General features: G+C 39.7%; 9 protein-coding genes and 1 long non-coding RNA gene across 17 annotated transcripts; 7 read left to right on the top strand and 3 right to left on the bottom strand.

Annotated features, from left to right (window-relative positions):
• Positions 1–1,820: 1,820 nt before the first annotated feature.
• LOC146364891 (tubulin alpha-1A chain) lies at positions 1,821–4,902 on the top strand. Its single transcript, XM_084918110.1, has 4 exons — positions 1,821–1,955; positions 3,197–3,419; positions 3,515–3,663; positions 3,759–4,902. Exons 1-4 carry the CDS (start codon positions 1,953–1,955, stop codon positions 4,737–4,739), a joined length of 1,356 nt encoding a protein of 451 aa, XP_084774236.1. The 5' UTR covers positions 1,821–1,952; the 3' UTR covers positions 4,740–4,902.
• A 5,801-nt stretch (positions 4,903–10,703) lies between these two features.
• Positions 10,704–13,114, top strand: LOC146364890 (tubulin alpha-1C chain-like). Its single transcript, XM_084918111.1, has 4 exons — positions 10,704–10,829; positions 11,535–11,757; positions 11,833–11,981; positions 12,083–13,114. Exons 1-4 carry the CDS (start codon positions 10,827–10,829, stop codon positions 13,055–13,057), a joined length of 1,350 nt encoding a protein of 449 aa, XP_084774237.1. The 5' UTR covers positions 10,704–10,826; the 3' UTR covers positions 13,058–13,114.
• A 5,392-nt stretch (positions 13,115–18,506) lies between these two features.
• LOC146364889 (tubulin alpha-1C chain-like) lies at positions 18,507–21,750 on the top strand. Its single transcript, XM_084918112.1, has 3 exons — positions 18,507–18,729; positions 18,816–18,964; positions 19,066–21,750. Exons 1-3 carry the CDS (start codon positions 18,609–18,611, stop codon positions 20,038–20,040), a joined length of 1,245 nt encoding a protein of 414 aa, XP_084774238.1. The 5' UTR covers positions 18,507–18,608; the 3' UTR covers positions 20,041–21,750.
• Positions 21,751–21,842: 92 nt separating this feature from the next.
• On the bottom strand, positions 21,843–47,521 carry jph2 (junctophilin 2). Of its 2 annotated transcripts, none has more exons than XM_084918107.1 (6): positions 45,452–47,521; positions 40,859–41,675; positions 28,923–29,041; positions 25,819–26,756; positions 22,949–23,049; positions 21,843–22,874 (listed from the first exon to the last, which is right to left on the bottom strand). In XM_084918107.1, the coding sequence occupies exons 1-5, from the start codon at positions 45,828–45,830 to the stop codon at positions 22,969–22,971; spliced, it is 2,334 nt and encodes a 777-aa protein (XP_084774233.1). In that variant the 5' UTR covers positions 45,831–47,521; the 3' UTR covers positions 21,843–22,874; positions 22,949–22,968. The 2 variants fall into 2 exon arrangements, with proteins under 2 accessions (XP_084774233.1, XP_084774234.1); XM_084918108.1 differs by having other exon boundaries at positions 21,843–22,864.
• A 4,660-nt stretch (positions 47,522–52,181) lies between these two features.
• Positions 52,182–78,819, top strand: gdap1l1 (ganglioside induced differentiation associated protein 1-like 1). The gene is made up of 6 exons (XM_084916889.1): positions 52,182–52,706; positions 60,671–60,863; positions 67,379–67,552; positions 72,604–72,698; positions 74,826–74,940; positions 75,018–78,819. Exons 1-6 carry the CDS (start codon positions 52,527–52,529, stop codon positions 75,359–75,361), a joined length of 1,101 nt encoding a protein of 366 aa, XP_084773015.1. The 5' UTR covers positions 52,182–52,526; the 3' UTR covers positions 75,362–78,819.
• fitm2 (fat storage inducing transmembrane protein 2) lies at positions 78,122–81,934 on the bottom strand. Its single transcript, XM_084916890.1, has 2 exons — positions 81,714–81,934; positions 78,122–81,118 (listed from the first exon to the last, which is right to left on the bottom strand). Exons 1-2 carry the CDS (start codon positions 81,884–81,886, stop codon positions 80,509–80,511), a joined length of 783 nt encoding a protein of 260 aa, XP_084773016.1. The 5' UTR covers positions 81,887–81,934; the 3' UTR covers positions 78,122–80,508.
• Positions 81,935–85,585: 3,651 nt separating this feature from the next.
• On the top strand, positions 85,586–90,821 carry r3hdml (R3H domain containing-like). Its single transcript, XM_084917738.1, has 6 exons — positions 85,586–85,696; positions 87,557–87,769; positions 88,570–88,688; positions 88,808–88,910; positions 89,919–90,034; positions 90,570–90,821. Exons 1-6 carry the CDS (start codon positions 85,586–85,588, stop codon positions 90,691–90,693), a joined length of 786 nt encoding a protein of 261 aa, XP_084773864.1. The 3' UTR covers positions 90,694–90,821.
• A 2,370-nt stretch (positions 90,822–93,191) lies between these two features.
• Positions 93,192–116,279, top strand: hnf4a (hepatocyte nuclear factor 4, alpha). 3 transcript variants are annotated; one of them, XM_084917475.1, is made up of 10 exons: positions 93,192–93,385; positions 111,692–111,866; positions 112,229–112,323; positions 112,816–112,922; positions 113,014–113,169; positions 113,703–113,790; positions 113,897–114,049; positions 114,194–114,430; positions 114,587–114,709; positions 115,172–116,279. In XM_084917475.1, exons 1-10 carry the CDS (start codon positions 93,277–93,279, stop codon positions 115,312–115,314), a joined length of 1,386 nt encoding a protein of 461 aa, XP_084773601.1. In that variant the 5' UTR covers positions 93,192–93,276; the 3' UTR covers positions 115,315–116,279. The 3 variants fall into 3 exon arrangements, with proteins under 3 accessions (XP_084773601.1, XP_084773603.1, XP_084773602.1); XM_084917477.1 differs by lacking the exon at positions 93,192–93,385 and adding an exon at positions 99,327–99,604; XM_084917476.1 differs by lacking the exon at positions 93,192–93,385 and adding an exon at positions 109,978–110,594.
• Positions 102,993–118,330, bottom strand: LOC146364883 (uncharacterized). 4 transcript variants are annotated; one of them, XR_014798935.1, is made up of 5 exons: positions 118,234–118,330; positions 114,634–114,707; positions 107,516–108,285; positions 104,103–104,165; positions 102,993–103,951 (listed from the first exon to the last, which is right to left on the bottom strand). It is a non-coding gene; the product is annotated as an uncharacterized LOC146364883 (long non-coding RNA). The 4 variants fall into 4 exon arrangements; XR_014798933.1 differs by having other exon boundaries at positions 104,103–108,285; XR_014798934.1 differs by having other exon boundaries at positions 102,993–104,165.
• A 387-nt stretch (positions 118,331–118,717) lies between these two features.
• On the top strand, positions 118,718–128,916 carry ttpal (tocopherol (alpha) transfer protein-like). Of its 2 annotated transcripts, none has more exons than XM_084917627.1 (6): positions 118,718–118,786; positions 119,374–119,600; positions 123,503–123,746; positions 123,856–124,049; positions 124,399–124,509; positions 125,826–128,916. In XM_084917627.1, exons 2-6 carry the CDS (start codon positions 119,391–119,393, stop codon positions 126,102–126,104), a joined length of 1,038 nt encoding a protein of 345 aa, XP_084773753.1. In that variant the 5' UTR covers positions 118,718–118,786; positions 119,374–119,390; the 3' UTR covers positions 126,105–128,916. The 2 variants fall into 2 exon arrangements, with proteins under 2 accessions (XP_084773753.1, XP_084773752.1); XM_084917626.1 differs by having other exon boundaries at positions 118,759–118,923.
• Positions 128,917–129,416: the final 500 nt, after the last annotated feature.

Genomic DNA, 129,416 nt, shown 5'->3' with positions numbered 1-129,416 from the left:
GTTGAAGAGAGCTGTCTGGCAAGAGGAAATGGGGAAGACCAAAGAGAAGATTCAGGAATGTAGAGGGGTCAGTGTGAAAGGAGAGGATGCAAGGGGATAGGGTGTTTGCACATGCAGTTTATATGGAGCTATAAACAATATTAACTAAGCTATAAAATATAATATACAAAATCTAAGTAACGGGTAATATAATCATATATACTCAAAAGTGTTTAAACAACCTTCAATTCAATAACCAGACTGTCCCATGTAAGCAGAGGATAAATCAGGATGATAAAAGGTAAAACACTGACACAACTGGTTTCTTGGGATCCTTTTTTAGATGATGAGAAAAGACAACAAAATGTAGTCTCGTTTTCCATCTGCTGTTACTGTAAACACACATCTCTCGGGTCTGAGTCTGAAAATAAAGCAGCCCCTCGTTCAATGGGATACCACTTGGGACTCTGGGACAACTGTTGTCATAGAATTTCATTTGTTGTTAGAAACCAAGGTGCTTAACTCCCTGCCAGTTGGCTCATGAAAACCAATTTATGGTCCGTTTCACTGAAATCTGAAGGTTTAAGAAACCAGAAGAGCCGCATTCAGTCTTAAGAAAGAGTGATGCTTTGGATGAAGTGCACCATGCATGGAATCAGTCAGCCCCACCCTGACATCCTCACGACATTTTTAAATTTTCACTGGCTCGATAAGACAAGGATGCATGCACATGTAGGGAAGAAAAAGCCTGTTTCTTTACAGACCGAGGAGTGATGATAGATTTTAGGAAAAACGTGGCTTATATCCCACCACAGAGGCAGCTGCAGTGCAGGCCCTTAATGCTACTATTTAAGCTGGACCACGTGACCACCAGATAAAGGCGGTCTATGTGGATACTGGTCTGTATCCAGGCAACTCCTTTATTCATTTCCTAGCAACCGTTAAATCTTGGGAGGGGGGCTGGGGGTTGGGCGTCGTTGGCCTACATGTCCCTCATATATGACTGGGCAGTTTGACCTCTTTTATCTGAAGAAGACTGGAAAACAAAGCCAAATGGCTGTTAATCTGCTCAATAAAACACCACATCTATCATGTAGAAGGCAGTAAATTTTGAACAGTATGTAAAAATCTGTATGCATGAAAACCTACAAAGGTCATATCAAAAATACATGTAACAGTGATGGTTTGATAATAACTAAAGTTTTTTTGTTGCCAGCCAACGTGGATGGGTGTTTAAACTCCTCTTTAGATTAACTGCAAATGCACATTTTATAATATAGCCTTAAGGAAAAGTAAGACACTGGAAGATCCATATATATCTGGTGAAAGGCTTGAAATTCAGTCTGATGGTAACAAATTGGACGGGCGATTTGAAGAAAGATTAGCAGATTGATTTTGTATTGAAAAATGTGAAATAAAATAAGATGTATTATGGATAAAACCTGATAAAATCAATTATAAATAAAAGTGAATACAGTTTTCAATATCAGATGCACAGAATAGTCCACTTTTTAAGTGTTTCTTGAATTTTATTATAAGCCTTCCTATTAGTTATTCTGTTTTTGTTTATTAGTTTTAGCATGAGGAGCGACATATGGAGAGTTTGTGTAGAGCAGCCGGGTCTGTCTGGCACAAACATGCTGAAAATTACGCAGCATTTTTCCCATAATCAGAGGCGCCATGCTTGCAGCACAATACGGCAGGATAGTAGGGTGGGGTCTGCTGGGCGGTCCTTGTAGTGAGGAGAACAGCTTATCCAATCGAAAACCGCGGAATGATTCCAAACGTCAGACTGACGGGAGATTGGCCAATAGGGCGCAGCAGCCACCGGCGCCGGGTCTTCCCTTGCATATATACCCCTGTCCATCCTCATGTGCGCCATTATCTCTTACATCGACCCCATAACAGTCGAATTGTAAGACTGCTTGTCGAGGAGCTTCTGCCAACCTCCACCGCGACTATAACATAACAAAATGGTAAGAACTTTTAAAAAAGCTTTGTTAACAGGCCATACTTGAGGCACACTTAAAAAAAAAAGAAGGTGGGTGTGATTTGTAAGTTGAGCTCTTATAACGGAGGGTTGCTTTACCTTTAAATGAAAAGTGGGATTTAAAACTGTGTGGCTGATTTTGCTATATAGATATTCAATTTCTTGCAGTGTAGTGTGGAGGTTTTAGTCCCAGCTTGAGATGGGGAGATGCTCTGACGCCTTTCAATTGGGGGACGTGGCGGGCAGACCGAACAAAAGAGGTTTTCAGGGGTGGACAGAGGGAATAATGGAGGCTTCGGTCCAGCTGGTGACTCTGCGGTATTTTATTCTCTCACTGGCATGACAAAAGCCCCGATCATCACTAGTCGTGACCGCGACGGGCTGTAAGGGTAATTCACGGCACTGGCAGGGAGAATGGCATTAAGCTGTATCAGCTTAAAAAGAATGCCCCACACCCACAGTAACCCAATCCTTAGGGAAAACTGGATGAAAATGCCCTGTCAGCGCGGCAAGCCATTAAAAATGCATGCAAGTAACGGACTCTCCCGGGCTGATAGTTACCGCACTGATGCACAGCCAGCCACCTAGCAGATGTACAGCCGGCAACCTAGTAGTATTTTCTGTTATAACGGTTTAGTTTCAGTGATGAGACGAAATTAGTGGCATTAACATATAGACAGACCTAACACTGAATTAAAATGATCAATTCTCTGATGGCAAAGATGGCGCTGGAAGCGTAACTTGGGGGGGGCAAAAACCGCATTTTGGGGCTAAACCGGCAAACTTTTGAGCCATTTTTCCACATTTGACTGGTGGTTCAACGCATGCAGTTATTATGCTGTAAAATCAATACCCTAGGCATTACCATTATGGCTGCCTTGCTTCCTTGACTAAACTTTTCTCCTTTAACGGCTCAACCTTTTCTAATATTCACGCTTCCCAACGAATTTCAACGGCCCCGACGTCATCGGTTGTCAGAGTGAAGGGTTTGTCGCATAGCAACGCGGTTCCGGACACAATCCAGTGCACCTGTTGGGCGGGAAAAAAATAAGACTAGTTGTTGCTAATAAAAGAACATGTTTGGATCAGTAAAAGTGACTCTCACCCAAAACAACTGAATGAAGAAAAACACTTTTTGTACTTTTTTTGTTTGCACTACAAATGAATACATTTACAGCTAAATTAACCCCCCCCCCCCTTTATCGCTTTGTTTTCTTCTCTCCACAGCGTGAGTGTATCTCCATCCACGTTGGTCAGGCTGGTGTCCAGATCGGCAATGCCTGCTGGGAGCTTTACTGCCTGGAACATGGGATCCAGCCGGACGGACAGATGCCCAGTGACAAGACCATTGGAGGAGGAGACGATTCCTTCAACACCTTCTTCAGCGAGACTGGAGCTGGAAAGCACGTCCCCAGAGCTGTTTTTGTGGACCTGGAGCCCACTGTCATCGGTAAGTGTCATCACCGCTCGCTGAACAATAATTCAAGCAAATTAACATGAAAATACCTTTGAAGTGTAGCTAATGTAATGTCCTTGTTTGCATAGATGAGGTACGCACTGGGACCTACCGCCAGCTGTTTCACCCTGAGCAGCTGATCACAGGCAAGGAGGATGCTGCCAATAACTACGCCCGTGGACATTACACCATCGGCAAAGAGATCATTGACCTGGTTCTGGACAGGATCCGCAAACTGGTGGGCTAAATTTACAGCAGCTTGTTTCAACTTTATCTTCAGAAAGACAAATTAAATAAAATAATCACTGGTTGTCATCTCCTCTCTCTCCTCAGGCTGATCAGTGCACTGGTCTTCAGGGCTTTCTGGTGTTCCACAGCTTCGGCGGTGGCACCGGCTCTGGTTTCACCTCCCTGCTGATGGAGCGTCTGTCTGTCGACTATGGCAAGAAGTCCAAGCTGGAGTTCTCCATCTACCCAGCTCCCCAGGTGTCCACTGCTGTGGTGGAGCCCTACAACTCCATCCTGACCACCCACACCACCCTAGAGCACTCTGACTGTGCCTTCATGGTAGATAATGAGGCCATCTACGATATCTGCCGTAGGAACCTCGATATCGAGCGTCCTACTTACACCAACCTGAACAGGCTGATCGGTCAGATTGTGTCCTCCATCACTGCTTCCCTCCGCTTTGATGGTGCCCTCAATGTTGATCTGACAGAGTTCCAGACCAACTTGGTGCCATACCCCCGTATCCACTTCCCCCTGGCCACCTATGCTCCAGTCATCTCTGCAGAGAAGGCTTACCACGAGCAGCTCTCCGTGGCTGAGATCACAAACGCCTGCTTTGAGCCAGCCAATCAGATGGTGAAATGTGACCCTCGTCACGGCAAGTACATGGCCTGCTGCCTGCTGTACCGTGGTGATGTGGTGCCCAAAGATGTCAATGCTGCCATTGCCACCATCAAAACCAAGCGCACCATCCAGTTTGTGGACTGGTGCCCCACTGGTTTCAAGGTTGGCATCAACTACCAGCCCCCCACTGTGGTTCCTGGTGGAGATCTGGCCAAGGTCCAGAGGGCTGTGTGCATGCTGAGCAACACCACTGCTATTGCAGAGGCCTGGGCTCGGCTCGACCACAAGTTCGATCTGATGTACGCTAAGCGTGCCTTTGTTCACTGGTACGTGGGTGAGGGTATGGAGGAGGGAGAGTTCTCCGAGGCCAGAGAGGACATGGCAGCTCTGGAGAAGGATTATGAGGAGGTGGGAGTCGACTCCATTGAGGGTGAGGGAGAGGAGGAAGGAGAGGAGTATTGAAAGGGACCTGAAGGCATTAGTTAAAAAGGAAATATTTGACTAAAATGTCTCCTTTAAAGCATTCCAAATACAAATGTTTTGTCATTTTGGCTGTTCAGTTCTAAACCCTTGGAAATGTCAAGTTTGGCTATGCTCTAAATAAAACCTCTGTGATGAAAAACTGTTTAACTGTTTGTCTTTTAAATATTCAGTGATATTCAAAATGATTTTTTCAGAATGATTTTTAAATATTCAGAAACTTTATGACATATTAGTCATGAGTAAGTAGCATAAAAATGTTTGAATCATGTAATTTAAGATGTTTCAAATTCATATGTTTTTAAACATGCATGTAAAAAGCTGATTAGTTTTCTCAATAGCGTTCCAATCTTTTTTCTTGTAATCGATACATAAATCCTACAGCCGTGTTTATAAATACTGTTCATAAATACAGATTTTAAATATTAGTGTGAACCATTGCTTGAAGTTTCAATATTTAAAGTCAAGCTAAGAAAATCAGTTTTCAGCAGGTGTTTAAAATTCACCTGCTGAATATCTGAGTGATTCAGCCGACCTGAATGACAAAGGAAGACTCTTTCAAAGCTTAGGTACGACAACTGTAATAGCACCAGCCCATGTGTGACCCACCTGCCACAAACTTTAATACAAAAGCAGTAAATTTAGGTCAAGTAATGAATAATATCATAAACTAACCACCTTTGATTAAGTTTTTATATAAATAAATATGTTTATGTAAATATATAACTTGGCTGTTGCCCGCTTGCAGTACCTTTAGGGTCCACCAGGGGGCCCCAGCCCACAGTTTAGGAATCCTTGCACTGTGATAAATCTTTTGACCGTAATGAGGATCCTGAGGTTTACAATGCGGTCTTCAAAATTAAGCTGTAAAATAGTATGAACTGTTAAACTGAAACCTTCAACTCACAATAGATCCACGGTGTGAGACTGGAAGGAGACACAAACCCAGCCTGATAGTGTCACAAGCTAGTGTGCTTCTAGTCTCCCAAGCCTGAGGGTTGTGTCAGGAAGTGCACCCGGTGTAAAGTTTGGGCTAAAGCCAATATGTGGATCCATCTGCTGTGACAACCTCATGGAAAATAAGGCTGCAGCCAAAAGTATTCCACTACAACTAAAATAAAAATACTGAATTGGCAGCTGTAGTGAATTACTCTTCAGGTCTGGTAAGTCCACACAGGAACTATAAGATTAAACTATAAGAAGAACCTCAGATGGGCAGCACTCTCACCTGACCTCCTACTTTACTATTGTATCTAATGAAGCCAAGCAACAGCTTATCCTGACCTTATAAAAACATCTGGAGTTACAAAAGGTACAAAGTACATAAATAAGGTTAGGTGAACATTTTTTTTCCAGGATTTTTAGCCCCACAACCTCTGAAGTACAGGAGATATCCACATGAAATGTTCAGGGCTGAAAAGCACATTTATGCTCTGTTACAAACATCAACAAAATACATTTCACACCCACTCCAAGTGGCAAAATCTACAAACAAAATCTTATTTTTGCTCAGAATGATTTTCTATGACTACATTTAAGCATCAGTATCATAGGATATAGTTTCAATATTAAATTTGTGCCAATACCAATGAACTGCTTATGTTTAAAAGTAACAGAAGAAAGCAGCGGTGCCCTGGATGTTTCTTATCTATTTCTGATAATTTGCTTGAGAAAACGTCGGAGTACAATATGTGGGATTGATGGCTGGTCGCATTGAGTTATCATATAAAAGTTCTTCGTTTTTACCTAAAATTTGATACCAGGTTTATCTTTTATAGTCGTGAAAAGGAAAGTTTTTCACAGGATTTTCTAGACCTGTAAAAAAAACTGAGTGAGGTATATGATTCAGTAACTCAGAGAAGCACCTTCAGCAGCAGTAACTTGGAAGTAATCATTTTCCGTATGACTCGATTGGTGTCTTGATTCAATATGGAGGGATTTTGGTCCACTCGTCTTTATTACAGTGCTTCATTGGTAATTTAGGTTAGCAGGTATTTGTTATTGCACAGCTTTTTAAAAATCCCACCATAGCATTTCCAGTAGGTAGAGACCTTGACTTAAACTGGACCACTGCAAAATTTGGATTCTTTTCTTCTTCAGCCATTTTCATATAGATTTGCTGCTGTGTTTGGGAACTTTGTTCTGCTGCATGACCCAGTTTCAGTCAAGCCCAGCTGTCAGACAGACGGCCTTACATCTGACTCTAGAATACTTTGATATACTGAGGAGCTCATGGGCGACTCAATAACTGCAAGGCGCCCAGGTCCTGTGGCTGCAAAAAAAGCCCAAATCATCACTCCTCCACCGCCGTGCTGACAGTTAATATTTGTGCTGATTTACTCTTTTTACCAAATACGATTGTGTGCATCGTAGCCAAACATCTCCACTTTGGTCTTGTTTGTCCAAAGGGCTGTTACAGTTCAGATACTAACATAAGCTGTGATGTCGTGTTCTTTTTTAGAGACCATGGCAGCCCCTTCCAAACAATCTGTAGTTTTTCAATTTTTGTTAAATGAATGATGTGTCGTTCATCTGAGGTTGCATTTACCTGCTTTTAAGACCTCGTCTTATCACCCAATATGTAAAGCCTCAAGCGTGATTTATGGTCCTAGTAACGTGTCTGTCTGTGTACAGTGGATGAAAAGGGGTTTTTACATACCACTAATGTGTTTCCAACTGCACATCACTGAATTGAGTGCTGAATGACTTACAAATGGGCCGGAATGGAGGAGGGAGCAACAGCGGACTGGGAAAGGATGAAGCATAAAACGAATGTTAAAGATAAAAAATTAAAGCATGAAAAGTACAAACAGTGGCTGCGGTGGACAGTTTTCAATACTTATTTCCTCTTCAGATCCTTGCACGTTATCACGTTGCTGTTCTCAGCAGATGGCTGATGGACCAACAAACAAGAGTAGCACACAGACCGGCTGTAACACATATTTTTCACACTGCCTCCATCAACAGCAAACACTCTCAGCATTCCATAACTACCTGCCTACCTGCCTTCCCACTATCACAGCTCAAGCATAAAACAAGCATTAGAACTTTCAAGAGTCTATTTTCTTTTTTGGCATGATTGCATTACAGACAAATTGTACATAAAGTAATTATTCTGATGAAAAAGGATTCCTGTTAGTGTTATAGGGATTAATACTGATGTTAAGATGTCGAGCTCATTTTTAACCGTTTATATTCTGTTTTATCTACAGTGATTTATCATATCCTATAACATAACATGTTTGTAGTGGCTGTCCTGTGAGGAATACATACCTCCAAAACAGCTTTTATTGAGCTCAGAAAAGCAGCTCAACTACTTGATTAAAGGATTAAAAAGCATAATAAAATATATCGATACATAAAAATTACAGCTGAATTAAAAGGCTTGAGCACTGTGTGACATGGTTAACTGTCAGTATTCACAGGAGGATTACAAATATTAATGAAAAAGTAAGTTTGAGATACTAATACTAATCTGAAAGAGTTTGTGGAGCCTTTGTCTGCTCAGTTTATTAAACAGCAAGAAGCGACTGTGCCACAAGATGGCAGTATAATACAGGGTAGACGCAGACACTTTGCTTTCACTTTGGGACATTTTAATTTCTGCCTGCCTATTTTTTTTATTTTATTTAACTGAACTACTGAACTGAACTAACTGAACAAAGCACTGCTTACTTTGCTTTGCTTTGCTTGCTCTGACACAACACCACTGCTGTAGCTGTGACTTCTTCTGGGTCAAAATAAAATTCTAGCCCTTTTTCACTTGCCTTTAAAATTTGAGATTTGTGGAATAGGGGTTGTAAATGTAATTGTAATTTTAAACAGAACTTAGATGTGATTTTCAGGCTTGACATTTTCACGTTTTCTCCCTTTAAAAGTAATGAAGACTCACTGAAAAGGCAAAAATGCAACTTAGAAGACATCATCTTAAAATACCTAAATTTAGGCTTGGGACCTAAATATTCATATAGTATAAAAATATTTTACATGCATTTCATTAAATATGCTAATAGTAAAAATATCAGCTCATTCCTAAAGTGGTCAGATGGGATTTTTTTCAGTAGAGTTGTATATTGATTTTCAGTCTTTTAGGCTTGCTACCCTTGACAAAGAAGCAGTGTCTTGGAGCCATTTCAGATAGTAGTTTTCTCTAAGCTCAGACATTTTTATTCAATTTGCCAGTTTTTAAGCATGCTTTTTCTTCTTTTGTCTACCACTTGTCCAGTTCCTATAATTGTTTTAAAAACACATTTGCTAAATATTCAGCTAACTCTATGGGAATCACCTGTTGGTGATAAATACCATATTATATCTGTCTAAGTGAAAATCATTGGCATTTTATTCCCCCACTGAAACTGGAACAAATAATAAGTGAGTTACTTCGATATGCTTGAATCCTCACAGGTCAGTTTTAAGTGGGTTAATAAACAAACAGAAATTCCTCTGAAATTGATCAGGTATTTGTATTTGTTGTAACTGTTGCTCCCCTATTGGCCAACTGGATAAATAAAGGAAAATAAGGTACATGGACCGGACTGAATGTGAGTGAAAAAAACAGCCAGTGCCCAAAGAAAAACTTTGAAAGACCTTCAGGAAAGTCTGGAGAATTATTGCTCAAGCTCTAGGAGAACTATTGTTACTTAAAAAAAATCTACAAGAAGCCCAGCTCAGGGGAAACAAAGCAAAGAAAAAAAAGAATGGCTCAAGACTTAATATAGACTTAATGTAATATTACCCTCCATGTTTACTTTTTGTGTAAGTCAGTATGTTTGTGTTTTTACTTTGTCAGGCTTCTGGTTTTGTGGAAAGAAGAAAAAGCTGCTGTTTTGAAATGTGTTCTATAAATAAATCTTGCTTGTGACTCTTTGGGCCCCGAGCACCAGGTTGGGAGACATAAATCGACATTGTTTAGAGGTACACAGATATTTAAAAACAAGCCCGCAGCACCAAAATGATTCAGGTCTGGTTAAGTAATAATGTCATATTTGATGACAAGTTTTTTTTTTCTTACAAAAGGTTTTTTTTTTTTTGTTTTAAATTTTGCTGACAATAATGCTGCCCTTATTTTTGAGGGAGTCTATCGGAGTGGATTTCTAAGTGTCATTTTCTTTATTTGAATACTTCTCCCAACACTCTATATTGTCCTCATAATACTCACTGAATGTCATTTAACTAAATAAAGCAGGACTGTGGAACTCAAGGTATATCCCACCCTCCAAGATGCAAGTCTCACCATTCTGTAGCCGGGATGAATCTCCTCCAGGCACTTGTACATAAAACCGGCACGTATAGAATCACCAGTTATATTAAAAAACCGCCTAAAACCTTAATTTGCTTCCAAATAGGGGTTAAAAAAGTTTTTTTCCTCGTGAAAACGTATCTTTTTCTCTGTTTACTTTAATTGCCATGTCATTGTATTCTATTTTTATCTTATTGTATATTTATTTTATTTTATTCTACTGTATATAGTATTTTATTTTATTCTATTCTGTACAGTTGTGTACTGTATTTATTCTTATTGTATCCTAATTTTTGCCTCATAACTTTTGCACTGTCCACTTCCTGCTGTGACAAAACAAATTTCCCACGTGTGGGACTAATAAAGGTTATCTTATCTTATCTTATCTTATCTTATCTTATCTTATCTTATCTTATCTTATGTCTTTCTCTTACAATGTATCCGATCATATTTGGTAGATGCTGTAAAGTATGAGTGAAAACAGACAATAAAAACTTAAATGTGAAATCACTGGGGGGAAAAAAGCACAGTTCCTGCCTGAAACACACTGCTGGCAGCTGGGATTGCCTCACCTTCCTGAAAAGTTTGTGCCGTGTCAGGCTGAACGTGACGCTTACAATCTAACCAATAGGAATAGGGCTCGTGTGACGTAACCCAATCAGATTCAGCGGAGCGTTTCCGGCGGGTGAGCGAGTATAAAACGCCCCGCCCAGAGGCAACGCGTCAGTTGCCTCTTACACGGGACTCATAAAGGCCTATTTGTGGGAGCTAACGGTTTTCTCGCTTCCTATTCCTCATTTTAATCCTGAAACTTATCAACACAAGGAAACATGGTGAGTGTCAAGTTTTTTTTTTGTCTTTTCCTACAATTAAGTTCAAACTGAAGTTATATCACGTGGTAGCCGGTAATTCAAAGCAGCTGAAAGGGTCGTTAAGTTCAGTCGTTACTTTAATAGCTATAAGAAGTTATCATTTCAGGCTGCTAACCAACCCCAGTGTTCAACAGACATTTAATGTATTTTTGGTGTAGCGTGACGAGGCACAGCCCAAATTCAAGTTCAGCCCCGTCTGTCTGTTTCCGGCTTTTCATGCGCACATTGACCTAGTTGGCAAAGGTCAGCCTGCAGCATTCCTCTGATTAGCGCCTCTCTGAAGAGGCCCGGCCTTTGTGAAATTGAAGCCACAGACTCAGCAAACAGAAGCAGCTCACTTAAAGTTTTATGGGGTTTTTTGTGTCTTTTGTTTGGTTTGATGTGAAAATGTTTGTTCTCGACACAAAAGATTTGCTTGTTGCTTTGCTTGATGTACATGTGATATTTCTAAAGGGCTCAGATGTTATCAGCCTCAGGGGAGTCATGACTGTGGCATCCCACTGCTAACAAAGAGCCTTATTTATTTTCTTCTTCCTCATGTCTCACATTAGTTCCAGAGACGGCCTCAACATGTGATGAGTAGCTTTCAGCTACTATTGGGATTAAAAAATTAGAATGGATGACAAATGAATGACTTTTTTTTTTTTTTTTTTCCCCTCTCCACAGCGTGAGTGTATCTCAGTGCACGTTGGTCAGGCTGGTGTCCAGATCGGCAATGCCTGCTGGGAGCTTTACTGCCTGGAACATGGGATCCAGCCGGATGGACAGATGCCCAGTGACAAGACCATTGGAGGAGGAGACGATTCCTTCAACACCTTCTTCAGCGAGACTGGAGCTGGAAAGCACGTCCCCAGAGCTGTTTTTGTGGACCTGGAGCCCACTGTCATCGGTAAGTGTCATCACCGCTCGCTGAACGCTAATGTAGGAAAATGAAAAAATCTTTAAAGTAATGTTGTTTGCATAGATGAGGTGCGTAGTGGTACCTACCGCCAGCTGTTCCACCCTGAGCAGCTGATAACAGGCAAGGAGGATGCTGCCAATAACTACGCCCGTGGACATTACACCATCGGCAAAGAGATCATTGACCTGGTTCTGGACAGGATCCGCAAACTGGTGGGTGAATTCAAAGCAGCTAGTATAAATTGTATATACGAATTAAATTATTGAACGACGTAACTCATGCCTGGTTGTCATCTCTTCCTCTCTGTCCTCAGGCTGATCAGTGCACTGGTCTTCAGGGCTTCCTGGTGTTTCACAGCTTCGGCGGTGGCACCGGCTCTGGTTTCACCTCCCTGCTGATGGAGCGTCTGTCTGTCGACTACGGCAAGAAGTCCAAGCTGGAGTTCTCCATCTACCCAGCTCCCCAGGTGTCCACCGCTGTGGTGGAGCCCTACAACTCCATCCTGACCACCCACACCACCCTAGAGCACTCTGACTGTGCCTTCATGGTAGATAACGAGGCCATCTACGATATCTGCCGTAGGAACCTCGATATCGAGCGTCCTACTTACACCAACCTGAACAGGCTGATCAGTCAGATTGTGTCCTCCATCACTGCTTCCCTCCGCTTTGATGGTGCCCTCAATGTTGATCTGACAGAGTTCCAGACCAACTTGGTGCCATACCCCCGTATCCACTTCCCCCTGGCCACCTATGCTCCAGTCATCTCTGCAGAGAAGGCTTACCACGAGCAGCTAACTGTATCTGAGATCACAAACGCTTGCTTTGAGCCAGCCAATCAGATGGTGAAATGTGACCCTCGCCACGGCAAGTACATGGCCTGCTGCCTGCTGTTCCGTGGTGACGTGGTGCCCAAAGATGTCAACGTTGCCATTGCCGCCATCAAAACCAAACGCACCATCCAGTTTGTGGACTGGTGCCCCACTGGTTTCAAGGTTGGCATCAACTACCAGCCCCCCACTGTGGTTCCTGGTGGAGATCTGGCCAAGGTCCAGAGGGCTGTGTGCATGCTGAGCAACACCACTGCTATTGCAGAGGCCTGGGCTCGGCTCGACCACAAGTTCGATCTGATGTACGCTAAGCGTGCCTTTGTTCACTGGTACGTGGGTGAGGGTATGGAGGAGGGAGAGTTCTCCGAGGCCAGAGAGGACATGGCAGCTCTGGAGAAGGATTATGAGGAGGTGGGAACTGATAGCTTGGGAGAGGATGATGAGGGAGAAGAGTATTAAATGACTTAATGTTCCTGTACCATTTATTGCTGTCATAAATAAAGTTTGTTCAATGACTGCAATTTGTCTTTTTCTTTTTAAAATACTATAAAGGGCACTGGATATCAAATTCTCAAAATTTGAATTTCAGTTATTAGAGCTTAATCTAACTTGTGTGGAATTAAAGTGCTCACATGATGCTGTAATACTTTCTGGTACGCACCACTTTAGAAGCCAAAAATCTGCAAAGCCCATGCATCACACAAAGGGTTGAGCCTTTCTTTTAGGTCAGAACAATCATAATGTTAACCTTTCAAAATTCCCCACTTAATAAAGATCTCATAACTTGATTTCACATTTTTCATCTCATCAGCATCCATCTGTAGAGGCTCTACATCCCAAACCCTGCAAGACCCACTGTGGTTTCATATAATCTAACAGGTGTCTCGTGTGGTCACTAACAGTGTTTGAAAGTCTAGTCACTTGGGGGCAGTGATGCTCCACAGATGTTCTGAATCAACATGTTGAAGCTGATCCACACTCGCGTTGTTAGTGCTCCACTTGTTTTATCCATTTCAGTTCATGATTTGGAGGTGTTCATTTCCCAGTGAGGTACAGTGCTTCTCATTACTGAAGTGGCAGTCCAGGCTTATGCCCACAAAAGTCACTGTGCACCTCAGCTGAATTCTACCGATACACCTCAACTATAAGTTATGCCAGTTCATACAGTTTTGTAATGAAACTTAAACAATCACGTAACTGATAAGTTATTGCAGTGTGAGTTCAGTTTAATTACAGTTTACAGTGAATCGTGTTAACCACCATGACCGATGAGGACAATAAGCAGATGGGTCAGACTTTGAAGTACCCCTCACATCTATAAAACAATAAAGGTGCCATTCATCAGGTCGTACAGCTATTTTTAAAGCATGACCGTTTGAAAATTGCAAAACAAAATGGAAATGTGTCGAGGATACTGTGAGCACAGTCAAATGTTTTAGTGAGTGGTGTACTCTGGAAAAAAATTCTCTCCCATTTGTCTCCAGCTTTGTCTCCGCATGTAATCTGAGACAGATATGTTTGCCCTCTCATAACTTTGCCTATATTTTTCTATGTGTATAAGGTTTAAAACATGCATCTTTTTTATGATGATTATTTATTTTTAATGGAATAACAAAGTGACTTCAGCCAAATGCCCCCGTTCATATTGTCTGCTGCCACCTCTGCTCATACCTCCAGTATTTCTATAGGATGGATGAGAAATAAAAAATAGAAAAGCAGAAAATAGCCCAGATTTCAGAGACTCCAAGTAATAGAAAGGATTTAAAAGATGAATTCCAATGGCAATTTTCGCTTTATGGACTTTAACATTTTTCTAATAAAATGGTGCATTATTTCCTTTTATACTGTCATGTATATCCCCGACACTGCAATATAAGTTTGTCAGGAACTGTAAGAGATGAAATATTGTCAAGTATAGAAAACTGAATGTCAGCAGCCTCATACAACTTATTTCTTATTAAACCTGTGAAATGGACGTGTAACGCCATCAAAAAGAGGCCTAAAGGCAGAATGTGGGGTAACCAAAATGTAGGTTATACAGTAATTGATTCATCATCATGCAGGAAATGTCATGCTGCCAATAATGGCAACAGCACCCTGCCACCTGGCATTCCTTCCCCTCGGTGAACCCCTGCTTGACAAGAGGCCAAAATCTGATTCCACACTGTATGTCCTGATAAGTTAGATCGTCCACCAGCCAAGGACATCTGCGTTGAGAGAAGCCCTTCATGCAGGGGCAGTGCCAGAGCATAAGCACTGGGCGGGAACCTAACTTTCACAGGGGTGGATTTGGCTCACATCAATTTACTGTTTCAAGTCCATTATGTGCAGGAGGTTATTATAGGTACTAAAAGTGAAGTAAAAACTGAAACTAGGTGTTAGAAAAAGAATGAACTGAAACAAAAATACAAACTAAAAAGAAGGTTAACTAAAATGATAATGCACTTACAAGATTAACTAAAATAAAATAAACACTAAATCTTATTTTTGGTCTTTGATGAGGTCAAATTTGTAAATCAGTTTATTGAGACAAGGATGTCTACATAACCTGAAAATGTTTATATACGCATTAAAATATAAAGCTAACAGTGAAACTGAATATTTTCAATTAATAAAAATGAAACAGAATGACTCAATCTGCTGTGGAAACTAAAATTAATTGAACTAAAAATTAATACAAATAAAAGAAACATGTAACTCTGATGTTCAAAGCTATACTTGTAGTCACGTAACAGATCCATAAAAGAGAGGTTATAAACAAAGATGCAAAGCAGAAAAACCCGGTGGATTTACATTACATTTAAAACAGCAGGTCTACTGCAGGAGGCTTTAATAAACTTCTAATTTGGCCACATTTACAGGCTACACAACAAATGTAACTTTAAACTATCTGACGAACAGATATTCTTAACTACAAGCATTCAAGTGGCTAAATTAATTCACCACATACTTGAAAAGTTGGAGTCACACTGCAGAATTTCTCACCCCATTTTTATTTATTTTTCGATTGTCTTGCCAGATCATGCACTAAAGCTGCATGACCTGACGGATGACTGTTTTTACTATAGCTCCAAAGACAAAGTGTAGGATCAGTGTCTTCAGTCATACTAGTGATCTTTATGACTGTATTAGCACTAAGCCTGAGCTTTGATATTTTTTTACTGGAGTAACTTAGTGCAGATGTTTATTTTAAGTTCTTTCAACCATAAAACCTATTTAAATAGTTTGGAAAGTGTATCGGTAACATTCAGATGATGGGGAACAAAGACCTTTTTAAACATACCTGAACCAGCAAATGAGGCGATTTCCATAACCTGTTTTCTCACATCCTTGTTGCTGTTTTTCAACCTCATCTAGCTTCTTTTCCAGGCAATAACCCAATTACCCAATCTGCATCATTAGTACCTTTCCACTGAATTTCCAACCTTTTCACATAATCTTGAACAACAGCCACAATGGCAGTATTATTGCCCATCTTTAGTTTCACACCTGCGTGCTGTGGGTATCTCTGTTAGAAGAGGAGTGAGAAGGTGGCTGAAGTCAGCCTGGAACAAAAAAAATCAGCAAAATTCAAGGTTTGGTGACTAATCAACTTCCAACATCCTTTTCTCTAGCTCAAGGCTATTATTTAAAACCGCTCTGGATCAGAGCTTTTAGTTGAGGTTTGAGGTAGAGGTGCACACAAACCTGAGAATAGAAGTTCCAGATCCCACTATCAGGACTCCTTTTTTCCGCTCCTGGCATCTCTTGGACAACTTAATGCAAAACCTTCTGGTTGGACGAATCAGTGTTCTTTGCAAATAGGTGGCAAGTGACCAGATCCATTAAGCCCAGATGTTAGATCTTCATAATGTTTCTTTATAATTCTGAAGTCGATAAAAGCCAAATGTTCATATGAAAGTGTAACATATCCATTCTTCATATAATGAAAAAGCCCTAACAAGTTGTTAAAACCATTTTGTACTCCACAAATATTTAAGAAATCGTAAGAAAGCACCTGCAGAAATCTCCACCCTACCGTCTGGTCCATTTTAACCAATAGGCGCAGGTCTCATGCGACATCAAACCAATCAGATCCAGCAGACCGTTTCCGGAGGATCTACGGTTATAAAAACCACCGTGTAGCAGGAGCTGGTCATTTATCTCTTACACAGGATTCATAAAAGCCTGTTTGTAGGAATTAACTAATTTCTCCTCCTTTTCCTCATTTCGGCTCTGAAACTTCTTGACTTCAGGAAACATGGTGAGTAAATTTTTTTTCTCTTATTAAGTGTCGATTTAATCAAAAATCATTACTGAAATAGTCAATAATCAGGTGGCAGACCGTTAACTGAGATATAAATTTCACACTGTTAACCAGACTACGCTGTCCTGACAGTACTTTTGGTGCGATATGACAGGACACATCCAAAATTCAAGTTATTTGCTTGTGTCCGTTTCCGGCTTCTTGTGCGCGCACTGAGCCAGTTGTCAACAGGTCATCCTGCTTTCAGGCTGAAGCATTCCCATGACTAACAACTCTTTGAAGGATCCTGGCCTTTATGAACCTGCGGCCGCAGACTACAAACAAACCAACTCACTTGAAGCTCAATTGTTCTTCTTCTTCTCATGTCTTTAATGTTTTTGGGCGTGTATGGGCTACTTTTTTGTAAAGAAGTCTTTCATTGTCTACAGCTGTGTTTGCTTTGCTGAACTCTGATGTGCACTTGTTTGTTCTTGACACAAAAGTTTGTCTTGTCCTGGCTCACATGCGACATATTTCTAAAGGGTTGTTAGTTCAGAGCGTAAAAGGCCTCAGGTGACCACATGAGTAGCGGACAGGCTATGTAAATTGGAGTAGCGATTTCGGACTATAGAAAGCGGCAAATAGCGGGCGGAATTTTTAAGATCCCACACATTCTGAACGTCCTGAATCTGTCGCCATCTCCTGTAGATTGCGCTCGCCACAGCGACCATAGCGCGCGGGTGCGCTCCCCAAATACGCAAACAGATGCGCACACGTTGCCATCTATCCGTCTCTCTCCCGTGATCGATGTGATCTCTTTCCAGTGTTTGCCTGCTAATTTATGACGAAAATGTTTCTGATGTAAGACGGTCTAAAGAAAGTTAAAGCTGAGACAAAACCAAAAACTGATGTCACTACTGAAGAGTGACAGACCGGAGGATGTACTGCAGACCATGTTCTCCAACCTTTGATTTAGTTGGTTCTACAAAACCTAAAGCCTGAGCCGGAGATGATTATCAGACAGTGGTTATGATCCTTCTGCAGGGTCTGTGAGTGCTTACACAACAGGCAAGTTTGGTGCATCATTTGACTCTTCTGCACCAAAATGGATTAGTTGAGCACCGACTTCTCAAATCAGATGCAAATGATAGAAAAAATAAAGCTGACTTTCCTGAATACAGGCAAATTTCTGTAACTGGTCCTTTGTTGGTAGGATGTGGTTTAGCAGGTTGCGTATAAAAGGTGTTACTTCAGAAGAAAAATGACATCAGTGATGCATTCAACATCCCTTAAACCAAAACTCTAAACATAACCTGGCCTGACTTCCGCATAAGTTACCTTTGCGATGTAATTAGGTTAAGAGAGCTATGCAAGTGACAGTGAAAACTCTGACTTCAAGTTCAACTTGGCTCGCTAAAGCATTAACCGTGTTAAGAATTCTCTCAAGTGTGATTCATTTGTTGCAAGGGACAAATTACATAGCTGACTGATGGAACGATTAAATATTTTTAATGTTCTATACTAAAATTCCAGTATTGCTGAAATCACAGTCCTAAATCACGAAGTCATATTCCCCCAGGTAACTTTACGTTAGTTGAAGAGCAGGTCGAACAATGTAATTTTTGGATAATAAGTCAAAAATGAGGTCACCAAATAAATGGCTTTTCCATCTCACTTCCACAGCGTGAGTGTATCTCAGTGCACGTTGGTCAGGCTGGTGTCCAGATCGGCAATGCCTGCTGGGAGCTTTACTGCCTGGAACATGGGATCCAGCCGGACGGACAGATGCCCAGTGACAAGACCATTGGAGGAGGAGACGATTCCTTCAACACTTTCTTCAGTGAGACTTGTTCTGGAAAACACGTCCCCAGAGCTGTTTTTGTGGACCTGGAGCCCACTGTCATCGGTAAGTGTCATCACCGCTCGCTGAACAATAATGTAGGAAAATTAAAACATCGTTAAAGCAAAACTAACGTAATGTTGTTTGCATAGATGAGGTGCGTAGTGGTACCTACCGCCAGCTGTTCCACCCTGAGCAGCTGATCACAGGCAAGGAGGATGCTGCCAATAACTACGCCCGTGGACATTACACCATCGGCAAAGAGATCATTGACCTGGTTCTGGACAGGATCCGCAAACTGGTGGGTGAATTCAAAGCAGCTAGTATAAAATGTATACACGAATTAAATTATTGAACGACGTAACTCATGCCTGGTTGTCATCTCTTCCTCTCTGTCCTCAGGCTGATCAGTGCACTGGTCTTCAGGGCTTCCTGGTGTTTCACAGCTTCGGCGGTGGCACCGGCTCTGGTTTCACCTCCCTGCTGATGGAGCGTCTGTCTGTTGACTACGGCAAGAAGTCCAAGCTGGAGTTCTCCATCTACCCAGCTCCCCAGGTGTCCACCGCTGTGGTGGAGCCCTACAACTCCATCCTGACCACCCACACCACCCTAGAGCACTCTGACTGTGCCTTCATGGTAGATAATGAGGCCATCTACGATATCTGCCGTAGGAACCTCGATATCGAGCGTCCTACTTACACCAACCTGAACAGGCTGATCGGTCAAATTGTGTCCTCCATCACTGCTTCCCTCCGCTTTGATGGTGCCCTCAATGTTGATCTGACAGAGTTCCAGACCAACTTGGTGCCATACCCCCGTATCCACTTCCCCCTGGCCACCTATGCTCCAGTCATCTCTGCAGAGAAGGCTTACCACGAGCAGCTCTCGGTGGCTGAGATCACAAATACTTGCTTTGAGCCAGCCAATCAGATGGTGAAATGTGACCCTCGCCACGGCAAGTACATGGCCTGCTGCCTGCTGTTCCGTGGTGACGTGGTGCCCAAAGATGTCAACGTTGCCATTGCCGCCATCAAAACCAAACGCACCATCCAGTTTGTGGACTGGTGCCCCACTGGTTTCAAGGTTGGCATCAACTACCAGCCCCCCACTGTGGTTCCTGGTGGAGATCTGGCCAAGGTCCAGAGGGCTGTGTGCATGCTGAGCAACACCACTGCTATTGCAGAGGCCTGGGCTCGGCTCGACCACAAGTTCGATCTGATGTACGCCAAGCGTGCCTTTGTTCACTGGTACGTGGGTGAGGGTATGGAGGAGGGAGAGTTCTCCGAGGCCAGAGAGGACATGGCAGCTCTGGAGAAGGATTATGAGGAGGTGGGCGCTGACAGCATGGTAGACGACGATGAGGGAGAAGAGTATTAAGTGCTAGCATATTCCTTCTCTTAATCTCTACCATCTAGTTTCATAAAGTTTAATTGAACGCACCATTTGTGCTAATGAATTACAGGATAGTAGAATTTCTTTATAATTTTCAGATTATTCAGTTTTAGCAAAAAACAAAATTCTGTCTTGGCTGGAATCAAATACTTTTATCCAGTGTGTATTTTTTTAACATGACCTAATCTATCTTTACGGATGTTGCCAGCATGGGGACTCATACTCCTTTCTAGTCACTTGAGGGCAGTGATGCTCCACACATGCTGACTCAACACCATGTTGAAGTGCTTGACACTTCAAACTATTGCAGGTACTTCACCTGACCTGAGGCATTAGAATGGTGATATCACAATTAATAGTGTGACAATTCTCCTTTGATCACGGCTCAATTCACACCTCAGTTTTGGCTCAGATCTTGAGCTGGATTATTCAATCTACATTCTGTTCATGGTCTGGCATTAAATTATTTTTTAAATTTACCAAAACAGGTGTATTTATAGTTTTATAACAGAACATTGGGAAGAATACAGAAGTCTTTGGTATGAAAGGTGAGGACATCAGCAACCAGACAAAGAGAACCCACCAGAGAGGAGGAGAGGCTGTGTATATGTGAGGGCACTTGCATTACATATAGCGTTATCTTAGTGGAAACCTATTCTGTTTGATTCATTTTACATTTAATATCACAGAATAAAAGACTTGCTTTGAGTTTTATTTTTCACTTTCCAGTCCAGTGCTCTGTAATAAGGAACTATATGTGAAAGGAATAACAAAAAACAAAAGTCTTTATTGCTGGCAGAACCCCCTCTATCCTGATGTTTGTCCATTTTCTCCATACCTGAACAATTTCCAAATAGACAGTACAATGATCTATTGTGACCGTTTGATTTTTGGTGTAGATTTCAGGATTGTTACACCCATATTTACCATTCGGATGAGGTTTGACATGCCTGACTGAGAACCACCAAGGCCAAACGCTGCCTTGGTTTAAAATTGGGTGTGATATTCACTGTGGCGCAAGGCAGGGACAGAGGGTGTCTCATGCTGGCAGACAGGTGGTGTTTAAAAATACTTTCTTCTTCTGTTACTAGACTGGATTTCTTCAGGGTAATGAATGATGACGAGTACGTTCAAAATCTCAAAGCTAACAGTGGGAGCTGTTACAGATCATCAAAAATAAAAGATTCACAAGTGTAAAAGTTTTTATTTGACTTCAGCTGTATTTCTGCTCTAAAACAGAAAAAATAAAGTGGCTTCCACATTTGCATTGACATTGGTATGAATCATTGAATGCATTGGTAGATTACAGGTAAACCACAATGGGGAATTTCTTAAACTGGTTTTTACTACTTTCAAAACAGTTTTATATGCTTGTAGACTTTTTCACTAGTGGTCTGTGTGTACATTTGCAAACTCAAAGGCAAAAAAAAAGAAAAAAAAAACTGCAGCTAAAACTCTGTTCCTTTTAAATCCTAACTGGGTTAAGAAAATAAAAGCACTCTTCTCAATATAAGACATGGAGTTAAGAATCTTTCTATTTTCCTCCATCTCACAAACATGAGGTAATCTGACTCATTTGGGAAACAAATTTTAGGATTACAACTTCTGATTGTACTAATGAGCCCTCCCCCCAAAATCCTACAACAGAATATTTTGAATGCTGTAAAGATGTGCACTTCAAAAAAGGTACAAAAACACAGATGCATACAAAGTGTTCTCATGTGTACAAAAGCTGATCTTACAACAGGCCCTGAAAATAAAGCAGTGACAGTTTTCTACACTGACACATAAAATAATGAACCCAACCCACTCCCTGCTGCAAGATAATTATGTAGATCCAGCAACCTTACAACAACATACAGTGACAGTTTCAAATTAGATAAACTCCAGCCATCATTTTCCTCTTGCAAAACTTGCACAACTCTGTATTAAAGCTGCCTGGGTGCTAAACAGCATTGCACGACACCACAGGAACCTACGCAGCAGCAGCGGCACTCATAAGCTTCTTATTTTCCCTTCTCTATTTGGTTTATCAGCTTCCCCAAAGCAAAGCAGCACAATGACAGGAAATGCACATAAATCCCAGTGAAAACTGAAAACTTCACAGTGTAGTACACCACAGTCTCAAAGATTTTGCAGAAACTCATAACGCTTTGAAAATGTTGCCAGTAAATAAACCCCTTTTTTTTGCAGTACCACTTGGAGAGCTTCTTGATGAGACTCAACACACGCGAGATCCCTACTCCTGACAGTAACAGTTATCACGCCCAAACCCTTCACACATCTGCTGTAGTTTTTGTGTCTAAACAATCAAGTTCAAGGCACTATAGAGAGAATATTCAGTCTGGCGATTAAAAACATATCTAGGTGGGGTTGTCTTATGTGCCTGATTCACTCTTGTGAGATCCAGATAGTCTGAATGCCAATTAAGTGTTTATTTAAAAGCCATATTGCAAAAATGTTGACACGCTCATGACACACTGTGAAAAAGTTGAATTCTTGAGTGCCACCCTCACCGCATCATCACCGGGACATAACCTACCATTCAGCCACCAATTTTTTTTTTCCCCTCTAAACAAATCATTTTTAGATGCACTGAACAGTGCCAGCCCTTCAATGTCCTTCAGTTTCTCTAACCTCTTGAAAGAGAGGAGCTTCGCAGAGCCTCACAAAGTCATATCAACAAAAAGCATCCTAGGAGCTGCAGCGGTCTGCGTGAGGCTTCTGTTCCTCCTCAGTGTTGTCTTTGATCTCTGGTCTTTACTGAGGAGGAGGAGGAAACCCATCTCTCTCTGACACTGCCGTTAACCTGTAGCAAACTGATATTAGTGGATTCATGTTTATTTTTACTGTATCGCCTCTTCTGAGTACATTTTGATGATGTGTTTATTACCTGAGGAGGTGGAAAATGTCTCATGACAAAATGTGAACGAAGAGAATGGCCAGGCCGATGTTGAGCAGGATTACCATGCAGATCATGATGGTGTTTGGGCCCTTAAAAAAAAGGAAAGAAACTCAATGCAGAATAAGGACAGCAGATCCAGTCAAAACTGGAGATGAGTGAAAAATTAAAGGAAAAACCTAAACCTTAGCTCCAACAGTAAAGGGACCCAGTGGTCCTGTTATGTAGAAGGGTACATTATGGTGTCCTGATGGGAGGAACGGTTTCCAGGAGTAAAATGCCTCCATGGATGTGCAAGTTAACTTAAAATGAATCCAAATTACTTTTCTTTTTGCCATAAGTCAAAAGCTAAGGAAATATGAGACAAAAATAAAACAACAAATTCAGAAAATTCATAAATTCATATCAATTAAAACCTTAGAACTAAGCCTAACTTAATCACACAATTAAATACAAGGTCCAAAAGAGTGATTTTGTGGATCAGCTTACCACATGAAAGGGGGACAATGAGTCATCAGAGAAATTAGTTTCTAAGTAGAGCTAAAAAAATAAAATACTCAAAGAAATATTGATAATTGAACCCTTGATAATGCTGATAATAATGATTTGATTATTAAATAAGTCTTACAACTATTTTCTCTAAAGTTGCAAGTGATTCTGCAGAGATTCAAGAAACAAATGGAAACTTACTCAGTTTTGAGGTGATAAACACCAACATGTAACATAAATGCTACTTAAAATGCAAAATTCTTAGAAATTTTTGAAAAAAATGTATCCTGATGTCTACGTTGGGGGGAAAAAGAAAGTAGAGCCCCGGCCTCTTCTTCTACTGTTATCACTTGGAAAAATCTTAAGCGACATATACAACATTAAATATAATGTCAGTTATTCATTATGATGATGCTACATGAACTTAAACTGTATAACACTGAGTGTACTGACTACAAATCAAAACTTAGATATGCAAATTTACATTTGATTTCCTTAAAAAAAAAAAAAAAGTTGTCAGAAGATTCAAAAAACACTATAAAAATAGAATTTTATGGGAATTATTTCATGGTTCAGGCTTTACAGGATTAAGACTACATATTTATCCTGGAATAATATTGTGCGAGCTCAACCCAATGCCGTGGTGAAAATTGCTCTACCAAATCAGAGCTCCACTTTCAGTAATGCAGTCACCCGTTTTTGTACAATGGGACTCCATGAACATATGTGATGACATTTAAACCTGAGATAATTCGCTTCTGACACAAAATTGATACTCATGAAGATTTTGACAGACTTTAGTTTCTTTCCCACAAAAAAGGAAAATGCTAACTAAATTCAGGGTCAAATGACAAACAGTGTTTGAGATCGCCCAGATAAAGGCCGTGGGTCAGCTTGTCTACTGGCTCATTTTACCCCACTCTCCCCTACAGACATTAAATCTGAACCCAATGAAGCCCTGTGGGAGATTTTGAATTTACGTCATACATAGCACTCCCCACCACCATCAACACACCAAATGAGGCAAAATCCTCTGGATGAATGGTGTTTATAGTGTTCCAGCAGGCTGGAGAATCACAAAGACTCAGAGTGCTCTGAAACCTTTCTAATTGCATGTGATGGCCATAAACCTTATTAAGACACTTTGTTTGTTTGTTTTTCTTTAACCTTCCTAATCTGCGGCTGTTCATGTTGGGTTTTATCTTCTCAATGCAAAGAATTAATAAAGGATTATCAAAATTATTATTTATAGGAGACGGTTGTACCCTAAACATATCTTGTGAGCATGTTCAAAATAAGACTGCAGGAGGAGCAAGACTGAAAAAGGGGTTTAACATCTAGAACAGCCTAGTTAAAGGGTAAGAAAATTGTCCTACCAGCACCTTTAAAGATCAGAAATTAACACCCCTTATCCCTTTTGTGAGATTTACGGGTGCAGATGGGAGCAATCTGCTAGCTTTGGTTAGCTCTAGGCTAGCCATTTCTTCCTGTTTCCTGTCTTTATGCTAAGCTATAATCAGCCTCCCACATTCCAGCTTCATATTGGCAGGTACATTGGGTACACTGTCTTCTACCTCCCGAATACAAACCAATTTAAGCATATTTCAATAAAAGTTGCTTTAATCCTAGCTTAACAAATATTTACAATGTAAAAGTGAGCATTTCTTTGTCATGCATGCTATTTCTAAGTGTATTTTTTTATTTATTTATTCCTATCTAGCCAGCAGGGAAACTAAAAGAAAATTGTTTGGACATAACAGATAATTATCGTCCACTGAGATTAGTAAATGTCATCTTATTTGGTGGAGGTTAGTACTGGCTGATACAGATGTTTGGCTGATATATTTATAGCCATAATTATAACTGTTAATGCTGATGCTTAGGGTACATGCTTAGCTAACACTAATACCTGAAATTGGCAGGCAATATAAAGCAAATGTACATTTAAAATAGAGAAAAAGGAGACATAGCATTCATTTACAACTATTTCCCCCTCCAATAAACCAGAACAGTAGTCTGGCCTTGCCCTTATACGGTAAATAACGTGATTGGATATGGTGTACACTTTTATTTGACTATGATGGTGTCAAGCTGTGCTCTTTAATTAGAAACTAGGACTTATGGTCATTAATGTCAGCAGTAATGCTAGTGTATATTTTTAAGGCTGTACTGAGCTAAATGCTTATACGAGCATCGGTAAGAATTACTCTCTGGGGACACTGAATGTGTGTGGAAAATTTCACAGTAATCCATCTGATAGCTGTTGACCAAGGTCTTGGACTGACAGACTGACACCACCATACATGTTGTGACAATATTGATGTAGCAAAAAATAATGAAGAGTGAGTCACTGTGTATATTTACTGCCTTACCTCCATGTCCAAAGACTCTGGGGTCACCTCGTTACTGAGGCTCGACAGGATGGGCTTGGGTCTGACTTCGGCTTTGGGTTCCACCTTCGCTGCCGGTCTGGCAACTACAGATTTTGCTTCCACTGGCTTTGGTGCCATTTTAGGTTCAAGACTCGGAGCAGGTTTTGGAGCTGGAGCTGGGCTGGGTTGCCGTTTTGGTAGCGGTTTTGTTTCTGCTTTACTGGGAGGCCTGCTCGGTTCCCTGGACTCCACTTTGTTCTCAAATACAGGCGTCACTCTTTCTTTTGTTGGTGGTGCTCTTTCGCTTTTTACCTCGGAGGCTTTAGACTCAGGAGTTACAGATTTGTAAGACGCTTTGGAAGGCGTTTTGGAGGGAGCTTTGGAGATGGGACGTGGTGCTTCTTCTTCTTCATCATCTGGTGAGATGAGGCTATTCCTTACAGGGGCAGCAGGGGCTGTAGTGGCATCTGATGCTTTTGCCTCAGAGTCAAACTTCTGCAGTGGCTTGATCTCCATGTCAGAACCCTGCTCGTTCTTGTTGCTCTGGCGGCTCGGGGTACGAGATGGGCCACGACTGCTGGTGGCCGCTCCTCCTCCTTCAGATACAGTTGAAGCAGGAGCAGAGGGAGTAGTGGGACGACTGCCTTGCTTGCCGTTGAGTTTACTACTTCCACCACTTTTACTGGTTTTGTCTTCATTCCAGCTACCTGGACTGAGGAGTTTGGGCTCTTCCTTGCTCATGATGCCTGGGCTTGGAGAAGGCGTGCGACCTGGGGATGAGCTAGGCATGAGGCTGTCCAGTTCATTCATAACCGGGCTTTCAGGTGGTGTAGGCAGTGGCTCCTCCTCAGCTAGCAGGGGTTCATGCATGATGGTCTCTGTGTTCTCACTGCCTTCCACGGCCAACTGTAACGCTCTCTTCTTCAGATACTCAGGACCTGAAAGCCAGTTCAAATACTTTTTAATCACTGGTTTCTACCATCAGTCATTATAAGTCAGAGGAATTATTATTTTTTCCATAATTTAAAATGTATAATAGATACAGAAAGTGAGCTTTCAAACTCCTCCTACACAATCACAAACTGACTAATGAAACTTGGCACACAGGTACGTCTTAGACCTGTGTAGGTTCTTATCTAAAAAACATATGACGCCATGTTGCCTACAACCATCTACCAACATTTATGCACCTACAATGCCTCATTAAAATAATATTATTTGAATTACATGACAATAACATGTAATTTATAGCCACAAACTTGAATTGTGAATTATATATGATGTCATGTTGCCAAGGAACCACCTAACAATGGACCGAAATTAGGGATAGTGTAGCATGGGTATGTACTAATCACGATAATTAGAATTAATGTTCCATAAAAAGGCCATGGTATTTTTAACACTAAGTAATAATGCCTCAATCCATTAGGGATTTACAAACATCATAAATGATTTATCATGTGAGAGTGTCATGACTTAAAGTTCAAAATGATCCTCTTTTGTTTTTAGTGGTTTCAGTCATTCTCCATGTGAAAGAAGCTGTTTTAGTGCCTCTCACTTTACCCAGCTTTATTCTGATTGGCTGCCATTCACAAACAGAATAATTGAGCAGCAGATGGGTGTGGCTACTGTGCTCACAGAGAGGTCACACTTCATGGTGCATAGCTCAGTATTGGGTTAAGTACAAAAGGAGTCCATAACCGAGTGCTCACATCAGTGAGGCCTGAACATTTAGCTTACAGTGAGTTTATAGGTTAGAATAGTTTGACCTCACAAGGATAAGTTATTTTTGCAGGTAAATATATTTTTTAGAAATATTCATTTATACTAATATCTTTCTGCTGTTTCATAATTATCATGGAGCACAGCTCTCTGTTAGATAAATTCCTGTTGGCTCGAAAATAGCTAAAGGAGCTCAATTTAAAAACGGACATTTTTCCATTAAAAAAAGATTCCCTTGATTAAAATGTTAGCTCCAGTATTGCAGGGCTGAGAGGTCACAGATTGTCTTTATAAGTATCATCCCCTTAAACCTCCTGAGAGCACAGGAAGCAGCTACAGAGGATATTAGAGATCCATTCAGCTGCTGCATCCCCTTCCTAATAAGCTTTTGCTGGAGTACACATTTTTCCATTAAACACAAATAGATTCTCCGTTTGCTCACATTTCAGAAAAAAATCCAAAAGGAGAAAATTTGTCCCAAAATGAAATATACTAAAAACAATCAATATTTTTGATATTGTCAGACAATACCTACAATGCACTGATACGCTTTCTCTTCATATTTGGTTTGAATTGAACAGCTGAACACTGTAGTTTTGAGCAAATGTTACTAAAACAGAAGAAATGACCATTTGTTGGGAAACATTTTTTGTTGTGGATGAATACACATGCTGATGATGATTACCAGCTGCAGGACATGTACAGCTATCCTATAGCTAAAAATAAGAAAAGTATAGAATATCAAAAGTCAGATCCTTAAATTTGTGAAGTGTTTTGAAGCAGATGTTTCTCAGCCAGAGCCAGTCTCAACCAGACTTTTAGTGAAAGACTAGTCATTTAGAAAGTGAGAGACAATTCATTTAGAAAGCTGGACGACTTTCTGTTTGCATCTGACTTCTTTAAGCTCTCTGCTGAGTGAGAGCACAGGAGTGAAATGCAGGAGGCTCCCAAATAGCCCCTTTGCTTTTGTGTCAATGTGTGTGTCGACAGACTCGCAATGAAACTGATACGATCCCTTCGACCCAATAAGATGGTCCTTTTTTTAGACAGTCAAATGCGACTATCCCTGTGATGGGCCTCAGCAGAAGGATATACTATCACAGGCTGTGAGGACAGAGACAAAGTAGAGAAGTAGCTCTGCTGTTGGGATTTTACATTTGCTGTTTCCTTCATACAGTATCATACATAAGTAGGGAAAAAGATTTTCTGAATTAGCTTTTTTTAGTGTGCATTCCCGTGATATCTAGTGAAACTCAGAGCTTGCATACAGCTGCAAAGTCCGTGAGTGACATTATGATGCCTTAAAAGGTGGCCCTTTTTGATGCTTTTTTAATTAATTTTGCTGATTTTTTCTAAAATGTGGTGTGGAGATGTCGACTAACCTGGCTGGTAGAAGGAAGGGGAGAGCTCTTTGGCCACCAGTCTGGCAATGCTGGACTCTCTGTTGGAGGCCTGGGCAGCCTGCTCAGCTGCATCTGCCTTGGCCTTGGCATGGGCTGTCCTGCAGTGGAAAGATGCAACACAAGTCACTCAGCCTTCTTTCATCTTCTCATTTCATTAATGGTCTGAATCATAATCTCTCCCCCCCCCCCCCCCCCCATATGCCGGCAATGAACATGCTGTTTTCAGAAAGCATCTGTTGTTCACTTCAGTGTGTTTTATAAATGACACAATCAGTACCACACTTGGCTTAGCGTCGGGAGGAAGAGTGGGATATGAGTGTGTTTTCACCATCAAGAAAGCAAAGTCAGAGTGTCTCCCAAATAGAATAATGCTATTAATTTAAATGTGAAACTACAAAACCTGGTTTTGTCCCCACAGGAGGCAACAAAGTCCACCTGTTAGCAGCTTTGAATTGGTGAATCAGAATTCCTTTAATAGCAGGGCAGTTTCACAAATGTCAGTTTATACTGGTCTATAACTCTAAACCAGGCTTAATTTTACTAATAAAAAAACAATTAAAGCCAAAGAAGGAAAAAAAAAAAGATTCCCTCAGGTAAGCCTAGCACTGATATTACCATTTCATCAGCGACACCTCCATTGACGAATAACAGGGAAAGACAAAAACCAAAACAGGTTATATTTTAGGAAATCTTTTCACCTTTTTAAGTAGCTTTAAGCTTTTCTTGTGTGAGGAAACACAGCTGAGGGGTTGGATACGCTCACTCAATTGAGCATTTGCTTGTCACTTTCTTGTTTAACCTCTTTACAGCCACCAGTGATCAGCACATGCATCAACCAGGATGCAGCCTGTTTCAGTTCTACATAATTTTTCTGCTTTCTATTCATTTACGTCGTACTATAATGGTTTAATGGTTCACGAGACATTGACCTCGGCCTTCCTACACAAACACTCTCAGAGATAAGGGCCTTAAACAGAGTGACTAAAAATATCGCAGTACAAGGCTTGTTTATAGTATTCAATCATGGTCAAATGGATGCTGGGGTGGGCAGTCGCTGGTCATATGGCTCATTAGTATTATTAGCTTTGGAGGAAAGGGGTTGTCCTGTTCTACCGTTTGCCTGGGACAGAAATAAATTACACTTTTGCCACCATGAGTGAGACAATGAGTTATTGCTGGCAAGCTACTGAGGCCTCCATCATCACACAAATGTCTGTATGGGTGACAGGCAGAAAGCACTGCGGCCTGACAGGGGTACATTTGTATATTTATAGTTGTTTTGCTGCACACTGGAAACATTTACTTATCATGCAACACTTTGCAATGCAGAGTTCATGAACTTTCACTCTGGATTTCCCCTTAAAAAAAAAATATCACTGAAGAACAGGTAGCAACCAAGAAAACACAAGGCTAATTCCAGCTGCTAAACCTGAAATGCAGTCTAGTTATACCACGAAAATAGGGCAGCACAATTTATTATTATTCTAATACTATTATGCTTCTCTACTCGTGTAAAGACTGTAGCCATACTGAAGTTTTGTAGAATAAAAGCTGTTTAACTGGTTCAGTGGTTACCATCTCAGTTTAGCTTGTTAGCATGCTAATGTTAGCTCTTTAGCAGTGTTAGCAGTGTTAGCAGTGCGCGATTGCTCACACGCACAGCTTAGAGGGAACATAGTGATGCGATATAGCTGTGTGTCAGGCATTTTGACTTTGCACATGTTTTATGATAACTACATTTAACCTAATTTCTACTGTACGATTCAGCTCAGTGTGACTTTACTCTCTGTGTGTTGGGTTTCTATTGTGGAAAGAAACTGGATTGGGTTTTTTTTGTAGCCTTAAGTGCTAAACCAATTATTTGGAATATTTGGTCAATGAAAATTATCAGTACAAAAGCCACTTGGGGAACGTTACATGGAAAATGAGCCCCAACACATTGCAACAGCAACCAAACAATTCCAAAAATCATATCATCTCAGTAAAAAAGTACACATATAATTAATTTAATCTGATACACCTACTGCCTCTGTAAACATATAGTCAAATTTCAGCTAAGCGGATCAGGGAACTTTTAATTAAACAATTAAAAACATCTGCTGATATACTTCCTCAAAACCATAAAGTAAAACGTCTGGCAATCACAAAAGGATCGGTTAATAGTTAAGAAAAAAAAAATCTAATCATGTTTTCATCATTAGTGATGAAAGATGATGATATTAGATGATGAATTGCATCTATATCCAAAAACTCGAGAGGTAAATGAGTTAAAAGCTGCTGCTGTTTGTCCCCAGTAACTGCAGGTCCTGAGTGTGATTACTCTGTAAATACTCAACATGTTGTAACTTTACACCAAGATGAAAATAGCTCCTCTTAGGTGGGGAAGATGCTTCCACCAGGAACAATTAGAGGCTCCTGAGGTCCCCTGATTGATATAAATGAGCTCCACCTGCCCACACAGACTCAGCACCTACTCAGGAAGCTGTTTTTCTCAAAGTTATTCTAACAGCTGATCTTTAACAACATGCTTCCATAGCAATCTCAACAATATCTAAACTTAGCACAAAAAGTAAGGAAACTTTGTTTTGGTCGATTACTTCTTTGTTGTAATAATGCTTCTGGGCAATAAATCTTGTACCACTGGAAAGCCTGTTTATTTCCCCTTAGATGATGCCACATTTGCGAGGAAAATGCTTTTGTGTGTTGAGAAGCAGAGTAAAGTATGTGGGTTGTGCCCATGAAAAACTTGGAAAAAAATCCCCTCTGCCAATGCCAAACAGCTTATTCTGCTATCAGCTCTTGTTTGGTATCATTTATTTGACCGGATGATCAAAGTCTATGCGATTGTTGTTATGTTGGAGGATAGAATTTGGTCCAAGACTGTGGAGATATGTGATTACCCCTGGCTGCAGAGAGTCATCTTGATATCTCTCTGCATTGAGATGCCTCTAATGATGACAAGCCAGATTGTCAGCACCAGGGTACCAGAGGCTCAAAACAAGAGTCAATAGCAGAATAAGCTGTTTGGCTTATTCTGAGAAGATTTATAAAGTTTTTTTAAAGGCACAACACACATACTTAACTCTGCTGCTCAACCCATGAATGGATTCATTCAGATAACACTGAATGTTTGGTCTGAATGTGGAACAGATCTGCAGTTTTCCATTGGCCATAGTTGACTTTGACTGATGGATTAACTCAGGGGGAGTCCGGCTGCTTGATTTAACCTCTGATCCACCTAAATGGTCCAGATGTCTGATGTCTTGGACATCTGGCCCAAACAATAAAGACTGTAACCCACATCAGGTCCAGCTCATATTATTACTATGATAGCTTGATGTGAGCTTGGGTAGATTAGTGGCTAACAGCTCTTTTCCTTAGTATGCCTGGAAGCACCAGGGTAATTCTGAGCTGAAGCAATCAGCAGATTTGACACACCGGGCTCAGTTCAGTTCAGCTTCCTGCCTCTCTCTTGTTCTCCTTCCTGTTGGGAACTCCACAGTTTTCCCATTTAGTTTAGCTTATTGCCAACAAAACATGGCATCGCATAATAGTCACAGAACCACGTTTACACCACTGATATTACATCTGTACTACTTTTAACATAATAAATGGTTGAATTCAGCATGAAATACGGTGTTCTTTCCATTTCAGTTGTAGCATAGGAGACGGACATTACAGCCAGGAAGCTAATTATGAAAGAAAAGGGTAATCTTAAAGTGACTGCATGTATCTTTTATATACAGTCTATGCTTAAATACAGTGGTTAAGTATGAAAACTCACTGTGCACTTTATTAGAAAACACCTATGAGACCTGCATTTTTTTATAAAGTGCTATGCATGTAGCAGAGCTACTAGTAAGTACTAAAATGGCTAAAGGCAGCAGACGGATATAAACTGACCCCTGTAGCAGCCTCACATCCATTCACAGCTCACTGAGCGTGTCCGTCAATGAGTATTAGTGACCACACAACTCTCAGTACCATAAATATGGTGAAATCTTTAGCACAAGCACAAGGTGAAAAGTAGGAACTTAGGCCTGCATGGTTAAATCAAATTTAATCCTGTAAATTACGAGTCATATAATCAAAATGAATAGATTTGTGCAAATCACTGACTAAAATAATAATAACAAAAAATAATAATAAACCAGACACTGGCATGAAGGATTAAAGCAGCCAAGCACTGAGCAGTGTTTTCCTGCTGGAACACTATATTTGTTTGGGGCTTTTGGTGTAATTATATATCTTCCAGTGTGGTTACAGTTGCTAAAAAATGTCTATCATAGCTCCTCATAATGTCAGTCAATGGATGTTCTGATTGATAAATCCCACCTGTGACCTCAACAAACACTTAAATGAATAGTTTAAGGCTAACCAATGTGTTATGCCATGACATTAGTCAGTGAGAATACTTTAGCCTTCTTTCTGGCTCAAATTGAGCCCAAATTTTCAAAATTAACCTTGTTTTCACCAAGCACAAAAACGATCGAGTCAGCCCATAACGTTAAGATTAGTGAGGTCACAGATCAAAAGTTTTCTTGGGCTGTTATTCTATAGGTTTATATACAAGTCTTTTTGAAACCAGAGGAGCTGCACTCTACTGTTTATTAGAAATCAAACCCCCACAAGTGTAAGAGAATTCTGCACTGAGTTAGTACATTAATATACTTTATTTTCTGTGCGTCATAACTCCCCACAGCTATGAGATCACAGATTAATGTACAACTTAAATTTGGCCTAATATATAAGTATAGATACAGTTCTTTAAATACGTCCTGGTACTCTGCTGTTTTGTAATGTCTGTTTTTTTGTCCCGCCACCATCGTCTTGGAGTCTACTGATGGCGAGAGATATTCTGTCATTTTGGCATGTGCCACTGGATCTTTGTGGAGGGTCCTTTCCAACTCTGCAGCAACTATGTGTGCATACACGAGGGAGTATGCAAGAGTGATTAGCTGTTAATAAAAAAGATGACAACATTTTTAAATATAATTGAATCTGTTGGCCAAAATATTCGCACATTAAGTGCTAATGGAAACCTCGTTATTGCAACATTACTCAGAGGTCACGTCCCAAGAAATAGTAGAGAGCTCATCTATTTTTCTAATTACTGACCAGTTTCTTTTTCTATCAAATTAAATAAGTCACTTGTTAAAAAAAATAGTCCTCAAAGAGTCCTGAGACGTAGTCTGAACTTTGTTTACAACTTTTATGACCAGTTGATCGCTCACCAGCACAAAATGCTAGTATCAGCAGTACAGTATGTAATCCAAGCCCCACAACTAAAGCTAGGTGTGGTACATATATACACTAACCCTTTATACCCAAGCACTTGCTTATGAGGTGTGCCATATTTATATCCATGGAGGCATTTGACACCACTGCTGACGCAAGATGGATCGAGATCTGTGATCTCGAACTGTTGCCGGCTCTTAGCGGAGCCAAGGCTCGCAGGAGGTGACAGAAAGAGAGAAAAACAGCAAGCAGATTACTGTTTTTGAGAACAGCTGTGTGGTGTATGGGTAAGTATTTGATTTCTGTCTGCAGGAAAAAAAAAGAAGAATCTCTGTCTGGGTGTTTGTGACCAGATAGGAAAGACGGGGTCTGACAGCAGCAAGGGGGGAGGGGGACAATCAGCTGTTGCATTCCCCCGCGATTGTGATACAGCAAGAGTATGCCTGTCCATATTTAGTCAGGGCTCCTCCGTGACTACAAGGCCCCTATGTGTGCATCATTTACACCCTGTCCTGCCACACAGGTCCTCCTCCAGACGCCCAGCAGCCAGTCCACAAAGCAGAACAATGTCCACAGACTGTCTGAGTGTCAGCAAACACTTTGACTAACTGGGCTTGAAGAGGCCTGGTCTGGGATCGCATGCAGTGTCCTGGTTGTATGTGTATTTTTAAATCCAAGACATCACTGCCAAAGGATCATAGTGTGAGGAAACCACTGCCAGGAACAGATGTGTCATGTCTCCTCTGCTTATATAATATTGGATTTCAGTTTAATATCCAGGACTACAGGAAGGCTGTTTTGTTAGGACCAATGCAACAATATAAAAATACTCCAGTGCAAGAAAAACACAGATTTTAGAGGGTGCAAAGGACATTAAAATGTCAAAAAGAGAATAAGAAAGATGTAATATTATTCCAGTAGCTGTCTACGTAGGATAAAAAGATAAATTTGAGGTGCTGTGACATAGTTAAACTCCTAAAAATAAAGAACATTCCATGCACTTTTGCAAGGAACTCCTCAGTCACTTACGCCTGCTTCCTGTCAGCCACGGCTGCTGCAGATAATGTGCACTGATACCAATCAGAATTTTAGACTACTGCAAAAACAATGAATCCACTTTTTCAGTTCAATTCAAATTCAATTCAGTTTTATTCATGTAGCACCAAATCACAACAACAGATGCCTCAAGGCACTTTATATCGTAAGGTAAAGCCTCTAAAATAATACATAGAAATCCCCAACAATCATACGACCCCCTATGAGCAAGTGCTTTGGCGACAGTGGGAAGGAAAAACTCCGGCAGAACCAGGCTCAGGGAGGGGTGGCTATCTGCTGCAACCAGTTAGGGGTGAACAAGCTCATTCAACAGAAACTTTTAAATATAAATGATTTATCAGCCCAAGCACATTAGCAAAAAGACTCCACGGTCACTTGGACCTGCTCAGAGTCAGCACTGGCCTCTGCTTTTAATGTGTGCCAGTAAAGAGGATTACAGCCAGAGCTATCTACTGCCCAACCCGTGCCCATTTCATTTATTTATTTATCTTTTGGATTGTGCTTCCTACGCATGCAGCAAAAGAATTCCATCTGAAACTTGAATTGACAGAAGGGAAACATCTTTTTGTTGGTTGGAGTCTACTGCTTAGTTTGACCCAGTCTCACCTGGCCTGGACATGAAAAGGACTGACAGTTCTCAGTTCTGCGGATGGTGTTCGATGGAAAATAATGCTGCCCTGTGGGTCCCGCTAACTCTGCAGAAAACTCGCTATACAAGAACTTGCACCAAACAGGGCTATTCAAAGTACATTTTAAAAAGCGTAATTTCTCTTGAGACCTTTTAAGTGTTTGTTTTTACCACCTGGAATGGCCATGGCTTATGCTTGCTACAAAAAAGCTCTCCATCAGTGACATCTACGACCTAATTACAGTGCAATTCCACTTTATTAGATAATCTAATGTTTGGTGGAAATGGGAAGTAATCCTAAAGAAGACACTGTGTGCACAAAGGACTGTATGAAAGAGTGATTAGATGACAGCATCTTTAAATATAATTGAATCTGTTGGCCAAAATACACGCACATTAAGTGCTAATGGAAACTTCATTATTGCAATATTGCTCGGAGGTCACATAACAAGAACTAGTACAGAGAGCTCATCTGTTTTTCTAATTACTGACCCGTTATTTTATTCCCTTCAAATTAAACAAGACAGTCCTCAAAGAGTCCCGAGCTCCAGTCTGAACTTTGTTTACAACCAGTTTACAAAACAGTTTTTATGGACGGTTAAAGAGCCAAAAATACTCAGAATCCTAAAGAGTTAATATGTAAATAGTAGAAGTCAATTTTAAACGTAAACAGTAACTCAAACTGCCAAGTAAATGTAATGAAAACAAAAGTTTGCCTGTAAAATGCGGTGCAGCTGAAATTTCAGCACTGACCTTCCAGCACTTTTTTAGGCTCTTCCTGGTGACAGTCGTGTTAAATGTGAAATCTGCTTTTCTCTGTTCAGACTTGCCTCAGGTGATCCTAAAGCACTGACACAATGAGTAACTCTCATATACTGCTTATCTTTGCAGTACAATATTTAGATTTCAATCTGCAGGGACGGGGGTCTGCAGTCCATCAGTGCAAGTCTCACTGCTGTAAACACTCAGCCTATTTCAGGTCTTGAAGACGGCAAAAACACCACCGCCTTGTATGGTCAGAAGGTAGACATGTCTGTGCACACATGAATCACATAATAAAAAAGGATTTCCTGCATTAATTTTAAATCAGATTGTGCTGCAATGTGTGAGAGAAAGGTTTAAATAAATCTGTGAGACAAATCGGGGTAGCGATTAATCACGATAAGGACTTAAACATAATCACACTCATGCATCCTGTGCTCATCCAAAAGGTTTTTCACCTAGTTAAAGGAATAGTTTGACACTATGGGAAATGCTACTCTTAGGGCGATTGTGGCTCAAGAGTTGGGAGTTCGCCTTGTAATCGGAAGGTTGCCGGTTCGAGCGTTGTGTCCTTGGGCAAGACACTTCACCCGCTGCCTACTGGTGGTGGTCAGAGGGCCCGGTGGCGCCAGTGTCCGGCAGCCTCGCCTCTGTCAGTGCGCCCCAGGGTGGCTGTGGCTACAATGTAGCTTGCCATCACCAGTGTGTGTATGTGCATGTGAATGGGTGGATGACTGGTTGTGTAAAGCGCTTTGGGGTCCTTAGGGACTAGTAAAGCGCTATACAAATACAGGCCATTTACCATTTATACTTGGCAGTTAAATATGAGGGCAAAGCCAGGAGCCACGCAGATTCATATAAAGACTGCAAAGTGAATAAGAGGATAAGCCACTGAGACATCACCCTCTTTTTGATTGTGTTTTGAAGCTAGACGGGCTTTGATTTGGAGGAGAGGGTGGAGTGTTATCAGCTATAACCTGTAGGCCTTTACATGCCATATACAGAAGGAATTGCCTGCTTAGTGTAAGTAATCTCTCTACCGAATTTTGTGACTTTTGGAGTGTTTTTAATCAATTTATCTGACAGATAATATGGCTCGCTGTGGGGATGTTAGCAAAAACAGACCTTCCAAAAAAATTTGTGGCAGGCATCTTTGTCTGTGCATCGCAGCTGCACTGTTTACGGATGCAGCTTGGTAACCAAGCTCGGTACTGTTGGCTTAACTTAGTACTCCCACCTTCTCATCTAAATACAATCAGCAGCCAAAAAACTAAAGTTCAGGCTTCAAAAGGTAAAAGTGTAGAAACCACTGAGTGCCAGTGTCCATCTTTTATATGCAGTCATACAATTAAGTACATTTTCCCTTCTAATAGGATTCAGCAAAGGCCATTTCTGGCATCACAGGGGGTTATAATAGGGTCAGACTATGTTTGTGTGGGGCAGGTTACAAATGCTCAGAGGAATTTAGCATGTGAAGCACATTTCCTGTGTGAATATATTCCTTGCTAAATAAATACATTGTACATAAAAGGAAGTTGTTTCTTACTCTCATGTGGCCTCTTTTTTTTATTTCACTAAACTGTTTTTAACTGTTATTTCAGTTTCTTTTTTGATCTAGAAATCCTTGGGGTTTTAGCAGGGATGCATCTATCATCTGAAACATCTCTGAGCTGCAGGTTTCTTGTGAGACTAAAAAAACAAAGAAAAAAAAAACTTTCTGATCTTTATCATAGCTGAATTTGCTTTTTACTTGTTGTATTTTTTCACCGAAGCCTTCCCAAATTGGCATAGTTTGTTACTTGTAGTTTTCCACCTTGGAAAAGACATTGCCATGTTTTCCTACAGGACTCCCAGGATGACAGTCCCTGGTGGTTTCCCCACAGTCTCTCCATTAAAAATATTCAAATTTAGAAAACTAGATGCAAAATGTGGAACATGATCGTTGTAGAACAGGGGAACAAAGGGTAAAAATGCTGTGTAGTCTTGCATAAAATGATACTTCTGGCTACAAATACTCCAGAAGATCACCTGTTTTACTTACAGGCTTTGGGTGTAATAAGCTCAGGAATTTGAACCACTGGTCAAATGATTATTGGAAACCTCAAACTATTAAAATCAAAAATTCTGAATGACCCGACCTCTTACAATGACACACAAATATAAGATTACAGCATGTACGTCCACACATGCTTTAGTGTTTTCACACCAGGAGGAGCATGGCCGTAAGGACCCTGGGATCCCAGCAGGGAGTCATTTCTGAGAAGTCGTGTTCAAGGCCAACAGTGGTGAGCTGGAAACTGATACTGTGGAGCTGCTTGCTAAATTCCAACTATTGTAAGATACATCAACATTTTGACAACTGCAGGGAGTAAAAGTGTCAGATTGTGAATCATCTAAGATTTTCGCTAAAAGGCCAGCATCGCCATTACTCAAATACCCTGCACGACTCCATGATAAGTACTCTTCTGTTCACAGCTCAAATATCATGTTAATTATTCAGCTTCAGAGATTTTGGATTTTGTTTCTCTTTTATGGGGATGATGAGACTTATGGGTTCCCCTGTTTCTAGGCTCTGTGTTAAGCTATAAGCAAACACATTTAGAAAAATCCAGAGATCTTCTGCTCCTCAGGGATTCAACTAAATCCTCTGTCGACTACAATCTGGGCTTGCAGCAGGAAGCACATATAGAGATTTCAGATATGTATTCTCCTCCTAACGTTGAAATCTATCAGAAAGCTATCAGATATTCAGCCACTCCTGTAACTGAGTGCAGTGGAGCTCTAAAGGTCACTCCAGTCTCACTGTTTGAATATGTTGTACACAGTGCCAATTCAGGCAGATAAACTGAGAAACACACACTGAGAGGGAGAAAAGTTATGCCTGTGAACTTTCCAGTTTCACCACAAAAAACTAAACAGATAACCAGAAGAACCCACATTAATTTTTAACAATGGGTTGTCCAGTTTGTGCTATAATACATTGATTAAAGGTATTTCTGTTATAGGTTTATTTGGACTTGCAGCCAAAGCCATGGATGATTACAATGATAGATAAAGGCTCTAAATAAATGTTAGTAGTTTGTGAACTTTTCCCTTCATTTGCCTTCACACAAACTGACCTTTAGCAAATCCTAGCACGATTTTAAGCCTTTTAACCATTTAATTTACATATAAGTCACAGGGCTAAGCACCTGTTATAAAAGCAGTGCTGCTGAAAGGTTCTGAAGGCATTTCCTGGATCATAAAATACTCTTTCAGCCATCTGAATAAATAAATATCTCATCGGCTCTACTGCAAAGGTTACCAAACAATTCAAAATTACACCCAGCATATCCTTATTCACATTACGGAAAATCATAGTAGCTAAGACAATTACAGCACATAGTGTGTTTGTGTTTATGTGGATTGCAGTTTGGGGGGTGCCTACATGCTTGTCTTTACTCACTTTTGTAGGATTTTTAAAATAATTGATTTTAGTTTTGTTTTATTTATAGATATTTCTGTCTGAACCAGTGCAGTGAAAAGAAGATTGACATTTCCATCTGCTGTGATTTATATTTGGTGATGTGGGCTCTCATCGCTCTTCCATGTGTATATCGGTAATGGACAAGCTAGTGAGAGCAGCAGAAGGACCCAAGGACAGAACAGAGTGGGCTTCAATCAAAAACAGATCAGATATTAAGTCAAAAACAACATTAAAAGAAGAGAAGGAGTGCAGGTGTAGTGCAAAGCAACATGCTTATGTGCAGCTACTGTAAGGAGACTGAAGCACCCACATGGGATTTTCCAATTGGAAGGCACTGATATCTGCTGATCTGCTGGGTTTGTGCCAAGTTTGACCGAGTTTGACAAAAAATGCACTTGTGCAAACACTTCAAAAGTAGCCAAATTCTACAAAAACAACAGATCTAGCGTCCCTCAGTGGTATTTAATACCACTGTTAAAGATCCCTGGAGATTTATCCAGCGATCCATTTTCTTGACAGCTTAGCCTCACTGCAGGGGGCTGGAGACAACAGGCTGGATATACCATAGAAAAATTACAAGTCCTTTGTAAGGGAGACAACCACTAACACTCACATTCACACTTAAGGCTAATTTAGAATCACCAGTTAACCTAAGAAGCCTGTCAAAATCATAGTTTTGCTCTGAGGATAGAATAAAATACCCATAATAGACCAAATATGATAAAAAAAAAAGGCATGAGAAGAATGATCTCTCTGGTTTCTTACCTGGAAGCAGCAATCTCTGCCTTCTGCTTGGCGATGGCTGCAGCCCTCTGAGCACCCTCCACTGCCCGCTCCACCTTCTGCTTGATCTTGGCTCCCTTCAGCTGGATCACCCTCTTCTTCATGGCTTTCACCAGCATGTTGTTCATGTACTTGCCTTCTTCCTTCCCTCCCTCAGCGAACGTGGTGCATCCGTAGCCGTGTCTTTGGTTATTGAGCCACTCACCCTCATACTTCAGCCCGCTGGACCTCTCGCTTATTCCATATCCTGAGCGCTTGTCATTCTTCCACTCGCCCATGTAGACCTCTGTGGTGGTGGCGTCAATGTCAGCCTCCACTGGGGGGAAATCCTCAGCTCCAGCCAGACTCTCGTCCCCAATGCTGACTGTGGAGTTGGTGTCGCTGGCGTTGGAGCTGAGAGCTGAATCCGGCCTCAGGAAGCTGATCTTGCTCTTCTGGCTGGACAGCGATGTGCTTGAGTCGGACTTCTTCAGCTTACCCAGTAGGGAGCTCCTGCGAAATAGGCCCTTCTTCTTGTTTTTAACAGCCCCAGGGTCCACCTGGAGTGTGAGGGCAAAGCCTCCTCGAGACGGTCCCAGCTGGGTAGGAGTGGCGACGGGTGTCTCCTCACCTGAGGCATTGGTGGTGGTGATGATTGGGACGTCTTGCTGCAGGACGGTGCCATTGCTGTGCTCGCTGCGAAGGGAGGTCAAGGAGGTACGAAGAGGGGAGCGGACAACTGCTGCCATGCCGTAGGGGACGCTCTGTCGAACACCATAGCCGTGCCGCATCCCACCAGTGAACTGACCCTGAAATGTACCTGGAAACCATTAAAAAATAAATAAAGTTGTAAATATTTTGTTACAACACCGCAGATCCTGAGCACAAGGTATTTAACCCTAGAAACGTGTTTCCACCTTGATCAGGATGAAATCAACACTACATCATCTACATTGGGAAAGATTGCACTATACTTTTTATGGACATAGAAGACAGACCCCACTAACACTGGAAATCATAATGACATTTACAATCAGGTCAAATGGTAAATGGCCTATATTTGTATAGCGCTTTCCTAGTCCCTAAGGACCCCAAAGCGCTTTACACATCCAGTCATCCACCCATTCACACACACATTCACACACTGGTGATGGCAAGCTACATTGTAGCCACAGCCACCCTGGGGCGCACTGACAGAGGCGAGGCTGCCGGACACTGGCGCCACCAGGCCCTCTGACCACCACCAGTAGGCAACGGTCAAAGACTTCCTGATCTTTTGTTCTGAGAATGCTTTTTGATCTTAGAAAGAAGTTTTCATAGAACTTTAAGATTTTGAGATGCAGATTTTATTGACTTGCAGAACCACTGGAACTGCAAGAAGGTGGTTTGAACAGCTTACTATCATTAAGAACTTTGTCATAGACTCTGGGCAGAAAGCACAGGATTCTTTTGCTTTTATTTTGAAATGATTGCTATTAAACATTCCAGTCACACGCGACTGTGAGACAATCCAGTTAATCAAGACACAGTTGAGAAATTACCAAGAGGGAGAAGTCCTGTGACAGCCTGACTGATGGACAGACAGGGAGCGCAGCAGCATGTGCACCTGTTCTTTCTTTTTGTTTATTCTCTCCTGTAGTTTGTGATTCATCCTGTTTACTGTTTGTTGTCTCTCCTTTTCCATCTTCTCTGTCCACTCACTCACCGGTCAGTTACAGTAGCTCCCTAATTCTGGGTGTGTATGAGGTCTCTTCCTGTTAAAATGGAGCACTTCCTCCCAGTGCTTGCACACAGCGTGATCATGTTGATCTTTCATTATAAAGAACCTCGAGACAGCTTGCGTGCTATGTAAATAGCACCTGCAAAAAAAAGTATGATTTTTATTTGTTGTGCCGTCTGTATTTTGTGCTAATTACACAAAGGAGGAATGCACTGTGTTAAACCTACATTGTATCTTATACCCTATCCTGATGCTCACTATTTGAGAAATGTTACCTAACATCACAGCTATACAGACTTCAACACCTTTGATAAGTCTGTTAAGAATATGCGGTATAAACCCATTATATTGATTAGCAGAAGGATAATGGCTCAGAAATAATTTAAGAGGCTGCAACTATCTCTAATTTGCTCATTACATTAATGCAAAAGCATGTGATGCTTTCATAGCTCCTGCAATAAATGTATTGACTCAAAGTCAGCTCTTTAGTTTTTGCTTCTTTCTGTGTCTTAGCAGAAGTTACTGTTCAGCAGTGGAAACACACCAGCTCACAGGATGCAAATGGCATCACCCACTACAGCAGGGATTCAGTGCATTACCATAAATTAAATTGAAGATTGTGAAAATAGTAAATCTTAGCACCTTAGCTTCATTAGCATATTAATAATGCCATTCTTAACATATTAGCCTGTTAGCCTATTTGAGTCCAGCCTCACAGAGCTGCTATCGCTCCTGGAGACTGTTGTTTAAACTTTCATTTCTGCCAAAATGTCATGGATATCTTTAGAGTGACACATCTCATTCAGTAATACCCTCGCTGACAAGTCATCTTAGTGTCTGTTCTCATGCTAAAATTGATGTGTGTGGATTACAGTGACAGCAAGGCCTCAGCCTGCAAGGCCAAGAGGGCACCAAATATGTGGGCTATTATTAAATCTTGACATCTGGTGCTCTCACACCCACCCGCCTCCAACCCCATCTTCCAACGCACCGCACCTCAAAGCTGATGAGTCAGAGGTTAAGGAGGGAAACCACTGCTGTTGTACAAACACAATTAATTTTATTCGTCTAACTCATTTTATTAAGTAAGTGAGCTGACGGGCTAAGGAGAACCAAGAGAAGCGCCCAGAGAAAGTGTACAAAAAAATGCACACACAAAGTTCGATAATAATGTTTCCTTCCTGGTACACTGTTAGCACAGTGGCCGCATTCATAAATGATATAAAAATGACATAATTTACAACGTATAACAGTTGAGAGGACTAGTACTGCTGCACAACTGCTCACTTTACTACGCGTTTTGTATGCTTAGTGCTTTTACTTGTGTAAGACGTAGACTTGAGGGCATTTTTTTTTGTGTTTTTATTAATTTTGAGTACTTATTTTGCCACTGTGACGTGTAGTATAACAAACTGGAAACATCCATGTAGGGGTTTTTAGCTCCAACAAACTCTGAGCACCTCTTGACTGACAGCAGCAGGGTGGTGTTTTCTTCTTGTTACAGAGGCATCATTAAAGACCACCGAGTTCATCAGGCCGGTCTGTTTTGCACTCACGGATTTGTCTCCAACAATCTTGGCGGGAGTTTGCTTGTGATGTTGCAAGATTTACAAGCAGAACAATAGTAATAAAGTACTGCACTTCAGGACTTCACAACATTTACTTTATAGCTATAGATAGCAGTTAAAACCATGAAGGTCACGATGAGTTCAATTCAGCTTTTAAAAGCACATTAAGAAGTTGAATCATCTAAACCTTTTCAGTTGTCAAGTGCATCAGTAATCTCAGCAATACTGACTGAAAATCCTCAAACTAGCAACTTTTCCTTATTGAGAGGAATGTTGTGAAGAGGCTCAGCCACACGATGACCTCTGACCCTACTGTGGTCTGCTGCTGCAGTTTTAATATATACAGTATATTCCCTTAGCCATCTTGATTAATATTAAAATAATCTGAATACTCATAACCCTGCAGAGACCTACAGCAGCAGCGTTTTCTTTTAGTAGTAACTATGTACCTTTAAATCGGTATTTTACTGAGTACAGTAACAAAAATACTCAAGTAAAGTCCTTCATTTATCTATTATTAGTTTTACTTAAAGATTCAGAAACCCGATTACCCTGGTGAGACATGAATCTGCAGTTTGACCACAAGCATCTGTTCATCTTAGTGCCATGTACTCAAGTGATGTACTCAAACATAGATAAGTGGATGTACTTGAGCATGTGTAGTAATTACAAGTAAATGGTAATTTATTTGATTATTTCTATATTTAAGGAGTTTTATCAGCACTAGCTTTAGAGGCACATTAGCATTTTCAATGACTATAAGTAACTCTTTTCTGTGGTAACTAAGTACATATACTCAAGTATTTCACAATGGTTTTCAGGTACTCTTTCTATATGTAAAGCGTTCTCCATTTAAAGAATCTGAATCGGCAGTTTTAATGTGTACGTCTTTCTTTAAATAGTAACAAAGTGCATATATGTGAATATTTCACTTTTTCACAGTTATAAGGTGCCCCCCCCCCCCTTTTTTTGTATATTGTATATTTGTTATCCTCCTGTATAGATTTTTGTAGAGGTAATAATTTCGCTTTCCATTGCACTGTTTATGTGGCAACTTCAGTGTTTTCTTACATTTATTTAAGAAATAAAGTATCGAGTCTATCATACAAGTCTTGTAAAGAAGTAGCCTTTACAGACTAATGATAATTATTAGATACACATGGCATACAAAATATGTGATATTCAATTAAAACAACGAATACTTCACATATCAAACTTCTAACAGCACATTATCGAAAAATATAAAAACATCAAAGTTATTTTTTCCCACTTGTTGGTCCGTGTGGGCATATTTAATGCGACTCTCACCTCCATCCGCATACGTCTCTGTGCCATATCCATCCTGGAGCCCGTTATTCCATGTCCCCTCATACTTTGCTCCGCTGCCAACACTGATCCGGACGCCATATCTCCCTTTGAATCCATGAGTCCATTCCCCTTTGTAAATCCAGTGTCCTTTGGTTTCTACTCCCAGACCGTGACGCTTCCCCTGCGACCAGTATCCCTCGTAGGTGTTCCCGCTGGGCCAGGTGTAGACTCCCACCACCTCGAAGCCGTAGTTCCAGGAGCCCGAGAACTCGCCCTGCCCTTTGGGTCCGGTGCAGATGCCATGGCCGTGGGCTTTGCCCCCCTCCCAGCCTCCGCAGTAAGCTCCACCGTCATCAAACTCAAAGCGACCTCCACTCATTCCTCACCGCAGAAAAACGCACAGAAAGTAAAGCTGAATTTTTTTCTGTTACCTGTCTAAAGATAAGAGCTCCGTTAGTCTGACTTCACCTTCACCTGACATTAAAACTGGCAGGAGATACCCTCAGTGCTGAACTTGGTTTCTTCTTTGGAAGTTGGTTTGGGGATTTCTGAGCGTGTCCATGAAGCTCCGGGGCGCACTTAACACTTTATTCTGTTTTTCCTCCCTTCTTTTCTCCGGATTACTCCACTGTCTTATTGGATTCGTCGATTAAGCTAATTAACTACCCACTCCACGGATTCCCTCCAGGTTAAATTATACCTCGTTGCAAATTTGGATCCTATTACCGGTTACTGAATCGGAATTGTTTCTGTATTTCTGTCTTGAAAAGCCAGGGATCTTACATGGCTTTACCAGGTGGCCACAGAGAAAAGCCCCTTTCCCCCTGTCCCTGCCACCCAGCTATCTCCCGACAGTCGCTGCTGTTGGAAATATTTTAGCAGACCTAACAAGGCGACCAATCCACACACACACCCTTCCAAAAATACAACCCAATCCTTACTCTGCTGCCTGCAAGGAGCCATGCCAGAGAGTCTTGCCACTTCGGGACAGGTTTTACTGCTGCACACACGGTGCGCCCAGTTAATGCAGTTGGAGCGCAATTATTCTCTAATAGGCTGTTAAGCTTCAGCAGAGAGATATGTGAGCGCACATGCACCACTGTTGCATCCAATTCATCTTCCTGTATGACGGAAAAGCGCCTTTGGTTCTCGTGACATTAAGTCAAGTGCAATATTTCCACTGCAAATTAGGCTTCAGCATGTGTCTCTGTGGTTTATTTATCCATAAATGTAGGCATGCATATAGATCCCTTTTGGTACCATGTGTGCTGCTAGTATGTTATATATTCCTGTTTTACTAGGAAAATAATGTTTCTCTGTCTAGTTTCTTCTGCTTTCTAGTTCCCCTGTCTCCGTCTTGTCTGTCATTTTTTTTTAGTTTTTTTTTCCCCAGTTTTATTTTGAAAGTTAGTTTTGCTGTATTTTACTTCCTTTTTCCTCCTTTGTGGTTGTATCCCTCATCCTCATCAGTTTCACCTGTTGCCCACCTGACTGTCATGACTAATCACACTTATCTGCTACACTCACTGGCCCCTTTATTAGGTACAGCTTACTAGTACAGGTTTGAGATGATTGGAGCTTTGTGATATGGTGCATTACCCTGCAGGAAGCAGCCATCAGAAGATGGGAATACTGTTTCCATTATGTCACTACCAACAACTTGACCTGTAAATACAAGGCAGGATGGAGTCATGCTTTTATGTTGTTTATGGCAAATTCTGACCTTACCATTCAGGTGAGGTAACACAAATGTCATCAGGTCTGGTTTTTCCAAATTACTCTTGTATAATTTTGGTGAACCTGTGTGAATTATAGCCTATCTCCTTCAAGGTTTGACATGTTGTACATCAGAGATTCTCTTCTGTATATAATGAGTTGTTATTTGAGTTACTGGTACCTTCCTATTAGCTCAAAAGAGTCCGATCTCTGGCATCAATAAGGCATTTTCACACAGAGAATTGGTGCTCACTGGATATTTGATCTTTTTCAAACTGTTTTCTGCAAACCCTAGAGAGCACTGTTTGGTAAAATCCCAGCAGGTCCTTAAATAATTAAACACTTAAATACTTAAACCAGCACCAGCAGCTACGCCATATCCAAAGTCACTGAAACCACCTTACCCATCCTGATGTTGAATTTGGACTTCAGCAGGTTGTCTTGGCCATGTCTATATTTGTATATGCATTGAGTGTAAATGCAGTCTTGTGGTTGGCTGATTATTTATTTGGAGTAAAAAGCAGTTAAACAGGTGTGCCTAACAAAGTGGCCAATGAGCATATATTCCTCTTTCCTTCTGTTTATGTCAGATTGTCTGCTTGTGCTCTGTGTGTTTACCTTGGATTTAATGTACCCCTTTTATGGATTCTTGCTTTAACTCCGACTTTATGTATGACTTTGTGTACTTTGTGAACAACCATGAATTCTTTTTCTTAATTTTTATTTTGGGTCCAAAATCTGAGCCAACGTAACAACAGGAGAAAAACAAATCCAACAAACACTCACACTTATGCCCCTTCCAATGAGACATCAGATCTGCATCAGTTATGTATCACTCTTCAGCCCTCTGCTGGAGCGTTTTGGTAACAACAACGTATTTTGCTTGAAAACTTGAGTTGTCAAACTTGGGATGACTCTGTGCCAATTTCAGGAGCCAGCATACGAGTGAGGGCTGCACAAGGAAGTATGCTGTGTTTGTAACTTGTCCCTTTGTAGCGAAGGTTCGTCTAAATCTGAGTCAGTTTATCACTGATTTATATTTCTGAAACATTAGTGAGGTGACATTTCTTGATCAGCTGCATCTATCAGTATTTAGCTTTAGTCAGCTTTGATTACTAAAACAGAACGGTTCAGTCTGAAGGGACCATGCTCCCTTGTTCTCATTCTGTTGTATCATATTACGTAATGAAGGAAATCTACCATGCAGACTGAATTCCTTGCTTATGGCGCCGGACAAAAAGTTATAGAGGTGCAGATTGTCTTGCAGACTGGCCTAAGAACACTGGGCTTAAAATATCCTAAATCAATTGAACCAACGGGTTTTGTAGAAGAGGAATATGTACTCAGCTATTTTAATTGAGTAACAGTGTTTGTGCATTCATGTTAAATATCCTATTACAAGGAAAGGGTTTGCACTTATACTCCTTTGCTTAAGATAAAAAAAAAAAAAAAGGTAGAAAAATGCCTGTCTAACATACAATGTTAAACTTTTGATAGCTTGACCTTGATATTAATCAATTGCCATTTTAAACTAGTGTTTTGGGTTTTTTTTGTTGTTTTTTGTCTAATGAATCCAAAATTGGGCAGTGGGGTCTGTTTTTGTTGCTTCCAAAGGTCAGAACATGAATCTGTGATTTTTAGGAAATTATTGTTACCCAATTTTACTGCTTAAAACTGCTTTCAAGTCTTGGTAAGCACATCTACTCTTTTTGTATCTGAAAAATGTTAACTTCTATTATTTGAGGTAGCAAGTCAGAAAGAATCTGAGCAGACTTCTTTAGCAGCTCATTGTCTCAGCTGCAGGCTCAATCATTTACCAGTTCTTTCCCTCAGTCTTGAATAATTACTGAAATAAACCCACGTGAAAGGCCTAGAGGAGGAATCATATGTGGAATTTTTTTCTAAGGAGTCAAACCAAAGACCCAAGCCTCCCAGTTTATTCTTTAAAAACACGTTTAGTTACACATTTTTAAACTGTAGAGTCTCAAGCTAATAAAATAGGTTTAGGGACAGGATTGCTCAGACTTTGTCAGATAAAAAATAAACTATATTGAAATGTGCATAACTCTTCAGTCCTCACAGGGTGCATTTAGAAAGGCATCTGAGCTACAACAAACAGGTCATGAAAAGAACAAGGAGTCCTGTGAACAGATGGTAAGACCCCTGCAGAGCCCTGATTCTGGCTTCCTGGAGTCTGTCTGGGATTATACAGGAAACCAGCAGAGACTGAGACAGAATAAATCTCTGGTAAATTCTGGACTGGGCTGGCATTTCTATAGCTTCCCCCCCCCCCCCTTTTTTTGGTCAGTCACACAACCACTCACTATTGCTAGAGTACAAGCCATCTCCCCAGGATATGGAACAACCAGCCCAAAATATGTGCTAGGCTGCCAATGAGAGCTGCTGTTTTGGAGATTACACTCAATCGTTCACCTTATTTTACATGGTTACTCCAGTTTGTTTGCACCTAATTAATAAAAACATTTTCAAAAGTTCTCAACTTTTATTAGAATTTTTGCAGAGAACTGGCCTTTATAGTAAGCTGTTGCATTTATTGCAAACACTATAACATCATACAGGAAAGTGTTTGTTGCTTTGCAAATTATTCTATTTGTTGTGTCTAACACTGAAATAAACACTGAATAGCATTTTTAAAAATCAGCACACTGACTTAAGGTAGACTTCTGCACTTAAACAGAAGTCAACTGTTATTGGATGTTACTAAAAAGATGAATATAGTTTACTGTGCTGCAGGATGTTTAACATTTTTTTTTTGTAAAACCAATAATATATTTCTAATCTCAATGCTAATTAAGTCAAAAAGCAAAGAAATTATGTATTTATTTCCAGGGTTGGGATTAGTTTCAATTAGTTGTGGTCAAACATTTACATCCACTCATGGACGTCATGGTTAGTTTGGGCTTTTAATTTGAACTCTTCTTTTTCCAGATTGGAATCATCGTACAGCATACTTCTTTTATGACTTTAAAATTAGGTGGAAAAGTGTGAATTTGAGACTTTCTATAATTCACACAGGATCAAAAGTATACATGCACACCCACTGATACTTAAATGTCCTTTAGAACAGGGGTCAAACACAAGGCCTGGGGGCCAGAATTGGCCCAGCAAAGACTCCAGTCCAGCTGACTGGATAACTTTAGAGGAAAAACTTTTAACTCTTAGTTGCTATGTTTTAGTTTTACTACTGTTTTCTATCATTTATACTACACTACAGTAATAAAGTAACACATAAACATTCTCCTTTTTTTTTTTTTTTTAATAAAGTCCTGCTGACAGTTCTTTCATTTACTACAGCAGCATTTCTTTATCATTCCTTTATTTATTCTTATCTTAAGACTTGTAGATGAGTTAAACGTCTTTACACTGACAGAAAGTGGAGTTTCACCGCTCTGTATGTGGGGGGGGGGGGTAAAAAAACTGATATATACGTGAGCTGTATGTGGCCCTTGATGTAAAATGAGTTTGACATCCCTGCCTTAAGAAACTACACCTCAGCTACAAGCTTTGGTAGCCATCAACAAGCGTCTGGAATAATTCTGACAGGATATTTCACCACTCTTCGTGGCACAATTGATAGAGCTCATTTAAATTGGTTGGTTTCCTGGCACAGGCCTGGCTTTTAAGCATAGTTCACAAATAATAATAATAATGGATTTCATTTATATAGCGCTTTTCGGGGCCCTCAAAGCACTGTACAATTCCACTATTCATTCCACTATTACCCACATAGAACCCACACAGGAACAGGGAAAACATGCAAAATGCACACAGAAAGGCCCCAGGGAACCAGTGGGTTCAAACCCAGGATCTTCTTATTATGAAGTGACAGTGCGAACCACTATGCTGCCTAATTACTTCATTCTGTTTCCATAAAATGCATTTCTATTCTTGGTGTGTCGAGGCCAGTTTTATTCCACAGGAGACAAAATGGATGGAAATTGAAGTGTTTCTAGATCTATAGGCACATTGTTTCATAAAGAAATAACACTGGTATTTTTAATTACAAAACCATCTGCGTGTGAAGTTTTTTGTGCTTTTTCACTTTGATCTGACTCACAAATGTGGGAAAAAACAATTTGGAAATATTCTTGGAGCATGACTTATTTTATGTAAAAGATGAATCACCCATTAAGTGAGAAAAATATTAACAAGAATTAATAACTTCTGTTGTTGTAAGTTTTATCTTCTTGGACAGATGGTTTTAAATTTTTAAAAAAATATAAAATTAGGATCTGGTCAAAGTATTTACTGTGAACTTCTACATTACTTTTTCTAAATGCTCGCTGTATATTTTAACAAAAACTGTCTTCACCAGTGTCCAGTTCTTTAAGTTGGGGTGTGTTGAAATATTTTGGGATGTATGTTGTTTTTATCTGGGCATTTAATTTTAGCTTTACCTCAGTTTACTTAGCAACTGTAAATAAAGTATTTTTAATGTCTTGACTGATGGGGGGTGGGGGATTGATTGTCCCAGTGCGTCATCTTGTGGTGTAAATTGGTATTACATGAAAGTGCAGCACGGCTCTACTTCTACTTCAGTTGATAATGTTTTTTTTTGTTTTGTTTTTTTCCAAATTAAAACAAATGTTACTCTATTGTGTTACGTCCCTTGTTTCTTCACATTTTGTCGATATCTCAGTTAATTTCGGAAGACTTTAAACGCTTTTAGGGTCACGGGGAATAAGGCCCTACGTGCCTTTTTAAGAGAGTAAATCAGGAGTTCGGAATATTAAAAGTTATTATGTAATCGGTTTACTGGTGTGGCTCGAGATTGAGCTGCACGTCACCCACGGACTAAAGTGAGTTTGACACCATGGCCTAGTCCAAATAGTTTCCCGGTAACGGAAAGAAAAGCACTTGAAGTCCTCTGATTATTTAATGAGCTGCTCTTATAGGCAGACTACGCTCCACACTATGAAAATTTGCGTGCGTACCGTGGCCCACAGCCTCCATTGTCCTTACAGGAGCCGATTGACCTTCCACTGAAGCGCTCCCTGCGAGGGGTTTCCACGGCGCATGTTTGTGCGTAACGCATCATGTGATGTAATACGGTTACCCATCGATTTAATTGCAAGTGCAGCGGCATGCTCGAGTAAGTCGGTATTTGCATATGGATTAGGGTGTGCGTGTTTTTCCCTGGGAAGCGCGGAGCTGTCCCAAACTGATGGATGCTGTCGCTGCTGCCGCGTGAACCGGTGATGCTGCTGCGCTCGAGCCGCTGAGCTTTCTCTCTCTCTCTTGTTCGCTTGCTCGCTCTCTTTCCCTTTCACACACACTCTCTCTCTCTCCATCCTCTCCCTCCTCGCTCCTCTCCTCCACACGCACAAAACGCTCTGTCATGGCGTCTTCCAACCATGTTACCCCTACCAACTGTAGCTGGTGGCCCATCTCAGCCATGGATGAAGACGGCAAAATCACAGACGGGGAGGAGTGCGAAGAACCGGCGGCAGAGCCCAAACCCTTCAACAAAGACAGGCTCGTTTTGTACCACTGGACGCAATCTTTCACCTCCCAAAAGGTAAAAAAAAAAAAAAAAAGAGCAGAGCTTGAAAATGGAGGTGGCTCCACGTCTCTTTGCATGACATGATGCTACAGCTTGGAGCTGCCTCTGTTTGTCTGCTGTGACCAAAGCGTGTTTGCATCAGTGCATGTTTGTCCTGCACATATACCTCCGGAATATGAATATCATCCTGCAGCTGGGCAGAGCTCCCGTTTGAGACGTCAACGCTGCAGCACGGGGGTCTCATTTCTTCGACAGAGAGTAGTGTGTTTGATCAATGTTCTATCATTAGTCACCGCATAGATCACCTTTCACATCTTATCTGCTTCCATCCTCGATTGACACGTTGGGGCTATTATCTGCCCATAATGCTGGTGAACGTGGTTAGGCTACTATGGGCTTTGACACATGACATCCTAAATAATTGATCAAAATGCTGTGCAAAACAAACTCCAAAGGCCATCTCCCACCTTCTGCAGCTGAATCACACCATATGTTCTTATTTTCATGCCTTCCTTCAGTCTACCTGTGATTTATTAACATGCATGCTCCCACGAAATGAGCATGTGGTTATAAAATGTTGCACTGAAGCCACACAAATAACTCTGAAAACATAAATGATTATCATATAGAGAATTCAGTACCATGAAGCTGTAAATTAAAGAGACACTCCAACAATTAAACATGAAACCCGTTTGCATTTAAAAAGCATAGACTGTATGTAAAAGATGAACTCAGCCGTCATGGTATGTTTTGTCCTCATTTTGAAAGCCACGCTTCACTGGCTGGTTGTGCACCTCTCGATTTTTGTAACCCTGTGCGGGTAGCGTGGCCGACGTGGTTCGGTTGAAGACGTGAATGTATCATCATGTCAGGTTTTACCATATTTCAATGACATATCAGTGCAAAAAGCTCAGATATTCCCAGATTATACAAAAATCCTGCACCATTTTTAAAAAGATAAAACTTTCTTGAGAAAACTTCATTTTGACTTCCACTCCTTTGCTAGCACTGAGAACACTGCAGGGAGTATGATGCACAGCAGCGGTATAACTGTGAAACAGTTGTAGAGATGTCACCGTTGACTTGTGACACAACCAATCAACTTCACAGGTCCAATGCAAAGAAACCGTTATCATTTAATTAGTGCTAAACAACAGGCTAATAATATACTGGAATTTCACACACCAGAATTAAACCATCGACTTTCTGAACAGCAGGTAAGATGCAGTATTTGTCAAATAGTGCATCTGTGATGCACCAATAGCATAAACATGGTGGAGAGGTTCAGTTCTGTGACTCCAGTTAGCACCTTTTATCTTTCACACCGCCAACTCCCGTATCATGAAGCTTAGACCAAAACAGTTTCATTATCCAGGCTGAAAACATGTTTATTTGTGTATTATAGTTAGGCATTTTAACACTGGAGTCTATGGGGACTGACTCAATTTTAAAACCAGCCTCATATGGACATTAGAAGAACTGTACTAATTAGACAACAATAGTGGTTTGGGCCACTAAGGAGGAGAATGGTACCAGTGCTACAGCTGTAAAACCATAATATTCACCTTTAGGCTCAAACTCTCTATGTGCTGGAAGAGGTTCAACCAATGTGAACTGGATATGCTCTGAAGTACAGTCATTGCACTCAAAGGTGAATGCACAGCAGGGTGCATGGCCTATATAACCAACGCACAGAAGCTATTTGCAAAGCGTTGTTTATTTTATGGAAAGGGTGCTTAAAGAGTTACTTTTCTCACTAGATAAAGCTGTAGTATAACAGATGGTGGTAATTAGACATTTTTAAAAGACTTTGAGATGTTGAGTGACAGGTGGTGCCTAACTGCCACTCAAAGCAGCCATGTAATGCTTAACTGCTACAATTTAAAGCAATTAATCTGATGTCACGAAGGGCAATTAGCTGTAGTCGTAAACTGCAATCTGTACCAGGCTGCAAATATGTTTATTTAAAGTGTATTTTAACATGGAACTGGAGCTGACCTCAGGAGGCCACCAAAGCAAGACGTCGTGAGAGTTATTCAAGCTTGGACTTGGACACCAGATGATTTTGAATGATGTGGATACTTTTGTGTTTCATTACTCATTATTGAACATCTGTCACACAAATGTGCAAGAAAACCCCTTAAGAACTTCCAGAGCTTTAAGTTTTTATGATACTTGAAGTTTAATTTTGGATAACAAACAACTTCTTTCACATGTAAACAAACCGGAGGTGACAGCATGCAAACGCTGTAGAAAAGGTGAAGGTCATGACATAATCACTTGTAATTGCATTTCTGTGTTAACACGATGAGGATATTGTTCAGTGTGAGATTTAATATGAGGACACAGAGAGGGAAAATGCTAAAAGAACAAGCGGAGCTTTCCCTTTCCACTATCATGCTGCTTTATAGGCCATATTTATTAGATCTAGTAGTTTGAGATTTGACCCACATAAGTCATTAAACATTTGGATTTTGCTGCTCAACTTGTCACACCTGTAAATTGATGTACATGAAAAGGTAAATTGCTAAACTGCCCCTTTAAAAGTGGATTCAGCTATGCAATGCAACTGGCATTTCATCCTTTGTCCTCATCAGCCACCATCTGTGCCTAATGTGTGCACATGGATTACATGACTATGACTAGTATCTTTGTACAGTCAGTGAGTTTTATAGATGAGTTGATGCACATAAAAGTAAAACTGCAACTATTTTCTTTTAAATTTTTAAATTATTCATTGGGAAAAATGAGCATTCTGATGACACTCCCTTACTGTCTGATAAACAGCGATGGCCATTTTCACTACAAGATTAGTTTATTGTGAAAAATGCTTCAGTCTCTTAGGATTCTTTAAAAATTCAAGTCTCAAGATGTGATTCAACACATAGATCTACCTTTCTGTCATCATTGCATATTACTGAGGACGAAGTCAGAAATGTTGTTTAGAAACACTGTAGCACATCAGCTTTGAGTTCATGCTCAGTCTCAGGTTTGTACGTTAGTTATAAAGCTCAGGACCTCTGGCTCATGGCCACTCGAGTCTGAGCTGCTGATTGAGCTGATTGTCACTCAGCAGAGGGTAAACACCAAGCTCACTGTCATGATTATCGCCTCAGTCCTGGAGCTGGAGGAGCTGGAGTGACTCCTCGATCATGTGTGACTGTGCTGTCAGTGAACTCGCTGCCTCTTTCACAAGTAACACATGGGTTTCAGCTCAGATGCTGAAAGAAATTCGAGCAACAAACCTGCTAATGTTTACGTGTACGATGTTGTATTATTGTTATGTGAGCTGAAGCATGGGATGATGGGAAGGGCCTTTATGAGATTAAGAGGCCGCGCACCTGGTTATCTGCTCCACTAGAAATTTACTGAAAATGTTAGACATTAATATAACACCAGTGCTCGCAACACAATTAGTCAAAATCAGTTTGTTGCACCTTTGAAAGATGTGTTATATTTAGTCAATCTTTTGTGACTTGCCAAATATGTTTTTCCACTGTATGAAAAGACAGAAATGAATCCTTTCGTAAACACACTGGCAGTGCGAGACAGGCGAGCAGCTTTTGATAAAGGAGTCACATTTTCAGCTGATCAACATTTCTCTGTGCCGACTCCATTGTCGTCAATGCGCAGGGGATTATTTACAAGCTTGTGTATACCTCAGCATGTTTATGAGGAAGGAGACAATGTACCGTCGAACTTCTCTTGCACCACACTTTAACTTTATTGTCTTGCTTTAATACAGCTTCATATCTAGCGTCACTGTAACTTTGATCCTGTGGCCCTGCACTATAATTATTTACCTCACACCAGGGATGAATTTTGAGCACAACAAATATGGTAACGATAGATACAGAAAAGGCGCAGTGACACAGAGGCCAGATGCACAGATCAATACAGCTCTGGCAACCTCAGAGTCTGCAGGGTAGAAATTTACACCTTTAGTGATGAGGCTTTAACAAACTGCTGTTTTCTTTCAGTGTGGGGGGGGGGGGGGGGGGGGGCAGTATATCACGACAGCAGTGAGTATCTGGACACTTTCTTTGAAACCTTTGGTAGACACAATGCCATATTTTGCTGTGCTCTCTATTCAAGTGTAACTGTTACAACTAGGAAGTGAACACTGTCAAAGCTTATTTGATTGTCTGTTTACTACTCAACTCAGATTTATTTATACAGCGCCAAATCACAACAAAAGTAGTCTCGAGGTGCTTTATATTGTAAAGTAAAAACCCTACATAATACAGAGAAAGCAACAACAATCAGACAACGGCCTGTGAGCTAGCACTTGGCGACATTGGGAAGGAAGAGCTTCCTTTTAAAAGCAAGAAATCTGCAGTACGACCAGGCTCAGGAACTGGGTGAGTGCTGAGGGAGAGGACAAAAGAGTTTAATAATGACTAATAACTAAATGCAAAGTGGTGAATAAACACACAGACTGAAAAGAGGTGAGTGAAGAAAAAACAGAGTGCATCATGGGAAGCCCCCAGCATCCCAGGCCTATTGCAGTGTAACTAAGGGAAAGTTCAGGGTCACCTGATCCAGCCTCGGCTCTAAGATTTGTTAAAAAGGAAAGTCTAATTATATTTGGACTGTACTGATTTATTTATTTTTAGATAGATTAAAAGTTTAAGATAGTTTGCTTTCTTTGCATTTTAACCCTTTAATGCATGAATTATGACAACCTCAATCAGGATTTTTTTCTTAAGTATTTTTATTCATCTTCAGGCATGAAAAAAGATTTTTGAACTTCATTTTTTTCAAACATGTACTTTTCAAAGACTTTTCAAAACGTATGTTGTCCGACAACATATGTAGTGACCACTATGCGTGAAAGTGATATAGGGAAGCATATAATTTAGTTGTGCTTTTGACATAATGATAAAAAACTGATTCTAATTTTGATTCTGATATAAACACCAAACATAAACTCATGTTAAGGCTGTAATCAGACGTGAGGCTCAAGAGTAGCAGTGAAACTTGCATGGAAGTTTATGTCCAGACCAGTCGTTGTATACTTACATTACTCAGAGGTTTGTCTTGTGTTGGAGAGTACCTACCCCTGAAGTAGGAGCTAAAAGAAACACCAAACCACATACGATACAAGGAATGTAAATAGTTCCTGCAAAAATAACACTAAAGATTTAAAAACAAACACAACAAAGCAAGTGCCACCTGGTTATAATGTGTTAAACGAAAGAAGCTTTTCTTAAAACTTTTTAACACACACACACACACACACACACACACACACACACACACACACACACACACACACACACAGCTGGTCGAACTGGAGCTATTTCGTTTCTAAAATCTCATCCTCAAGGGTTGCGATAGGATTAACGCAATGAGACAAAATATAAAAATATATAAAGGGAAATAAATTATTTTCTGGGACCTTTCTTTACCTGTTCCCAGTAAAATTCTCTGTTCTGGGACCAGGCCATATCATTTATTAAAATGCGAACTGCTGCCATTTTGAGAACGTTAAACTTGGCTTACTTGGCCCTACTATGGTTAAAATGGGTGCAGCTTTGCTTTATATATTTGATCAAGTTTGGTGCATTTCAGAATGACCAAGAACAGGTTTAGTAAAATAAATGTCAGAGTATCATTTCTGTAAGGCTGATTCTCCGCCCCCAATTTAAAGTTTGATTAGATGGATTATATCTCTTTATTACTCAGTCTGTCCTGATGAGGACAGATATCTCTCAACAGAGCCATAGAACCTCATGTTTGTTCAGTTTGGCTCGTTAGTTGTGGCGGTTTTACTGACAGAAGAAAAATAGGACTTAAGAACTTGAGGGAGGGATTGACTGAAACAATAGTAAGACCCGGAATTTGATTAAATGTAGTCCACTATGTTCAGCCAGACAGCTGCTGTTGTGTCTCCTGAATTAATGGGTACCAGACTACTTAATTTGTCCACTTTATAAGAGGGGTTTTTCACATTACAAAATACAGAAACCTAAAAACCTGTGACTTACCAACCAGTGACTTATCTATTTAAATACTGAGATTTTAAGAAAGATATGCTATGGCTAAATGGACCTGCAAAGGCTCACCAAGAAATCATATGCAGTCATAGTGTAAAGGTGCACATAAAATAATTAGCCTGTCTCTGGCTTATAAGAGACACAGGGGTAGCACAGTTTTTACATGGTTATCGCTACATTCAAGAACCCAAAAAACTTCAGATACACACATTTAGTGAAACTGAACAAAAGCTAAAACTGTGCAAAAATGCTATTTCTATGTTTTAGCTAATGTTTTTCACTCACCTGGTTCCTGACTCTGACTTCTCAGTTTTTTTCTTTAGTGTCTCACTTTCTCCTGCACCTTTCATTTTTGCCTCATGATCCATTTTGACTAGTATAACTATCATCTGTAGGAAGCAGGTGGATGTGTGATTTCTGAGGTTGGCATTAATCTCAGCTGTGGACACTGTGGAAAAGTAGTCCCTGTTACTTTATTCACGCTTTATGGAATTTAGGTGGTGCAATTTTAAGCCTCAGTGTTAGCTGCTGTGATGTCAGCTGTAAGAGAGGGTGAAGTGCTACGCTGTCAACTAAAGCTAGCAAGCTTTGTTAGCCGGTTTCATCAATAAACTGTACAGGTGTGGTTCACAGACACAAAGGTAATAGTAACTGACAGGCTAATAAAATACTAGAAAGTGAGTTTTGAAGACTAAAAGTGAGCTTGCAGTGCCTCTCAAGCAACATTAAGCAGTGTTGAAGGGGTAAATGGCTATAAACATTCTTTTAGAGGGTGTAAAATAGTGTCAAATTTTAACATAGGATTCTATGGGCCCCAGGTGCCATCAGAAGAGCAGTTTTGCATTAATCACTGCGTCATTTCATGCTGCATTCCTCTAGCAAAATATTATATCTGGCGCTAAGATGATACATGAAATTATACGAGAAGGTGGTGGAAACGCTAATAACTAAGATCTGATTAGTGCCACAACTAGACTTTTTAAATAATACATAGTGTGTTTAAAGAAAAGTGTACTTAGATGTATTACGTAGCATCATGTCTTTGCAGTACTAACTGCTTTTCATCCCTAATAACAGCAAGCTGCAGATGAAGTTCACTTATTGTATAGTGTAAGAGGAGTGAATTTTATGCTTCCCAAGCAGCTGAACTACTTGGCATCATTGCTAAGAAGTGACTAATAATATTATGTAACTCTCGATGCAACGGTGACTGTGTTATTGTGGGTATCATCCAGGGACAGCTCAGCAGTATAACACAGGGACCTGAAATATTTGGCAGTTTTATATAGAAGTCCCTGATTTAGTGTTTCTTTTCCATGCTGATGGGGATATAAAATGCTTAGTTTTTTTTCTTTTTTTTTGACATTTCAGTTGCATGCATCGATTTGTTCCTGGTGTCCAAAACCACTGGTCCTGCTGTAATTACTATGCTTATGTTACTACATCCTTTAGGTTTATTTCATTACACCATGTCTGGCCGTGTTCAGCAAAATTCCCATTTTGTCGTACCGCCAAATGTAGCACTTTATGCCCCAAGTGTCATCTTCTTTCATTAATCTTATTCCCAGTAATAGCTCTCCATGGACCTTGGCTTATCCTTCATGCCGTTAGTAATGTATCCTGATTGTCCTGGATTTTTTTTCTCAAACTCTAGCACCCTGTGTATCTCATTAGCTTGGCAGACCACACAAACAACCAGCTCTCTCTACAGTACAGCAATTTGCAATGTAATGAACTGAGCGGAAGCTTTTAGTGAGTTTAATTTTACATTTTTTTTTTTTGTTGTGCAGTTTTTTGTTGTGCAGTTTTTTTTCTTAAACCGAAAATGGATGAAATGTCCTCTTATTTTGTTTTCATAGTCTAGTAACAAATTGCAAATGTTCACCCACTGAATATATTTCCAGACATACATGTTGTGATTAAATAAAAAAAAAAAACCAGGGGATGTGTTTGGACTAATCACGTCCTTTGTAATTTCAGGTACGGCTCGTCATTAATGAGAAGGGTCTGGTCTGTGAGGAGAGGGATGTGAGCTTGCCACTGCAGGAGCACAAGGAGCCCTGGTTCATGAGGCTGAACCTGGGCGAGGAGGTGCCCGTCTTCCTCCATGGAGACACCATCATTAGTGACTACAACCAGATTATAGATTACATGGAGAAAACCTTTGTCGGAGGTAGGACAATGCTGTCTTTCTTTTCTCTTGTTTAAAGATGGCAGAGTCATTTCCATTTGCATATTTTCATTATTTTCATTCATGCTCCATTAGAGAAGCGTTGCATAATTCATAGTTCAAAATAATCCCTATTTATCATGTATTATTAATCTGGTGCTTGCTGTGGCCGTTCAGTTCTCCTGTTTACTGTCTGAAAAACACTGTTTTAGCTGCTTTTGCTCTCACTTTAAAACTTTCTTTTTATTGGCTTCCCTTCATAAACAAAAACAAAAGATTTTGGCAGTAGGTTGATTGGGCTTCTGTAGTCACTGCTAAAGCTTGAAGAAACATCCCCTCTCTCTGATGTCACACAGAGCTATGGGTAGAAAAAATGCTTTTCCTCTCAGTGATAATCACTTACAAAGACCTTGTTATTTAAAACTGGCCATATGAGCATCCACCATGATAACAGTAACTATATAATAGAGGAATAAGGAAAAGCTGCATAGGTCCCACTTAACTTACAAGCATCCTTTCTATAGCAGGAAAAATCATCTTTACGCTGCACTGCAAAAAAACCCCAAGTTCTTTTCATTTCCATATCTTCCTCATGGATCATTAATGGGTCTAGATGCTATCCGGTCGTTAAGTGATGACGTGACGAATCCTACTTCCGGGCCTAAAGTAGTCTGTGTTTAATATGGCTTTTGTGTTGTTAACATGTTTAATGTTTTGTATTTTCTTCTATTTAATCTCAAAAAGCTCCTAAAACAGTCAGTGATCACTGTTGACCTCCCTCGGCTTTTATTACCGCTAATCATTTATTTAAGCTCAGTTTTTAAAACCTTAGGATGTAACTACAGCCCAGCCCATGCAGCAGTATATGAATGACTAACCTCGTATTGTGGATGGATTATCTCAGTTGTTCTCCTGGCTGAAGTTTGGTCCTTTTACAGCATCCTGCCATGCGATTACATTTGTTCCTGACCACCGAGAACACTCACGTTAACTTTTATCGAGTGGAAAAAAAGTTAGCTTGTTTATATTATGCTAACATAGCTGTGTTGCTAGCGGTCACGTAGCACATCATTATATACCAGCTAGCCAAACTTCAGTAACCCTACAAACGTCACTGCTGTTTAGTTTTCTGTCTTCATTTATGTTGGAAGTGATAACAGAGCTGTACGTTTTAATTTGTTTCCAAAACCCCGCAGTCAGGACATGCTATACTGTATTTAGATAGAAGCTAGCGAGCTAACTTCTTGCTAACTTCTAACTCCGTTAAATGTCATAAATTCCGTTTTCATGGATGCCTGGTTGTTAAACTCAATTGTTACACCTGGTAGAGCAGAACGCTGATCATTTTATTAAAGATGAAAGACTTTAGACAGTTTTTCAACTCTCAGTAATGCCATAGTGATCGTTTGATATATGGACCTGCAGCGGAGTTTAGGCCCAGACACGGCTAGTGACATCAGACTTAACGACCGGATTTGTCTGGATGTAGCTTTAGCCTCTCTATTTTATCTTGACATATTTATGTAGCCATCAAGTGCATGTTTGAGGCCCTTTTACAGAGATCTACTTTTTAAAGAGTCCACCAGAGAGAGAGTTGTTAACCAGTAAAATTTGTTATGTTTACTAGCTAATTGTACCAAGTTAGACTATAAAAATTGGTACTGTAGTATTCAAAGCCGGCTCATTGCATGTGTGCCGCACTCCTCGTTTTTGCATTATTCCACCTACACCAGACTAATTCATCTCTCAAGCCCCCCCCAGCCGCCGCCTCGTGCTCTGCCAAAGGTTTGTGATCTGTAATCACCAATAAAGATGAGGATGAGTATTTTTAATTCTGATGTAAGCCACCTCTGTGAGTTACCAGCTGCACAGGTTAAGTGGGTGTAAAAACTGAAGGCAGCAAAAATTCCAGCAGAAGTTTAACCTAGCAGACGGAGATTGATTACACATGTGGCATCTCAATCAGTGCTGCCACACCACTAACTGCAGTACTAAGATGAATCTGGTATAAAAATTTGACCCAGTTTAGAGCTTTTACGAAACTATACATAGAGGCCAAAACTGCTTTTTGTATCAAGCTATAAACGCATTTTAAAATGCTGTAAAGTCAGGCCTTTTAACATGAGAGTCTATTTACGAAGAATTTGCATTTGGGGTCAACTTAAGGTGGACATTTTAGAAACTTTAACTTTTGGCACTTGTATGTTGGCTTCATTTTTCACTCCTAGAGGCTGTTTGTTTGTTATAAACACAACCCAACCGGTCATGGCAGATGGTTGATACTCCCTGAAATCTTCAGCTGGAGGTTTGTTCCTGCTAAAAGGGAGTTTTTCCTCCCTACTGTCACTGCCTGCTTGCTCATAGGGGGGTTGTCTGATTGTTGTTTTTTTTTTTCTGAATTATTGTAGGGTCTTTAACGTACAATAGAAAGCACCTTGAGGCAATTGATGTTGTGATTTAAGAAAATGTAATAAAATTCACTTGAAATTAAAGCATATCGGCCCTATTAGGGGGCGGGATTTGCAACACAGGGGATTCTTCTTCTTCATCTCTCTCTTATATCTCTGACTAGAGCTATAGAAAATTTGAGGCCTCATTCGCCCAGTTTGTGAAGCTGGAGTGACAAAGACTGTTGGAAGCCATTGGAGGCCATCTGTTTTCTTTGTGCAGACTGTGTCAGTGCATACTATAATGTGAAACTGTAACTCATTGCATCAACGTCTTTGCACCAATGTCACTGAGACGATCCTTGCTGATTAGATTAGACAAAATTGGAGTGACCCCTTGGGGAACATTTGTGGCACTCACAAACGAGACAGATATAAACACAAGAGACATAATTTAATGATTGAAACAAAAAGTCCATCAAAGCTATATTTAGAGAAGCGGCATCTGTAGCTATGAAGTTGTGATGGGTATGGAGGAACATACGCTGTGAGGCAATGACTGAGATTCAGACTCTTGAGCTTGAAAAGGAGGCAACTGGATTTCTTTACATGTTTGAAGACATTTTGAAGACATCTAAAAAGTTTCTTCAGTTCTAAAACAAGTGGCAGAGAGTCCCAGGTAATAAACCCTTAAAAGGTGTCCTGACCCTCTTGGATAAGAGGTTAAATGTGTTCAAAAACCTAGAGAAGGACAGTTGCCTTCTTTTTAGGCTCTCAAGACTGCCATGACCTGGATGACTGAGAGCCTACACAGACATTCATGCTTGGCAAACATGCAGCTCAAAGAATAAGCAAATGTTAAGAAGCATACACTGAATCCTGTTATCTGTGTTGTGCTGTAGTATCTGTAGGTGGCACGTTCTATAGGATTATCAGCTGAGAGATTATGTAACAAACTGTGAGCCTCAGATCAGAAAATGCCTGGGGACATAGGTCTGTAACTGAAAAACTTCAGGGCTTTCCTGTTTAGTTAGTGCTCACATGTCTACAGCAGTGCCTAGAGCTTTGAATTCAGCAGCAGAAGATCTGGTTCACTGCTTGCTCAGTAATAAAAGGCTAGAGTGCATAAGCTGACCCCAGGGTCTGATGATCTCATTCAGCTAACTTCATTTTAGGCTTTTGATAGTGTGCTAATAACTTGTTTTGGAGCAAGTTAGTCACAGAGATATAAAATCATTCATCAGTCTCCAGTTATACTCTAATAATTTAGTTAAGCTGTTATTGTTGCATTTTTTGGTTTTGTTTATTTTGTCTACTGAATGTCAAACAAGTCTGATGCATGTTTTATCCAGAAGCTTTTATCCAGGAGTCAATTTGAGGGGATGAGTTACAGGCATGCTTTTTCTCTGCCTTTAAATCCCTAATGAATCCTGGCAACGTGGGCTGCAGCTGGTCTGCAAAGTGCAGATTTCTCAGAAACGGGAGGCATATGCAGTGTGGAGCAGTGCCAACAGTTTTACAGTGTTGTTGAGGCACAGCAGGGCAAAAGCTGTTTGCAAAAAGATGTCAATCATCGCCCGAGTTGTTCTTATATATTTGTCACGCTCATTGTGAACATATATCAACTCAGTCGGGAAGTTGCTTGACACTTTGCTGCTAATTTAATATTTCCATCACCAGTGCTGCAGCAGACCTCCTGCAGAGAACCACTGCAGGGCATGCCCAGGTCAGCATGCAGGCCCAGAGACTGATTACTCAGCTCTCTGGAGCTCAGCCTCGTGCAGCTCCACCCTCCTTCAGCTTCTCCTCATCGTCAAGCACCCATCTGATTATCTCTGTTTTGTCAGCGATGCCTTCCCTGCATGTGGCTGGCTGTGACCCTGCAGAAAGATAAAAGCTCCCTCTGTTCTGCACTTTCAGTACTGAATCTCAGCAGCGGGTCATTATGCTGAACACCATCGCTCCCAGCCAAGTGCTGCGCTGTCAGACACGAGAATTAGGGCAGCAAAATGTAAAAGCGGGATCCCTCTGAGGTAGTAAAAGTTGTTGGAAGTGTTTTTTATGTGTTTTAAGGTGCAAACAGACTGTAGAGTTCATCTTGTTATTCTTTCAAACCCACGGTGTGCAGCATAGTTAGAATAAACTGGACTTACAGCCTGAAAATGTTATGAAAGTATTTTGTTTTAATAAAGCTTATGTTTGCAGGCCATTTTAGATGTTTACAGTAGCTATAAGGATAGACAATATAAAACATTTTTATATGATAACAGCCAGAAAAAATCCACTCTTAAATTCTGGTAACAAAATATTTGGCACATGTTGATAATCAGTCTTTAACAGGAAACAAAATCAACATGCCTCACGTGCTTCCCTGTCGCTGTGTGTGGAGGACCTGCCTGAGCTAAAGTCACTAAAAGAGAAAACTCTCCAAACAACTCTTTGGGTCACAAGTTATTTTGGAGTCTCTGGGCTCTTTTTTTAATCCTCCAGGTTGGTGTTTTTTTTGCCATCATTAACTTAGTGTTTTAAAAACAGGTGTGAAAGAGAAAAACTACATACTCACGGGATACAATCATAAGTGAGACTATTCCAGATGACCTTCATTTATGTTTATTCTGTGAACATAATTTATAAAACGGAGTCAATGTTTTATTCATTTTGACCTGACAGTAGTGACCGAGAGAATATAGTTACCAGGAACTGGAACCAAGGTCTTTTTGCAAGCAGAGTCCTGTATGCCTTTTAAAAGTATGTAGGCTTAAAGCATCTCCAAGTTGTCTTGGATGGAGAAGGTACCTCCATCTTTTATATTTTCTTAGCAACAAAGCCTTAATAAGCTGTTGGATGAAAACTTTATGAGAGTGAAATCCATCTTTTCTGCAACTGTCTGCAAGAAAGTCTATAATATTTTTCTTGTAACGGCAGGTAAGCAGAACAGATTGAGTCAGTAGGCGGATGATGTAACAAAGTTATGGAGTCTAACTACAGTGTTATTGTTTAATTTGTGTTTTTGTTGATCTGGAACGGGAATTTAATCTCATGTGGTTATACCAGGGGTGGGCAACTCCAGGGTTCGAGGGCCGGTGTCCTGCAGGTTTTAGATGTCACCCCGGGTCTACACACCTGAATCAAATGATTAGTCCATTACCAGGCGCCTGGAGAACTTCAAGACATGTTGAGGAGGTAATTTAGCCATTTAAATCAGCAGTGTTTGACCAAGGACACATCTAAAACCTGCAGGACACCGTCACTTGAGGCCCGGGGTTGCCTACCTTTGGGTTATACCATAGTCTAGTGTTTTCACTCAACATAAATTCTCAGAGTGTTGTTGATCTTGTTGTTCCCTTCACCTGAAGGATGAACTGGTTAGATTTTGGTAATCAAGGTCACTGTGACCTCACCTCCAGCCCTAACATCTGTACCATTTCTGAGAGCTCAGTATGTCAGGAACACTTTCAGGGATTTTCTTTACATTTGGCACAAACATGTACTTGGGTCACATTACCACAGTTGCACTGTAAAATAAAAGTGACTTTATTTGAATTGTCTTGACCTTGAGAAGCCGAAAGAATTTACACATTTCGTGCCTGACCAGTAAACAATTATCCAAGTGGAATTTTTGTTAAATAAAAGGAAGCTCAACACAGGTCAGTTTTTTTTCTGTGGTTTTTCTGATGTTCACCTGCACTGCCACTGGGTGACTGGATTAAGGGAAAGAATTTGGTGTACAGAGGCAAACATGTGTTTGTCCAAGTACTTATGGACCTGAGTGTATAAGCCTGAACAGATATGGATGTAAACTAATTCCTAAAGGAATTCATCCACAGGTCTATAATTTTAGTTTCAGATTGTTTCAGTATGTCAGGCTTTGTCAAACGTGACCGGTGGTGTATTATAGTCCTCCACCTGTTACCAGGTTACCATGTTGTGTGTCTGACAGCTGAATCTGGCACAACTGTGTTATTCTGGGTTTGTGTGGTTGCTTAGAGACCTTGGGGGTTTTGGACAGATTAAGAAAAAGTCCACAGAATAATGCTCTGCAGCATGTAATTATGATTCACTACATTTTGCCCAGTTTGTATTCCTGTAAAAATGTTTTCTCTTTTTCATGCTCTTGTCTTATTCACACAGACACAGTGGCTCAGCTGATCCCTGACGCAGACTCGCCTCTCTACGATCGTGTGCAGCAGTACCGTCAGCTACTGGATGGTCTGCCCATGGATGCGTACACACATGGCTGCATCCTTCATCCAGAGCTCACGACTGACTCTATGATCCCAAAGTACGCCACAGCAGAAATACGTAGTAAGTGAAGCCAGCTCACTGCACTGCGGAGGCACGAATGCTCGTATTTTAGCATCTTTGGGAATTACAAAACAGCTCGTGTTACTTAGAGAATGGTTTTTGGGTTGTTTTTTTTGCAAACATAGTGTTAGGTCAATAGAAGAAATAAAGGATCCCTATTAATCAAATGCATTTTTATTGTATTTCGAGATGTCTATAAACATTCCTATAGCTCTTGACAGTTAGATTGCCTCCCTGCTTTGTGAGTGCAGATTTGATTTTCTTGTGAATAACAAATTTATTCAGTGTTAGAAAAGTTCAGGTTCCTCCAATATTGAAGATGTAAGAAATAAGAACCATAGTTTCAAATTTTCAAGTAAGTTTTTTATTTTTATTTTTTGTTTTCACATCAGTTTTGATTCAGTTAATTTTAACAGATTAAGTAAATACCTTTACAAGACAGTTGATAGCTAGATCAGCTGTTTTCATCTGTGTTACGTCAGCTGACCTTCTGCTGCTTCTGTAGCCTCTTCTTTAAAGGACACACGAGAAACATACATCACAAAGACTGACCTGCGTTTAATTCAGAACTATAGAAGAGGTAAATCTCAAGCTACATCCTGAAAGTTCACAAAGAGATTTAAAATAAACGAACAAAAACAAACAGGAAAGAAGTGCAGATTTAATGAAATGTGCAAAAATAAATGGAAATATAGGATGTTGTTTAAGGTAAAAAACAACTCTATAACCGGAAAGTCAAAACCATCTTTATCTTCATTACGCTCTGACCTCTCTGAGGCAAGCTTTTGTGTAATGTCTTGAAGTAATCGTCAGGAACAGTTCTTCAGGCTTCCCGAAGGAGATTCAAGTTTTTCTTAGGAGCTTCCTTTTCTTCCAATATCTGTCAAGATGATCCCATTACTTCAGTAACTTTAATCTGAAAAGAAAACATTTATCAAATTTGACTAAAGGACAGACGCAGCTCTCTGTCCATTCAGGTCAGTTATGTGAAAAAGCCAAAATAGCTTTAACCGACCAAACCTTTGTTCCCCAAAAAAGGTACAATATGACTACTGTCTGACCTCCTCACAAAAAACTGAGCAAGACTTCAGGGTCTTTCCAGAAACAGGATGATTTGCAAATTTTAGCAACTGAATCCACTCGAGTGTGTGTAGCACAAAGGCACGCAGTGTCCATAGAATCACAGTGACTCAGTGACTTAAACTGAGTCAGTGACTGACTCAGTTTAATTTAATGTGACAGACGGCTCTGCTCCATTTCACAATGCATGTTCACACACGTTTAATATCTGAATAGATGCATGTGGGTCTGCAGGTGTGTGTGTCTGTGTGTGTGGTGAGTTAATGATATATTTTTGTCCCTTTTGTTATTTCTCAATATTGCATTTATCAATTAATACAGAGTGAAAAAGGTCAAATTATAAAAAAGGGCTCCACAATAAAAGCAAAAATGCTTCCTTCTAGAGTTTGCATAGTCATTCATAAATTATATTTTGAAAAATGTATATTTAATAGACAATAGTGTAGAATTGTGTTAACCCTATTGAAAGATAAGCCATCTACATTTAGACAGTATCCTGAAACAAATGCAAAATGTGTTAAACAAATACAGGAAAATGTGTATATTTAAGCTCCCTGGCTACTAAATTAGGTACATTGTGTTAGTACTGGGTTAGAACGCATTTTGCTTTAAGTGGTAAGCATTCAACAAGGTGCTAGAAACATTCTCTCATCCCAACCAGCAGATGGCCCCGCCCCTCCCTGAGCCTGGTTCTGTCGAAGGTTTCTTCCTGTAAGAGGGGAGTTTTTCCTTCCCACTGTCACCAAAGTGCTTGCTCGTAGGGGATCATATGATTGTTCCTAAAACAAATGCAAATTCATGATGTGAGTCCCCTGCTCCGTCACATCTCAAAGGTGCTCCATTGGACTGAGATCTGCTCACTCTGGAATACAGTTACACTTATTATGAACTCATGAACTTACCTTAATATGCATGAAACCACTGCACTATGTATATACTCTGGTTATGAATGGATGGATATGGTCAGCAACAATACTCAGAAAGGCTTGGTATTTAAATTTGGTACTAAAGAGCCCACAGTATACCAAGAAAATAACACCCACATCATTACACCACCAGCAACCTGAACTGTTAATACAAGGCAAGATGGATCAGTGTTTTCACGTTTACACCAAATTTTTACCCTATTGTCCAAATCTTGCAGCAGAAAACAAAACACATAAGTCCAGGAAACATTTTGCCAGTCCAATTCTGGTGAGGCCATGTGAATTGTATCCTCAAATTCTTGTTCTTGGCTCACATGAGCAGGGCCAGGTGTGGTCTTCTTCTGCTGCTGCCCATCTGCTTCAAGGTTTGATACATTCTGTGTTCAGAGGTGGTCTTATGCATACCGTGGTGTTAACAAGTGGTTATTTGAGTTTCTTTTGCCTTCCTATCAGCTCAAAGTAGTCTTCGTAAACACCGGAGATGGTTGCGTGGGAATATTTAGGTAGATCATTGGCACAACCATGCTATGTTCAAAGTCACTTAAAACACCTTTTGTCCCTATTCTGATGCTCAGTTTGAACTTCAGCGGTGGTTTTGATGAGGAGTTAAACAGGGGTACCCACTGAAGTGTATACTGGGCCCTCATTGGTGAAAAAAGTGTCCCATGTTTGTCCCTAGTGCTCATCCCTGAGGTAAAGAAAGTTTTCTTGTGGATTGACAGGATGAAAGGTAGATGCTATTTTGGTTTTGTCATCTTTTCTTGACTACTTTCTTCTTTTAAAGATATAAAAACTTTTCAGTGCTTTTAACTCGCTATATTGAACACTGTCACACACTCAGCGTGACTCAGCTTCAGCTCTGGTACCAAAGAGACTCCTTCGACGAAAACCACATGCATTTTGAATGCAAAGCAATTCATCTTCCTCACAGCATTTTCCACATCATTGGTAAAACAAATCCCAGGTTTTTATGTGCACAGCGTGATTAGCATACTGTGTAATTTGATGCTACTCAATACCAAAAACCCTTAACACAGCACTTTGTAGTGATGCCAGGTTTTTAACGGCAGATATTAGACCTCCCAGCCTGAACTGTGGTGCTCTTCACATCAGGTAATGGCCTTGTCATGTAAATCAGAGCAACAGGCTGGATGAGATATAAAAGAAAGTCTGCAGGAGAATTAATTATCCAGTGAAATCCTGACCAGTGTGTGATGGACCTGCAAAATCAATTTTATGGAGCATTTCATTGAACGCATCGGTGTTCTCTGTGCGGTAAACTTTGGTTTGGATGATTATGATTCAGACTGAAGGGACAGTTCAGACACAAACAGTTTTATCTTTCTGGGTTCATCTTGTCGTCATCATCATTCCAGCAGACTCATGGAAAATATGCAAAAAATAGGCCGCGTCACAGGTTTGCAGCTAAAGTAAAGACTGACAAAATATAAGAAGACTAAAAGATTCTGCATCCTGGCCAAGTTCTTCATCTTTATTATTAACAATTCCCCAAAAAACACCAAACTCAGTAATGTGTCAGTCTGTCTTACGAATTTTTTCCATCTTCCCTGCCCCATTTGTGGGACTTAGCCCCAAACTAGTTGCTTAACTCAGAAGAAGTAAAACTTCAAAGGTTTGACTTTTATTTTGTAAAAACAGAATCTCAGAGCACAGTTGTGCACTGTTTTTGGCAAATGTTACACTAAATGTCATTACTAACTACACTTGTTAGTATTGTATGTGGATTTGGCTAAAAATATAAACTTCAGTGTCCAAGTACATAATACAATCACCGTGTTATTGCAGGGACTTTACCTTGCAATATCAAGTACATTGAAGCAACTGTTGTGACTTGTGCTACATAAATAAAATTGAATTGAATTAATGGTGCCTGCGGTCAACTACACCTGCCTCTGCGCAGTTTGTTCTGTTAGTTTACCAAACTGCCTTAATTAGGTCACAAAATGCATAAAAATGCTTTTGTAAATAAAGGTTTATGTCTGGGATGCCTTAAAAACGTGTTTTAGCTGCATGTTTTTTTTATTATTCAAGTGATCTTTATGTTGGAAATCATAAAACTAGATGAGTAGAGCTAAATCAAGTAGATTATACACTAAGACAAAACATCAATCTTTTACTTTGACTCAACATTAGTTACCCAGATGGCAAAAAGAAGGGTAACAAAAAAAACAACACAGATGAGTGGATTCATGCCATTCAGACCAGAGAAACAAAATGAAAGCAGCTTCTATTAAAAGTGTAGTACAGTAAAAGCCATACTGGACTGTGCTAGATAACAAAAACAAATTTAATCCTGGGCTCGCCTGTCTTCGTGTCCACAGAACAAAAAAAAAATAAAAATAGTATCTCTAACAAAAGAAGTTATGTGAATGTGAGCAGATATTATCTGCCTGCCTGACTGTTAATGTTGTAATATCATACCTGGATAGAAAAACACACAGTGGAAAACTATCAGTCATGTTCTGGCCTCCTCAGAGTCCAGACCTCAACATTATTTAAGCAGTTTGGGCTCATCTTGACAGAGAATAGAATAAAAGGCACCCAAAATCCATATAAGTCTTTTGTGAACATGATTCTACCAAATACTGGGGTTTGGTTCAATTGTGCAAACTATGTTTTAGCCTTATATACTGTGTTATATTTACCCAATGAAAGAAATGAGAGGTGGCTCAAGTGTTTTGCACAGTGCTGTACGTTAGCAATATAAAAAATTATAGTGCACCACGGACACATCTTATGTCCTTGATGACGTAAATAAAAACAATATGTGTAACAGCTGATGACACAAGCTTCTTCCTCTGCCCTCGGGAGACTGAATGGAGCTCAGATGGGAATAAGCTTTGTATTGTCAGACATCCCCTTGGAGATTAAACACACTGGACTCTGGAGTATTTGCTTTTAGTAAAATATGCCAGGCAGACAGCACAGTGTCTAAATATTATTCAAAGTGTTTTTTCCCCCTTCCTGAACAACAGAGGACACAGTTTATGTGAATGCATGCACTGTGTTTGTGTGTAACTTCAGGACATCTGGCCAACGCTGCGACAGAGCTGATGAAGCTGGACCACGAGGAGCCTCAGCTGACAGAACCGTACCTCTCCAAACAGAAGAAGCTAATGGTGAACCCGTGTTTTCATTAACGTTAACATTTAACTTTTAAGTGTCCTTCACAACTACAGATTTCATTAATATACACATCAGAAGTGAAGACTTAAGATGATTTTCAGGGTGTGATTCATATACTGCAATTCATAGGAGTTCATTTGCATAAGTTTCAGGGCCTTTAATCCATTAAATGATGCATTAAAATTAAATAAATTTCTCACTTATTGTAAGAATTAATAGCTTAGTGTTTTGTACATTTTTAAATTGTTGTTATCCCTTCAAGAAATTATAGTGCACATAGAAAATCCATTAAATCCTCTAAATGTGTAATACATTTAAACTTATTTAGGGCAGCCGCCTGAATTAGCATCTTAAACTGATGTATTAATATCCTTCATAGGTACAAACTAAAGGTTATCACACAGGAAACATCCTGTAAGATTAGCTTCATCGAGTGAAACCCTTAAAATTTTAAATCCTGAATAAAAATATACTTATTTTGAATTACATATATTTGAGACCCCTGAATGGGAATGTAACAAGTATGATTTTTATGTATTTAATGCTTTTTTGGGGGACAAACAGTTTAAGTCTCTATTAAACTGACAGGTATTGCTTCACCTTCGAAACCATCTTGTATCTGGTGGTTATAATTCATTTATGATCAGAGAAGAAATCCTGACTTTTCCTTCAGTGCCGTCAGTTTTCCTATTTGTGCTACTGCATGTGACATATAGTTAAAGTGCTTTGAATGGTTTTTAAGACTAATGCTATGTAAATACAAGTACACTGCAATTAATTTAGATTATTATGACAGTTTTAAACACATTCCACGCCTCCCATAGAATAATTCATATTAAGGTTATTTGTATTTTTTGTAAGCAATAAAAAGCAGTTTAGTTTGGCTTTAGCATTTAACTAGATACATATTTATGGCTGCAATAATGTTCTGAGAGGTTTTTTTTTTTCTGTAAGTTTTTTCTTTTTTTCCAAAAAATGTTTTTAAAGGTTGGATAAATCTCTACAAAGTATTCCAAAAATGTTTAGTAACAATGTTGCTTTTGATGTTGTTTTTGAAGTGAGTGGAGCTTTCCCTGTTTAACTTTGGTTGAGGCAGATTGTCAGACTGGTCACGGAGCTAACAGAGTAGGACAACCACACACTGTCACATCCACACCTATTGCCATTTTAAAGCCACCAGTTAACGTGATTTGCACTGAACTGTGGGAGAAAGCCACAGTACTCGAATGGAACCTGTGCAGGTACAGCGAGAACATTCAAACTCCACACAGAACGGCTCCAGCTGATCAGCATATATAAAAACCAGGAAAGTTCTTGCTTTGCTAGCACTAGCTGTTTCTCACTGCATGTCAAAATATAAAATTTAAAATGTATGTTTTCAGCATTTTAGGCTAAATGTTAAAATGACACATTTTATTTCCTGAAAATATGTGAAACACTTTTAATGTAGTCTCCAAATTTGATATTTTTCCTTGTGGCATTAGAAATCATGTCACTGCAATGTGTCAATCTATCATAAAACCTGATTTAAATGACATAGTTTATAAATGTTATTCAGTAACATCCGTGACACAGTCTCATAATTTTTCATTCAGAATACATTTTGTTCATAAATTGCATTCGAGGAACATTTTAACACCCCCCCCCCCCCCCACCCCCCCGTCATCTCAGACACCAGTGATGTCCTCAAATCAGAACAATGCAGAATACTGTTTTTTTTTTTTATTGTCATAAATATGTATAAGGACATTTTATAACTTGCAACTTAACACCATTCTTAAAACATTGTTACGATTTGAAATAGTGCTTCAAATGAATGTTTTCTTAAAGACAGAATTACAAAGTTTATGTAAGGTTTGTTATTTTTGTGGGAATGTTCCCTGCTAGCTAAAATTTCAGTGTTATCAAAACTACAAAAAAGTAATTACTGCTGCTTTAACAATTACACCATCTGCAGTTAAAACTGTTTAAATTGAGTCCTGCTAAATATGAAGCTACGCTTGCCTGAAAGGGGGCTGGGAAAGGTTCGATTTATGTCAACTTATAACAATATATCACTTGAATTTAACATTAAAACATCAGTTTAATGCGTGCTACTTTTTTACTTGTTTAATTGACAGGCAAAAATCTTGGACCATGATAATGTGAACTACCTGAAGAAAATTCTGGGGGAGTTAGCCATGGTTTTAGATCAAGTGGAAGCTGAACTGGAGAAAAGAAAACTAGAGTATCAAGGTATGTCCAAATGATGAATATCAAAGCACAACCCAGACGTTTTCTATAGTGATGTTATCGCATTCTTTGCTTCGCAGGCCAAAAGTGTGAGTTGTGGCTTTGTGGACCTGAATTTACACTAGCTGACATCTGCCTCGGAGCCTTGTTGCACAGGCTCAAGTTCTTGGGACTTTCTAAGAAATACTGGGAGGACGGCAGCCGGCCCAACCTGCAGTCCTTTTTTGTGCGTGTGCAAAAACGCTACGCTTTTCGAAAGGTCTTGGGTGACATCCACACGACCCTCCTGTCGGCAGTCCTACCCAACGCCTTCCGGATGGTAAAAAAGAAGCCGCCGTCCTTCTTCGGGGCCTCTTTTCTCATGGGTTCACTGGGCGGGATGGGCTACTTTGCCTACTGGTATTTAAAAAAGAAATACATGTAGTGAATGCCCACTTGTTGTGTTATATGTCTGTGTATTTGTGTGATGTTTAAACTTTTCTGTAATGTTTTATGACTGCAGGAAAACATAATGAATCTATATAGAGAACACTATTACTTACCTGGGTGAACAAAGAAATATTAAAACATTCCATAATAAGAAATTCTTAACAGCACATTTTCTGGTAATCAAGGCCTTCGTTAAAGTTTAATTACTGGAAACTTGCAGCTCTTGTGCATGCAAGTCCTCATTTAACTTTTGTTGAAGGCATGCATCAGGTCCACCTACACTGAAATCTTAAAGTGAAAAAAAACCCAGATAAAACTTTAAACACAACAACAACAGGGGTTAACTGACCTTCGCATGCCACTATTATAGTCACTACTCATACCTGCTCCTCACTCCTCCATCTACCTGAGGTATAACCAGTAAAACCACAGGGACATGTACACGACGATTACTTTCTGAAAAGTGCTGTGCTGCCAGAAACTGCCACATGTAATGATGAAAGGATGGAGGCAAACTTTAAAGGTATGCTTTGACATTTTGGGAAATGTGCTTATTGGCTTTATTGATGAGGCGTGGATGAGAAGCTCGATACTACTCTTTGTGTAGGTGTTAAATATGAAGCTACAGGCCAAGAGGGTGATTAGCTTAGTTTAAACACTGAAAACAAGCGAAACAGCCGCTCTGTCACAGAAATGTGAATACCAGCACCAGCTAGGTATAGAACGTGATTTTCACTTAAACAGCATGAAACAGAAGCCAACACCAGTAAATGCCTTTGTCTCATTTAAATATGAAAAACATAATTATGCTTCACTGTTAACATACTAGGTCTAATCAAATTATCACACTCAGCTTGTGATAATTCAGTGAAATTGTCACACTCCACGTGTAATTTGATTAAACACAAACACATTAGCTATATTTTGCAATATGCCCGGCGTGAGGACAGTAGAATCTGATATATTAAAACTAAGCAGATAATTAGGATAATAATGGAAGGCGCAGTTCAGTCAATATTGTGCTTAAGTGGTGCAAATCACTTAACACATTTCTAATGAATTAAACTGCCACTCCACTTTGGGTGGCATGACATTGCGGTGTGGTGGTTTGCACTGTTGACTGGGAGCACTCACTGTGTGCTGGGTTTTTCTTTCAGCAGCTCCATAGATGTTCACGTTGGGTTAATTTTTGCTTCTAAATTGGCCATAGGTGTGGATGTGAGTGAGACAAAGTGCTGTTTGAAAATGTGAATGTTTGGTTTGTAGTGGAAATGCTTTGAGTGGTCCAGTCAGACTGTGTCGGTTCCACTTTACCTGGTTGTTAACCCTATTTTTTAATCTAAAGTAGAGTATCAAACATACATAAAGTGTGTCACATTACAAGATATGAATATCTTCCAGTGTCACAACGAATCACGAAGGGGAAAGGTTAAAAAAGAAAGTTTAAAAACAAGAGCAGAAGAAGAAATCTGCTTTTGTCTATTTATGTTTCTTTTGGGGGACTAAACCTTGCTCCTGATGGAAGCATGTTAGGGAAACTAAAGGTGCAAAAAAGTGTGTGGGTCTTTGAAAAGACCGTCATTTCATGCAAATGTTTCCAGTCTTAATGCTGAGCTAAGCAGCTGTAGCTTCATGATCATGCACACAATAAAAGCAGTACCCATCTTCTCATCTAACCCTCAGAAATAAAGTGGAAAAATCTCCCAAACTATAAAAGTGCTCCTTTAACTTATTGTACACCCAATATGTAATAACACACAGAGACATGCACACGTGTGTCCAGAGTCAGTTTATTTAGAGCACCACAGATCACACAGCACACAGTGGTCCACTGTCACTATCTTGTCGCTGAGCAGAGGAAAATCTGGGTGTTTGAAAAGTTACACTTGGCTCTACTGATAGCAAAATAATAAATTCTGCATCTATGGCACAATAGTGATGACTTAGGGTTAGGATGTATGTTTCATTGCATGGGTTACTTTCGTATTGTGTACACTGAGGGGTTTTTTTGTGGCCCAGAGGCAGAATTTATGACATGACTAAGCCACAGATTTCTAAATATTCAGTTGGTAACTGTAACTTTTGAATCACCTGCACTGCACCGCGTCTGAGACGGTCCCTCAGCAATACTGAGCAAGAAAAAACGCACTGGAATTCACTGCTGTTTGTTTGTCTCTGCTGACTTCCTCCTGACAGATGCAAGATTGTTTTTAACAGATAGATATTTTTAATTACACACGGTCGCTTTTATTTTACCATGCTTAATTTTTAATGAGCTTAAAGGTTAAACAACGGGAACGAGGGAAGGAAAAAGCTGACTCATCTGAAGGCTTAAGGAGCATGATGGTGAGAAACAGAGAGCCTTCCCAGCTGTCTCGTTGTTTCTTAATGCAGTTTATTTTTCTTACTCCACATTAAGTTAACCCTTGACGGGAACCACTTTGTGTTTCTTTACCAGATGTCCGTGTTTTTTTTTTTTTTAAAAACCATGTTATCATGTGCGCTCTTTGGGTTTAACTCATTGTTGTGAGGTGCTGGCTGGAGTTGTAAGCTGCTTTTGCTTTTTCTTGGCTGGTTATTACCGACATTCTTGCAGTAAGAACTCACAGTGCAGCGACTCTTTCTCTCATTATAACTGCTGCTCAAGATATTAATAAATAACAGAGGTCATGGAGAGTTTTCTACTGTCACACAAACTCACCTCTGCAGGTGGTGATTAGCATCTAACTGCAACAGAAAAGGCTGAACCAAAGACAATGATCAGTACTCCTTTAATAGAAGTTTGTTGCTGTTTCATGTCTTGTAGCAGAATCTGTTTTTTATTAAGAAAACCAAAGTGTACCCAGTTTAATTTTTGATATGGAGAGTGCAGGGCGGCCAGTGAGATCAATAAATCCTTTTTGTCTGAAAAGAAGACATTTGAGATACACATTAAAGTACTTGATTTCAAGATGTTCAGAAGGGAGGTAAATGAGATTTCCAAAGTTTGAAAGCAAGCAAAAGAGGAGATATGTGTCCAGTTACAAATAAATCACATAATTAGCTTAACTGTGTTCTCATTCATGTTGAGATTTTCATGCTAAAACGGTTCAATAATTGACACTGTGGGCGAAAATGCCAAGAAACGTCATAACCAGCCAGTCACTGTAAACGCTTGGTACATTTTGATTATTGCAAGCACAGCTGTTACGATTCCGCTGCTTCCTCTGACTGAATCGCACTACCCGAGGGGTCGGATCTGTACTTCTTGGATCCAACAAAGATTTCAAGTCGAAAGAATCCCAGTTGTGATTTGTGGCCATTATATTTCACAATAGTATTTTTTTATTTTTTACTTTTTATTTTTTATATTTCTATATATGCATTTATTTATGGTGCTTTTTATGATGTTTGTTCATAAGCCTTAATTTATTCAGTTGCCATCAATGACCAATAAATAATGAAAATAATTAATGGAACTTTTTTTTGTTGGTTTATTTGGACAAAAACTCAGAGCTTCCTGCACGGAGGAGAAAGTCAATTTTTTATATTTGATACATAAATCCCAACAGTAGAAAACTGAAACATTCTTCTGTGATTTACATATTTGTAAGCGAACTTTAACAAAATATGACTGGTGTCATTCTATACTTTTCCTCATAGCTCAAAAAAGTCACTCTTTTTACACAAATTTTCTGGCTCCTACTTCTTGTATAAATCAAAAATATAAAAGTTCAGCTTTTAAAGTGAAATTTATGCTGTGGTTTTTACCAGAGATGTACTAGTGAGTGTTTAAGGAAGCAAGATTGTGTAAGTGGGAATTCTGATTTATTCATATAAGGCCAAATCACACAGATCAAGGTGCTTCATAGTGTGAGCTAAGGACCATCAGATGATCCCCTACAAGCACTTAGTGACAATGAGGAGGAAGAACTCCCTTTTAAAAAGGAAGAGAGGGCTAACCTAGGCCGGTTGGGGTTTGAGGGTTAAGTAGGGCAAGACAGGGAGAATACAGAGAGATCACGACCAGCAAGCAGGTCCAAACACAAACTACAGAAGTTAATGACATGCAGCAGTGACCAATAAATACGTGTAAAGTGGAGAGTACTAGCAGCATAAGTAAGGGATGATTCAGGGTCACCCAACTCTAACTATAAACTTTATGGAAAAGGAAAATCTGAAGCTGAATCCTAAAAAGCAATTCAGCACCAGTAAACTACACTGTTCAGCATTTTTAATAGCTTCTGTTCAGAAACTTATGGCACAGAGGAATATTAATCTTGTCTGATTTGTCTTTTAAAGACCAGTTAAAATAAAAATTGATAGTGTTTCAAAAGCTGATGGCAACATAAGCATAAAGCTGCTTTTCTCCATGTTTTTAAACTATATCTTTGCTGTAGGGAAAAAATAGTTTCCTTTAAACAGTTTAGGCATTTTTTTTTCATGAAATAATTAACAGGAAAAAAACCTCTTTATATCAATTAATGATGAAAATAAATGTTAGTTAAAGCTCAATACTGAATATTTCCAACCTTAATAATATTTCTTAATTAAATATATTAAAACTCTTATTCCTAACCACATTCTACATCCCTGAACAAACTTAAACTACACATAATGTTGACACACAGTTACTTTGACCCCAAATCATTCACAATCAAAAAAACAGATTTAAAATATTACACGTAGGATGAAATGCAGCTTCAATGGGTTACAATGACTTGTTCAAAGCTTTCTAAATAAATAACAATGAACATTTACTGTACATTGGTTTGCAAAAAACACACATCATCAGTGCTATACAACTGGAGCTGTAAACATTCTCAACTGTTCCCATACATATCTAAAAACTGCAAATACTCAGTTAGGATTAACTCACTATAAGTCAGGCAAATAATAGCGAACCTTGAGGCTGAAGGTGAGAGGACTGAAGCTGGGCAGCAGAGCAGCTCTGTGCTTTTATCTCAGATTACAAGTCATTTTGGGATCAGCAGCTGCCAAACAGATGAAGAATTACAAGTAAGTCATTGTGTACAAGGTGGCCAGCCTGTGAAAAGGGGAATTACTTAAAATAGCTTCAAGTAGAGTTGCTGGCTTGGACCTGGATGCAGATAGCGTCAAATGTATTGTGTTATTTTGAGGATGATTTTACTTGTGTTCAGCTTAGGCATGCGGCTTCTGTTCTTTTGGGTGGCGCTGAGGGGGAAGTCCTGGTGACATTGGCTTTACATACCAAACCCGATATGTTAAATACCACCCCAGCAGGGCGCATATGGTTCCTAACAACTTGTGAGATGGGTCATGGAAATAAACACAGGTGCACGTGAACATCCACACCCAAATGATCATGATAAGATTCAAGGCTATATACAGCAGGCTCAAGACCTTCCTGGGAAGTCCAGACAAGCTGGTGGTATTGAGAGAGCTCATCGGGGCAATTTCCTCCATGATGAAGAGGGTGGAGTACGCCAAAATGAAGGAGTGTCCTGAGATGTCATAGCCAACCCAGTGGAATCCAGCCCGCCTGCAGACAGCTTTCGATGTGAACTCCTTGTAATCAACCTTTACCAAGCTGTTTTCGTAACAAGAACCAGTCACATCCTCGATGTAGAAGAAGGTCTCTGTGCAGACGTACCAGACAGCTGTTGCCACCACCAGAGAAAGCAGCCGCCGGGCGAGAAAGGAGACACTCCTGTTGAAGGAGGCATTGGAGAGGAGGAGGAAGGGGGTTAGCAGCAGCAGCGTCCAGCCCCAGGACACTTTAACAAAATACCTGCAAGACAAACAGAGCAGTCTGATGAAACAATTTACCACTTCAAGATAAAGTTAATGTTAATCTCATGTACACAGAATGTATACTTCATACTCCTGGGCCAATACAGAATGTTTATGCATAAACATTCTGCATACTCCAGGTTTTTACCTCCGTTTCTAACCATCTGTAACACCAGCACATATACTGGTACATATCTACAGTTTTCTTTTTAGAATAGAATATAATAGCTTTTTATTGTCATTGTACATGTACAACGAAATTGTGGATGCTCCACACTAGCTGTGCATGGAACAAAAATATAAATAGTAGGACATAAATAATAACAATTGCCAGTTTCTGCTCCTACAAAATCCAGGTAAGCCAAGCAGTTTTTGTTTGTTTTGAGTTGTGTTCAACAAATAGGACTTCATTAGCCCGACAGTTGAACAGTTCACCCTTGACCTAGATCTCTCCAGTCTTGCCAAATTCATTAAAACATTAAAAAAGAAAATTATAAAGGTGCTTTTAAGTCACCTTAAAGTGAACGCCAGGTGTGCCCACGAGCTTGAATGAATCGGTTGTGTTAGCTAATCAATCGCGTCGTCATACTTACACGTTCAGGGCGTTTTTGCTGCTGCTGAAATACGTCTGCGGAACGAACTCCAGCTCTTTCAGGACGGACCCCACGACCGAGATGAGCAAAAAACTCCAGGGGAACTTCTGTCGGACGGCCGGTATCCTCCACAGTACCACCAACTTATCCACAATGACATCCAACGACGCCATGTTGACGCTACTGACCGTTGCTCTACACCGGCGGGGAGGGGTACGTTGCTTTGACGTCACTGCAGGTCAACCAATGAGATTTTATTGTTCTTCTTTCTGTGTTTAACGGCAGACTACAAACGGTAAATTCAAATGGATAGCGCCCCCACTGTACAGGGTGATGTGCTACTTTCTTCTTAACACGCTTTCCTTTCACTTTCTTTGTATCTGACATATGTTTTCGTAGATATACATATTAACCCAAAATAACATAATAAATGGAGGAAAACAATTAAACCACAGTCCTAAAACCAAGACCAGCCAGGCAAGGCCATGATGATCCACTTGGTAAAGGAAACCTGCCAGGCATCTCTTTTGGCCTCCAGACAACAATTCTGATGGCTAAAGATCCAAACGGGACAGGGAAAAAAAAAAGAAGAAAACAAAAAAGGAACACCTCTATAAACATCTGCACATCAGGTAACCTGCTCTACTCCTGAGCAACAGCTACCCTAGGAGGTGCTAGAAACATCCTTCAGAGATTTTGGTTCCTTCTGAGATGAGCATCACACAGTTCCTGCCGGTATGTCGGCTGCAGCTCCATATTGTGAATCTCCACGTCTACCTGTTGGATTTGGGACTGTTGAGGCCATTTCAGTACAATGAATTCACTGAACTCACTTGATGATCCGAGAAAAAAGAAAGAAAGAAAGGAAGAAAGATCTTCTGTATATTTCTCAAAAAATGTGATCCTGTCTCCCTGAACCTTAAAAGACACCTCTTTGACTGCATTTGGTCAAATTCCCCTTATTTCCACATGTGGTATGTCTTCCTCATTAAACCGACATCATTGTGATGCAATCTACATTATTTATCTACTGGAAAAGTTGCTAAAAGAGTTCTGTTTCTGGGGCAAATTTAATTTCTTTCTCCCAGTTTTTCTGTTATTACATGCAACAGAATATATTCATGTAATTAACAGTTTAAAAAATGTATTTAATAATACTAACTAAAAAAATAGATATAAATGCAAATCATATGCATATATTTTCACTGTCTACACATACAATTCAACGTAATTAATGCAAGTGTTGATGAGAGCTGGTGCTGATGTTTGTAAAACTGAATCCTGCTCCTGCTGACTGATTGTGATTATACTGGAGTATAATAAATCTCCCCTTGAAGGACAAAGTTTGTCCCCAGTGCACTCTGACTTGGCAAACAAGCCTTTCTAAAAAGCAATTTTCCAAGCATGCCTCCGGTTTGGCTGATTGTTCTTCAAGGATTGCTGCCAAACTACAAACTCTGTCAGGAGGCAAAAAAACCCCATCCAGATTAAATGGTTTCAGATTACATTTCAGACAGCTCAAGACCTGATTGAATCACACCTCAGATTTCTATAGTTAGATTGAAAAAAGGAATCTTTTTGCAAAACAAAACATTTGATGAAACTAAACTTTTGAGGGCCTTACTCAAGTGATAAAGACGTAAGCAAATGTAAAGAACAAGATGGAAAACTAAAAAAAATCTCCTGCAGTAATCATCACTGCAAAGGTGTGTTTTCTGCTTCTCTTGAGGTAAATATAGAGGTCAATGAGTTCTTCTCGTCTCCTTTCAGTTTCATCTGCAATGTCACAGGGAAGTTTGCATGTAACTGTCCTGCAGTGCATCGAACCAGATGATGTCATGCTGCAGGCAGTAAGAGAGGGACTCCAAAAACCAAAATAAAACTGGTCTAGTCCAGCCAGATAATTATCCTCTCCAAGGTTTGACCTATTTCTGACCACCCTGGTGAAGTTTCACCATTCAAATTTCCAGACTCTTGAGAACTAATACCCCATGGTGCACCATGTTTAAAATCCTTTCTGCAGTTCATTTGTACATTTAGGAAAAATAAACTTCAGATATATTTGTATTCATTGTTATTAAATGACAGCCAATAATTTCCATTAAAAAGTATATAAATACATATAAATATATGTTTAAAATTTTTGAAAAGGGCTAAAAATGGTAAAATTAAATACTAATCAACTGAAAAGATGCAAACTAAAGTTTTAGCAAGTCACACCCACCTTGTTTTAACAGAGATTTTTCTAAAATTGCAAAAGCAAAACAATTTTTCACCACTTATCATTTTCTCATAGTTACCCTGATCCCTGCTTTTATAAACACACTATTCTAATGTCAAACAGCCTCTGCATGTATTTTAAGTGTTATGGTTTTATATTTGTATATATCTGGTTTATGCTGCAGCCCCCATGTGATGTTTCCTACAGTGTTAGTGAATAGTAGCTCAGCTTTAAAGATTTTATCACAATACCTTTCTTTCCTTTGAGGCTGGCAAATACTCTGCAGTACAGCCACACTTTCACCTTTCTCCTCTGTCAGTGGGAAGCACCAGATGACTGAATAAATATACTTTGAGCCTGTGCTGCTTGACCTTTTTCTTTCCTTCTTTTTTGATATTTAACAGCCAGGTTTGATGGATATATTCTCCCTTCTTTGATGTGTGACGACTTATATATCAACTATGTGCGAAAACTGTCACGCATGTGGCTGATGCTAATTTTAAAAGTTGGGTCTTTGCATTCAGTACGTTAAGCTCAAGCTAATCTGTTCATTCAGCTCCACTGACAGAATGCTAAAGAGATTTGAACAAAAAATCAAGAACAATACTAATACGATAAAGTGCAAGTAGATAGAAAGTAGATATAAAAAATAAACAGTTGCCAGTTATACACAGGCAAGTGGAAAAAGTGCTTGAGTTTAAAGGATCGACAACACGATGTGACATTGACCTTGTGTGCGTTCAAGGTTTTTTTTTGCCTTTCTGTGCATTTCACACACAAATCACAACGTCTGGGAGCCTATATGGATGTATGTTGCATGACTTTGAAGGCTACACTATGTTACCTGACCAGCCAGGTGACATAGGGGAATCTTCAGACAAAATGTGGCCATTGATGTTGAGTCTTTCTCTTCTGCTGTACTAACAAGGCAAATAGGAAATGCAGGGGTAGATGATCTAGACAAGAATAATGCTAAGTAATGCACCTATGACTACTGACTGTGACAGCAAGTAAAGATGTACACAGTATTCCAATGCACAAAGCAGAGCCATGTGCATAAAGTATAATAAAAATGTGCAGTAAACAGGATTTCTGTGAAACCCGCTCAAATATATCTCAGTAAGATGGTGCAGAAAAGAATAAAATAACTCATGAATCACTTGAAGACTCACAGGTGAAGCAAAATACTGGCACAGAAAAAGGGAGAAACAAAGAGTGGGCAGGACATTAAGACATGGGTGACCCAAAAAGGGCAGGTAATCACACTGGAGGAAAAACCTAAAATGAAAAATTCTAACAAAGATAAATTATGACCGTGAAGACCAGATGAAACTTCAAGATGAAATAAAGTATTTTATTATGTTAGCTGCTATAATAATCACTTGATCTCCATAGAAAAATATAATTTGGAACATGAATTGCTTTCTCAGGGTAAGACTGTCACCACTGCAGAGAACATCCTATTCATGCCTAAGTGGTCGAGAGTTGAACATTCAGCAGAAATGATATAAAGTATGGAATGTGCAATCATGTGCTGGAAAAATATTGTAGTGCGTGCATTTAAAACCAGCAGATTCCGCTGCCCTACTTGCTAGACGTGCATCCTTGCAGCTTCATCCCTAAACTAGTAGGATCTCTGTTTTTTGACACAATGGAGAAGAACCAGCATGCAGAGCAGAAGCATAAATACAAGGGGACATTCACTGAGAGCTCTAAAAATATCAGCTGCACTGCATGCAGTCTGGAGATGATCAATGATATGGTCATGACGTCACTGGCAAAATTTATATCTAGTAAAGATTTCATAATTTTGTAGTCCAGTTTTGTGCTTTCCCCTGTGTCATCTCTCTGACACCATTACCTGTAGATCCAGGTGATGCAGTGCATCTTCAAAATCTCTTGAACCAACAATAGCTGCAGATAAACCCTGAGTCTGCAGCCACTTTCTCCCTCCTTTTTCTTAAATGCACATTCTTTGCCCATCTCCTACAAGCTTCCTATTATCCTGCTTATTCAGCTTTTTATTGTATTTTTTATTGAAGAAATCCAGCGAGGTAAGGAAACTAAAACATCTCCCATAAACCAGCCTCAAGCTCTGAAATTCTGTATTCCTATTTTATTTAATATAAGGATATCTGTTATTGATTCCAGTAATAATTATTTCTGAACAGTATTTATCATTAGGTGTTAAAACCACAGCTCTAACTCGTCTTGTCGACACTTAGAAATTACTGAAAATATAGATGTACAACAACATAATATAACCAAGCTTGCATTATTAATTAAGAATAATGCACAATAATATACAGTTAAAACATATAAAATGCATGATTCATTGTGAAAATGTTTACTTGCTGCTGCTGATAAATACAGAGGTTAAAGTAAAGTCCACCAAAGTCCTTTCATAAATCAAATCAGATGTGGTTCTGACCCTGTCAAAAATGATGGCGGTCGGTAAAATATTTTATGATTGAGATCCATGTTCTCAGACGCAATTTCCTGTGTTTGTGAAGTAAGGAAAACGAAAGAGACAGACAATAAATTTTCAGGAAAGAAGAAGAAGAAGAAGAAGTCAGCATACAGGAGGGTTTGTGCTTCAGTTAAAACTGCCTGCCACACATGACAAACGGGCTTGTTTGCAAACGCTCACTCTGAAGTGAGGAGCTCCTCTGCAGCTTGTCTGACTCTGTGAAAGGATCCACTGATGCAGGTACGAGGCTCAGAATTTTCCACGCTCTGTGTACAAGGCATGATTGAAGACTGCAAAGAAAATGAACATGTGATAATGAAGTGTTTAAATTAATTGAACGTTTAATCTTTTAGCAAACAGCGACAATGTGATGCATGGTTTCTGACCTGTTCTAATGGTTTTTATCAATACCTTGCTGTGTACTACCAATACTTCGTGACTCATACTTTTTTTGAAGACCACCAAAAATAAGAACAAAACAAAAACAAGTAGTGGATGGGTAAAATGATATTTTCTGATTGGGAAAATGCATTAAATTTAGGTATACTGAAATGTATTGACATTCTTGTTATTTAACAAATTTTTCATCTTACACCAACTTTATACTTCGTTTGTCCTTCAAGTAGTTGTTAAGGTTAATTGTGTGATTGCTAACTGATATGGACTTGTTATAAAATCCATATGACTTATGATATTTCTCAAATTTTATTATTAAATAATAATAATAAGTATAATAATAATAGGTAATAGAAACAAAACACATCGCAAAGTGACCTCAAAACCTTTTGGGGCTTTTTTCACTTTTGTCAGAGAGCACACAGTGAAACATGAGACAGTAAAGTGTGGAGAAAGTGGGGGAAGACACACAGCAAAGGCCCTGAGGTCAGACTCAAACCCAGGCTGATGTATTTATCTCTGCAGCAGAAGGTCACCTGCTCAACCCAGAGAGTTAAACTGGCCCCTTTTCCTTTTATGAATAGTTGCAAAAAAAGGGTCACCTTTACAGATATGTTGATGAGACACTCTTTTGCCTCTTATCTGGTTTAATTAACCAAATTCAGCACACAACTTATTAAATTACCATATGCCTGGGATTTGACTGTGTTTTTTACTTGTAAATATGACTATCATGTAATCTGCTCTGCTCCTCAGAGCTGCTGCCTCCTCCTCCTCCACAGGCCTCAGATGACTGCTTGTGTTCAGCTTATGCTGGCTGCCACCCTGTGGATGATGCCTGGAGGCGTCAATACTTATCGCAGCAGACGTAAACCAGCAATTTCACCCAGAGAGATGAATGCCCTGCTGGATTACCATAACCGAGTCCGCTCTCAGGTCTTTCCTCCTGCTGCTAATATGGAGTACATGGTGAGGCACTTGTATACATGGACACATATAGACAGTTTGTTTGTATGAAATGCACTAAAAAGGTTAAATAGTGAGGTGATTGTTACCTCCAGCAGCTCATTATACAAACTAGCAGGCAGCTTATAGTGAAGACCCCAGCTCTGCTACATGTGCTGCAGACAGTGCCGAACGCATTGAAAATGGGGAATCAGAGACCTCTGCTGGACAAACTATGAAATTACAGAATTCCCAAATCCATCCATGTAAGCTGAATCCAATAAACTGGTGATAAGCCAATATCGGCTATAATATCAACCAACTGATTAATCAGTCAGAGTCTAGAATACATAAAATATGACAAGAAAACAAATAACTTAAAAAAAAAATACTCTACAGTGCTCAAGACAAAACAATATCTTCTTGATAACTTTGCATTAAATACAATTCTGTGGTATTTTTGTAGTTTTGTTTATGTTATTTTGAAGTTCTTCATTGTATTTCAGAGGGCTATGCTACTTTTTACTGCATGTGCTACCTAACAATATAAAATAGCAGAATTAGTCATTACAGCCACTAGTCACTGGAATCAGTTACAGTGATAAATTACTGTTTTATTGTTGGCCCTTCAATAAATGTAACCACGGAGAAAAACAATAATAATGTGATCCTGACTTGGGAGCATTGCCTGCATAGTTTGGGTGTATGACTTTGTGTGTTTGCTTTGGTGTTTTATACAGAATAGGAAAAAATGTCATGTCATGTTAGGGATTGGTTGTTAGTGACAGCCCCTCTGTTGTTCTCCTTTTCTGCTATTTATGCAGCTGTGGGATGAGGGACTTGCTAAGTCAGCTGATTCATGGGCTTCACGATGCGTTTGGGATCACGGTCCGACACAGGCCATGAAATACGTGGGTCAAAACCTGTCAGTCACTTCAGGAAGGTAGTACATAGCTGACAAACTGCAGAAACACTGAATACTCATTATAATTATAAATTGTTTTTTATTAATAAAATAAAACAAACACTATATGTATGATATGTTGATTGATAATTTAAAAGGTACCAGTCCATCACAGATCTGGTCAGGTCCTGGAATGATGAGAGGCATCACTTCTCCTACCCAAACAGATGCAGTGGATCAGTGTGCTCTCACTACACTCAGGTATGATATACTCAGTGATTCCATTTTAGTAGATTAGAGTGATATCTTAGCTTAGATAAAATTAAACATGTGTTTTTCTTCCCTATGCTGTGTAATAACCATTAGATATTTATATGTTTGTACATACTGTGAAACTAAGTGTTAAGATATTAAAAAATACATTTATCATCAATTTCATTCATTCAAAATGCAGAAAACAGTGAAAACCTGAATTAAATAAATATTTTTTCAGCTCACCTATAGATACAATAGCACACAGCTTTTCTAAGCACTTATCTGGTGGGGTTTTCTCGGCACTTTGAAGAGCTTTTCACAGTTTTTCTGTGTTTTCTGTCTCTTCATGTATTCTCAGTCTGACTCTATGATGGTGATGCTCAGGACTTTGTTTAGGGTTGTTGATTTTACACAGAATCAATGCACGTCCATCAGATGTCTTGTGTTCTGTTGTATATCATAATAATGTAATAATGTAAAGTGTGTGCAGCTCTTTAGGCACATTTAAAACAGTAAATATAGCACCATCAGTGTATGTGTTCCTTAAAAAATGTGGCTTCAGTTATTGAAAAACTCATCATTTAGATTATAATCAAGTATTTATGATCTATTCTTTCTGGAAAAGGTCGGATCCTTTTCTCTTTATTTTATTAAACACTACTTTCTTGCTTTGGAGGGTAAAAATGCATATTTCTGGGTTTAAAGCAGCGTAACAGTTGTATGAGTTTAAGTGTTTCAAGAGTATGTTTGTAAGTTTAAGTTTATTAGTGCTTATTGTAAATTAGCAATGAATCGTCCCGGGTTTTAAAATTGTCATGTGGACTAAACATGGTGCAGTTTTCATAATCAACAGAAGGACCTAAAGAAAATGTTTATATCACAAATATTACAGTGGGTGAAAACACCAATCTATGACAACAGCTGTGTTTTCAAATTAGCGCTAACCTCTGTAAATGTGTGTGGTTTGACTTGTGTGCATATGAAGAGAAAACATGTGCTTATGGTTTGTGTCAGATGGTGTGGGCGAGCACCAACAGAGTGGGATGTGCTGTCAGGAAGTGCTCCAACATGGACGTGTTCGGCAGCACCTGGAGGGAAGCAACGCTGCTGGTCTGCAACTACTTGATAAAGTAAAGTTTGGGAAATATGCTCATTCACTTTTTCACCAAAAGTTTGAAGATGCAGCTCAAAACTGTGGCTTCCTCCGAGACACATAGGATGCTTATTTTTTAAAGTAGAAAATAAGTATCCTCTATGCAAATGCTAATAAGCTAATCATTGTTGGTTGTAGTTTCAGTTTTAGTCTACTATTAGATCTTGAAAATGCTTTAAATCCAAATGATCTGTTTTATTTCACACATATGGGATCAGTTTAATGTTTTTAGTTCAAACCAGGTTCAAATAGGACACAAGAGGCAGATTTCAAGAACAAAAAGTGAGCTTTACTTGTATATACAAATGTCTTAATGAAGTTGGCAAAAATAAGAACAAACAAACAAAAAACAAAAACTGAAAATAGACGGTTGCTGTTTTCATCCATGTTCTAAGTAAAAAAGAAAGAACCAATACAGACCCAAACCCTGCTCTCACAGGTGCAAATACCCATTTAACTATTACACTCAGAATCTCACCTTTTAATTAGCATTATATTTCTTTGTATTTCAGAGGAAACTGGGTGGGAGAAGCTCCGTATAAGACTGGAAAGCCATGTTCTGTCTGTCCATCCAGCTACGGAGGCTCCTGCTGGAGAAACCAGTGCACACTGAACAAAAAACCCAGGAGACTTTAACACAAGAAAGAAGCTATTAACACAACACAGTGTTTTAATTTGTAAACTGAAAAAAAGAATCCACAACAGTTCCAAATGTGACTCACAAAAGCTGTACAACAAGACAATCTGGATAAATGACGCATGTGTCCAGTTACCACTGTTACCATTTGTACTGTAAATACTTTATTTACTGCAACACTTGAATTTCTATTCCAGTTACAAAATAATGTTAAAACTGTTATTTCCTTTGACTTTCAGGAGCTTTGCACTGTTAGAACCTGTTTAATAATAATAAAAAAGCAGTTTTATGCTACAAGTTGCTCATTTTAGCCCTGATATACATCTTTGATTGTCTTTCTAGACTGTGAACCTGTTCCCACAGTAAATGACAATGCATTTATGGTTGCCTGTTTGCCTGACCGAACATTAATTAAGTTATAAATAACTGATGAGGCTGTATATTCAGTACAAGTAATTCGCTGTTCACCACTTGTGTTTATTCACTGCAGCTGCAGGAAATTTTCTGTCCTGCATTTCACCTCATTACAGCTCACCATTTACCCATCAGAGACTTTTTCTGTCATAAACCTGAGCCTAATGCAGCTTTTATGGCCTAAAATACGAGGGAATCAGCTGTGCCTCCCAGCTCAACTGATTTGTGGACACACACACGCATGCACACACACCCAAACGTAAAACATTTGATACAGAAACCAGTCTCTCCCAAGCAAACAAAGTCCCTCACAAACAAGTATAAAGAGCAGCTGAGATCAGCACTTTGTTGACTGTAATGATTGTTTATTTAGCAGCTCTATTCAGAAATGGAGAGTGGGTGTAATTTTCTTTCTTTGTGCAAGGTGTTTCTCCTTACTCTACATTTTTGTGCAGGTGTGGTTTTACAGGTAATTGCATACACTGTTTTCAGAATTTCAATCAATCAGTTTCCACTGATACAAACAGTTAGATGTTTGAAAAACACCGTTATCCTCGCTGGATGAAATTTTCATGAGAATATCCACACCGCCTCATGCCTGCAGACGATTAGCGAGAGAAGCTGAACTCGGAAGAAACCAACATCAAAATCCTTTTCCTAGTAAAGCTAATCCTATTAAATTAACACATTATATTTAATCTGGTTCTTCTTTAGATGCTGTTACACTTACTGTTTTTTACATTTTAGGCAATTTTAACTTAACAAGCAGTATTAGTGTGTTAGTTAATGAGCTTTAGAGGTGCCAGAGAGTGGATTTTGCAATCTTCAGCCAGTCTTAAACTAAGCAACTAGAAAGTATTAATGCATATTTTTGAAGCTGGCCAAAGAAAATATGACAAATTTCCCTATGGAAGCAAAAATGTCTGTTTGCATGCAGCTGAAATGTGCCAGCACGATATAGAATTATCTTAAAGGACGGCTCGTTTCCAAATCAAATGTACAGATTTTGTCTCTTTTTATCCATTTAGATTGTTTGGTGTGTGTCCCAGTTAGCTCAAGGATGAAAACATAACATTTTGTGAGCAATTTCATTTGGGAATTAATCTCTGTCTACCAAGCCGTACCTGCCAAACAACTGTAGCGTGAAGCTTGCAAACTTTGCAGCTCCGGTGAGGGGATGGCATCCATGTTTACACGCCAACCGTCTCACTTAGCAGAAGAAAGCCAGAGGAGGGCTTGTGACACTGTAACAGGATGTAAACATTGTAAATTGATAGCTGTATTATGATTTTCAACTCTTGCTAGCCATTAAAAGTGATTTTACACTTTTACACTATAATCCCCTCAGACAGACACACATATTCTTTACCTTTAAGCATCGGGGTGAAAAATAATGTTGAACTTCCCAAATGTAGAGCGGAGGAGCCACACACTGACCTTATGATTGCCACATTTATCATGCTGAGCACCTTCTTTTGGTTGGTGAATGTAGTTTTAGAATACCTGTGTCATAACTGAGTATTTTTCTGCACAGGACAAAGAGCCAACTAGCTTCATTACATTCAAAGAAGGCAGACATCTCAACAGCTTATAGGCCAAAGAAATAAAATCAAACGATATATTTGATTTAAACCCATTCTCCAATGAAATGAAGCTGGGCTCCCATCTCTGCTGGGAGGATGTTTTGGCATCCGCAGAGAGTTCAGGCCCCAGGTATATAACGGCAGTAATGTTTTCTCCTCAGTCAAAACAAAACTGATGATGTCACTCGTCATACAGTAAGCTTGCTGCCACCCTCAGTACATTCTCCACTCCTCTGTCTTTTATGTCCCTCCCCACTCTCTTTCTTTCATTCTATTTTACATAAACTCTTATTCTTACACAATTTTCATCTTCGACTGAGAAATGGCTGTTGGGTGATGAGAAAGAGGGAAAAGAGCACAATAACTTTATGTCTATTTGAGTTTCTATCATCATGTTGCCATAGCTACAGCTGCTATATAGATTGGTGTCCGTACGAGCCTGGTTACTGTTTAACCTCCCCACCCACATTTGCCCAGATTAGGAAAATCAATAAGATAACAGCAGCAACACCGGCCTTACCTTGCACCAACAACACCCTTCTCGCACTACAGCACCCTGCGCCAGACTTCCACATTTTACACCTTATGGTGAGGGGAGAAAATAGTGGATTTAAAACATATGCTCGGGAGGAAGGAGAGGACGACATGGTCAATGTAAACTCACAAGTCAGTTCAAGTATGGAACTTCCATTTGGTGAGTACACACTTTTGCTTTTATCCGTGTGGCCGACTAGTTTAAAAAGAGGCTAAGCATGGCAGCTGCTTGCCTATTTTTTGCTTCTTATTCAGTGTTTTTGTGCAACAGCTGCTTGGCTCCAGAGCTCTGCTGGATCACAAGGGATTCAGGGTGGAAATATCACCACCATACATGTCTGTCTTTTTCACACGGCTGTAATCCAGGAGGTGTGTCAGAGATATGGAGGTCGTTAAAAAAAGGCCATGGGAGCTGGGCCTGATGGAGATGATGGTTCAGAGATATTGAGATGTAAGAGCTGCAAGAGTACAGTGAGTGTGACAGGGCTCACAGGCTGATTTGAAATGATTTAAGCTTGCTCTGTTTGACAAGCTGTGCTCATGGACTGGATATTTTAGATAGAGTTCTGAAAACATTCTTTCTGTAGAGTTACACTATCCATAAAAAGACTGACATTTTAACCTCACTATGACACTGTGACAAGCCTCTGCATTATTTTATGGCTACAATATAAGGTGCTGTGCAAACACAAAACAGCAGAAGGACACATCGCTGCTACAGGCACACAAACTGCCCGTTTGTCATAACTGTTTTGAACCATCTCAAGAGAGGCCTTACTCGGCATCATCTCATACCAGCTGTCTGATGCAGCAGTTGGTGGGAGTTTAGTTTTTGCTTCTGTAGTCATTCATTAAATAATTTGCATGTCACACCAGGGATGCAAATCCATTTAAACAAAGCTCTGGCCAAATGAGAAATGAAAATATCCGCCCATTGTTTTAAGTCTGCCTTTGCTCGTTTATTCCTTCCCTCCTTGCTCCCCATTTCTTCTCGTGCCACTATGCCAATTCGCTATATGTAGGCTATTTTTTCAGCGAAAGGAACAGCTACACAGAAAAGGTGAATTGTACAAAGGAAGGAGGAGATATTTTCATACATTTCAGTCCTAGTGACCGCTGAAGTGAAAGTCAGTTCAGATAGTGAAAATAACTTCTCACATATGTGTCCAGCAGTATTTCAAGGTTGTCGCTGCCAGGCTTGCTTCTAGGACTTTGTAGCTGGCAAGCAAACCCCCTATGGGCTAGCTAACTGGGAATATACTAACACTAATCTCTCAAATGAACACCCCATGCTTCTCTAAATTTTCTCTGCATTGGCCGGTTTACATCCAGCTCCATTTACCTTTCCATTTCAGTTAAGAGTGAAGCGACAGGGATAAGATTTCCAGGCTGCTATTTTAGTTGATGACAGGACAATATTTTTATTTACTTATATTTATAATTCATGTTTTGTGAGGGGTTTTTGTTACGGCATAAATCTCTAGATGATTTCATTTCATTATGACACAGTACACGCAGCATAAAGAGAAACTGTATAGAACAATGAGCATCATGATTTTGTTCAGTTATACAGTTTTGTTTGATGTGTTATTTTGTCAGTTAGAATTACAGTCACAGGTCATCATTATGCGTGACACACAGAAAGAAAGCTGTGCATGTTGTTGTCAGTGGTTGTATCGCACAAAGTCATGAGAATTTAAATCTACTGAGAAGTTAAGCAGGCTCACAGTCGTGTCCACAGCAAATGAATCCTGTTTCAGTAAAATCTGACCTTGATCTTGAGCACAGTTGAAGACACATTAGGTGACCATAATATGGAAGTTCCACTGACACCCTGAAGGCTTCACACATCAGATGTGTAAAATTAGTGAGAATATTTTGTGCTTTAAAAATATTTTTTGGATTCACCCATTCTTAATGTGCAAATTCACACCGACCACGTAATTTCACTGGACGAATTTGCAGCATTTATTTTTCTTTAGCTTTCTGAAATGATTCATCCGCCTCCTCAGATGTGGTCCCAACTCTGCCAACAAGAGTTCAAACTGCCCCCCTGACATCCTGACATATGTATGAAAGCAGTTGTGATACAGCTTTAACTCCTGGTTCAAAGTATGAAATTCTCCCTGCTGCTGCTTTTTTCGGAGACTTGAATGAACCTAGAATCTTTGTTTCCTCCTTCTCCGGGTTTAGAAACAACAGGACCGGCTCATCGTGGCTTAATATCAACTTCTTTGTCCTCACATTTTCCTCAACAACACAGTGCATTCGGTGTATGTGTGTGTTAGATGACAAGTTCAGAATCCGAAAATTCAGATTTTCATGTTGTTTTTTGCATCGTGCCCAGTAATAACCTAATAACATAATATTACAGTTAACTGTGTTATCCTGTTAAATTTATACTGTTTATTAATGTTACAGACAGACAAGACCACATTAACATTACCATTTTATTATAGCCACTAGTTGCTACCTGCAGGTAACTGCTAATACTTAAATGGCTCATGTTAATGCGGACAGTGGCAAAGTCAACACTTCAGATAACTGTTTAATACTTAAATGTTGTTAAAACAGGAGACTTACTGACCTCCCAACAGTCGTAATAACGACCAAAGCGTCAGTCTTTAAGATGCTTCATCGTGTTTGTAGTGCTACTGTTCATGCGTTCAGCTTCTAGTAAGGGTGGAAAGGTTGTGCACCTGGGTACTTAGTAAAGGTGTGTGTCATCTGGAGCAGGTGAAGACGGCAGTGCTGGTATCAATGCTGTTGCAAATGCGAACTGAATGTAAAATGGGAATGTCTGAATATGAACTTTTCTGACAACCCTATTCAATACATATGGTGCATATGGTACTTGAAAAAAGAAAAGCAAGTATGATTGTGCTTTTAGAAGTTTGGTCACTTCTGACTTGACACACAGGCTTATAGTTTGCTGCCGAAATACTCACCAAATGTACATTAAACCCCAAGTTTTATTCAAAAAAAGTAAAATAAGAAGAAAAATACAGCACAGAGATCTTATATTTTACTTAGTTAAAATTTATGAATGTGCATATTCCAAAGTTTCCACCAAGTCTCTAGTGACTAAGCAGCACAGACAGGCTGGGGAGGGGCTGAATTACTAAGAAATACAGTTTTAGTTTTCATATGATTTGTTGACAAAAGCAAAGCTATGAAAAGTGATTCTTTAAGCTACACCCTATCGAGTCAATGCAGACTATAATCTTGGTTGCTAATTTACAGAACTAGCAAACATTAAAAGCAGAAAACCTTTTCTTTTCTTTTTGTTTGGAGTACTGACTTCTAATGAATACAATAGTAAGCTTTTCTGAGAGGACTTGTTTACAGTATATGCTTGACAAATCTTCCAAAACCAGGACATTTATGTTATAAATACATTCTTTGGCAGTTGCATAGTTTAAGCTTCTTTTTGGCCTAGCTCAGGTTAAACTATGCTTCTTTGTCCAAGCAAGCTACAAACCTCTGCTCATGTTACTTCTATTGCAAAACCGTATAATTCCACATCCTGAAAATAGTCTGCTTCCTACTGAGATTTTATCAAGATGATAAAATATATTATGATAAATTATGTATTTTTTAGCAGGTTTCTCACTCCTTCACACTCAGCTGCGGGCACAAGCTGACAAACCTTCTTAGCAAGGTAACTTATAGCTCATAGAACACACATAGTTTGTGTCAGACACATGGGATTAATTGCTTAACGGTCGCAGCCTGGACAAACTCCCAAGCCCTGCAGAGGGGCAGAGACACTTGGTGAATGCAAACATGACAACAGCCGTTGAACAGACCCTCAGCAGATAGCTGTTTGCCTAAAAAGCTGAAAGACTTGACAGCAGGGCACATTCTACATTAAACACATAAAACTATACACACAAAATATTTTTCAAGGCACTCTTTTTTTGTCATCGTACTGGCATGTAGATGAGGATTTCTCATGATAATGGCATCTTTAAAAAAAAAAATAGTACTTCTAAACACTGACACATTGCAATGCAAAGGTTTAACCTTCTCATAACTTCTGCATGAACTATAAACAAAGTAATGCTTACAAAGTTCAAATTTATACAATTATCAGTTATTATTATTACAAATTAAATAATGAAACTTTCTGTTACAGGCAGAGGTTGTTACTGATAGGTCGCTAAAGAAGTAATTTTGTCAAAAAATGTGTTACATTTTTCAAATGTTGGTGGCAGAACAGCCACTTTCGTTGCTTCAGTCATGCATTTAATGTTTCAGGTGAAGCAATGTCATAAAATCTAGGTTATAAACAAGTCAAGTTCATTTACAGCTTTGTTGCAGCTCTGGATTGGATTATAAATATCATTGTAGATGGAGTTAGTATGGACAGGAAAATGACATTTTTTTGTTGCTTTTGGTGTTTATTGATGTGGCCGTTGCTTTGGCAACTTCAAGATAATGTTTCTAGGTCAAAAATGAACTTTTCTATGAAAAGTTTTAATACTGCAATGTGCAGCAGAGTTTGTAATTGTTCAATCTCTTGCAGTAAAATTAAAAAAATTAGTACACTGAGGAGATGTCCTCCAAACAAAACAGGCTACTGGTAATTAACACTGTTGCCTCCTGGTTCAGCAACTGGCTGTGGCCTGTTTGAAGTTAAATTATTCTCTCTGTACCTGCATGGATTTCACCTGGGTCCTCTGGCTGCGTTAGCCTACTTCTAAAAGTGAAAGCAATCAGTGAGCTGGTGAAAAAGCAGCTACTGAAGAGTCAAATCTATATAATCCTATATAATTCAACTATGTCTAGAGCTAAAGAGCAAAGCTAAAATGAAGGAAACACTTAAAAAAAGAACAAATACAGAAACAGATGCATTTACTGGTCAGTATTTATTTCAAAGTGAAAGTATTGTTTGAAGCAATCATTTTAACAGTTTATACATGTACAGCTAATGTACACTCTCAAAACACTGGAAGATTAGTATTGTCTTGTATTGTAGCCACATTCATATTAACAGTTACATCGAGTTACATCATATTGTTACAAACTGTTTTTCAAGTTCAAACTGTGTTACAATTTCTCTAGCTGATGGTCTCGCACATATTAACAAGAACCAGCCACTATTTAGATTATTGTCACATAAAAAAAATACGAATACACAAAAACAAGAAATAGTTTATAGTATGTCCAGAAATATGGTGAAAATAAGTGACCAAACCTGAACATTTGGCCCACGGTGACTTGCCTGGGGGAAAAAAATCATTAACATGTTTGCCTGGCCACCCCTATAAAAACTCTCCGGCTCCACCTCTGTCCATTTTTATTTACATCTAGGCCTTCTCACTTGCAAATGTAGGGCTTTTACAGATACTCACACACTCTTAAAAATCAAAAATCATGCCTACTTTTCCCATGTGGTAAGACTGTCTGGAGGAATCAAACTAAATTACATAAATTGAAGTGCTCTTGGTCAAATTATGGCATTCTGTCATTCAGACATGTGTCACTTTAACTTTAATGTTCCTCACAGCTTCAGTCAGACATAACCAAGAAATAACCTGCAGCATTTGCATATTATGTAACAAGTGCAAGATTTAACAGCACAGGAAGACTTATGAGGTCTGAGTCAGATTATGACTCAAATGACAGATAAAATCACTCAGCTATTACTGAGTTATTGTGGGTTTTCTCCATAAGGAGCCATAATGTGATGAAATGAAAAGCCCTTTTTAGCAAGGCTTATCTAATGTCCACTTTTGCCACCATGAAATATTTGTTTTCTTTTCCATTCCTTTTATCACTTTGATAAATCAGTTACCTCATTTTAAAACTTTGTGTTGATCTTTCCCTTTAGCTAGTTTGTAAGGGTTTTTCCTTATGCTGGGACATGACCCTTTGTATAGTGAAATAATATAAAAAGCTGAAGCTTGCATTATGTTAAAGTTACATTAGTGGGTGAAGGAACCACTCAGCTAATGAAATGAAACTTAATCTGTGCTGACATCAAATGTGACATTTAACAAATCTCAGTGTGCCTCTTGGGTATTTAACAGAGGCAGAAAGCCCAATTAGCAACCTGTTTGGAGAGCAGGTATTACACACTGTTCTCTTGACACTAATAATCCGAGTGTTCAAGTCTCCAATCAAATCTCATTGTGACAGGCATTAGGGAATTATCCCCATGTGCCTTGGGCCCTTACAGTCGGCCTGGTGGCTCCAGCAAACAACACTATCCAGTAGCTGCTTTTCCTCCCAGCCTGCCTCAGCCTGGCCGGGCCTGGGAGAGGCGACGAGGCTCATGGGCCTTCACACAGCTGGTCAGCGCACTGTCAGAGCTCAGCTTTCCCAGTGATGTATGGCCAGGATGGAATCCTCCACTTTGCCAACCCGGGTAAAGGTAAAAGACACATAAACTTAGTTGTAGTTTTTTTTTTTTCCTGCTGTGTGTATGTTAAAATCTTTGAGGTAAAGCTCCTGGAAGATTGAAGACAGTACTGTGAAAATGAACACAATATTCTGTTGTACTGTGAATTTACTGTTGCTCGAGGCTTTCAAAAGAAACATGTTGCAAAGCTGCTTTGACAAAAAAACGGTATTTTAATTCCTACTAGAGCTGCTTCTTTGAACATGTGTTACAATAAGTTTACTCTATCATGAATATTTTGGACGTTTCAGAGATTCAACAGTTTGTGCTTTAAACAACTACTGTAGTAAGAACCTGGTTAACAGAGAAGTGGATTGAGTGTTGATTTGCTGAATGTCCACAAGATGGCAGTGATAAGCAATGATTTCATATTACCTGACACTGATGGAAAGCAACAGCACTGACACAAACACTGGACTATAAGTAGAGGGCCTCTTGATGGAAAGAAGCAAACCATGCTTAACCACCACCTGGACTTCCTTCCAGTTTAACCTCAATTGAGAATTTTTCATTTAATTCTACATATGACTTCTTCTCTTCTCAATTTCAGATGGGAATACTGTACTTTCCACTTGACTGCATTTCACATAGTTTAGCAGATTCATTTAGCAAAATACCCGATGAGGTTACATTGTTTCCATATTTTATGCTGCTTTCCCTCTACTCCACTACACTTTCTACGACACTACATTTATTTGCTAGTTGTGGTTACAGTTTACTTACTCAGATTATCAAAAAGAAAACATGTAATGTATTATTATAGAATAAACTATGCTGATGCTAATTCCTGTGCACTTCATACAGTACTTTCACTTATAACAAGGTGAGTGCACTGTGCTATATTGTGACACCTTGTTAAAAAGTAATTCTCCAGTGTACTATTCTAACAAACTGTTACCAAGTAATCCTCTCTTGCACCATAGTAGCAATTTGTTACAAAGTATTTCTCCACCGTAGAGTGGCTACTTTTACTGAAATTAAAAAGCGGAGAATTTCCTCAAACATAACGAGAATGGAGTATTGTTTCACTTGGTACTGTTACTCCACACTTTCAGTACTTTGCTCACCACCCCTGACAGACCTGTTAAGGTGCTGCATAAAATGAGAACATCAGGTCACCTCAGTGACAGACAGAAGGACTAAAATGAGAACATGAGTGAGAAAAATGAGCTCACTGAGTTAATTCACTTAACAATAAAAAAAATTTGATGTTACAGATGCTGTGATGATAACGTCTTACTAAATAAAGACAACACTGTGGGTACTGTGTTCATTACAATTCAACTTAAGATGCTGGACAAAAAGCACTCTTGACTTAACGTTGACAGGGCAGCGCTGAATACTTCACGTCTTGTTATTCGAGCTGTGTAGGTTAAATGTCTATTGATTTGCTGCTCACTGAAGGACCTATAGAGAATTAGAGAGATAAAGGTGCTCCGAGCAGAGCTGCTGACAGAGGGGATTGGAAAAGCAGTCAAAATGAATCTTCAGCAAAACAGGGTTAATTATTACAGACCCTTATCACATGCTGTGATTGATTTACGTAGTGCATAGGTCTTCATGTTTATTGATGTAATTGTTTACTTATTTAGTGCACAGGGGCTACTTGAGGTTTTCAGTCTGACTGAAGTATAAACATGTTTTTGTGAATTTGTTTTTCTGTAAAGTGTGTCGCTTTCAGTTTTATATTTATGAAAGACGTACCGAAAGGTTGAATGGCCTAATAAATCTTTGAGATAAAGAAATACTGGTGGCCTAAGTTAATATCTGTAAAGAAATACACCTTAGTAAAGTGCCTTTAAACAGAAATACAGTGTGGTCTGCTAAGTGGGTAGAAGTCACAAAGAGAAACTGGAAAAGGGTATTGTAATATAATTTTCCATCAGCCTATCTAATTTATTAGCTAAATCTTTAACCTCTTATAATATCATGACACAACTAATAGACGCTCTTGGTTTATCATTACATGAGAGCAAACAGTAATCATGAGGGCAATTTGACAACTTGCCTGCTCTTTCACTGAAAAGATTTTATTTCAGCCCCGGTGAAAATCACGTTCAGAAAGCTAATTTAAAAGTAAACTGAGAGTGGTTGTAAACATTAAATGATAAAACTTTGAAATCGTTTTAATTAACATGAAGACGGCTCTTTAAGGATTTCTTTGGCAATCCGATTTGTCATTTTAGCACAAAACTTTAAAAACTGTGTAAATAAAGGTGACAAACTGGCTTTTAATGAGTAAGGCTTCGTGGGCCTCTGAGATTGCATTATCTTCTCTGTGTAAGTAGAATGCTAATATTTGACAGGAAAAAGGAAAAATAAGATATTTATATGAGCTTTGTCAAAGTAATTTCCACTACAGAGGCGGGAATAACGCATAACACAATTTTACTGAATAAACATGCTCACATAAAACCATCAGAAAATGATGCAAGACAGTAATTCAATCTTCTTAAATGATAAATCTGCATTATTATAGGAACAGAATATTCCACTAGCCCAGAAAATATGATATTCCCCCACTCAACCACACGGGCTTGCATAAGCTGTGTTATTTGCAGATAGCTATCTGTTGACAAGGTCTTTGCCATGACACTCTACTCACCTATCCCCTCCATCTACTGCAGCAGGCTTTTTCTGCCGGCCTTAAATCTGCTGCAGCCAGCACATTGTTTCCTTCTGTTTTCCTCTTATCAACATCAACACATTCCTGGTTATGCCTTGCTTTTCCACTAAGGTGAAGCTCTCTTTGAAAGAAGCAAAATAAGTCCCCGGAGAGTTTATATTCCACATCTTATTAACTCTTCCAGGCCACCACGTTCGTCTTTTTTCCTCCCAGCTGCTGGTTTCTGCATTTTGATTTTATTATGCTGCTTCCCTGCCGCCTGCCTTTGAGATCAGACTTGGGGAAATGAAATGTAGTCATTGAGGAGAAGGTACAAATAGGCAGTGGTTACAAATGGAGTTTGGTCAGTGGTCGGAGATTCCTATTCAGAAGATAGACAGGACTTTGTTCACAAACTGGAGTTTGAAATTTCAAAGGGGAGAATCACACATGTATTACATCAGTTCTCAGCGATCCTTTGACTTTTAGCCTCGGGGCAAGAGTTTGGGTGACTGATTATAAGACAGCTCAGTCTGGCCCATCACATTTTAACATGGCAGCCTCCCACTTCATTTAAAAGTCAAATGGCCATTGCCAGCTGAGCTGCAGCTTTTATCAAAATTCAGCTTCGGCTTAAGACTCTATTTATATTCTGTTCACCACATTAAAAAAAGAAAAATTTCCTTACTTATTTCACTTTATTTCATTATATTTTGTTATAAATAGCACTCAAACAATCCCTGCATTTGAATACTTTAAAAAACAAAGCAAGGCAATCATCCTTTAACGGCATTTAATACAACCAGAAAAAAACCTGCTACTAGACAAATAAATTAAAAAAATCATTAATTGTATGTATATTCTGCCCCCATGTAGCTGAATCACACACTATTGACTTGCTGATAAGCCTTAAGCTGTCACATGTAAATGTGATTACTGTTGATGAATGACTGTTTTGAGTGGTTTTGTTAACTGCTGCATCACAATTGCCTAGTAAATCTGGTCCCCGCACATCAACACAACTCCGGTACTAAAGTACCAATAGAAACAAATGACAACAGTGGTGTGTTATTGTAAGTGTCATTGTAGCCATGTCTGGTCAGGATTTAATACACATGACACTCTGCTACATACTGAACCCAACTAGTAATGTTTAACTTTTTTATGGTTTTAAAATTTCCTATATTTAAAGAGGCAATAACATGGTAATAAAAACCTAATCAAAATCACATGTATAATCCGAGTTATAGGCTTGTTGTCTTGGGAACCTGGTTGTGTAACAGCCTTAAGAATGAGATTTGTTGCCATGATTAAAAAAAAGTCTTCAAATATGTTAGCATCTCTACATAGAAAGGTACAATGTTAGCATGCTAACTCAATCACTGACTGCTTCGTGAGGTGTTTGGCAGTTCTATTGCTTGCCATTTCATGTGAAGATTATTGGAAAATGGAGTTCAGCAATTTGGAAAATAACTAGTAAAGTTATCATGTTATCACTGACTACACATCTTGCATTCTTGATTATATTTTAAATAGAAGTCACTGATTGTATTTTTGGGGGGTTCGAATTGCCATAAAGATTTTTTTTTGAGTATTACAGCATCACACGCATTATGACCTGACCCTGGGCTTTAAAGTTCTGGCACTTACCTGATAGTAGTTGTTTTGTATGCAGTACACATGCACACAAGTTTCCATTGCGGCTTATCTATGCTCTAACATTGAGAAAAGAAAAAGTGAAAATAAGCATACAATAAGTATTCAGTGGCTTGCACAACCACCTTTAGCAGCAATAACTTAAAGTAATAATTTTCTGTATAACTATAATATATATAACTGCAGAAGTGTAGAAGAATTTTGGCTCACCCTTTTTATAATGTTGCTTCATTGCTCTGTGCAGGAACTGGTTCACACTGCTCTCCTAAAGTCCTACCACAACATTTCAGTTAGGTTAAAGTCAGGATGGCAATACCTTGATTTCTTCTGTTTACAACAGGTGTACCTGCAATTACTGTCTCTATGCACAGGAGACCTCTAATTTGAATACTTTGGTATGCACAAGAATTCGTAGTAGGCTCAGTGTCTGCAAGGTGCCCAGATTCTGTGGCTCCAAATCAAATCATTACTACTACACCACTGTGTTTGACAGCTAGTATGAAATGTTTGTGATGATAGGATGTGTTTTCACCAAATGTGTGTTCAGATGCAGCGTTGCTTTTTCCTGCACAAGTATGGCTTAGAAACAAGCCACACTTGTTCAACATTTCCCTAACTGTACTGTCATGAACTGAGGCCTGCAGAGTCTGGGATGGAGCTCTTGGTTTTTTGTAATTTCTCAGAACACTACACAATCTGACCTTGGTGGTTTTGCTCCTATTTATAAAGGATCATATGAGTGCCCTGGAGAGGAAATGTAGCCAGTTTTAGCACAACAGTTGCTGTCTGAGTTAAGTGACCTAGATTATTTGCAATAATCCTACAGGTCAGGTCAGTGCAATATTTTACTGTAAGCAGCCAACAGTATGTATTTTGAATGCTCAGTGTAATAAAACAGCAATAAAACACACAATAACACATCTTATTTTAACACATGTGTTCTTTTCACTTAAAAACATACAACAAAGTCAGAAGAATGTTTCCAAACTACGGAAACATGACCATCTGAGAAGCATGTGAATGCACAGTTTCTTTACTGCATCACCATGCTAACTATAACAAAATATACAAACCAAAAAAAAAGAAAAAACACTGAAAAATAATACAAGTGAAAAACGTCAAATAGTTACCTAAAAGATGTGTATTTATTCAAGTTCATGGAAACAATGAATTGTCATGCTGTATGACTTTATACTTCACTACATTAGCCTATAAGCTTAGCCCCTTTTCCCATGTACACGTATATCTTGGTAAATATAGTTTTTCTATGTATATTGCCATTTTGAACCAGAAATGTAAGCTTTTGAAAAACTTTGTCCAGGTTTAAGATTTTCAGAAACTCATCATTGCACCTTCATTTCCTTGTTTACAGTCAGGCTGTTTACCATCGAATCATTTATTTTTGCAAACATTTCTATACAGTTAGGGTTATACCGCCACCTGTTGCTGTGTTTGACATTGTTTTTGTGTTTTCATTTAGATGGACAAAGAAAAAAAGAAAGTGAAATTTACTATTTGAAAAATCCCATGTACATGTGGCTGTATCCAAGTATTTTCTAAATTAATAAAAAAAAAAACAACTAAACATTATTTTCAGGGACACGAAAACAAGGGCAGGAAATTTGTGTCCAGGAACACTGACACACTGAGCTGTTTTATCACAGCTGTATAACATTTTCTTACCACCAGTATTAATGAATAATGAATGATTTACTTCTTAGCATTAGACTGAATGACTGTATGAGCAATATGAAATAAAATTAGTAACACATTAGCATAGCTACCGGAGATGTTTTAACTAAACGGGTTAGCTGCTTCTCCTTATATTGCTGTCTTTATGCTACACTAAACAAGCTAAACTGACTTTTACAGTCATATTAAACTATACCTTTAGAAAAATGTTGCCTAAGATGAGTTGTAGTCTTGAATTAATTAATTTAAATATAGTGGCTACATTAGAATTTGACATCAGCAAGAACGTGAGCTGCATGTGTCAGTCCAGTTTGAGGAAATGTACAGTATGTTAAACCCCCCCCCCTCCCACACACACACACACACACACACACACACACACACACAAATCACAGATAAGTCACGGAAGAATTTCACCATGCCCTTTCTAACATATCAAAACAGTTTGTGGGTTTATGATTAAGAAAGCTATAACCATGCGGATTATATTTTATAGTCCCATATATGACTGTTCCTTGAGGAGTTCACAGAAATTTAAGATAGCAGCAATGATACAAGTACTTTAATGATAGGGGGAGATAAGATTTGCTGCAGTGACTCATTCAAAGCTCCACACTGATTCTCCAATCATCAGTTCTTCCCTCTCTCCCCCCGCTCTCTGACTGCTTTGAAATAATCAGCACACTTCTTGAGCAAATATGGGCATTGCAGAAGAGCAGCATGGATCGAACATGAAGCAATGTTGTAATGGATGACCTCTGCACACACAAGTGAAACAACATGCTCCAGTCTGATACAGAACAATCACCTGTGCACACTGTAGGAGTGTGCGCAAAGCTGCTAATCATTTTTTGATAATTGGTCTACGTTAAGTTAATTGCATTGTTTATAGTGTCTAATTACCATGAAAGCTTAAAGTGAATGTAAATCGGTGACCTTTCCTGACATTCAGAAAAACAGTAATTAATCAGAACTTGATTGCTTCCATTTTCCTTTCTGATTGGCTCTTAGTAAGAGGGGTTTTTATCAATCATTAAGCAAATCATCTCTCAGTCACACACAGAGGCCTACAGGCATGGATGTTTGCCTGCATGAAGAAAAATAATTTTATGAGCCCACCGTATAATTTGAGTACATGATTAACAACTTCACCTACATGGGGGGTTTAGTGCTTTTGAGGTCCGTCTGAACCTGAGATCGTTGACCTATTGCTATGTACTAGGTACTTTTTCTGCAAATACAAGGCTCTTGTTTGCTGTGTGACATGCAGGATGAGCCTGCTTTCTGCTTTGCGCAAACACAAAAGTTATTTATGTAAACAATCAGATTCTGGGCATGAAAATCATTCACTGAGTGCACGTGTGCCTAATGACCAATGCTGCATTATTTTCAGTTTAAAAGTGGCACATTTGCCTTCACATGTAATTTAAAGTGTAGCTACATTCAATGAAAACTGTTACATTATACAGTAAATATTTTTGTATATGAGGCTTTAATAAAATACTCATGAACAGTTTTTAAATTACCATCAACTTCTACTCATCTGGTCTTTACACTGTACAGGGAAACCATGAGATTTACTACACTTAGTGTTTAATGTATTTGCCCCCTTCTTGATTTCTTAGGTTTTGTGTATATGTCACGCTCAAATGTTTCAGATCGTTAAACTAATGTTAATATTACATCAAATATAGCCTGACTAAATACAAAATGCAGTTTTAAGATGATGATTTCCTTTATTAAGATCCATGCAATGGAATTGTGTTTGGTTAACCTTTTGTTTGTGTTTGTTTGAAATGCTCTGGTGTTTCTTCGTGAAGCACTTTGTTTGTCTTGAAAGGTGCTATATAAATAAAGTAGGATATATAGTGAAACTGCCAGAGTAATGACAGTGCAGAGTTGCAGAGGAGAGTTAAATAAATGTTACTTACTTACTACTTATATCCACACATTCCTCCACATCACTGTGGAGGAATTTTGGACCATTCTTTTTTGCAGAATTGTTGTAATTCAGCCACATTGGAGGGTGAACGGCCCGTTTAAGGTCATTTTAAAGCATCTCAATCAGATTTGGGACCGGATATTGACTCTGCTGGTTCAAAATTTTTTGGTAGAGTGTTTCAGATCATTGTTCTGCTGCATAACTCAAGCGTGCATGACCTTTCAGGTTTTCTGGTAGAAAGCAGAAAGTATGGTTCCGTCAGTTGCAACAAGTCGTCCAGGTTCTTAAGCAGCCCCGACCATCACATCGTTGGTATGATGTTCTTTTATGAAAGTGTTCGTTTTACGCCTGATGTAACAGGACTCAAACTTTCCAGATCAGTCCAGATCGTCCCAAAAGTCTTGTGGTTCATCAAGATGTTTTTTGCCAAATGTGAGACGAGCCTTTGTGTTCCTTTTGGTCAGCAGCAGTTTTCTGCTTGAAGCTCTCCCATTGATGCCATTTCTGCCTGGTCTCTTTCTTATTGTTGAATCATGAATCCCGACCTTAACATGGAGAAGTGAATCCTGCAGGTTTTTGGGTTCTTTTGTGACCTCCTGGATGAGTCGTTGATGCTTTTCTTGGTAGGCCGGCCACTCCCGGGAAGGTTCATCACTGTTCCAAGTTTTTTCCCTTTGTGGATAAAGGTTCTCACTGTGGTTCACTGGAGTCCCAGAGCCTTAGAAATGGCTTCGTAATACTTCTTTTATATTTATGGATCTAAAAAGAGAAATTATCTAGTAAACAGCAGTTCTGATTTGGGATACTTTGTAAAATGTAAAAAAAAAAAAAATTCAATGATTTTCAAATGATTTAACTTATAACTTAAAAAACTGAACAAAATTAATATATCAAATATTGAAACCTGACAAAAAAACAAAGCTTGCACTAGGCATAATTAATGCTACGTATCATCACCTCTTTTAATAACTGTAAATAGAAAACAACTGAGGAGATTAATTGCTTTACTTTTTTAAATGAACTCCTTAACAGGTTCATCTGTGTTAGTTTTTGCTTCATAATACATATGTGGACTGCTGACTGGATAGTTTAGCATGGACTCTTTTACTGGGGAGACATGCTGCTGTAATGTGTGCAGACTGTGCTTTGGCATTGTATTGCTGTCATGAACAAGGCCTTTCCTTTAAGAGACAACTGGATAGGAGCAAAAGTTGGTGGCTTGGATGAAAGATTTCAATCTAGGCATCAAGCTGGCCTCTCTACTCGGTAACTCAGGTTTTGATTGAACTATTTTCCATCCTCGGGTGCAGAGGGGGCCAGATGTTTGATTAACTCTGGTCACTGTTTACCTTTAAAAATCTCAGTTTCAGAATTGCGTATGTTTGTGCATTTCTAAAAGATTCACTCTGTCTGCTCATGCTTTTTTTTATACCCACTTATGTTACCCACAACTAATAAATCTGTAACCTTGTAAACTGTAAAACAAGCCGGTGTCACTTCATTGCATTTTATTGCATATTTTGTGGCATTAAATGTAAAATTTCTGTAAAGAATGATTAATTGACCCACCATTACTCTTTTTATTTTTCTAAAAGGCTTATTTAGGCTCCTCTGAGTCATCTAAGCTGTCTCTCAGAGGAGCAGCCGCCTTTACAACAAGCTTGGAGCTTTTGGAAAAGCCTCACGTGAACCTTGCATTATAGCAAACAATGACGGCTTTTACATAAAGGCATCATTTGTGCTTAAGCAAGTATTTTCCCCGCTAATTATGGCAGAATTAACTCAGATTTCCGAGCAATGTAATACACATGGAAGTATGTTTGAATATGGTGGTTAATTTTATTTGATTGTGGTTATCTTGTGGTGGTAAAAGTATTTTTCCTCTACTTTTTATCTCATTAAAGTACAGTGCAATTATTCAAGGTCAAGGTAATCAAGCTGGCAATCAAGCTGGCTCTAAAGTTAAACTGCTTTATAAACAGTTAGGCGATATAATTAATTATCCTTATCCGTAATATATTGATGTGCAAACTATGTCTGTTGTCATGGAGTGATTCCTGAATAAGCCTCAGTTAATATTAAATATCAAAAACAAAACCAGAGGAATGTTTTGATATTTTTTATTCTATCTGTGCAGAGGAGCATCTGTGAGGATCGGTTGGAAGCTTTGGACCTGGAGTCATACAAGCTTTCTGAATATTTAAGCAACAAAAGGCAGCCTCTGAGTGTTTTGGCTGACCTGCAGAGGGGAGACAAGGGGGGCTGCTGAGCTAAAGGGCAAGAAAAAAGTTGTAATGTTTTTCCACAGTGGAGCAGAAATGTAAAGTAGCATCAAACAGAAGTGCTTTCAAAATTTGTAAAATTTCAAAAAAATTGGAATTAGTTACTTTCCGCCTTATTCCAGGTCTTTCTGCAGGCACTTTCGTTTGTACCAATATCCAAGCTTTAATTGGTGTGCATGTGATATGGGCATGCAAGGAAAGTGTCAGCTATAAAATGAATAGTTCAAAATGGTGTCAAATGATGTAGTAGGAGTGAACTGACATAGCTCAGGTTGAGGAAATGTTTATCCATTACTGACATGCAGCGATGGCAGATATCAAAGCTGTGCTATCTCTTAAAAAAAACAACAACCCTGTGATTCACCAGTGAACACTCTGGTTAACCATCAACCAGACTGACACTCCACCTCTTCTCTGGTTAGTGGTATGAGGGAAGGAAGAGAAGGACACCAGCTCTGCTGTCAGTCACTGTTCACCTCTCTAACACCAGTAGGTCCATATACCACTCAACTGGGCGAAGGAGCTGTCCTGTCACTGGGCGGAGCTAGACCCAGAAAGAAGGAGGGGGGTTTGCTGAGGTGTATGGGGGTGTGAGAAAGGAAGGTGGAGAAGGAGGGGGGCACTCTACTTTCTTGGACAAGTCTTTCTGTCCCACTGTCAAGTAGTTGAGAATTTGTTGGCCTAAAGAACTAGCAGACATGGACATGGCAGACTACAGCGAAGCTCTGGACCCAGCCTATACCACGCTGGAGTTCGAAAACATGCAAGTGCTCCCCTTGGGTGCAGGTGAGTCTCATATATGCAGCGCTGCCTTTGAACTTTGAAACTTTTACTGATTTAAAACTTTGGTCAGGAGAGGAGAGCGCGAGTTCTGGCGTGAAGTGATAAAAGGGGTCATTTGTCCATCTGCTCCTGCTCGTAAAGAGATGATCCCGTTCAGTGGTCTTCTTTTATCACCTTGGGTGCGATAAAACATTAAGAGATTTTGTTTTACGAGACTGTCGTATTCTCAGTGCACTTGGGTCATTTGGCCCAACCAATTTTAACCTGTTCCAGCTTGTACAGGGATGTGGTGTCAGACTGATTACAGGGGATTGATCTTCATTCGGTGATGAAGCAGTAGCTTTAGTATCATGATCACCCTTCTCTTGTTACAAACGGTCTGTTCCCACAGAGTCTAAACTGAGGAGAATGGATGTAGTTTTTGGATATGCGCTTACAGTGACACCAACCTATTTGTATATGCAGTCTCCCATGACATCTGGCTCTGATCCTGATTCTAAAATTTCCAAAGAAGCAAAAAAAAAAAAAAAGGAAGCCTAATGGGGACCTATCTCAGCACAAAACTTTTTTTTAATATAATTTACACAATTATATTCTGTCATTAAACAAATATGTAAAAGTGACTCTCCAAGAACCAGCCTACCACTTTTATATATTGTACATTTCTTTAGCATGTGTCATGGCAAACTCTATGATAATCAGCTTTGTTCTGGTGACTGTGAGAGTGGCTTAAACAAAAACTGTCTCCAGTGATTGCCTTTCATAGGTAATCAAACCTACATCAATTGAGCTCTGTTGACGCTATCTGAGCTACTCAGGCTGCTAACAGATCCCTGCAGTTCTCTGGAGGGCTGCTTTTGATCAGCTGTCAATGGAGCTGATGAGTGTCTTCACTTCGGTCTTTCACGCCTAGAATTAAACCAACCTGGCAGTTCAAGTTTGCTGTCTGGCATATGATTAGAAATAAAGTCATATTAAAAAAAATAAAAAAGACGCTTCTTCGAGTTTCAGGTCACCTTGTTCCGGTGATTTAAAGCTAATCACCTAAAAGCCTGTTGGCCTGATGAGCCTTTTTTTCCTTTCTCTCTCTCTCATGTCAGACTCCTCACCAGCTGAAAGCACTAACATGAACGCCGCGAGCCACCTGGCTGCAGGCAGTTTGTGTGCCATATGTGGAGACAGAGCTACAGGTAAACACTACGGTGCCTCCAGCTGTGATGGCTGCAAGGGCTTCTTCAGACGCAGCGTCCGGAAAAACCACATGTATTCATGCAGGTGAGGGAAGCTCTTCAACTAAAAAATACTGCTACTGTTTGTGTGACAATGAAAAAGCAATGGACATCTAGCCAATGCAATTAATTCTCAGTTATGTGCCACTGTGTAGACAAGCAAAGATTGCTATCATTAAAAATGCAATCTTCTGATTACAGTCTTGTGATTAAATGTTGATGGATGCAATCATTACATATATATGTATATATTCTTCATGCTTAAGCTACTTGAAAAAGAAAGCATCTGGAATTTTTACTTCATCTATTTCAATTTGTATCCAATTGCTTCACTTTGTATTGATTCCTTCATCAAATTTCCTTTTATCCGTGATAGCACAAACAAACTTAATCCCCTCACTTTTACAGGTTTAACAGACAATGCATTGTGGACAAAGACAAGAGAAATCAATGCAGGTATTGCCGACTGAAGAAGTGCTTCAGAGCTGGCATGAAGAAAGAAGGTAGATGACTTTTATCTCTTCACTAAACCAGTCAAAAAAGTCAATCTATGTGAATTTTTTAGTGTTAAAACAATAGAATCTGTTGCTTCACAAAACAAAAGAGAATTTAATCAGCAAATCACTTCCAGAGCTTGAGCTGTCTCCACTAAATTGATATGACTCGTCTAAATGTGTTGCAACACCCAGGAGGGGACTACTTTGTTAATGTTCACTCCACGGAGTGCTTAAGTCTCTGACCACCTTATGCTGAGCAAACATTTCCAAGCAATAATAGCCATATACTGATAAACATGACAACCTTGGAAGACATATTTTTCTTTCAAATCACCCTGTGTTCCATGTTTGTGCAACAAAGGAAATGAGAAAATTCAACACTTTTCTTGCATTTACAAAAATATAACTGCATGAAAGTTCCACTTTTATCTTTTGCTTTGCAAATGCAACCTACATCTTGCTGCCACATTATAAATCTGTGAATGTTCTTTTTTTTAGCTGTACAGAACGAACGAGACAGAATCAGCACCAGGAGATCCAGCTATGAAGACAGCAGTTTACCATCCATCAACGCACTCATCCAGGCAGACGTACTGTCAAGACAGGTAAGGTGGCCGTACATCATGTTTGGGGCTCATATCTACTGTAACTGTAACAAGACATCAAATGACTTCATAAATGCATTTTCCTGTGTAGATCACATCCCCTGCTCCTATACTCAATGGTGACATACGGACTAAAAAGATCGCCACCATCACAGATGTGTGTGAGTCCATGAAACAGCAGCTGTTGGTCTTAGTGGAGTGGGCCAAATACATCCCAGCCTTCTGTGACCTGCCCTTGGATGACCAGGTGAGACCCATACACAGAGTGCACACAGTGGTATAGACACTCTAGTCATTCATCAACCAGTATACTCAAAACCATAATGAGGGTTGAGGGACACGTGGCTGTGGGACTGTCACTGACTATGTTCTTCCTTAATCAAATAACACTGCAGTAAAAAAAGAAAAAAGAAAAGAGGAGAAAATACTTTTCCAGTCTCTAAGGATGACGGGGTTTTTCATCACTCTCTCTTAAAAATTTCAACCAGAATGGTTAATGTGTTTTAATCCTCAGTTGGAACATGATGAGCTGGTTTTAATGTCACACTGCTTCTTGAAAAAAAACAAACTGCAGAATCATTAACAGTGTGATCACCGAGCCTTAGTAACTGATTTGCTGATGCAGTGAGATGGCCTTCTTTGCCAATTTTAGTTCAACCAGTGAGGTTCATGCAAGGGGAGTTTAAAAAAAAACAGACAGAACTATATAATATAAACACGTATCACATAAAGGAGTTATTATTTCATTGCAAACTGTCTTTTAATTCATTTTCATTGCAGGTGGCATTGCTTCGAGCTCATGCAGGAGAACATCTACTTCTCGGTGCTGCAAAGAGGTCCATGCTTTACAAAGACATCCTCTTATTAGGTAAAACTGACACACAAGGCAGTGTGATACTGCACTCATATTGCATATAATCATGCTGTTTCCCTATTCCAATGGTGCATTTTCCCAAAATGTGTTTCTCCTGCAGGAAATGACCACATCATTCCCAGAAACTGCCCAGAGTTGGAGGTGGGCAGAGTAGCAGTGAGAATCCTGGATGAGCTGGTGCTTCCTTTCCAAGAGCTTCAGATAGATGACAATGAATATGCCTGCTTAAAAGCCATAGTTTTCTTTGACCCAGGTACCAGTGCTGACAAACATTTCAGATTCTTGAGCTTCTTTCCAAGCCAGTAACTTGAGTGAAAACTTGGAAAACTCAGCTAGACCACATTATATACAGATGTTGGTCATTAAAACATTTCTCTTTGCTAACATTTGCCCATAGATGCTAAAGGTCTGAGTGACCCTGGAAAGATCAAGCGGATGCGATACCAGGTCCAGGTGAGCCTGGAGGACTACATCAACGACAGGCAATATGACTCTCGAGGCCGTTTTGGAGAGCTTCTCCTGCTCCTGCCGACACTACAGAGCATCACTTGGCAAATGATTGAACAGATACAGTTTGTGAAACTCTTCGGCATGGCCAAGATTGACAATCTGCTTCAAGAAATGCTTCTTGGAGGTGAGAAATGGTTGTCAGTACAGATAGATTTAGCAAAATTTACTATAGCATGAATTCTGAAGCTGTAGGCATTGCATTAAGTGGACAGAACTGCATCAAAGCACTATTCAGTAATAAATTACGATTAACTGACAATTGTTGGGGTTTTTCTTCCAGGTTCTGCTAATGAAGCACCACATGCACCTCACTCTCTGCATCCTCACCTGGTTCAGGAGCACCTCAGCACCAATGTTATAGTGACCAGCAATATGCCAACGCCAATCCATAATGGTCAAATCTGTAAGCACAAAATACATTAATGCATTGCTACATTTAAGATTTGGTGTCTGCAATTAGCTTAAAACTGTCAGGGTTTTTTATTGCTACTTAAGGTAAAAACTTCAAGTCTAATGAAGGTGATCACAATCATTAATCAGTTGTATTTTAATGAAGAGAGCCCATCAAATTTTCCTCACGCAGCTCCATGTGCAGCCAAGTCAGGTAGCTGGAAGGCCAAATAGGCTTGGCAAAATAATCCCCTAAGTTGTTCACAGAAACTAATCTGGCTTATTTTGTAAAAGAAAACGTCTGTTATTCTTTCTGAACATATTTAATGCTCTGACAAATTTCACAAAAGTGCTTATTCCTTATTGGAATCTTGTGTTACCCCCGCGTCACACTGTAAGATAATAAATATTCACCTGCTTGTGCTGTAGTTTCTCCACATTAGTAACTGCTCTCTCTCTCTGTTCTACTTTTCAGCCACTCCTGAAACCCCAATTCCATCTCCACCCGCTGCCTCCAGCTCAGAACATTATAAAATGGTTCAGGGGGTCATAGCCACTGTTCCCAAGCAGCCAACCTCCATCCCTCAACCAACTATTACAAAACAGGAGGCCATTTAACAACCCCTTAAATCTTTATTCCTTCAGTTTTTTTTCTAATTAAACCAGGGTCTTTACATGTATGTTTATACACAATCAGCATTGAAGCTGTTAACTTGACTGGAACCCTAAAGTAGCTGAATACTGTATATATATCTATAATAAAAATCTGCAGGTGTGGTCTTTACAGATTGATAGCCTGAGTTTTCAGGCATCACTTTGTACATGTATGCAGCTGCAGCTGAGCTTCATGGTTCAGTGAAGGCCAGATAAAACCATACGCATTGTAATCTTCTAGGCTTACTGCCTTTCTGTAAGACTGACACTTAGAAGTACACTGCTGTATATATTATAGCTCATTATTGGGTAACTTCAATTCCATTGTGTCCTATGCATGTCCTCAGTGTGTGCAGTAAGGCTTATGTTAGAAATGGCAAAGTAATCATGTCAGTATTTCATGAATGTTACAACAGGCCTTACACTGTCATATATTTAGTGTTTAACTTTTTATTTTATGTTTCTTAACAATAAAATGAACTCAGAAAAAAAAAAGCTAAAGAAAATTCCTCTAAAGAGTTCAGCTTTTCCTTCGAGTTGCTCTCAAATATTTTGTGGCAAAACTAAAATATGGGGTTTGTTTTATACACTGGGATATGCATATTTACAGGAGTGAAATTTAAAGTTTTAAAATTTACTCCAGTATAACCAAGTTTGGCAGGCTGTATACACAGAGACTTTTAAAAAGTCACAGGCAGACATGCTAAAGAAGTTTCCCAATAATATGTTGTGCTTGGTTTTAAAAGTATATTGTATGTTTTGTTTTTTTTGTTTTTTTTTTTTGTTTGTTTGTTTTGTTTAGTACTTTGTCATGGTTTAACTGATGGAATAAATTGTGCCTTTTAACCTGTACTGCCTTACAAAACCAGGTAATGTTTTGCCTTACAATGTGAAGTTGAGTTAATAAATCTTACGGTTTATTTTTACATTGCCTTTTCTGCTGCGTATTTATACTATGGTCACAAGAGAAGTGGCCACCAAGGAATTCACTGCATTTGCATTACACATTCTTTCAAAGTTAAATGGGAAGTCTCTGGTGGAAAAAAAAATTAGGTCCAACGTGGCAGTGCTTTTTGGTCCCTGATAGACTACTGCAACTTCAGGCTGATAAGCTGCCATAAAATCATTACAGATAGCGCTGACTCCAGATAGAGAAATGCAGATATATTTGTGCACTGCATCTAGAAAACAATGAATGCTGTGTGTGCTATTGTCAAGCTCATTTTACTTTTTGCAATGGAAACAAAGCATTACATTCAAAACAAGTGCAAAAATAGAAGTATCTAGAGGAGGATTACTTTTAATATTACTGCCCATAATGAGAGCATCAACAGGACCATTGGTGAGACATAACTATTGAGATTTCCAGGAAACAAAATTGTACTTTCTGGAGATTGTTGGCTCTCGCTGGGTGAAATCTGTTGCAAACAAGATCCTGCAACAAAAACATATTGATTGCTTTGGTTGCAAGAAGATTCCCATGGTTGTCTGTAATTTTTGCTTACTATGCAAAAAATTGTAGTACAACTTGTGAAAAGGGTGTGATGCAAACTGGAAATTGAGACTTTTGCCTTCCAATTAAAAGTTGTTCATCAGCGATGTAGTCAACATGTTTTAAAAGGTGCGGCTTTTAACTCTGAAGGTGAATGGTCCTAGTTTCCAGTTTATACTGCACTTGCCACAGTTTCACCACAGCTCTAAGAGCAATTGGGCAATATTTGTAGACAACTCTGTCACTCCCATGAAAACTATGGGGGACCACAGCAATATGCTAGCAAGCAAAGCAATCAGAAAGAGGTTTTTCCAACCAGCTAGGGAATACACATTTTTCCCTAGCAACAGGTGTGATGCTGGGGAAATATGAGAGTCACTGATTGGTCTCTAGGCCTTTGACTAGGGGCTTTAGCAATTATTTTCCCAGCAACTGCTGGCGACCTCTTGCAACTGGTTGGAGAACACTGATTTTCCTCTCATGAACAGTGATTGCCAGATGGTCACCGGCTGGTCTCTAAGCTTGTCTGACTGGGGTATCATTCAATTGACTGTACACTGTCACCATTCCAAAGTGTCCAAAATGAAAGAAAAGCTAATGTCACATGGTTAGCAGTCACATATCTGCAACATCTCAAGTGCAGCTTTAAGGTGCTTGCGCTTTACTGAAGTCTTATGTTTACTGTTTTATGTTTAATGTTTTGATGCTTTCCACATCCACTCTATCACAATGCACAATGCATATATTGTACTTTGTTCTCAAGACCCTTTAATTTTAAGTTTTAGTTACACTTTATTTTGCCAATTTTAAAATACACAAACATGATGTCAGTTAAACTGCAGGCGTTTGTCTGGTTAGGAAGGCTGAACTGTTGTTAACTGTTGTCTAACTATTGTGTAAACTATTTTACTTGGATTTGTGCAAATGAAAGTGATGACAAGTGCACTGGACAGGCAACAAAAAGCCAACATTCACAAATGAAATGGTTTTACATGTGGTGGCCACAAACCATTTCTCTCGCCTTGTCACCATGAAAATCATGGATAATCTTTTATACACCACTTTCCTACAACATATTTATTTTTAATCAGTTATTCTCAGCCTACATGGACCCCCCCTGCCATGTTCTTGGTTCTCTCTTTAGCACAATACCTAACATATCCTGGATGTATATCACAATACATCATCGTTAAATTGGTTTGACACAAGTAGTGAACATTAGCCTAAAGCTCATATATTTTCTTTCTTTTTCGCCCCCTTTAATTAGACATTTAGTCAATTTCTTGCATTTTTTTTAAAGAACAAAACACCAACCCCTTGTTGTACGATCAATCCTGTAGTGAAACGAATCCCAAATGTAAAATTTGTATTAAAAAAAATTGTCTACCTACATAGCCTCCGAGACGACATGAAGCCTACAGTGGCAAGGAAGCAGCCGCGGAAACATGAAGGTAAATTCTGCCATCTACTGCTTTGAAATGCAATACGAGGTTGGTATAATCTGCGTACAAGTATGAGATCATTACGTTAGCCTACACCTATAAAACCCCAGAACTATAAAATTACCTGCCTGATGCTTGAATCAAACAACAGTGTTTGAAAAGTGTGCGTTTCTGTTACTGTTGGATTTAGAGATGTGAGGTTCAGGTACCCAGGTGCGTGTCTATGTTAGTAAATCCTGAAACGAATTAGTTTGTAATTTGTTAAAAGAGAAAAGCTGGATATTTCAAGATCGCATTTGAATTTGAAACACAACAGGCTCACATAACAGTCACGCTATTAATTTTTTGACATATAGGTTTGTCTAATTTCCGATTAAACTTGAACGCAGCATCGGCATCAAAACAAAAGACGCACGATTCGTCGGCGCAGTGCATCACGTGTTACAAAAGCACCAATGAGCTAACGCCGGCTCTGTACCCGGAAGAGGGATTTTCCTGACAGGTCCGTTGTGATTTTTTTGACAGTGGTTTTTGTAGCTTTGATCTTTGCGGATGTTTTCTGAATTTATATATCACTTACCAGCAGCCTTTTAGCACTCTATGTCTGTCATTGAAGGCTACCGTTAGACCCATTTTCTGGTCAGTATTCAGTCATTATCCGGACATATGCTCTGTTTAGGCTCAGGCTGTATTAGCTGAGAATCTCTGGCGCTGTGACTCATTACCGAGTGAATGCATGCAGTGTTTGCAGTCTTGGGTAGTTACTGGAGAGCATCCCGCTCTTGTGTATCTGGGAACATCGTGTTCCCACATCTATTGCTAAACTTAGCTGAAATTGAGCTAATTACTAAAACTGCGCAGTTTGTGAGTGTACCTGACACTTATTGTAATGTTCAGGCACTTAACAGTTTTTATTTTGTGCTGCTGTACATTTACTGTGCAGAGGCAGCTTACTGGTACAAAATATGATAATGACATTTAATTATTGATAATGAAGGTGTCAGGCGGTGGGGTATCGCTGCCCTTATTTGAAGTAAAGCTATGGTATTTAGAAGTTAATTCCCCTCACCCGTGCTTATTTCCCAACAGCTTCACTCAGTCATTCCATGGCCGATCAGCATGAGTCCATCGATCTCGGTGGTCCTACAGTGGACTCGTCAGCAGCTGCAGTGCACAGCTGGTTCCCCAGTCCTCCACCACCCATCTATTCCTGTACCCTGACCCCTGAACTGGTGGCCAAGGCACGTGAGGAGCTCCAAGAGAAGCCAGAATGGCGTCTACGGGATGTCCAAGCACTGAGGGACATGATACTTAAGGTAGGGCAGAACAATGATGCCTTACAAAGCAGAGGGCAAAAATTGGAAAGCTTTTGAGTAACATTTGACTGGACCTTTGGGAAGAATTTGAGAAGTGTGAGTAAGGAAATACAGGAAGGAATTTTCAGTATGAAATTTAAGTGTATTCATATATGCCAAAAATAGCCTACATGCATCGGAAAAATAATCAGTTCTTTTATTAGGCACTTTTCAGGGCATGTTTGCAGCACTGGGGCCTAAATTTCACCTACAATCTGTTGGTGTTAATTTTTTCTACACAGGAAAGTGATCCGTTTTATCTCCTCACTTTGAAATAGATCCTTTAGCACTAAAATAGTGAATTTAAATCTCATTCATTACTTTTGGTACATCTGCAGTGTGTGGTTTGTGCAAAATCTCAAGGCATCCCAGTGTGCCTCAGCTCGCCATTTGAGAACCACTGTGATAAAACTTAATATGGTACTCAAAAAAAGAAATGCAAGTTTTATATTGTGAAGTAGTTTTTAGTTCCAGTTGTTTGGTTTTAGTCAGTGGCGAGATTGTTAATTTGTTTAACACAAATGAACTCACTTGTACAACCGAGAATTGGTTCAGTTTGCCGTATTCTCTTGCCAGTGGAATCAGGGCACAATAAAACACTGTATGCACAGCATTGTTATCAGTGGCACCATGCCACGACTGACTGACGTTGACTGGGGCCAGGCTTTTGGCATTCTGGATCCTGTTCCTGCAGCTTTGCATGTCCCTGAGAGCATCTGATCGTATTGTTCTTGGTGAAATTCTGACCAGACTGAGGTACCGAGTTGAGGTGCTCTAACCTGAACTTGTATTACTCCTGCAGCAGCGCCCTGCAGCTGTTTCAGCAGGACAGTTGCTGCTTGACATACGGCCTGACACTGTCAGAGTAGAACAGGCCTTTCTGGAACAGAAGCAAACCCAGACACTTCATTTGCCAGCTTGCCTCCTATTGGACTTGCCTGGGGCACACTGGGTCATTGTGTTCATCAGAGCCAGTAACCAGTTCACAGCTCCAGGCCACATTCATGTAGCAATAGAGAGCAATTCCTCAGCAACAGATCCTGACTCTTATCCGGTCCATTTGGAGATGGATAGCTGCCTGTGTTGCATCCAGAGGAGGTTATATCTCCCATAAAATAGCCTGTATATACATATATTATGGTCTTGGTCTATAAACTCTCCTTAAAACACAAACTTCCATTTGTTTTTAGGATAGTATATTAACTTTTAATACCCTAAAAATATAAGGCTGATGTAATATTGTATTATTTGTGTTTTTGAACTTGGGAACACCTGCCATAGCCATTACAATGGTACTTTGAGAACTTTGGCAGGTGTTTCTGTTTTTCTCTGAGGACAGATTTTGTCAGTGCTGTCCCAAATATATCACAAAGCTTTCGACGTTCAGAGTTCAGATTTAAGGTTGTTCTTGAAGGTGGATGTGGGGGTCTGATTCCACGTTATGTCCCGTTTCACATCCTTTTTTTTTTTTTTTTTTTTTTTTTTTTTAATGTATTTGTAACTCTCCTACATAGGGATGGCACCGGTTCTGACATAAACCGTAGTAACCAGACCGAAAAGCAGCGCACATTTCGGTGCTTTATTTCGGTGCTTTTTTTTCCTGAGCTGTGATACACTTTAGATTCTAGCCAATCATTTTACGTTTCCGAGGATAGTAGGCGGGGCCAGGTACGTACGTTCTTTTAGAGCAGAGCTACAGATTAAAAATGCCCAAGGCGAAGCGGTCAAAAGTCTGGCTGTACTTCACAGCAAAATATGCAAACTCAGCAGCCTGCAACAAGTGCTTTAAGGTGATACTGTGCAAAGGAGGTAACACCTCAAATCCGATGAAACACCTGGCGACGCATAGCGTTTTTTTTAAAAGCCGAGAAATGCGCCGTATTTGATAGCTTGCTGTGAGACCTCACACCGTGCACATCTACTGCGGGTGGGTTGCCTGTTATCGGACCCGGAGTTAGCAACATCCCCCAAAAACACGAAGAGGAGAGTCCTGGCCCCTAGCCCTGCCACTGTAGCAGAAATGATGAGGATGATGATGGCAGCAGCAGCCGTTCTTCTCTGCGTGAGTAGCTTAATGTTGTTCGTGTGTAATTTACGTTGAGTAGGCTAACCACGTTATTACATTAATGCATGTAAAGTGAACTAGCAAACACCGTCGTAGTTACATGCGGCTGTCTTCTTGTTTGATGGCAGATACTCCCTTCACCCTGGCCAAAAAGGCTAAAATGACCAAAGAAAAAGTGGAAAACAGTTAAACATGAGAGGTTTTTGGAAAAAGTTTGTGTTTTTTCCATTGTTTAAGCGCTGCTTCTAGCCAAGAGTGATGCCATAAATCCCCTATAGCTGCAGAAAAGGCTAACATTGTTATCTTTTTACAAAAAAACAGCTGAACATGAGAGGTTTTTGGACCAATTTTGTGTTCTCCATTCTTTAAGCACCGGTTTAAGCACCGTTTAAGCACCGGCACCGTTTCAAAAGTACCGGTTTGGCACCGGTATCGGATAAAACCTAAACGATACCCATCCCTACTCCTACATGACATTTAGGAAAAAATACAGTGTGTGATTGCACTGTTCAATATTCCAATGACACTATGACCTGTGACAAATGAGTATGGATTTTAGCTGCACAGGTCCTATGTGTTTCTGCTATAGTGTTTTGATAGCATTAAAAAGCAGTGATTCTTGAACAAGGCCAAATTTCAATTGTTTGTCAATTAAAATATTTTTTCTTATTTGTTGCATTTCAGCAGCACTGCGGTCCATGTGAATTGTCTTTGTTTGTCTTGCAGACATTTTTTGACAGTGGTTGGAGTCTTAGTGTCATAGAAATATGATCTGTAGTTTTGTTATTTCCAGCAATGAGGTGGTCCACCTCTGAATTCTTTCTTTCCTCTTCATTCTATAGCACAGTAGACTTAACTTAAAGTCCACACATTCCCACTGAAGGCTCAAAGTAAATTTATTATAAAATGTGTGATGGACGTAAATCATTTTAAAAATAAGGTTTTGGTTTTTTCCCCTAAAACGGTGGTACATGTTCTTTATTAGTGAAGGAAAAGTCTCAAAGGTTTGGTCCTTTGAACAAAGAAGGTTCACAAAAAATAAACTGAAGTACCCATGTTATCAGAATAAAGGATCATTTCACTTGGTCCAGCAAGTGAAATGATCCTTTTACTGGTGGCTAAATGGTGAATTTCTAATAGTTTAGAGTTTAATAATAGCATTGACACCTGGCAATAGGACAGATATGTTTTGGGTTATTTTAAGGTGTTATTTTCAAGCAGTTTGACCTTACATTGATACAATTATTCTGACAGCTTTTTAAAAGATTATTTTAACCAGATTCTTTTGTAATGATTTATTAGTTCCACTTATGCCAGCTGGGGATTGGTCCGATAGGTACAGTATGGGGTGAGCCCTCCCTTAGAGACAGGCTGAAAAGGAGCTAGTTGAGGTGGTTTGGACATCTCACCAGGATGCCTCCCAGGTGCCTCTAAGTGGGGTTTTCCAGTCATATCCTTCTGGGAGAACACCCCAGGGTAGACCCAGGAGATGCTGGATTATCTCTCGACTGGCTTTGGAAACACCTCTGTGCTCCCCTTGAAAAGTTAGAGGAAGTGGACAGGGAGGAGTAGTACTGGGCATCTCTGCTTAGACTGCTGCCAGTGAAACCCAGGCCTGGAGAAGTAGTAAAGAATGGACAGATGGATGCTAACCAAGCTTAATTTAGCCATTTTTCTCAGTGTTTTATTTTGTTTAGTCATAAGCCGTATTTTGTTTATTCTAGTTGTTGCCATTCATGACCTTCCCTCTTTTTTTTTTTCTTTTCAGTTAACTTTTTTTTTCCTCTTGGCTCTGCAGGAACAGCCCAATCTCAGGACACGACTTGATGATGCCTTCCTGCTGCGCTTCCTGCGGGCCAGGAAGTTCGACTATGACCGTGCCCTGCAGCTGCTCCTCAATTACCATGCAGGACGTAAGGCTTGGCCAGAGGTGTTCCAGGACCTGAAGCCATCCACAGTGAAACACGTCCTCGACCTGGGCTTTCTCACAGTGCTGCCACAGCCGGACCCCAACGGAAGATACATCCTCTGTCTGCGCCCAGGTTGGTGTCGGCTTCATCGTCACTGGAAAATTCACGCAATACTCGATTTATCTGAAGCATTATTCGTTCGCTCACGATGCACGATTACTCACTTCTAACTGTTTTACAGGAAAATGGAAACCAAATGATTACCCATTTGTTGACAATGTTAGAGCGATTTATTTGACTCTGGAGAAGCTGATTCAGCCGGAGGAAACGCAGGTGAACGGCATTGTTATTTTAGCAGACTACACCGGAGTGGGCATGTCACAAGCATCCAATCCAGGCCCGTTCCTCGCCAAAAAAGTTGTGAGCATCCTCCAGGTATGACATCAAAAATCTAATGTTAGCAATAATGAGTATTATTTGATAAAGCCATTATCTGATGTTGATATTCTTATGTCAGAGGGGATTAACTCTGCTAGTTTCACCCTGAGATGGTTACTTAATGAATCACTACCTCAAAATGATTCTTATTTTTGATGATATAGCAGTAAAAAATGGAATTAGTGCAACACTTGAGAAAAAAACTTGTCAGTCACAGCAGCCCCTGAACGCTGCCTGTGGTGTTTTGTCGTGACTGCAGAGTGTCTGATATTTACATAAGTACACAAAGCATGTGTGAATCATTTGACAAGGCCCAGCTGTGACTGTTTTCCCTTCTAATTCACAGGATGGGTTTCCGATCAGAATCAAGGCCGTTAACATAATTAATGAGCCGCGGATTTTCAAAGGGATCTTTGCTATAATTAAGCCGTTTCTCAAGGAGAAGATGGCAGAGAGGGTAACTATTCTTGTACTGTCTCTGACTCTTTTGTTTGGAACAAAGGCCCGCTTTGAATCGTGCCCCTCATTTTATTCTGTAGCCTGTGTTTCAAACTGATAGTCTTTTTCATCTGTGAAACTGAAAAGCTAAGCACGTTTCCTTTTCAGAGAAATAAACCAAAATGGTCAAGCAGAACAACAATTTTTCAAAATGGTATGGTAAGCCTTGTGTTGTGTTCATTAAAACGCATAGTAACACATCTGTAATTAACACTGGGGTCAACAAAAACAAGCTGTAAATGCAACAGTGGCATATTATCCGTTTTTATGTTAATATATAAGCAAAAACAACAAAAAATCAGCAGGTACAGTCAAAATAAATAGTTTGCAATAGTTTGGATATAGTAAATGCACCTCTGTGTTTAAATTTGATTCTGTGCATGGCATTTAGTGGTCAGATTATTTTATTTTTCATTTTTGCTCACAAAAGTGGCTTCTTGGCATACAAAGGGTGGTCAGCAACACTTATCACATTTACACATGGCCAGCCCCCATTCCAAGTCTTCTTCTTGGGCATGTGCAGACAGCTTGCAGTGTGAGTGCCATTTTTAGTTTGCTCAGTGGACGCCCTTTTTTGACCACTTTCACTGTCACTGGGGAGTCTGAAAGTCTCCTTCTAGGACCATGCTGTTCTCAGACAAAATATCCTCAGTTTCCAAGCTCAAAAGCAGAATGTCAAGTGAGAAATGAGACCAGGAGCGTTCTCGTCATTTTTATTTCAACAGTGACTGGGTTGTGTGATGTCCTGAGGCGTGTGAGGGCGAACATCCAATGGAATCGACCTATACCGTTGTGCGTGCCAGCCCGTTATCCGGTGCCAACATAGAGCACATTAAAAACACAGGAGTTATTTTGGCCTGAACCAAACAATCTTCTCTCACCACCTGTCCTGCTTGCCAGATTTGGCTCACTGAAGCTTCATACACTTCCAGAAAATGAGAGTCAAGTTAACACTGCAGGAGGCTCAGCGTGCATTGCAGATGCAGAAGTACAAAGGGACAGAAGTAGACTTCCTCTGAGGGATCTAAAAAAAAAATAAAAGCTGGGCTGAAAACAAACGAACAGAGGTGCACGAGAAGGTGTTCTTGAATGTGAGGTTGATTTTAATTCCTGAACCTTTTTCATAAAACATCTCAAGTATGAAAATGGCAAAGGTGAAGCTTTGTAGGAAGGTGAAAGTTGAAGGCAGTTACCTGATAAATCTAAAATTACATTCATCACATCAAATATTAAAGCTGCAGGTCGCTGACAAGTCTTTGTTGTCTTCTTACACAGTACATCCTCCACGGTTCAGACCTGCGCTCCCTGCACCGGAACATCCCACGATCGGTCCTGCCAGAGGAATACGGTGGCACCGCGGGCCAGCTGGACATGAGTGCGTGGTCAAGACTGCTGCTGGACTGCGAGGAGGAATTTGTAGTGGAGTTCTGCCAGCCGGATCCACTAGAGGGCGTGGTGCTTCCAGAGTCCATGCTCTTTGAAGGAGAGCAGGCCAGCGGGCATGATGACGACACCTTCAGGGGGCTGCGCTCTCAGCTTTACTACTGTTACTGATGTTCGCTTCCATCACTGAGAGGACATTTTCTGTTTCATTTAAGAAACACGTGTGTAGACTTTTACAGGGCAAGTTGCCAATATTATACATGATTTATTTTACTAAGTAAGCAGCACTTAGGTGGTATAGTCTACTGTTGTTCACATGTTGCCCAGCATTCAATCATTCATCTAAGGCAGCTCCAGGTACTGGTTAAGATGCTTTTTTTTTCATACATTGATGCATGTTCAGCCAATATTGATGACCTCTAAGAACTGATTATCGGTGGGGTTTATAATATTGGTTCACAACAGATTTTTCTTGCCATCCATCCATCTTTTTCTGCTTATCCGGGGCCGGGTCGCGGGGGCAGCAGCTTAAGCAGAGAAGCCCAGACCTTCCTCTCCCCATCCACCTCCTCCAGCTTGTCCATGGTAACACCAAGGCGTTCCCAGGCCAGCCAAGAGATATAATCTCTCCAGCGTGTCCTGGGTCTGCCCCGGGTCCTCCTCCCAGTAGGACATGCCTAGAACACCTCACCCAGGAGGCATCCTTGTCAGATGCCCGAACCACCTCAACTGTCTCCTTTCGATGTGGAGGAGCAGCGGCTCTACTCTGAGCCCCTCCCGGATGGCTGAACTTCTCACCCTATCTCTAAGGGAGACGCCAGCCACCCTTCGGAGGAAGCCCATTTCTGCCACTTGTATCTGCGATCTTGTTCTTTCGGTCACTACCCACAGCTCGTGACCATAAGTGAGGATAGGGACGTAGATCAACCGGTAAATTGGGAGCTTTGCTTTTACACTCAGCTCTCTCTTCAGCACAACAGACCGGTACAGCGTCTGCATCACTGCAGCCGCAGCACCAATCCGTCTGTCGATCTCTCGCTCCCTTCTCCCATCACTCGTGAACAAACCCCCAAGACACATAATCTCCTCCACTTGGGGCAGAAACTTGTCCCTGACCTGGAGTTCGGCACTCCATCCTTTTCTGGCTGAGGACCATTGCCTCAGATTTGGAACTGCTGATTCTCATTCCCGCCACTTCACACTCGGCTGCAAATCGTTCCAGTGCAAGCTGGAGGGCATCACCCGTTGAAGCCAACAGAACCACATCATCTGCAAAAAGCAGAGATGATGATACCACCCAGGTGAAAACCCTCCGCCACTTGGCTATGCCTAGAAATTCTGTCCATAAAAATTATGAATAGAATCGGTGACAAAGGGCAGCCCTGGCAGAGCCCATCACCCACTGGGAATGACTTATTGCCGGCTAGGCGAACCAAGCTCTTGCAACGGTTGTATAAGGATCAGTGTTGCTTGCCATTTCTCTAAAATCCGATTTTAAGATCGGGGACCAAATCCACAGTCCTCCTTTTGTGTTTAGCTAGGGTGGTGCAATGGTTAGCACTGTTTCACATTGGCAAAAGACTCTCCAGGTTCAAACCTTGTTTAATATTAAGGGGTTTAATATTCTCCCTGTGCATGTATTGCCAAAGTCAGTTGGAGCAACCCTCTCTGCAACCCTGCAACTCCTGTGAATTTGAAATGCAGTAAAGAAAGTGGTTGGATTGATACATTTAGTTGACAATTATAGGTTGTCTTCCAATGTTTCTCTCTTTAATTCACATTCCACATGGAGATATCCTCACATATGAACTTAAAAGCTTCAGGAGTCTTAGGCTGGGATGCTTTCTACAGTATTGAAATGGTCTGCTTCAGGTTTGTTCGCAGTACTAGAAATACTCCTGAAATACTATTTGATTTCAGCGAGCGTGCTGCCAGGTTAGAGCGTGCAGGCGGCAGCACACATGATGCCCACTCACAATTTTATCTGCATTATTCACACATTGCTGCAATCTGACATCACTTTTTGTACCAGGGAACTGGCAGTTTAAAGACCAGCCAGTTTGCTATTAGCGTGCATCACACACAGTCTTAAGTCCCAGAAAAGCCCCACGCTGCAATGCATGTTTGAAAATGGCTTTTTTGATATTGGACCTTCACTGTTGAGTAGCACAGAAACGCTGCCTGGGGAGGAAAACGCTGTAACTCTTGAAGTCATCCTCTTATTTGGATGATTGAGCAATGAAGGCTCGTAGCCTTTCTGCATCATATGAAGACTGTGGATTTTGTCCTCAATCTTTGATAGCAGGCTCTCTACAGCAAGGGAAAAACTGCTTTCAGTGTACACGTTTTTACCAGTTTAACAGCATTTAGGTTTCTGCGTGCGCTACCATCTAGTACATTGCCTTAAATGATGTTGGATTTGGTTGACAATTTTGTGTGCACCAAAACTCATATTTGTTCTCATCAGGACTCGTCTTACATAAGAGTGGCTATACTTCATCGCTATAAAGGACAAGAGAAAGGACAATGTCATAGATTTACCTGAAAAAGATTTAGCCAAATATGTAACTCATAGAGTATTTCAGAGCCTTTGTTTAGCTGATGGTTACGTTTCCTGGCTTGACTCTTCTAAGAGGATTATCTTTTAAGTTCAGATAATCTGCCTTATGTTTTATTTTTTTGAAACCCGTTTGCCTGTGTTTCATCACACAGTCTTAACACAGGGCCGTTCCCGATCGCAGGGGTCACACGGGGAAATATAGAACATCGAGGCCTGACTTTACAGACCTCCAGTTTGCCAAATTGTACACCAGGCCATGTACAGAAATGTGCAATAATGTTGCATCTGTTTTCTTGCGGTAAAGCTAACTTGCTTTTGTTCAGTGTTTTGTATTTTTATTTTAAGCATGTCTGACTATAAGCTGTGTTGTGTTGCAGGATATTTGTTGTTGTGAAGACAGTAAAGGAAAAGCCAAACAGAGAACATGCTATTTGTGTCTTGTTTGTTATGTGGATGCTGTTGTTGGCATGCTGCAGGCTCTAGGGAAGTTGCGGGTATTTTCACAACATAATTGCATCTGTCTTGAGCTGAGTTTCCCATATTGGATTCATGGGTCTCCAAAGACGCCACAAAAGCAGCGCTGGGAGAAGCATTCTGATCTTTTGCTTCGGTGCACTAACTTTAGGACAGTGAAGTACTCCATTGCTTGTAATCAGAAAAGAACATACAAAGTACTCATTTTTCTTCTCAGATTGCCATTACGTTTACATTTATATTTTTGGAAAACTTAACATTTGAGAAGCATTTTGAAGTTTCCATTCGTCTAAGTACATTTTTATCAAGTTGTCACATGATTTGTGCCAGACTGCTGGTCTTTCAGTCTAATCTGTCATTCAGGTGAGTGCTAGAGTACCTGTATCTGTCCAGTGTTTCGACCTCCACGACCATGATGTTGATGGGCATAGTCCCAGTTTTTTTCCTTC

This window comes from Perissodus microlepis, chromosome 20 (assembly GCF_051167445.1).
Source record: "Perissodus microlepis isolate ML-2025 ecotype Zambia chromosome 20, ASM5116744v1, whole genome shotgun sequence".
NCBI classification, from domain to species: Eukaryota; Metazoa; Chordata; class Actinopteri; order Cichliformes; family Cichlidae; genus Perissodus; species Perissodus microlepis.
The sequence above is the reverse complement of the archived record's forward strand: the minus strand, read 5'-3'. Positions and strand labels throughout refer to the sequence as shown.

What these genes read in the sequence shown, in the direction of transcription:
- LOC146364891 (XM_084918110.1), top strand. An exon ending in CCTGGAGCCCACTGTCATCG is followed by an intron (nt 3,420 to 3,514) that starts GTAAGTGTCATC and finishes TTGTTTGCATAG; the next exon opens with ATGAGGTACGCACTGGGACC. An exon ending in TGGACAGGATCCGCAAACTG is followed by an intron (nt 3,664 to 3,758) that starts GTGGGCTAAATT and finishes CTCTCTCCTCAG; the next exon opens with GCTGATCAGTGCACTGGTCT.
- LOC146364890 (XM_084918111.1), top strand. An exon ending in CCTGGAGCCCACTGTCATCG is followed by an intron (nt 11,758 to 11,832) that starts GTAAGTGTCATC and finishes TTGTTTGCATAG; the next exon opens with ATGAGGTGCGTAGTGGTACC. An exon ending in TGGACAGGATCCGCAAACTG is followed by an intron (nt 11,982 to 12,082) that starts GTGGGTGAATTC and finishes CTCTGTCCTCAG; the next exon opens with GCTGATCAGTGCACTGGTCT.
- LOC146364889 (XM_084918112.1), top strand. Translation starts at nt 18,609, where the DNA reads ATGCCCAGTGACAAGACCATTGGAGGAGGAGACGATTCCTTCAACACT. An exon ending in CCTGGAGCCCACTGTCATCG is followed by an intron (nt 18,730 to 18,815) that starts GTAAGTGTCATC and finishes TTGTTTGCATAG; the next exon opens with ATGAGGTGCGTAGTGGTACC. An exon ending in TGGACAGGATCCGCAAACTG is followed by an intron (nt 18,965 to 19,065) that starts GTGGGTGAATTC and finishes CTCTGTCCTCAG; the next exon opens with GCTGATCAGTGCACTGGTCT.
- jph2 (XM_084918107.1), bottom strand. Translation starts at nt 45,830, where the DNA reads ATGAGTGGAGGTCGCTTTGAGTTTGATGACGGTGGAGCTTACTGCGGA. An exon ending in AGAGACGTATGCGGATGGAG is followed by an intron (nt 41,676 to 45,451) that starts GTGAGAGTCGCA and finishes AATGGTTTCCAG; the next exon opens with GTACATTTCAGGGTCAGTTC. An exon ending in GCAGAGATTGCTGCTTCCAG is followed by an intron (nt 29,042 to 40,858) that starts GTAAGAAACCAG and finishes TTTCCACTGCAG; the next exon opens with GACAGCCCATGCCAAGGCCA.
- gdap1l1 (XM_084916889.1), top strand. Translation starts at nt 52,527, where the DNA reads ATGGCGTCTTCCAACCATGTTACCCCTACCAACTGTAGCTGGTGGCCC. An exon ending in CGCCACAGCAGAAATACGTA is followed by an intron (nt 67,553 to 72,603) that starts GTAAGTGAAGCC and finishes GTGTAACTTCAG; the next exon opens with GACATCTGGCCAACGCTGCG. An exon ending in CCAAACAGAAGAAGCTAATG is followed by an intron (nt 72,699 to 74,825) that starts GTGAACCCGTGT and finishes TTTAATTGACAG; the next exon opens with GCAAAAATCTTGGACCATGA.
- fitm2 (XM_084916890.1), bottom strand. Translation starts at nt 81,886, where the DNA reads ATGGCGTCGTTGGATGTCATTGTGGATAAGTTGGTGGTACTGTGGAGG. An exon ending in AGCAAAAACGCCCTGAACGT is followed by an intron (nt 81,119 to 81,713) that starts GTAAGTATGACG and finishes TTTGTCTTGCAG; the next exon opens with GTATTTTGTTAAAGTGTCCT.
- r3hdml (XM_084917738.1), top strand. Translation starts at nt 85,586, where the DNA reads ATGGAGAAGAACCAGCATGCAGAGCAGAAGCATAAATACAAGGGGACA. An exon ending in TGGAGATGATCAATGATATG is followed by an intron (nt 85,697 to 87,556) that starts GTCATGACGTCA and finishes TCTGCTCCTCAG; the next exon opens with AGCTGCTGCCTCCTCCTCCT. An exon ending in CTGCTAATATGGAGTACATG is followed by an intron (nt 87,770 to 88,569) that starts GTGAGGCACTTG and finishes CTATTTATGCAG; the next exon opens with CTGTGGGATGAGGGACTTGC.
- hnf4a (XM_084917475.1), top strand. Translation starts at nt 93,277, where the DNA reads ATGGTGAGGGGAGAAAATAGTGGATTTAAAACATATGCTCGGGAGGAA. An exon ending in AGCTGGCATGAAGAAAGAAG is followed by an intron (nt 112,324 to 112,815) that starts GTAGATGACTTT and finishes TCTTTTTTTTAG; the next exon opens with CTGTACAGAACGAACGAGAC. An exon ending in TCAAGAAATGCTTCTTGGAG is followed by an intron (nt 114,431 to 114,586) that starts GTGAGAAATGGT and finishes TTTTTCTTCCAG; the next exon opens with GTTCTGCTAATGAAGCACCA.
- ttpal (XM_084917627.1), top strand. Translation starts at nt 119,391, where the DNA reads ATGGCCGATCAGCATGAGTCCATCGATCTCGGTGGTCCTACAGTGGAC. An exon ending in CATCCTCTGTCTGCGCCCAG is followed by an intron (nt 123,747 to 123,855) that starts GTTGGTGTCGGC and finishes ACTGTTTTACAG; the next exon opens with GAAAATGGAAACCAAATGAT. An exon ending in AAGTTGTGAGCATCCTCCAG is followed by an intron (nt 124,050 to 124,398) that starts GTATGACATCAA and finishes TCTAATTCACAG; the next exon opens with GATGGGTTTCCGATCAGAAT.